The sequence below is a fragment of the Erpetoichthys calabaricus genome, chromosome 2 (genome assembly GCF_900747795.2).
Source record: "Erpetoichthys calabaricus chromosome 2, fErpCal1.3, whole genome shotgun sequence".
Classification (NCBI taxonomy): Eukaryota; Metazoa; Chordata; class Cladistia; order Polypteriformes; family Polypteridae; genus Erpetoichthys; species Erpetoichthys calabaricus.
This window is the reverse complement of record NC_041395.2, coordinates 178,158,160-178,302,338: the sequence shown is the minus strand read 5'-3', so window position 1 is coordinate 178,302,338 and position 144,179 is coordinate 178,158,160. Positions and strand designations below refer to the sequence as shown.

Below are 144,179 nucleotides of genomic sequence, written 5' to 3'. Positions count from 1 at the left end.
GAACCCTTGTTGGCCTGGTATCGGCCCACTTAGGGTTTAAGAGGTTGGTGTGTAGCCGATTACAGCTATTTTAAAATGCCATATTATTTTTACAGCTTTACTCGAGATAGTATTTGGTATCAGCAATGAAAGGACAGTCATTCATTGAAACATTGAGTTTCCAGGTTCACCTTTGTGATTTACATCCAGCTGTTCACTACCAAATAGGACAACCAATTAAGAGTTCAGCGACTTGAGTAGCAAAGGTGAAAGAAAGAATCCTGAGTTTAAAAAGTTAATTCATTTGTTTTATTTTTCTATTGCAGCTTTTATGTATATTTGTTTAACTCTACATTTTATTTGTTAAAAGCAATCATGCTTGTTTATTTTATTTTCTGTTTTCTATCCCTGAAAAAATTAATAAGAAGAGCTGACAAAATCTTTTGCAAGGAAATTCATAAGTGATGTCCTCCGCGGCCCTCCCTGGGTTGTGTGGTGTTATATGTTTAGCTCAGTATTTGTTGGCAGATCATAGAAACTGGTGATCACAGAAATAACATTCATCAAAAGAACTGCTGCATGTTGAGCATGAAGGAAAAATGGTCAGTATGTGTAACTATACATTAATTTCCAGGCATTGGAATAAAAGTTATAATAAGCAATAACATGAGAAATAAATAAAACAATATTATGGAGTTTTGTAGTACAGTGGTTCAATTGGCAGTATTCTACAATACTGGGATTCTAGCTCTTTTATATATGCTCATATCTTTACTCCAGCTAACCTGAACTTGTTACCAAAAATAAAATATCCACCAAAATAAATGATATTATAGCCTACATAACCTGAAACTGCTAAGATATGAATCACTAGTATTTTGTTTCTTGGTATTTTATTCTTTGTCTTTCAGTTTATTCAATCTGCTTTTCTAGTTGTTCATGTTTGCTAAAGAATCTTTCATTTGTCCTTAAGTGACTCAATGTTACATTCTTTTGTAATATCCATTTATTTAATTTTATGTAATTCTTTTTTGAAAGAATGAATTATAATGAAATATAATTAATAGAATGGTATCACTTTAATCATCAATTAGCTTGCGGCATGTGCACTTTATTTTCTCCCAGACCTGCGTGTCACATTCCTAAGAGACCATCTGAATTCTCACACAATGCAATGGCACATAAGATTCAGAGTAAGCAGTTGAAGTAGTCATATGTTCAAGGTGTCCTAGCCACCTACCTAATTGTGAATATCCTTATTCTGAATTAGGCCTTATTTGGAGTATGTTAGACTAATTTCATTGTTTATTTATTTCCATTCTTTCCATTTATATTAATTTTAGGAAACGTTCCATTACGAAATGTACCACTAATAGTGTTTGTCCAGTAAAAGATGAGATTTGTATAACCTTCTAATGACATTTAATAATATGTGCCACACATTTAAGTTTTCAATTAGTATTTTTTAATTACAAAGTTTTTTCCACTAAAAGTATAACCTATTTTGTACTAAAAACTGCATAATAGATTTTGTAGAATTAGACATGTAAACAACTTTGTAAAACAAAATTTTGACTGTCCATATTACTGAAAGTTTATTTTTCATTTTTACAATAGTTTTATACTATAATATCATATTATAGACTGTATCTTATCAGTTTAGATAGTACCATCACATATTCATCTTTCATACTTGTTTTAAAATCCCATGGTAAAATTACCTATCTCTGCCATGTTATAGTGGTGCCATGGTACATTTACTTGTTTCAAAATCAAAACACAGAAAAATTACTAGGCTGGTTTTAATTCTTTTGATGATGTTGTGTGTTGCATATATTATACATTTCCGTAGGACTTTTTTTATACGGGATGCTTAGAAAAGTCCCCACTGCCAATCTTATGCTAACTCTTGATGTTATCTCTCTATATATAAAAGAAAATCCTGGAATGGAAAGCAAATGCAAGACTAAGATACGTGATAATCTCGAAAGACATTTTAAAGACCCGTGAGACCAAGGAGACTTGCCACGGTGCGTCTCGCGGGGACCGTAAGCATGAGATGCATGGGCGTGGGCCAGAAATAAAAGACAGGTATTGCTTTTACAACGTCACGCGAGACCAGGCAGTGAGCCATCATTTAAAACAAGTCAACAGACCTCTAAGCTAGCAGTTGTTGGATTTCTTTTGGCAGGCAAGCATCATGTGTTCCCAGCTCTTAAAACAACGACATGCGACAGGCAGAAGAGGCAGCTAGCAAGCAGCAAAAAGACAGCAAATGATCCAAAGGCATATCCTTAGCGTACGTTCAGCCGCAACACCCTTCACAACATGAGCAGTATTATACGTCTGGGAAGAAAGAGATGTAACCTCGCGCGGGGCAGGAAATAAAGAAACAAGTATTGTTTTTACAAGTTTTTAAAGTAAAAGTGAAAATAATACATATGTAACAATTCACAAGAAAATAACAATCTCTTTAAATTGTAGATTGCCTGCCTAAGGTAAAGTCATCCCTGATGAATGGGGACGTGGGAATGAGGGATCCTTTCATCGGATTAGCGCTATTTCAGATGTGGAATGGCAAAATGGGGGAGGCAGTTTGATGAATGAGGTCTCCAGGACTTAAAACAAATCCAAATCATATTATGTGATATCATCTAATGTGAAATTCTACTCCGTACTTCTAGAATTTTTATTTTTATACTGTATTGAGGATTTATTCTGTTCTATGTATTGTACTGTACGGCTCAGAATTAAAAGACAATGAGTAAAATGACAAAGTAGAACTTCATAAAGACATTTACAAACGTTGGCGCTAAACACATGCAGAGCAGGTTAGAGACTATGAAACCAGGGAAATTAGAAAGGCTAAAAAAAAAAAAATGGCGCTATACACATGTGGAGAAAGTTAAAGGATATGAAAGTAGGAAAATTAGAAAATATAAAAAAAGAAAGTAAAGATCGCAGTAGCACAAACAAACAAACTGCCTCATTTAACTATGCATCAGTCTAATTTTGGTTTTGCACAATAATTACTACACTATTGCACCTTAACACTTAATTCTACTTTATTCACATAATTTTACTTATTTATTATGCTCTACTATACTGTTATCTTTCAATCTATGACTTTTTGTTAATCTAACTGATATTCTTCTAACTTTGCACAGTTTTTGATAAGCGGATCAGGATGCATTTCACTGCGTGTTGTCCTGTATAACTATGCATGTGACAAATAAAGAATCTTGAGAATTTCAAAAATGGAGTTTACCACACATGCATTTATTGGTTACTTTGTGTATATATATTTATCTATCTGCTTATTTAAAAAGCTAAAATTACCCCAGGAGTCAAAAATGTTTTGTCTAGCCCTTGTACAAAAACCTAGACCAGGGGTAGGTAACGTCAGTCCTGGAGAGCCGCAGTGGTTGCAGGTTTTTGTTCCAACCCAGTTTCTTAATGAGCAATCAATTATTGCTGATGAAACACATTGCTTAAGTGATAGTTTGATGCTTCATTTTAGTGGTCTCGCTTGTTAAGTCTCCCCGCCCTTAATTGCTTATTTCAATCTTAAACAGCTGCATTCAGTGTGTTAATGGCTCCTTATTTAGTAATAAGATGTAAAAGACAAAGCAGCCAGAAGTTCTCCATCTCAATAATTGATTGCTCATTAAGAAACTGGGTTGGAACAAAAACCTGCAACCACTGCGGCTCTCCAGGACTGACGTTGCCTACCCCTGACCTAGACAAAAGCTGGGGTATCACCTTGGTAACCCCATGTACCTTTGGAACTGTGAGAGGAAAATAGCACGACTTTACAGACAGGAGTCCAATGCAGAATTCTACTTACTTTTTTACTTTGTAAAAAAAATTATTAACTGCTGATGATATAGATCGTTTTGTCTGTGCTGAAATTCCAAACAGAGAAACCTGTCCTGACCTCATTAAAAAGATTCAGCATATTGGGACTCGCAAGATTACAAATATTGTTTTTACAGAAGTTCTGAAATAAAAGTGAAACTAATGAAATAGCAACAATTCAAAGAAAAAAAAATCTTAAAAGTGTGTATCCGGAAAACTAAACACAGGGGTTGGCGAGCGAAGTGAGCAGGGGGCGAAGCCCCCTAGTACATTTACAAAACTGAACCCCATTGTTTTGTATCTATATTATAACTGGATGTCAGAATATTATTAGTTGATGCTTGATTAGGTGCCAGTGTATTTTCAGCTAGATCAAGATAAAGAGGTGACTCTGTGAAGATTACCTTGTTCTTCATTTTAATCGTCTCTTTCTAACTACATGGTTATTGTTGCTTATTCTTATTTAGGTCTAGATGACTATTATGATTATAACTTGTTTCTTTGAATTACATGTTTTTCTTCACCTTCCTCCTTTTCTATATGTTAAATAAAAATGAAGGTTAATGGAGTACACTTGTTACAAGTTTTACTACTAAAGTTATGACTAGAATTACTCACTGCTTATTAAAGTATATTTTTAAAAAAATCAAGTTAAGCCTCTATGTTTGCTTTTTATGCAGTTATTTTACAAATAAATTTTAAATCAGTTTGCAAATATGGGATAAGATTGATGTAACTATTAATGCAGTAAAGGAATGGATCACCAGATGGAATCAGGTAGAATCTGACAAGAAGCATGCAAAGGCTGCAAAATCTGGTGTGGTGACAGCATCTTTGGTGAGTGATCTGCTGCTACTTCTGGCCTGAATGCCAGGCTGTCATTCCAGACAGTCTTGGACCGAATACTAAAGCTATACAGTATCTGGGGCGATTCATAATGATCTAGCTTGAAGAAATTTGCCCTGATGATGCCCAAGTGTATTTTGCTAGCTGGAACAGAACTGGCACAGTTCTGCCATGAACTATAAAATATTAGCAGGCAGATTCAGACGCGGTGTTGACAACTTTGGTGAGTGATCGCCAGCTGGTTCCAACTGGGCAGTCATTCCAAACAGACTCATCTAGAATTCTACATCTATATCCGGGCTGACTAATTAGGATTTGGCCTGAGGAAATCTGCGCAGATGAGGTCCATGTGTATTTTGCCAACTTGAACAGAATTGGTGCAGTTCTGGCTTGAAGTATAAAATATTAGTGGGTAAATTTTGATGCAATGCTGGCCAGTCATTCAGAACACAGTTGACCCAAGTACTAAAGCTACATCAGCCCAGATGAGGCCAGAGTGTATATTTCGCCAGCTGGGATACTGATCCTGATTTGATTTAATCCTTTGCTTCACAAGCTGTTTATTGTAATAGGAGATTGGGAGATACAGAAAGAGATCAAGGAGTAGGACGTTTGTGCTTTGCTATTGAGATTTTGGTTTTAGTAGGTGTGTATGTATGTATGTATACAGTATCTGTATATATTTTTTTTGTAACCCTTGTCGGCTTCAGGCAGCTGGACAGACTACAGATCTTTCTGTAGTGAATGAGGACTGGTCTGTTATTTCCCACACCCCCTTTGTACATCTTGTCTTTTTGTGATTGTGGTAAAAGAAAAGAGTGTGCAGTTAAGTGTCATTTAAAAATGTTGATGAGTTTTCTTTGAGATGAGTTGATGTTAGTTGTAAAAGCTCCTTTGCAAGCTGTAAATAATAAAGCTTGTTCTTGTTTTTGAGTTTTCTTTGGCTGTTATACTTATACATTTTGTGTTTTCATTTTATCTAGTTTGTGGACATTTGTTGTATTTTGTTTGTGGTTATTGTTCCATTTGTGTGATTTACTTGACATTGCCTGTCAGAAATGGAAGTGGTGAGAGATAATTCTCCAAGCCCACACTGGTGAAGAATATGCTCCCATCCACAATGAGACAGAAAAGACTAAATCATTTGATGTCAACTGACCATGATTAAGGTCAGAAACTGGGTTTTAGTGATCTGACCAAGGATGTTGCTGTCAAAGAAATTCAGAAAAGAACAATTTTGAATGGCAAGAATTTGTCTGTGTTAATATACAGAATGGCTTATACAGTACAAAATTTGATATTCCTGCTTTTGTAAACATTTGCAACAGGGTTCTATAGTTGACTTTCAAATGTTGTTTTGTGATGATTACATGGTTACTTGTCATCCGTGCAGGAATTACTATTTAGAGATTTGTTTTAGTAGCTTATTTTGTCACTCATAATTTCAGAGAGTAAGAAAACATTTTTTTCTGTTCTTCAGATTTTGCCATTCATTTTAAAGCTAAAACTCTGTAGTAGCCATTTACTTTATACTGTGTGACTGTGACACATTGCAGTTGATGTGAATAGCTCTCATAATATTTTGTACAGGTAGGGCCCTAAAAATGTCTTTAACACAAGGGACTCCACCCACCTTAATCCGGCCCTGCCTGTATCTTTGCTCTAGGGAAGCATCCATAGCAGATATTGTAATGCAAAACTTAGATGATGTCTTCCAGCATTCTGGGATTTACTTGAAACACCCAGTTTTCAATGTTTCTGTTCTGGTTAATAACACACTTAGAAATACCAGAGAGATGGGAGATACTATCCTAAAGGAAGCATTTTCTGGAAAGATTCATGGGTTTATGTTGACAACATTTTCATCATATAAGCAATGCGCAGAAGCTTTTAAAAAGACAAATAAAATGTTACATTATTTTTTAAATGTTTTGAATGTAATTCAAAGGATGTTATGCTCAAGCTATATACTGCACTAGTGAGACTGCATCTAAAGTAAAGTGTGCTGTTTTCATCACCATGCTACAAAAAAGACATAGCAGCACTTGAAGTTGTACAGAGAAGAGTAACCAGGTGCATCTCAGGACTTAAGGATATGTTGTACTCTGACAACTTTAGAGAACTAGACCCATTTAGTCTGTCATATTCAGGTATTCAAAATCCTCAAAAACAGTAATAATGTAGGTCCAACAGTATTCGTTCAGTTTAAAGGTGAATCACATACTTGAAGGCAAATTAAGGAGAAGTGCATTTAGGAATGAAGACAGGAAGCACTTAGTTACTGAGAGTTATGAGAATCTGAAACAAACTTTTGAGGCAAACCTTGCCAACATTTAAGAAGTACTGGGATGCAACACTGAAAGAGCTTAGCTATAAGCTAAACAAATTAACCTGATGAACTGAATGGTTTCCTGTCGTTTGTCAAGTTTCTTATGTACTAATAAGGACCAGAAGATGAAGTGTAGTCAAAATAACAGGTCATAGTTAGTAACCAATCAGTCATTTTCTCACTTGCTTAATCCTGAACAGTGTTGGGGGTGGGCTAGAACCCATCTCAGCTAGCAAAGGCCACAAGGCAGAAACAACTCCTGGACTGGGCATATTACATTAGAAAAAGATATGGATACATAGACAAAATCATTGACCATAAAAATTTAATGCACACATTTAGAGACTGCTATAAATCCTTATACTCTACTGAGATTAAAGAATACAAGACACGATCCAAGGCATTTCTGGACGCATTATAGATGCCACAAATATATACTCTTAGAGCAGAGAAATTGGATAAACCTCTGGCACTATCAGAATTACTAGATGCTATAAACTCACTTCAGAGTGGGAAAGCAGCAGGCCCTGAAGGCTACCCTGACGAATTTTATAAGAAATGATCAACTTAGCTAGCTCCCTTTCTATTAGCAACATTTACAGAAGCTAGAGAAAATAAAATTCTACATCAGACTTTTCGCCAAGCATTAATGACTGTCTTTCCGAAACAAAATATGGACTTATTAAAATGTGCATCATATAGACCAATCTCACTTCTGAATAACGATGTTAAGATACTCTTCAAAGTCCAAGCTAGAAGGATGGAGAAAGTGCTGCCTTCGGTAATATCACATGACCAAACTGGATTTATTAAAGGCAGACTGTGTTTCCATTCTTCGACGCCTGTTTAATGTAATATATTCACCAACAAAGTCAAACACCCCGGAGATATTATTATCATTGAATGCAGAAAAAACATTTGACATGGTTGAATGGAACTACCTTTTCACTACATTGGAGAAATTTGGGTTTGGCCCAAACATTTGTGCATGCATCAAATTACTGTATACCAATCCAGAAGCTTCAGTTTGTATTAACAACCTCAATTCAGACTACTTTAAACTACAGCGTGGTACCAGACAAGGATGACCCTTGTCACCACTGGTTTTTGCAATCGCCATTGAGCCACCCTCAATTCACTGTTGAAATGCTATTGAGATAAAGGGGATTATCAGAGAAGGACTGGAACAGAAAGTTTCTGTATATGCAGATGATATGGTACTGTTTATATCAGACCCACAAAATACTGTGCCTGCAGTCCTAACAGCACTAACAGAATTTCAAAAGATTTCTGGTCTCAGAATCAATTTGAATAAAAGTGTGCTCTTCCCAGTGAATTCTCAAGCATACAGTATTAGATTGGACACCTTCCCTTTTATCATTGCAGATGTCAGTTTAAATACCTAGGGGTAAACATCACAAGTAAATATAAATCTCTTTATCAACAAACTTTTGCTGTCTGTATGGAAAAAATTAAGCAAGACTTGCATAGATGGTCAACCTTTCATCCCACTTTAGCTGGAAGAATTAACATTGTTAAGTTGAATATCCTTCCTAAGCTTCTCTTTTTTTCAAAACATTCCAATTTACATCAATAGATAATTTTTTAAGAAATTAGACTCAACCATAACCTCATTTATTTGGTATTCAAAACATCAACGTATCCAAAGGGCAGTCCTACAAAGACCTAAGGCTGAAGGTGGCAAGGCTCTACCTAACTTTCAATTTTATTACTGGGCAGCAAACATACAAACTATGGGCGGAGTGGTGGCTCTGAGGCTAAGGATCTGTGCTGGTATCCCGAAGGTTGCCGGTTCGAATCCCCGTCACTGCAAAAAAAAAAAGGCCACTGCTCTGCTGGGCCCTTGAGCAAGGCCCTTAACCTGTAATTACTCCAGGGGCGCTGTACAATGGCTGACCCTGCGCTCTGACCCCAAGGAGTATGCGAAAACTACCAAATTCCTAATACAAGAAATTGTATAAGGCGAAATAAAGAACAAAAAAAAAAAAAACTATAAAAACCTGGACATGGACAGAAATAGACGAACATACATAGGCTTGGTCCGCAATAGAAATAAAATCCTGCAGTACTTCTTTATATTCCTTGCTTTGTGCCCCAATAAATACAAGTTATCGCCAATATACTAATAACCCAATTGTGCTTCACCCATTTAGAATATGGTACCAATGTAGGAAGTATTTTAAGACAGAGAAGCTTTTATCTGTGGCAACCAAGGTTATTATAGTTTTGTCTTTTTATATTAGTTTTTATTTCTATATTTTTTCTGACCTTACTTGGAAATTCAGTTTAGTTTTAGTTTTCCTTCATCGTGTATTTTTAGTTTTAGTTCAGTTTTTATTTCACAAAGATATTTCTATTTTATTTTTATATCTATTAGTTTCAGTTTTAGTTTTAGTAATTATGGCATGGAGCTCCTACGGAGTTTAGTTTTGTGTCACAATCAGACAGAACTGTACACTTAACAGCTTTAAATACAAGTTTAATGTTAGTGGAAGTTTACTACACTACATGGTTTACTATCTGGTTTTGTTTTTGTCTGATAAAGACAAGCATAATCAAAACTAGATACTAAATATGAACAATTTTACACAATTTTATATTTTTTTAAATATTTTCTCATGAAAATCACGGGGGCTTAGGAAGAACAGGGCTCTTAGACTTGAATCAGTGTGCAGACCCCTCCTGGCTGTATTGTGGGAAACAAAGAAAAACAAGCATGTAGTGTCAAGGTTAGGGGCAGTGAGACTTGAATAGCCCACCATAAGAACAGTAAACCAATAATGAGAAGAGCAGGAGTAGGTAATAGGAGTACAGACAGGCATAAAACAACAGAGACAGCATCTGAGATTAAGAACAATATATACATTATCTAAACCTGTTTATCCAGAGTAGGATTACAGGAAACATGGAGCCTACCCAGGCAGGTTTGGATGTAAGGCAGGAAAACTCCCTGGTATGCAATATGTATGATAAGGCTGATGTTAAGAACAAAAAGAATATGATATTTCAACTATCTATTTTGAGAGAGAGAGAAAAACATTGAAAAAAGGGAGACAAATATTTTAAAATATAATTCTGCTAATAGATTACTTTCACAATATCAGGTATTTTGAGTTGTGAATATGAACTAAAAAAGATAAATTAATAAATTTAGAATAAATACAAAAACCCATTAGTATGTTTAGTTTTTCATCACTTGGCAGACTCTCTTCACCTACCTACCTTTGTTTGTATCACTTCATTGTTAAACAATGTTTTTAAAGCAAAGGTGATTGGTAAGTAACAATATGCTGATCTTATATGATGACCTAGTCAGTCCCTCAGTGCCGTTTTATTTTCAAAAACCGGGAGTGGCCTCCCCTCTACTTTCTTGTATACTCAGATATGGGGATGGATATTTGAGGAGTAAACCACAAGACAAGGATTATATTTTTATATTATGTACATTAAGGAACTATCAACAACAAATCAAATGAAGTAAAGTTGAATAAATCGGACTCTGCAGCTGAATGAATAAAAAAAAAAACGAGTATGTGTTTAGGTAAAGTACCACTTCTGGGTGATGGATTTGGCCCAAAAGTTAATACAGATCTACAATTGTGGTGTAACAACCACATGCCGAATTTCATCCATCTATCTAGTTGCGTTTTTGAGTTATCGTGTTTACACACACTCACAGACACACACACACAATTCCAAAAAACTGTATTTTTTGACTCTGGGAGGTCTATAATGTCAAGATTCATCAAAATATCGAGGTCAAATTTTTTCATGATTACTATACATAGTATATGAGAAAGTAAAAATGATTTCTCCTTTGCGAAGTGACAGGTGAATTGCTGTCAATAAAAAGCAGTCACCTGAGAAATAAACTGAATCGTTACTCACTCATGATTTTTCTGTCCATATAGTAAACGTTTTGTTGACCAGCACATTCTGATTTCAGCCGTTTGAATTACATATTGATATACAACAAGCACAAAGAAAGGTGGCACGTAAATCGCTTTCTATTTCACACACTTTACGCACCCACACAAATGCTATGTGAACAGCCGCCCTCCATCACCAACCGCCGTTCACTGGATGAATATGTGCGGGTGGCTCGTGGTGGATGAATTTCTGTTTTAGAGTTAAAACTTACAAGGGTTAAAGACTAACGGCAAAAATATTCATTCAAAAACGAAAACTAAAAATATTTTAGTAAATTATTATTTTATTTCAGTTAGTCTTTCCAGCTACTTTAATAGTTTCGTTTAGTTTTAGTTTTTCATTTCGGTTTTGTTAATTATTTTATTTCAGTTTATGAAAATGTTGTTTTAATAATAGTTTCAGTTTTGATTTTAGTTTTCGTTAACTATAATAACCTTGGTGGCAACTTTGCATGAGAACCACCTTTTCCCACCCTCTCAAACATACGCAGTTTCTTAATGCCTGGAAAACATCTGGGATTAAATCACTTAGAGATCTGAACATAGAAAACATTTTTGCATCCTACGAACAATTACACTCCAAATTTAACTTACCAGCAACACATTTCTTTCACTACCTTCAAATTCGAAACTTTGTTAAACAGAACCTGTGCAATTTTCCTCACCTCCCACCTACCTCTATACCGGAAAAAATATTGCTCAGTCTTGAGGACTCAGACAGCATTTCTGTAATACATAAAACTATTTTACAGTCCCTCCCTTTCAAAGATCCAAGAGAACAGTGGGAATAGGATCTCTTCCTCAATATTTCAGAAAAGGAGTGGAAAGTAGCAATGCACAGAATTCACTCGAGCTCCATATGCGCAAAGCAAAAATATTTTTCAACTTAAAATTATATATCAAGTGCATTTCATTTAAAATTGTCCAAAATGTTTCCAGGGCAAGATCCAACCTGCGAACACTGCAATCAAGCTCTGGCCTCACTGGGTCACATGTTTTTGGCCTGCACCAAATTAACATTACTTTGGACCAAAATCTTTAAATGCCTTTCAGACAGCTTGGATGTCACAGTCCCTCCTAATGCACTAACGGTTGTGTTTGGTGTACTTCCAGATGGGCTTAAAGTGGAGAAGGACAAACAAACTGTAATTACCTTTACTACACCATTGGCACGTAGACTTTTCTTGCTCAATTTGAAGGATCCTAACTCACCTATTCTAAGTCAGTGGATAACTGATGTTATATACTATTTGAAACTGGCAAAAATCAAATTCGCACTTAGAGGATCTATACAAAACATTTTCAAAACCTAGCAGGATCTAATCAGTAACAGTTTAGAATAAGCATTTAAATTGAGGATGCAGATTCTCTCCCCTCTTTTACTCCATTTATCATTATTCATTTATTATTGTATCAATTCATTTGTCTTTACTAGCATAAAGTTTTACACTGCTGGCCTAGCTCTTTTTCTCAGGGGTGGGGGTTGATTTGTTTCAAAACTTTTTCTTTTTTTTCCTTTTTGTAAAACTCGAGTTATGTGTAAGGAGTGTTATTTAATTTTAATAAATTCAATAAAATAAAAAAAAAAAAAAAGAAAAACACATGGATACAATAGTTTTCTGACAAAACTTGTATTCGGTGCCAGAACATTTGGTAGAAATGGTTGCTTAAAAAAGAGCTAACCTAACACACAACCAATATTAGAACAATTTTAAAAAGAACAGTCCATTCATCCCAACAAAGCTCAGCAATCCAATTCCCATAATTTATCCAAAATGACATTAAGTTAAACATTGAAGGTCCCTAATGTCTTACTGTTATCACACTGCTTGGTCACTTATTCCATGTGTCAACTGTGGATTTTAGCACTAATATTAAACTCATAGTTAATATTTCTGTCTATGCTATATGTTATATTTTGAAGTATTGTTGGGTTTAACTTGGTAATGTAAAATGTGTTCTGAGATTTTTCAGGAAAGGAAGACAAATGTTTTGAGGTAAGGTAGTTCTACTCACTAATCATGGTTCTGGAGAAGGACAGTGTGTTGCATGTTATTAGCATGTGCAAGTAAGAATATCATTATACTTTGTACATGTGACAATAATGAGCAGAGACTGAAGGGGCATCTTTTATAGTACCTTGAAGCCCATTGTGGCAAGTAATGCCTCTGCTTTACTAAGGTTATGTGTATTGTGGGCTGGACAAAGAGCTCACTTCTCCCATATGCAGAGTGTGTGTGATTCCCTTGCTAAATATCAATGATGTAATTTACAAAACTGCACACCTCTCCTTGCTGATTGCCCTATGCCAGCACCACCTGACACATTGTTCTTTCTTTGTCACTTTTCCAACAAGAAAAAAAGAAAGTTCTGTAAACATTTTCTAAAGAACTGGTCAGCATGACATTTGCTTTGTAACACAAAATGGACAAAGTGTTTGTGTTAGGGAGCTCACTGATTTTATTCTTATTTGAAAAACCCCTGATTTGCCAGCTTCCCACAGATTGTTAAACCTTTTTTTAAAGCTGAAGAAACATATATGCAAACAATATTTTATAAATCATTCAATCAGCAAGATGCTGTAAGGATATAGAAGGATTTTGGGCTTTGGAAAGAGATTGCTTTGGACATATCAATTTAAACTGTATTGGTACTTGAACCAGTACTACTAGATAGAGAAGGATTTAAGAACCATTGAGGATAACCAAGGGAGTCTAGTTTTCATTTGCATTTTTTTCTCTTTTACATTAACTAATTTTTTCTTTATTTCTTCTCCCATGTGAAGTTTAAGCATGAATGTAGGTGCCTATTTTAGTACCTTTGCCTTATTAGCATCAGTTTGGATTCAAGGGCCATTTCAGAGGAGTCTGTTCCTGTTAGGCTATTTAAATGTGTTTAGATAGTAAAATGCTTATGTTTAGATAATGTTTAGATAGTAAAACCCAGCCACAGGCGATGCACAAACCAGTGTGTTTCTTTGTGCCGGTCCCAAGCCTGGATAAATGAGGAGGGTTAAGTCAGGAAGGGCATCCAGTGTAAATTTTTGCCACATCAACATACGGACAACCATACAGATTTCCATACCAGATCAGTCAAGGCCAGGGTTAACAACGGATGCCACCAGTACTGTTAGCCAACAGGGTGCTGGCGGAAATTGGGCTACTGTTGGCCAAAGAAAGAGAAGAACAGTGGGGAGACGTGTCCGGAGGCAGGAGGAGGGGAGGAAGGTAAAGAGAGTGGAACTGAGGGTAGGAACTTTGAATGTTGGTAATATGACTAGTAAGGGGAGAGAGTTAGCTGATGTGACAGATAGAAGGAAGGTGATATGTTGTGCGTGCAAGAGACTAAATGGAAGAGGAGTAAGGCCAGATGGATCAGAGGTGAATTCAAATTGTTTCATCATGGTGTGGATGGGAGGAGAAATGGGGTAGGGGTTATTCTGAAGGAACAGTATGTCAAGAGTGTTTTGGAAGTGAAAAGAGTGTCAGACAGAGTGATGTTTGCTCTGAGGGTATTGATGGAGAAGTATAGAGAAGGCCAAAAGGAGTTGCATTGCGTCTTTATGGACCTGGAGAAAGCATATGACAGGGTTCCTCGAGAGGAGTTGTGGTATTGTATGAGGAAATCGGAAGTGGCAGAGAAGTATGTAAGAGTTGTACAGGATATGTATGAGGGAAGTGTGACAGTGGTGATGTCTGCAGTAGGAGTGACAGATGCATTCAACGTGGTGGTGTGATTATATCAGGGGCCAGATCTTTCTTATTTGCAATGGTGATGGACAGACAAGGTTAGACAGGAGCCCCCATGGACTATGATGTTTGCTGATGACATTGTGATCTGTAGCGAGAGTAGGGAGCAGGTTGAGGAGACCCTGGAGAGTTGGAGATATGCTCTAGAGAGGATAGGAACGAAGATCCTCTATCTTGTAGATCTCTAGATCTCTATCTTGTAGGAACAAGATAGAATACATGTGTGTAAGTAAGTGGGAGGTCAGTGCAGAGGCGTATCTAGGGTTTTCAGCACCTGGGGACAACTGAAGTTTCGCGCCCCCTCCTGTTTGCCAAAATGCAATGGGGAAGGGAAATTTGGAGCCCCCTGGATGCTGCGCCCGGGGACAGATGTCCCCCCTTGCCCCCCCTAGCTACGCGACTGGGTCAGTGGAATGGTGAGGATGCAAGGAGTAGAGTTGGTGAAGGTGGATGAATTTAAATACTTGGGATCAACAATTCAGAGTAATGGGGATTATGGAAGAAAAGTGAAAAAGAGAGTACTGTATAACTATGGTGGAATGGGTGGAAAAGAGTGTCAGGAGTAATTTGTGACAGACGGGTATCAGCAAGAGTGAAAGGGAAGTTCTACAGGATGGTAGTGAAACCAGCTACAGTGGTGTGAAAAACTATTTGCCCCCTTCCTGATTTCTTATTCTTTTGCATGTTTGTCACACAAAATGTTTCTGATCATCAAACACATTTAACCATTAGTCAAATATAACACAAGTAAACACAAAATGCAGTTTGTAAATGGTGGTTTTTATTATTTAGGGAGAAAAAAAAATCCAAACCTACATGGCCCTGTGTGAAAAAGTAATTGCCCCCTGAACCTAATAACTGGTTGGGCCACCCTTAGCAGCAATAACTGCAATCAAGCGTTTGCGATAACTTGCAATGAGTCTTTTACAGCGCTCTGGAGGAATTTTGGCCCACTCATCTTTGCAAAATTGTTGTAATTCAGCTTTATTTGAGGGTTTTCTAGCATGAACCGCCTTTTTAAGGTCATGCCATAGCATCTCAATTGGATTCAGGTCAGGACTTTGACTAGGCCACTCCAAAGTCTTCATTTTGTTTTTCTTCAGCCATTCAGAGGTGGATTTGCTGGTGTGTTTTGGGTCATTGTCCTGTTGCAGCACCCAAGATCGCTTCAGCTTGAGTTGACGAACAGATGGCCGGACATTCTCCTTCAGGATTTTTTGGTAGACAGTAGAATTCATGGTTCCATCTATCACAGCAAGCCTTCCAGGTCCTGAAGCAGCAAAACAACCCCAGACCATCACACTACCACCACCATATTTTACTGTTGGTATGATGTTCTTTTTCTGAAATGCTGTGTTCCTTTTACGCCAGATGTAACGGGACATTTGCCTTCCAAAAAGTTCAACTTTTGTCTCATCAGTCCACAAGGTATTTTCCCAAAAGTCTTGGCAATCATTGAGATGTTTCTTAGCAAAATTGAGACGAGCCCTAATGTTCTTTTTGCTTAACAGTGGTTTGCGTCTTGGAAATCTGCCATGCAGGCCGTTTTTGCCCAGTCTCTTTCTTATGGTGGAGTCGTGAACACTGACCTTAATTGAGGCAAGTGAGGCCTGCAGTTCTTTAGACGTTGTCCTGGGGTCTTTTGTGACCTCTCGGATGAGTCGTCTCTGCGCTCTTGGGGTAATTTTGGTCGGCCGGCCACTCCTGGGAAGGTTCACCACTGTTCCATGTTTTTGCCATTTGTGGATAATGGCTCTCACTGTGGTTCGCTGGAGTCCCAAAGCTTTAGAAATGGCTTTATAACCTTTACCAGACTGATAGATCTCAATTACTTCTGTTCTCATTTGTTCCTGAATTTCTTTGGATCTTGGCATGATGTCTAGTTTTTGAGGTGCTTTTGGTCTACTTCTCTGTGTCAGGCAGCTCCTATTTAAGTGATTTCTTGATTGAAACAGGTGTGGCAGTAATCAGGCCTGGGGGTGGCTACGGAAATTGAACTCAGGCGTGATACACCACAGTTAGGTTATTTTTTAACAAGGGGGCAATTACTTTTTCACACAGGGCCATGTAGATTTGGATTTTTTTCTCCCTAAATAATAAACACCATCATTTAAAAACTGCATTTTGTGTTAACTTGTGTTATATTTGACTAATGGTTAAATGTGTTTGATGATCAGAAACATTTTGTGTGACAAACATGCAAAAGAATAAGAAATCAGGAAGGGGGCAAACAGTTTTTCACACCACTGTATGTTATATAGGTTGGCAACGGTGGCACTGACCAAAAAACAGGAAACAGAACCTGAGATGGCAGAGTTAAAGATATTAAGATTTGCATTGGGTGTGACGAGGATGGACAGGATTAGAAATGAGTACATTAGAGGGTCAGTTCAGGTTGGATGGTTTGGAGACAAAGTCAGAGAAGTAAGATTACGTTGGTTTGGACATGTGCAGAGGAGAGATGCTGGGTATATTGGGAGAAGGATGCTAAGGATAGAGCTGCCAGGTAAGAGGAAAAGAGGAAGGCCTAAGAGGAGATTTATGGATGTGGTGAGAGAACGCATGCAAGTGATGGGTGTAACAGAGCAAGATACAGAGGACAGGAAGATATGGAAAAAGATGATCCGCTGTGGCAACCCCTAACAGCAGCAGTCAAAACAAGAAGAAGATTATAGTAAAACGCTAAAATTACTGCTTGACTACTTTTTACCATGCTTCAGTATTAGCCTTTCTTCATCAATGCTTATGCATATTTAAACACCTTAAGTACTGTAGGAAATTTCTGTGATTTTATACTCAGCTAGCCAAAGTACCCAGTTCTACCCTGGTATATTTATAGAATGGGTTAAGGAAAGAAAGGTTTATACGTTTTTTAAATGGTGACACAGTTGTTATTTTTAGAGGTACCATCTGTCGTCCACGCTACCTCTCTGTCAATGTCTCTTCTCTTATGAATTTGTTCTTTTTGGGATTGACTGGATTTCAGAATGTGGTAAGCCTGTGTGGATAGCGCTTTGAGTACTGAGAAAAGCGCTATATAAATGTAATGAATTATTATTATTTATTATTAAGTCCTTGCTGAGTTGTAATCATGAACACTGTCATGTCTGATTCATCCTCTTAGTTCAAGGCAGACAGTTTGAGGTGCCTAAATTATGAACAAAAGCCAACAAAGCGGGAGTTAAACATCATTTTGATTCTCCTTTTTTTACACTGCACTTCTACTCTTAATCAAGCTTCACCCACCAACCCGAAAAGAGTACAGTAATCCTTTTTATATTACAGTAGACAGAAGCAGCATATGCATTGCATGGGGAAGTAATGTTAAGCTCTGGTAATTTTGCTTAGTCTATTTGGATATTTCCCTTGTTCTGAGTCAGCAGGTGGCACTGGTGTGCAAACTGTAGCACACAAGGGGAAAACAACCCACTGGTACCCCCAAGGTCAAAAATGTGGGTTCCAAATTAGTCTGCCTTGTCCATATGATCCTAGAGAGCAACTATTCAAGACCAGTCCAGATTGGTCAAAGAGTGTAGGATTATATAGGGAACATACAGACAGATTATATATATATATAGAGAGAGAGAGAGAGACTTGCGTCATTACAAACTTTATTTTCTTTTTAAAGTGCTTTACCTGCGTTTTCTTTGAATATACAGGGTTAGCCTTCAAAGTGCCCCAAGATCCTTAATCTCTTTGTGTGCCTTTGTTACTAGATAGATAGATAGATAGATAGATAGATAGATAGATAGATAGATAGATAGATAGATAGATAGATAGATAGATAGATAGATAGATAGATAGATAGATAGATAGATAGATAGATAGATAGATAGATAGATAGATAGAGTTGTGGAAATTTTTTTCTTTTCATTTTTGCAATTCCTAATCATTTCATTGGTTTTCTTTATTATTCATAACTTAGATATTTCTGTGAATCGGCTGCATAATTCTCTACTTTAATCGAGCCCATGTAGCTTTCATGTCTTAGTATAAATTCTGATGATGTGGAACACTGTTGAGTGGAACACTGCTTTACTTGTACTGATAGTGGAAGGCTGATCAGGTGTCAGCTTTACACAATGTTGTCTCCATCATGGAAAGTTACTGATCCCCTGAACAATCTTCTACTTCATATTTTGTCTGCCTCCATTAGGAGTTATGTAATAACTTGTCTTTCCACAATGTAGCCAGCAATGAAAAGAGTTAAGCAAAAAATGTTGTGTGTATTAGAATCAGATATCTCCTGATGTTTATACTGTATATCTAACAGGAAAAGTTCCTGTTACATCCTTGACTCCCTCTTCCTTTTAAGACCAAGTGGTGTAAATCTAAATTAGGTGATGTTTCTACTTCAATAAGGTCAGGACAACACAGTAAATAGTGTCATAATTATCAGAATACTAGAATTTGCCAAAAATCAGTGAGCTCAGCAGGCTCTGAATTTGGGAAGTGTAGTACTGAGAGAAGATTGAATTGAATATGAGACTTAGTTAAATGGGTACATTTAAAATATGGCACCTACCAGAATACCTGGTCAAGATAATCAGTGCATGTTGATGGTAAAATTCATCAAGAACACATCCACATGCTTGTAAACTAAGGTGCAAATTTTCTTTACATAGAACCATAGACATGAGGAATAAATTATTCAGTAGTCTGGTGAATTGTAGGACTTTAGGGACCTTCAAATCTTTGGTCTCGACTTGATGTTATTTGGTAGAATCAAAGTAAATAGAATGGATGAGCTTGTTGATCTTAATTGCTTGGTATTATCAAAATTATTCTAATGATCTAAAGAACACCTTGTCTAGCTGGTATGCTGTGAGCATTTGTGGGGAATCCTCCTCTTTTATAATTGAGAATGACATGCTTCCTTCATGGACTGCATAGTGGTTCAGAGATTAGAATCCTTTGTCACTCTTTGCGTGTAGATTGCATGATCTCCTTACTTTCTTTCTCAGTAAGTCTAAGGTTTTCTTTCTTTCTCACAAATGTGAGCACATTATATTCATAGGTGTAAATTGGCCTGGTATTAAAGTGTGTTGGTGTGTGCATACACAAGTCCTGCAAGGATAGGCTCCACTCTTTGCAGCCTGGAACTAAATTAAGCAGGATGAAAAATCTATCAATGATTAAATTAATTAAATAGGATTTTCAGCCTTTTTAATATAAGTACCCAAGATACATTTAAACTCTCATAATTGTCCCGTTGACAGCATATTGAATACTGACCTTCTAAAAACTGGTCAAAACAGTGTACTTTTTATAAATTTTATTGGTTTTATAATTTACATTACAAGTCAGTAAGAATCAGTCAGACAAACAGTGCTACATCTTTTTCAAATCATATACAACATATCTCCCTACTGTTCAAAAAATCTTCTTGTCGATGTTATTCAACCAAGTTATTTTTAGTGTTTCTCTTTCAGGAACACAGGACAAAAGAGAACATTTTCTATTATTGCTTTTTAATGTACAAAATAAGAAACAGGTTGTTAGAATGAAATTTACAAGGTGTTGTCATTTTCAGATAAGATGCACACTGTAGGAACATGTGAAAGAGATGAAAAAATATTGTTTGATGTTAATCAATCATTCAATCAATCAATCAATTAATTATCAGCTTTGTATTACCCAAGCTGATAATTTCAGTTATTTTTCTGATCTTTCTCTGCATATGGGGTTTTCTAGCTAACTCATATCAAGATAACTGAAACACATTTTACAAATGAAATTAATGCAGTTTGTTCAAATACAATACACAAGGATTGTAGAAATATGACAACTTGATATATATATATATATATATATATGTATATATATATATATTTATATATATATATATATTGTATCAACATAAAAAATAAGACACAAGACAGATGAGATCAGCATTCAAAGAAAACAGGAGGCTGTCTGTTCTAAATTTGTTTACAGTTTTTCTGATTTACTTAATTTCACAAGCATGTTCATTTACCATTTCAAGTTTAGTGTGATTCAACAGCCAACTCAGATATGCTCAAATACATAGCTTTGAATGAGAGCTTGTTAAAACATGAGGCTGCGATTCAAGTCTTTTGTTTCCAGTTTACTCAAAAGCTTGTAAAGTCTAGAGTTGTATGTGATAGAGTTAATCATAAGCTTATTACATGGTAATAGTTAAACACAAGAAGGTAGGTCCTTAGCCGGATGTTTGCAATCTGCTTGGAGTTTTATTTTATCTTGGCACAGATAAACACTTTTACAACTCCAAGGATTTAACGATGACATCAATTTCTATTTGAATTTATATGTCATTGATCCAGGTAAGTGTGAACAACTTGTTTACAACAGAATACACCATTTGTCTGTGCCATTTTTATGATTCTGAAGCTTTTAGATAGTGCAAGTTGCATTTTTGTACATATCTTGATCGTCTGCTTTTCATTTTGAGTATGTTTACTTATTTTTTATGTCTTATTGTTTTATTTTATTTATTTTTACTTGCCATAGCCTTGTTTTTCATAGCAGTCTGCTCCCACTGCTTTCCCATTGGTGACACCTGATAGCCTGTGGTCGCAGATTCATGATGTCATCAATCTGATATTTAAAAAGGTGATGCCTTTTAGATTCAAGCCTTTTGGATTAGTAGCAATTTAATAACAAATTTAATGAAACTGATCTGTGAGTGTTTTGTTGAATCTGATTTCCGGAACTCATTTTGGGGTCTGGTGTTTTGGTTGAGGTTGAATTCCCATCTTTTGGCTTTACTTTAATGTATTCTTCATCTCCTTTGCTTCTCCTGCTTCCTGCTTCTGCTTTAAGTTTTTGCCTTTCTGCTTTGCATATCCCTGTATAACACTACAGCCATGTGATTCATTTTCTATGGTGTCTTCCTAACAGCTTCCTCTACAACTTTGCTGTGCTTTTGCCACTCAGGCAATAATGTGACTCTTCCCTTCTTGAGGTATGGCTTCTTCTCCTTGATTGTGGTCAGTCACACGGAACTTGGAGGAGAGGATCTTAGAGTTAGCTCAGGCCCTCCTGTAGCAAGGCTTTATGGAGAGCAGCTTCCAAGCCCAAAGACAGTTACATCTAGCTCTCAGTAGAGTGAGTCAACACATCTTTCTAAACAGACAAAAGAGATGTGTGCACTTAGATTTATGGTAAAGTGCAGCTTTGTGATTGAAAGATGGTCCCTACCAGTTACAGATTCAGAGCTTGTTTAAAAGTGGATTAATGTGTCCATCAGTGAAAAGGGCTTAGCTTGTGAATTTTTGTCTGATAGTGTCTCTACAGATTTGGAAACACTACATACTTTTATTAATTTTTGTATGTTGTTACTACTTTAATGGGTTAATTTATGTTTTACCGCCATGGTCATTACATGCAGATGATATCTGTAGGGTCCACACCACACAGGCCACAAGAGACAAATATGACATCATAAGACTGAGAATACAGCCATTTTGCAAGCCACATGTATAAGCTCATAGGTGTAATTAGCCAGAGCTTGAAGGCTTTACCAAAACCCTTCAAGTGCATTCTTATATTTTTTTTCAAAATGTACTTGCATTTTTATTAAAAAAAATCAAAATTTAAAGAATTAATCAGAATTTAAAGAATTAAGAAAATACAACATTCATATGTTAATGGAACCATCTTAAAGACACAGCTAGGAAGGAAAAGGCATTTGTGCAAAAGGCATGTGTCTCATTTCTGGCTCTAGTGTCTTTTGTTTTAACTCCTTCATTTTATTGTTCTTAGGTAATTTATGTTTCTAAAAATTTTTGTGTCTTCCCCTTTTTTGTTTTATTATTCTTAAGTATATTTTGCATTTATGTTTATTTATTTATTATGTACAGTAGCTCCATTTAGTTGATATTGTTATATTTCCTGTTCTCTGGGTACTGAAACTGTGACTGAATCCAGTCCTACATAAAATGATGGAACATTCAGTACTAGTGCTAAGACATTGGCTTATACTTATGTTCGTTCAGCTGTCTTATGAAGTTTGTTTTTTCAGCTCTGAAGTCGTGTAAGTGCTCGTGTTGTCAGTTTTCAGTTTTTGACTTTGCTTTTGTTATTTAGATTTTGATTGTAGATTAGGCATTTGACTTCTCAACTTTTCGCTTGCCTTTCTGGCAAATGATTTTACTTTCTTTCATTTAATTTTGTTGTTGATTATATATTTTTTTTTTACAAACTACTTTGGGTATGATGTTAAACTGCATCTGGCCCTGTAAACAGTCCTCCAACTTGCAGGGAAAACTTGAGGGTTGGTGGCAGGATTGGCACTCCAACCACCGTAAACACTTCATGCAGCTCCAAAACAGCAGACAGCACTCCTTACTGCTCTCTGTGGGAATAGCTCTGCTGCAGCTGTCCACAGAAAGGCTACTCACATTATAAAGGGGATGGGGGAAAGCCCTTGGTAGCCTCATCTCTTGAAGAGTTGAAACTGCCAGAGAACCAATGGGGTTAGGCCTGTTGGGTCGGAACTAATGTTGTGCTGAGGCATTGCCCACTGCATGGGAGCACTTGGGTCCTAGTTTGAGGTGGCTCATTAGCGTAGGTGTGTGGAACATCATGTCTCTCCGGTATGATAGCCATCTTCCTCTGTATGTCGGAGGAGGTTTGTAAACTCCACATTTCAGTGGCGGCACTCTCTGATGTATGCAGACCTGGGACTGGCAGGATCTCTGTAGGTGAATAAATCTTTTATTGCTCTGGTCTCTCTCTGAGTATGATGGCTGTCATACTCGGGGAGTAGCTGTTGCTGTCGTGGATTGGCTCCTTCCAATGGTGTCTGATTTCATTCCTTTCAATGAGCGTATTATGAGACTCAGCTTAAGACACTCTCTGGGTGCTTTGTCTGTTGTCTCAGTATATGCTCTGACTGCGGTAAGTGATGTCTTGGTGAGGGAGACATTCTATTTGCAGCTCTGCTCAGTGGTTGATGGGTGCCCACAAGGTGACACGTCTGTGGTCATGGGTGATTTCAATGCGACCACTGACACTGACAGGGTTGACTATAAGGATTGTGTCTGTCCCCATTTGTCTGGCAACCGTGGTGAAAATGGCTCCATGTTCCTTTACTTTGCAAAAGGGCAATAGCTGTGGTTGGCTGGATCCTGGTTCCATCTCCCTGGGTGGGCCACATCGTTGGGCTTGGTACTCCAATACTGGTGGTGTGATGAAGGAGATCAATCACATCCTCGTAGGCAAACTCTGGAGGCTCCTACAAAACTGCAGGGTCTAGAGAAATGCCCAGTTTGTGAATTCTGACCACAGACTTGTTGTTGCAACTCTGAAGATCCAACTTAGATCCAGTAGGCTACCACCTATTAGGAGAATGAGGCTGGACTTGGCCAGACTCTAAGATCAGGCTGTTTCTAATGAGTTTGCATGCAGTTTGTGTGAGGAACTTGTAGACTTGGGTGCGACTGCCAATCCTAAAGTGATGTGGGAGACCTTCCGTGACAAGACCCTGAAGGTTACTGAGGGCTGTGTTGGTGTTGCCGGTGTTCCCAGAAGGAGGTATTTCATTTTGCAGTGCACTTTGGATATTACGATAAAGAGTTGCAGCGCACAACTTGTTGGCAACTTTGGTTTGTACCGGGAATTGAATAGGACTTCTGCAAGGGCTCTGAGGGCAGATAAGGAGGCATTTGTTAGAGGAATTTTTGAGCAAGTGATGCATCATCTGTGCTCTAGTAGCCCATGTCCTGCTTCCAGAGGAATCAAAGCATTACGCACATCTGAATCTGTTGCTTTGGAGGGTTTCAGTCAGGGCAGATAATGGAACAGTCCTAACGGATGACGTTGCAGTTGTGACCTGCTGTGATGACTGCTTTGAACAGCTGCTTAAAGCTGATCCTCCAGCTAGGATGTTGGACATCTCTGGGTCCACGGTTCTTGAGGCTGATCCTCCAATTAGTTGTGAACCACCCATTCTCACTGAGATTGCACAGTTGGTGAAACAGCAGAGGGTAGGGAAGGCTGCAGAGATCTGTGATATCTGGGGTGAACTTCTCCAGGCTGATGTTCAGGCTGTCTTTCTGTCATTGCAAGCAATCTTTGCTTCGGTTCGGGAGATGGGTGTTATCCCAACTGACTGGAAAATGGGACTTGTTGTTACTATCTAGAAAGAGAAGGATGATTGCCTGGATTGCGTCAACTACAGAAGGATAACACTGCTCTTAGTGCAAGGTAATATGATCTGTGATCACTTGCTCACCTACCAGTGATTGGAGCAGTCTGGTTTTACACCTAAGAAGTCTACCGTAGACCTAATGTTTGTACTGAGGATTTTTATCAAGCGCAAATATGAATATCAGCAGAGTTTCTTTGCAGCCTTTGTCAGATTTCTAAAGTGTTCAATTCAGTTGATCGAGCTTCCTTGTGGGACATCCTGGGACTTTGTGGGATTCCCCAAAGTCGCTGGATGTCATAGTGGGCCTGTCCACTGGTACTGTGAGTGCTGTGCAGAGTGGAGGCAGAACCTCTGCGTTTTTCCTACTTGATACAGGGCTTCCTCAGGTGTGTGTTCTTGCTCCTACCTTGTTCAATGCTCGTATGTACTGGATATTGGGCAGGGTCATGAGGTCCAGTGGCTGTGGAGCATCTGTTGGTGAAGAAAAATTCACTGATTTTGACTTGATGTGATCTTCGCGGAGTCAATGGAGGCTCTGATTGGGGCTCTCGAGAGAATGAGCGAGGAGTCTGAATGTCTGGGCTTACGTCCTGGAAAAAACCAAGACCCAGGTCTTTAATGACCTCTTGGGCACATCCACCAGCACTGTGTCTGTCTGTAGAGAGAGTGTTGACTGCACTGAGAGGTTTGCTTACCTGACATTCATGTCTCTAGTGACTCTTCCTATGATTGAAAGAGCATGGCGCATCATGAGGTCGCTGGAAAGGGGTGTGTGGTGCTCCCGATATCTTTGCAAATGGACGAAGTTTCAAGTCTTTCGAGTCCTGATGCTTCCTGTTTTGTTATATGGTTGAGACATGGAGGCTGTCCAGTGACATGAGACAAAGACTGGATTCATTCGGTACTGTGTCTCTTAGAAATACCTTGGGTACCACTGGTTTGACTTTGTATCAAACAAGTGGTTGCTCACGGAGTCCCTAATTACCTGTATGGTGAGGGATCATCAGTTATGGCACTAAGGCCATGTGGCGCAGTTCCCCCAGGGTGATCCAGCTTGCAGGATCCTCATTGTTGAGGACTCGAGCAGTTGGACCAGGCCAAGGGATGCCCATGTAACAGTTGGCTGCAGCAGATGGACATTTATTTCAGAAGGTTGGGACTGGACCGCATGTCTGCCTGGGGAGTTGCCAACTGGGACCCTGAGCTGTTTTGTCATGTGGTGAGTGCGGCAATGTGCTGTACCAGTACATGCTCCCAAACATGACCTGACCTCAACTTTGTTTGTCTTTGGGACTAGGGGTTTTATCATTCCCCTGTAGCCAACTGCATTGAATTCTTTTGTGATAGGTGTTCTTTAGGATTTTATAACACTTTCCTAAGGAGTTTTTGGGACCTTCTTGGTGACTATTCTGGAGTTTCTAAAGTTGAGGAATTTGATTAAGGAATTTATTTCATTCTATTTTGGTTCCTGACTAAATAGTAATTTTTTCTTATAATGGCTCTGTTTCAAATATTGATCAGCGTCATTATTTTTTGTGATTTTCACGTCTGCAATTGCCAAGGTAACCTACCAAAAGTCTCCGGGAGCGTGCTCACATGATATGTTTATCATAAAACTGTAAGAAGGCAATTTTTGCGCTGTTTGGGTGCCTATGTTTTGGATAAAACTGAAGGACATAACATGCACTTTTTGGTATTTTTATTCTTTGTTTTCTGACTTACTTTCACGTTTATGAATTTGATTCTTGTTTCACATTTCTGGCTTGATGAAAAATCCATTTGTCTGTTTGGTTTTGAGCCTGGCACGTACCCTGTTTTGTTCTTGTTTCATCTTCTGGTCCTGAAATAAAAATCATTTAGTTTTAACAGAACAAAATTCATCCTTGGCTCTCTTTTGTCCAGTGCAGACTGCGAAGCCTGTTTCTCAAGTTTTGGGACAAGCTGATTTTTGTTTCTAGGCCTTACAAGAACACTGAGTTGCAGTTTTTGATCTGAGACCTTTTTTTAGTTTCAATTGCCAGCAAATTGTAACAATATGTAAGTTGGGTTTAAATGTTGAAAATGGTTTATAATATATAAAATACTTATTTGTACATAGCCAGTTAAATTGTATTGTAATACACCTTACCACTTTTTTGTTATGTAGATAGATAGATAGATAGATAGATAGATAGATAGATAGATAGATAGATAGATAGATAGATAGATAGATAGATAGATAGATAGATAGATAGATAGATAGATAGATAGATAGATAGATAGATAGATAGATAGATAGATAGATACTTTATTAATCCCAGGGGGAAATTCACAAATAAATGTAATAAACCTTTTCAAAAATCAAGTAGAAAAAGATAAAATTGTCATCTACAAAACAGATGCATTATATATATAGATTTTAGGACTATAGAAAAATTCATTCATCCATCTTCAGTTCTAAACCACTTGTCCTTTTTGGAGTCACAACATATCCAGGGCATGATATACATGCCATTCCAACACAGTGCACAAACGCACACACACATACACAGATATTCACTTACATTGTGCAGATTTAGAGTTCCCAGTTAACTGAACCTGTACAACTTTGGCATGTCGAACTGGAGTACTAGAGAGAAACTTGCATAGATAAAATGAGAATATAAAAACTCCTCAGAAGTGATATCCTGGTCCAAGATTCAAACTCAGGATTTTGGAGCTTTGAGGCAGCAACAAAATCCTGAACTTTTGTGCTAATTTTCAGATTTGCCTAATCCAGTTCCAGAGCATGTCATTTTTTTTTAAATATAAGTATTACCTTATACAAAAATGTATAAGAGATAATAGAAAGAAAAATAAAAACATAAACAATTCGTTTAACACCTTCACTTCCATCAGATAGACTTGTCTATGAATTATTGCAGTTACTTGATTGAACATTTTCAGTTGACTCTTTAAATCGCTTCTTTTTATCTAGAAAACCAGGACCCAGCACCTGTTCAAGACCTTCTTAAATTCTGCCTCCAGGCTGCTGCTTGCTCTCTGGATGGCCATCTTTCATAATGCTCAGTTAAGAGGGAGCTGTATTATATGTATCAAGGTGCAGGTTGTGGAAAAGACCAAAAGCGAGCCCACCTTTATCTTGGAATGGTGAAACAGTTGAACGTGGTTTGATCCAGATGTTATAGGAATATGTCTGATATTTAGTTGATTTAAATAAAACAACCTAATATCAAACATATCACACATCATCTGGCATGTAGAACCAGAGACCCTGGCTAAGTGAGATTCTTGATGATACATGACTCTAAAAATAAAGTCAAAGTTGCACAGAAAGAAACTAATTACAAAATGATTAATTGTTACACTGTTTCACTCATTCACTATTTTCTTTTTATGAATTATTATGCATAGACAGCAAACTTGCCCATGTTAAATGAACTCTTATAGTCTCCAAACAAACCCTAAAAAACTGTACATAGAGACAGAGCTTTTCCATTAATACACACGAAGTGTTAATTCAACACTGAAATTTGTTCTGTATATAATACACCATTGGGGAATAAAACAAAGAGAATCTACTGGACTATTTCTGCAATGTATCCAACTAAAAAAAATTCAGATATGTGGTGTTTATTCTTAAACTAATGCTACAATACATTGAGGAAATTAGTTGGAAATAAATTGCTTTTTCACAGACAACTTCTTATTACTGTACATGTAAAACATCTTCAGATGAAGGAAGAAATGAAAAATCCATTTTAAATACTGTCAAACAAAGAAAGTAGATGTAGACATATGCATTCATCTAAGCAAAGTTTTACTAAGGATTATTTTTAGCATTATGATTGCCTAAAATATAGTCTAAGATATAATCTGTATTATGTGATACAAGAGCATTTATATGAACTTAGTTGAAGGTAAGTATGATTTTTTTTCAATAAACAGAAGATTACTTTGCCATGCATGTCTGAAAACACTGCAAGTCACTGATAGGTAGCAAATGTCTTTAATGCCAGGAGTGTTTTTCATCTGACCTGGAAGAAAATCTTTTTCTCTATTCATTGGCAAATCAATAGAGCATAAGCTTCTCTTTATCCATTTTGTAACCCACATATCAAGTTCAGGATTGGAGGGAGTCAGTGCCTATCCTGTCAATACTGAGTAAGAACAAACCCTGGAGATGACACTGGCCTGTCAAAGTGCACAGAGACACACACACCCACCAAGAGTTGCCTGTTACCTGTAAATGTACTGTATATGTGCTGTAGTAAATAAAGCAGTAGTACTCAGGTTTGAAGAACATTCAAATTCAACAAAGACAGCATTTGAGCTGGGATTTAAAACCCGGGAGTCTGACATATAAGGAAGAAGTTTAAAATACTGTATCACCATGGCATCTTAAGGCTATTTACAAAAAGTATAATTATAAAGAAGAAATCTGCATAATATATTTACATTATCTTAAGGTTGCTTTTGACAATTTATTTAGTATTTAAGTTAAAGTGAATATACATTTACCTCATTGATTAAACATTTACAGTAATTAATATTTTAATATAGTGTAATAACTAGCTTTTGAAGAAATGGTGCACAGGAATACAAAAGAATTTGCTTATCTGTTAAACATCTCTAGTCTGAATTAGGGTGAAATTAATTAAGTAATTCAGAAATAGCCATAAATATAAATAGGTAAAGATTTTGTTATAGCTATATGATACATATATTTAATAGCTGGTATACCACAGACACAATAACTTTTAAAGATGAGCATTCCTTTAATTTCTGTATTTTTAATGAACAATCTGCTGTTTGTGTCAGTAATAATAATTAATATTAAAGGTTAGATCAACACACACTTTTTAATTACATGTTTTTGTGCTTTTTCCCGCAAAGTAAGCATTGTACATTGACCCAGAATTATGCTTTTTATGATAGTCTAATAAATTAAAACACTTCTGTAATAAGAGATTATATATTATAGAACAAATACAAATATATTGAATATTTCAGTCTCTAGAGAATATAATGTGTTTATCTTTCCATTTCCCAAACCTACTTTTACCATTCATGGACAGCTGCAGCCTATCCTGGCAGCATGAATTACATGACAGGAACCAACTTATTCAAAGTAAGTATAGCTTATCATAGTGTTCATGGTCAAACTTAATAAGGCTGTACATTTCATATACAATACTCTAGTAAAAAGTAATACAATGAATAGAATTTGAAACGTAATTAGTTCAATAATATAACAACATACAGTTTACAATATAGGCTTTGAATTGAGCCATTATGTTAGTTATATTGAATTATGACTGTAAGCTGCCCTTTATATAACATATTTTAGTAAGATTAAATCATAAAAAATAAACAAGAGTGCAACTTCCTTCCAACATAGTCAAAATGTATCAGTCTGTGTCTTAAACAATTACTTAGTGATGATACTGTATATAATAACATCCACCTATCCATTATCTGAAATCACTTTTTCTAATACAGGGTCATGGAGATTGGTGGTTCCATCTTCATAAACAGGTGTAAGTCAGCAACAAACCTTCCATGGAACAGTAGACAACTGTAGGCCTCACTCACTTGACCCAGGTAAAATTAAAATTGCTTGTTAACGCATAATGCACAGTTTTCAAATGTGTTTAGAAATTTGATAACCTAAGAAAACGAGTATGTACATGGAGAAAAGATATCAGTCCTACATAGACAGTAAAACTGGGAACTGGACCTAGTTCTTTAGACCTGTGAGGCACCTTAATTGCTCATAACATTCAACCTTACAATTAATTAAAATTAAATCATTCCAGCATTTCCTTTCAGTTTTTTTCAAAGGAAAACATTGCATTGCAGGGATTTTTCTAATATGAACATTAAGTATGTGAAATATTTCATATGTACACACAATTCCATTATAAATGTGCCTGTGTTAATAATCTGCTTTAACCAGGAGAATGTAAATTTGGCAGCAGCCATGTCAGGCATTTGTCAACACTTCTCTTTCGCTAATCCCTTCTCTTTATATTTCAATTAGAATGTACAAAAACCCCAGAAATATCTGAAGGTCAGATGAGCAGAGTATGCCTGCTATTTGGTGGTACATTCAAAGTCTTGGGGATAACATTTGTAATATGTGTGGATATCTTGCAGCACTGGGGACCTTATGAACTATTCTTTGCGCCAACTTTTTATTAGAAGGGAGGACAGGAAAAGTGACTTAACAATTTTAGTATAACTACTGCTATAAACAGACATAATCTCTTTATCGATAATCATTACATATAGATAACATATACAAGTACAAAGTCATTTATAGTTACCTTTTCTCTTTTATATGGATACTATATGAATAAAAACAGAATAAAGGTTCCTATTTATGACAATCTGGTATAAAAGGCATAAATATTCTGAACAAAGTCAAACGCTACTTGGTGTGAAGTAAGTCATTAATTAAGAACTGTACTTTTGATGGATGAACTGGACATGTGCCTTAAATATTTCTGCACGTTCTAATTGTCAGTTTTAGCAAAAAACAATAAATATTTATTGTGTATACAGTGCAGAATAGATTATATTACTTACAGATGACTGTGGCATGGTGGTACAGTGGTTTGTGATACTACCTATTAAAGGCCAGTTATTGCTGCTGTGCAGTTGAATATTCTCCCTGTACCTGTATGTGTTTTTCCTCACACATTATCATTTTCATCCTAAAGTTTAGGTTGTGCCAATGCCCTAAAATGAGAGGATGTGGATGCACCCTGTCCAAACTGGTCCCTACCTGGTCTCTGATCCTATTGGGATAAGCTCTGGCAACTTGTAATCCTGAATTGGATAAAGTAGGATTTGAAAGTTAATGAATTACTTATAAAAATTTTCTAAGATTCATTGCCTTGAATTTTTGTTAATGAATTATAATGCTGACCTACTGTAATTTTGAAAATTTGTCAGATTTTGGAGAATCAAAAATGAAATAGTAAGCCCCATGCTCATGTACAGTAAATGCACAAGTACTAGCATGTAAGTTGCTAATGCTGAAAATACCTGATATATTCCTTAAACATTATTACACATATTCTTGCTTTCTATAGTTTAATGTAACTTAATTTGGACAAATGCAAATTGGATTTTCCAAAGTTGGAATTTATATTTTATAATACTGTATTTCATGTCCAGTGTTTTACATAAACCAGTTTATGCCTTACAGCGTCATGATGACTAATGATAAAAGTCATTATTAGAAATCATATAATGATTTATTGTCTTATATAAAGCAGAGATTTACTGACTTTACCATGTATGGTAGACATCATAGAACATACAATCTATCTGCAAATCAAAATTAAAGATCATGAAAACATAATAACATACCTTTCATGTTTATAGCACTCTTTTATAGCGACAACTTCCCTGAACAATATTGTAAGAATGCAACAATAATACTATTATTATTATTATTATTATTATTATTATTATTATTATTATTATTATTATTATTATTATTATTATTATTCATGTTTAAAATTGAGGCAAATCCAGACTAAGTGACTTCCACATGGTCACAGAGTGGATCAGAGATCAGGCCATCAGTTTTCTGTTTTGGCCTGTAGGCTATTCTACCCACAAATATGTAGTTCAACAATATTAATAACCTAGTATTATGAAGAGAACACAGTCGAAATCACAACATATTTTCAATGTTTTTACTAAATGACATCTATTTATGTTTAAAATAAATTATGCTGATAATGAAAAGCCAAAAAGAAATTGTAGCTTTAATTCGCAAAGATGATATAATATTTAAAGAATGCAGTTGTCAGTACAAGAGTAGAGGTCTTTCTTACCGTGAAGTGTACCAAATCTTCCTTGCAATCATTACTTTGTTGTAAATTCACAGAATCAGAATCATTTACCCCTTAAAAGTGTCCTGACTAGCAGCCCAGTGTGTGCCAACATATTTATATACAGGTTCATCAGGGCTACCACACTTCACTGGACTAACACCATGACATATGGAACTCTTCCCACTAATTAATGCCATTATTGATCTAAGGGACCCTCTGGCTTCCACATGTAACACTTTTTCAAGGTCAATAACTGGTATTGATTGTTTTTTTCCCTTTTACGCCCAATCCAAACACTGGGATTGTCACTGAAATGTGACATTTGAAAACCAAACCAAGTCAATAATATTATGAAAATCGTGATGATATATGGGTTATCTGTGAAGCCTGAATACCCACAATGTAATCAATATTTCTTTCCTAGCTGACGCCACATTTGTTTTACACATAACATACTCTTCCAAAGTGTAGATTTCAAAAAATGAATTCTATCATTATTTATAGTCAAATATGTTTGCAATTAATGGGGCATGAAAGCAAGTATAATCTACAAAAGCTATTTCTATATAAACAATATAAAAAAACAGAAATGTATGCTGGCCTTTGGCAGTTCTGATTTGGAGTTTGGAGGTTGGTGGGCGTTTATACAGTATGTTCCATGACTTTTTAAATATTTTGTGACTCCTTACAAAAGCATCAAGCAGCATCAAATGACACTGAGTGGCCACTTCATTAGGTGTAACTGGCTTTTTCATATAACTGACTATTCAGTCAATGACAGTCTAAGTGAAGACAGTGCCATTTAATGCAGCTAGACAGGAAGCATGAAATTGATTATGTGTTTAATTCATAGGGACAATGGGCAAAACTAATTGTTGATACGACTTTGATCACAGTATGTTAGTAGGCGGTATTAGGCATGCTACCATACGTGTACCAGAATAGCAGCCTTGCTAGGGTTTTCACAAACAATATTGCTATAGGTAAATTAATAATGAGACAGCTCCTTAAAAAAAACATCTACTCTATGACTGCCCTCTAGTTGAAAGCAAACCCCCATTCAAAGTATCCAATACAGGCAGACATGACCTTTATAAATTAACATCGGAGCTTTACAACAATAAAATCAACAACAGATATGAAAAAGAATAGAAACATGATATAGTTGAATAAAAGGATAATGAAGGTGAAGTAACACACAACTAAAAGAAACGCATTTTAATAATCATAAATAACGTAACAGTATATTTTTATATATACATACTGTACATATATATATAAAACATTTACAGTATATGTACACATACAGTACATACAGTATATTCAGTTAATATGGTATTTGCTGCCAAAACAGTCATCTTCAGTTTGTACTTCTAATCCTACTCCGTGTGAGAAACTGCAAAACTGTGCCTGCATTTTTCCAGTGTCTGGAATGACACCTCCTTCAGCATTATATATGCTTTCAAACATAGCATATGCTTGCTTCCTTTGACCTTGTAAGAGAGGGATGCAGATGGACGTCAGTTAGCACATGCTAATTGAAGGGGTAATGCAGAGCCTCTAGGCTATTTTTATTGAGGTTTAACTGAAGGACAAAATTAAACTAGAAGCTCTACCCTTATCAAAGTGACTTATAATATGTGCAGGTTTACAATGCAGCCTACTTAACTTCTTGATTAAGCAAGCCTGACATTTTGTAGATACACTGAGTCGTTTAGGAAGTAAATTATGAATGGTAATCCTGAAAGCCATGCCCATTTATTAGTTTAACATACAACAATGTTATTTGTGCATGTATATAAATGAACTGGAATTCGAAAAAATAATCAGAATAACTGTTTTTTCTTTCCTTCATCTCATTTATTTTCTTTTCTTCATCACTTTTAGATAACAATTAAACTAATAATGTATGCTGTTATAATAAATAACCTGCAAAGCAAAAATGCTTTTTATAATTTTTAATATTTATATACAGTATATATATATTGTGGCACGCGGCTGGGGGTGGTGCCCAGCCGGGACGCCCAGGAGGACAGGAGGAGGGCTCATTCCTCCTCCGGACCACGAGGGGGGCGGCTGCCCTGGTTCCTTTGAGGGCCACGGGTGCAGGGCTTGGAAGCCCAACCCTGCAGGGGCCCGTAGTCTCCGCCAGGGGGCGCCCCCATACCTGAAGGACCCGGAACCCCAACACTTCCGCCACACCAGGAAGTACTGGGGGGAAGAAGTTTGGGAACACCCGGAGGGCTTCCGGGAACACAGCCGGCACTTCCGCCACACAAGGGAGTGTCTAGGGAGTGTCGGGGATCACCTGGAGCCCATCCGGGCACTTATAAAAGGGGCCGCCTCCCTGCAGAGAAGGACTGGAGTCGGGTGAGGAGTGGACAAGGTTGCGAGGCAGGAGAGGAGGCGGCCTGACGAGTAGTTGAGACTGAGTGAGAGCCTGGACTTTTTGGGGAGATTGGTGCTTTGGCACTGGGTTTGTGCACTTATTGAACTGTGTATATGATGTACAATAAACGTGTGGTGGACTTGAATATGGTGTCCGTCTGTCTGTGTCCGGGCAGCTTATCACAGTGGCGTAGTCGGCAGGATGGTCTGCCTGGTTCAAGGCAGGAACCTGTAGAGAAAAAATGTTCTGTGAGCAGCCCGGCGCAGCAGCGGAACCCCCACACGCGCCGCGGGAGCGACGCATGCACAACTCCGCGGGAGCGATTCTCCCCTGGGACTGCCAGTAGTCCGCAAAACGGCTCTTACCCCTGGGTGCGGAGGAGCACCAACGGGCGTGGCTGGAGTGCAGCAGACTCCGACCGATGTGCTGTTGGAAACGGCGGCCAGGACGGTATCGCTGAAGGAAAGGCCAGTATGCAGCAGATACGGCTGGATGACGGGATCCGGGAGGTGAGTGCCCTGCGTAACAATGGTCTGCCCTGTGGGGTAGGACTTCCCTCTTTTGTTACCGGCAGGGTATGCCCGGATCCGTGTCTGTGGCAGAGGCGTGCCGGTCCACGGGCCGTCGGCAGCGCGGAGGCTGCAGTCGGGAGAGCTGCAGACAGGATGGAGCTGCAACTCCAAGAGCCAGAATGGCGCCGCACCAGGGGCAGTAGAGCCAAAATGGCGGCGGACCAGGAGTCCCTCCTCATAACAGGCACGGGATTGGACAGCGTGTCCTGTCCTCTCGCCAGCGATTGGTCGGAGGCGAGAGCAGGGAATGTCTGTCCCGTGCTTCCAAGTAACCCGAGTGGGCTGCAGGAAAGAGCCCACGGAGAGCAGCCGGCGAGTGGCGCCGCCTGGAAGGTAAGCACACCGCCGACTGTCTCTTCCTCTTTGGCAGCGATACTGCAGGAGCTGCAGAGCGAGATCCAGCTCGTGCTGTCGCTGCCGGCCGAGCAATGTGCCCTCCGGGCGGAGACGCTGGACTCAGGAGGGATGGCAGTGGCGTTGGATCGAGAGCCGCAGGCAGGAAGGGATCGGCGCGCTGCAGGAACTCCTGGACGGAGAGGCACAACGGGGAAGGTAAGGGAGACCGACCCTGTGAAGCTCCGGACGCCTGCGGGGCTGGGTCTGCCCTTTTACAATGGGCAGATCCGAACTGAGGCGGCGTCCCACAGTAAATGGAGGAAGCGGCTTGAGGAAGCCAGTTCCTCCGATAAGGGAGAATGTGCAGCTGGGTGCGTGCATTCTTCAAAGAGCCTTAAAGAGCAGCCAGCAGCTGTAGCTGACAATAAGGAAAGCCCACTGCTGGCTGTACTTTCGTCCATGTCTGCGGCTCTACAGGCGCTGGCGGTTGATCAGTGTTCTGTGGAGTCGCATCCACAAATGCTAGGTGCCCTCCGTGCTGGGGAGCAGATGCTGGAGGGGAAGCCAGTCGCGTCAGAGGAGGCGCTGGAAGAGCGGACGAAACGGCGCGGCGAGCAAACCTTCGGCCGGAGAGGTACAGCGGGACCGGTAAGTTTCATCGATCCCGTACAGCATGTTGGAGGTCCCACCGACAGGATCTGTGAACCCTGTGATCAGAGTCCAAAAGGGGGATCTCCTACAGGAGATGTGGCGGTGAGTGCTGCGTGCTTGGTGAGGGGGAGAATCAGTGAGGGGACTAGCAGGACGTGGGCTGTTAAGTGCCCTGGGTCCTAGCGCCCTCCCTCCTAAGCCTGCCGCAGCCTTGAGGCGAGTTAAAAGGACGCAGACGCGACAGGGTCTCTTTTTACGCTATAAGGAGACTCAGTCCGTCACCGCGTCCAAGAGTAAAAGGGGGAGCCGAGGGAAGAATGCCGGTTCCTCCGATAAGGGCAAACGTGAGGCAGGATGCTCACGTTTGGAGAAGGGCCACCCTCTGCGGCTGCAGAGGGTAAACCCACGGAAGGCTGAGGAGACGGGCGCGCGTGCGCTCCCGTCCGGTGTCCCACCACGAGAGGCAAGGGTGCCACGAAAGGGGGGCCGAGCTGGCAAGCACCGGGGTGCCGGTCAAAAGGGGGAGCGTTGCCCGTATAGACGTCAGAGAGACGCCGAGTGGCGGCGTCAGGGCAGCGTCTCCGCCCCTTGTTCTGTCTTCTTTTTTATAGGACCGGGCCCTGGAACGAAGTGTGTCGGCTTCCCGCCGAGGAAAACCTGCCCTCACGGGATTGGCCGCTGGGCCCAGGGGTCTCAGCTTGCGGTGGGGTACTGTGGCACGCGGCTGGGGGTGGTGCCCAGCCGGGACGCCCAGGAGGACAGGAGGAGGGCTCATTCCTCCTCCGGACCACGAGGGGGCGGCTGCCCTGGTTCCTTTGAGGGCCACGGGTGCAGGGCTTGGAAGCCCAACCCTGCAGGGGCCCGTAGTCTCCGCCAGGGGGCGCCCCCATACCTGAAGGACCCGGAACCCCAACACTTCCGCCACACCAGGAAGTACTGGGGGGAAGAAGTTTGGGAACACCCGGAGGGCTTCCGGGAACACAGCCGGCACTTCCGCCACACAAGGGAGTGTCTAGGGAGTGTCGGGGATCACCTGGAGCCCATCCGGGCACTTATAAAAGGGGCCGCCTCCCTGCAGAGAAGGACTGGAGTCGGGTGAGGAGTGGACAAGGTTGCGAGGCAGGAGAGGAGGCGGCCTGACGAGTAGTTGAGACTGAGTGAGAGCCTGGACTTTTTGGGGAGATTGGTGCTTTGGCACTGGGTTTGTGCACTTATTGAACTGTGTATATGATGTACAATAAACGTGTGGTGGACTTGAATATGGTGTCCGTCTGTCTGTGTCCGGGCAGCTTATCACAATATATATATATATATATATATACACAGCATATATATATATATATATACAGCATATATAGAAAGAGAAGTATTTCAGCAGTGACATTAAGTTTATTGGATTAACAGAAAATATGCAATATGCATCATAACAAAATTAGACAGGTGCAAAAATTTGGGCACCCCAACAGAGATATTACATCAATACTTAGTTGAGCCTCCTTTTCCAAATATAACAGCCTCTAGACGCCTCCTATAGTCTTTGATGAGTGTCCGGATTCTGGATGGAGGTATTTTTGACCATTCTTCCATACAAAATCTCTCCAGTTCAGTTAAATTTGATGGCTGCCGAGCATGGACAAATCATCCCATAGATTTTCAATGATATTCAAGTCAGGGGACTGTAACGGCCATTCCAGAACATTGTACTTCTCCCTCTGCATGAATGCCTTTGTAGATTTCAAACTGTGTTTTGGGTCATTGTCTTGTTGGAATATCCAACCCCTGCGGAACTTCAACTTTGTGACTGATGCTTGAACATTATCCTGAAGAATTTGTTGATATTGGGTTGAATTCATCCGACACTCAACTTTAATAAGGGCCCAAGTCCCTGAACTAGCCACACAGCCCCACAGCATGACAAATTTGACAGTAGGTAGCAGGTGTTTTTCTTGGAATGCGGTATTTTTCTTCCGCCATGCAAAGCGCTTTTTGTTATGACCAAATAACTCAATTTTTGTCTCATCAGTCCAAAACATTTTGTTCCAAAATGAATCTGGCTTGTCAAAATGAGCATTTGCATACAACAAGCGACTCTGTTTGTGGCGTGAGTGCAGAAAGGGCTTCTTTCTCATCACCCTGCCACACAGATGTTCTTTGTGTAAATTGCGCTGAATTGTACAACGATGTACAGATACATCATCTGCAGCAAGATGTTCTTGCAGGTCTTTGGAGGTGATCTGTGGGTTGTCTGTAACCATTCTCACAATCCTGCGCATATGCCGCTCCTGTATTTTTCTTGGCCTGCCAGACCTGGGTTTAACAGCAACTGTGCCTGTGGCCTTCCATTTCTTGATTACATTCCAACTGACAGTTTAAACCTGAGATCGCTTTTTGTAGCCTTCCCCTAAACCATAATACTGAACAATCTTTGTTTTCAGATCTTTTGAGAGTTGCTTTGAGGATCCCATGCTGTCACTCTTCAGAGGAGAGTCAAAGGGAAGCACAACTTGCAATTGACCACCTTAAATACCTTTTCTCATGATTGGACAAACCTGTCTATGAAGATCAAGGCTTAACGAGCTAATCCAACCAATTTGGTGTTACAAGTAATCCGTTTTAAGCAGTTACATGCATTCAAATCAGCAAAATTACAAGGGGACCCAAATTTTTGCACAGCCAGTTTTTCACTTTTGATTTAATTTCATACAACTAAATACTGCTTCACTAAAAATCTTTGTTCGGAAAACACCCCAGTACTCAGATGTTCCTAGGAAATGAAAGACATACCACTGTTATCTTTTTTGTTGAAAGTAGAGTAAATTATTATGCGGGGTGAGAGGGGTTCCCAAACTTTTTCATATGACTGCATACATATATATATATATATATATATATATATATATATATATATATATATATATATCTACTCTATATATATAAAATCCTAAGCCTAAAAGTGCAACAATTTTGTGCAACGATTTTATGTGACTTTTTTTTGTCACGCTTTAAATCGGCTTATTTCAAAAGCTACTGTACATATATATGTTGGGTATCATTCTTTTCGGACTTTAATGTGATGTTATTAGATTTTCAGATTCTTATTCCATTTTTAAATTATAAACAAAAAATATCAAGAACTCAAGTCCCACGAGACGAGATTTTGTGCCAAGAGATTTAACCATGCCCAGGGCCGGAAATAAAAGACAAAGAGTAGGACAGCTGCTGTACAGGCTATTAAATGTTCGAAGCACCGTGCAAGATGCAGATCACCGGCATGGCAGCAGCAGCAAACCCCACTTAAGAGGGGGTTTTGGAAGAGTGACCACGTTTCCTTGGGGTGTGTTCAGCCCCCCTCTTCATAAGTGGCTGGCGTGTAGCACAGGCTGGGGGGGTTGGTGAGCGAAATGAGCAGGGGGTGAAAGCCCTAGTATAATATATAAGTAACAAGCAGTATATTTTTAGTAGTAAAAAGGAATAAAAAGGTGTCATAGATCTTAGAAGAACAGCTGCTCTCCCAGGGCCTCATGTATAATGCTGTGCGTAGAATTCACACTAAAACATGGCGTACGGACAAAAGCGCAAATGTGCTTACGCACAAAAAAATCCAGATGCATGAATCTGTGCGAATGCCAACTTACACGTTCTTCTGCTACATAAATCCCGGTCAGTGTGAAAAGTATGTGTTTTCCAAAGACATGCAAGTTAAGTGCATTGGCAATCCTAAATTGTCCCTAGTGTGTGCTTGGTGTGTGTGTGCCCTGCGGTGGGCTGGCGCCCTGCCTGGGGTTTGTTCCTGCCTTGAGCCCTGTGTTGACTGGGATTGCCTCCAGCAGACCCCCTCGACCCTGTGTTAGGATATAGCAGATTGGATAATGGGTGGATGGATGTATTATACTGTATGAACATGGCCAAAAAACCTCCTTCCAAAGGTAATTCTGTGATATCCTTAAATTACCTGAATCTATGAATCAGCCCTGCTCGCTGTCAACAAACCAGGGTGGAAGTGGTCATGTCATAGAGTTTTGGCGGGACATGCTGAGTCACTTGACTCTAGTAGAGTAAAATATGAACATCACAGGATATTGGAATGTTTTGCAGATCAGATGCATCCATTTATAAAAGCAGTCACTCCTGTCTGCAAATGAGCTTTTTTCAGCAGAATAATGCCATATTTCACAAAGATAGGAAAATTCTGGAATCGTTCAAGAAACATAACAGAGAATTCAGTTCAAAACATCATTACCCTTGGAAGTCAACAGGTTCCAAGCCATTTAAAAATCTGTAGAATGTGATATAATGAGCTTTTTAGGGTAAAGATATATCACACGGTAATCTGTAGCAATATGTTTAGAGATGACTTGGCCAGCAGCTTTTATTACCTTGTTGAGTTTATAACCTTGCAAGTTAATGATAGCAAAAGGTAAAAAGTTAACTCTGTATTAGTGTACCCAACACACTGGTCGTTTGCAATACATGTACATTTTGAATGTCTAGTTAATGTACTGTATGTCAAGACTATTTGCCTTTTGCTATGCCTCCATAGGCCAATGTAAAGGATTCACAGGAGGGATGCTGGGAGAAAGCAGGGAACGTAGTCTTATTTCCTCTACAGCTCTGATATCATCGACCCAGATGAAGACCACAAACCACAGTCTGACACCACCTATCTCTCTGCCCTTATCCACTCCCAAGGAGTCTGCCTTATAAAAGTACTGCCAACACAGCTTGTTTTATTTCTGAAGAATCTTTCAAAAATCTCTACATTACTATTTGCCCAAAACTTTATTAAATGATGTATTCCTCCTGGGACCCTAACCCTCATTCACCACTCTCGAGCATCATTCTTTTCACTTGTCATAGGCATCATACACATGTGGCAGGGAACTAGACTACTGAGAGAAATCCCACATTAATATTTGAAGAAACGATAAACTCAGTACAGATAGTGATTGAATTAGAAATCAAATAATGTTCTTGGACTTGTACATATCAACCTGCGGGTATCTATCTATTCATTTTGTGAAACCACTTTTTTAATCCTTTATAGGACTGTGTGGAACTGAGGTCTATCCTGGCACCATTGGCCACAAGGATAGAACCATCCCTCAGCAAGAAACCAGTTTATCACTAGGCATACCTCTACTCATTCACACCATGCCAGTTTAGAGGCACTAGCCAATCTAATATAAACTGCAAAAATTAAAGGAACACATTGAAAACACATCAGATCTCAATGGGAAAATTATCATGCTGGATATCTGTACTGATATGGACTGGGTAATGTGTTAGGAACGAAAGGATGCCACATCATTTGATGGAAATGAAAATTATTAACCTACAGAGGGCTGAATTCAAAGATACCCTGAAAATCAAAGTGAAAAAATGATGCAGCAGGATAGTCCATTTTGCTGAAATTTCATTGCAGCAACTCAAAGTTGTACTCAGTAGTTTGTATGTCCCACACATGCTTGTATGCATGCCTGACAACATCGGGGCATGCTCCTAATGAGACGATGGATGGTGTCCTGGGGGATCTCCTCCCAGATATGGACCAGGGCATCACTGAGCTTCTAGACAGTCTGAGGTGCAACCTGGCAGCGTCAGATGGACCGAGACATAATGTCCCAGAGGTGTTCTATTGGATTTAGGTCAGGCGAACGTGGGGGCCTGTCAATGTTATCAATTCCTTCATCCTCCAGGAACTGCCTGAATACTTTTGCCACATGAGGCCGGGCATTGTCGTGCACCAGGAGAAACCCAGGACCCACTACACCAGCATAGGATCTAAAAATGGGTCCAAGGCTTTCATCCCGATACCTAATGGCAGTCAAGATGCCATTGTCTAGCCTGTAGAGGTCTGTGTGTCCCTCCATGGATATGCCTCCCCAGATCATCACTGACCCACCACCAAACCGGTCATGCTGAACGATGTTACAGGCAGCATAACGTTCTTCACTTCTGTCACATGTGCTCTGGGTGAACCTGCTCTCATCTGTGAAAAGCACAGGGCACCTGACAGTTCTGGTATTCTGTGACAAATGCCAATCAAGCTCCACGGTGCCAGGCAGTGAGCACAGTGCCCACTAGAGGACATCGGGCCCTTAGGCCACCCTCATGAAGGCTGTTTCTGACTGTTTGGTCAGAAACATTCACACCAGTGGCCTGCTGGAAGTCATTTTGTAGGGCTCTGGCAGTGCTCATCCTGTTCCTCCTTACCCAAAGGAGCAGATACCGGTCCTGCTGATGGGTTAAGGACCTTCTACGGCCCTGTCCAGCTCTCCTAGAATAACTGCCTGTCTCCTGGAATCTCCTCCATGCCCTTGAGACTATGCTGGGTCACACAGAAAACCCTCTTTCAATGGCATGTATTCATGTGCCATCCTGGAGAAGTTGGATTACCTGTGCAACCTCTGTAGGGTCCAGGTATCGCCTCATGCTACCAGTTCTGACACTGACCGTAGCCAAAGGCAAAACTAGTGAAAAAACAGTCAGAAAAGATGAGGAGGGAAAAATGTCAGTGGCCTCCACCTGTTAAACCATTCCTGTTTTGGGGGTCTTCTCATTGTTGCCCCTCTAGTGCACCTGTTGCTAATTTCATTAATACCAAAACAGCTGAAACTGATTAACAACCCCCTCTGCTACTTAACTGACCAGATCAATATCCCAGAAGTTTCATCGACTTGATGCTATACTCTGATTAAAAAGTGTTCCTTTAATTTTTTCAGAATCTCACACATACGGTGAAACTGCTGGGAATCAAAACTTAGTCTTCAGAGCTGTGAGCCAGCATAGCTTATAATTGTGCAATTTTGTGTACATAAAATCAAATATTATTTACATATGTCACAGAAGGCTGTACGTGGCATAAAAAAACAAATGTTTCTCTTCTGAGACTCTGACAGATAAAAATGTAAAATAAAAGAAGAGTCTGGTTAAGCATTAGAAGTGTAATTCAGCATGCACAAATTAAAACAAAAATGTAAGATTAAAAGAATGAAAATTGTCACTTATTAAAAGCAGCTTAATATATTCTAGACCTAAATACCTTTATAAGTTTTTTTAATTATTGATTTTACCTTAGAGAAAACGCAACAAGTTAGAAATGGTTATTAAAACTTCAAGACAGAGGGAAACAATCACATTTTAAATATATTGGTTTGAAATGAATGCTAATTTTGTAAATGTTAATAAAAATTATATAACGGATAACAGAAAAAGTTAAGAATATAAATTTTGGCACATTTTGGAAATTGAGGCTGGCTAGCTGGCTGGCACTCGTGATGCTTGATGAACATTTGAGTTGACAGGACTGGAATGAGTGCAAGAGGACCGATCAGTCCATTGCGGGCCTGTCAATACCTTAATGTGATCACAAAACTGAGAAACCCTGAGGGGACAGATACACAAGGGCAGCAGCACAAAAATTCAGGACAGCAAGCAGTGCCTTGTGGAATTAATCACACAGCAGACAGGTGTCATAAAGTGCAAGTTCAGCTTATCAGAGTGCACAGATTTGTAAACACTAGAGACTCAAATGATTGAGAAGTAGCCTAAAAGTAAGCTCACAAAAACCTATAAAACATTCCTCCATCATCCACTTATTCAAAGTCAGGGTCACGGAGAGCCAGTGGCTATCCTGGAAGCATCCCAAGCCAAACGTGGACCAATACTGAACAGAATGCTCTTTCTTCCATTGAAAGACCAAACACACTCATTCCAGTCCAATTTAAAGTCACCAACTAACCATAACCCATATGCGCATATCAGGTCAGGTCAGGCTGGGGAGCATGCACTGGTACAATTCGTTGCCACACCCACTACACGATGAAACAACTTGGGATCCCGGTTGGCATTCCCAAGGCAGACATGCAGTCCAGTCCCAGGAAGAGTCATTAGAGATATAAATGTCACTGCTGAGGTAAGTAAACCTCTCAACAAGGTTGACACTCTCTCTCCAGAGAGACACACTGCTGATGGCTGTGCCCAAGAGGTCATTAAAGGCTTAGATTTTATTTTTGTCCTGGACATTCACAAGCCTAGATGCTCAGTCTCTCGAGAATCCCGATCAGAGCCTCCATTCACTCTGAGAAGATCACAATATCATCAGCAAAGTCAAGATCAGTGAAAATTTCTTCACCAAGATATGCCTCACAGCCACTGTACTCTACAACCTTGCCCAACACCCAGTCCATGCAAGCACTGAATACAGTAGGAGCAAGAACACTCATGTATGCATGTATAAGCTAGGGAAAATGAAACATCTATACAAAGGAACAGATTATTAATAGACTGTCTTCTTTGAACTTTTATGGCAACTAGATATTCAACAGTTAGGTGGCCACTGTTTATCTAAGAAACTTAACATAACCTTTTATGATTTCTTTATTTATGCATTATTTGTATACTGTATTAATTAATAACCACATATTGCATGTTATTTTTGATTCTACTATCAGTATACAGTATAATAGTATATTATTGCCAACCTGTTTGATTCTTCTGAAGTTGAAACAGGGAAAAGAAAATGATATCAATAAAGTGAGAGATCAAAAAAGGCTGAAATGAAATGCTGAAACATTTCTTTGGCATTCAGCAGGCTATTGTGATAGGAGGGTGTGGTAATGGAGCCACACCCAGACAAAACCAACAAGGCTAATTAAAACTTTTATGAACAGAAACACTCAAGTGAAGGATTACGAAAGGATAAAAAACATGATAAAAAGAAAACAGCTACTCTCCTGGCTTGCCTACACTGATTTAAGACCCTGTCTGGCCAAGCTTGGTGGAGTGACATATCCACTTGCTCACTAAAGAAACAAATACAAGTGCTTCCCTTTCCTCTTATGAACCTGTCTCCTTCTCTGTTCACCACTGTGCATTTGCCCCAACTCACCTTCAGACTGAAAGAACCTCATGTCTCAGGGTTAAAAAGGGTCACTCCTAGGATTGTAGGTGGCTCTATTTTTGCTCGATGGCCACCACGCTAGAACTTCCTCAAGTGGTTCCTGGTTGCCCTTAAAAGGGCAGCTCCATATCTGCTTGCTCTGTTAGAGGAACAGCATCATGCATAAGGTTTTTTTCCTAGGATTGTATTCCCTTTACCATAGCTGCCACTATCTTGGCCTTGTTTTCACAATCTATTAAACTACAGCTGGTTTGTTCAGCACATTATATGCTTCTAGCAAGGCTGCAGCAACCTCTATTTTGTATTGCTGCTCCGGCCTAATGACCTTCCAGAGCATACAGCACACATTCACTTGTAGTATGGACAGCCCCCCAGTGGCCTCAGTAATCCCACACTGATGTACACAGAACCTTTCTTGCTACCAGAGTAGCTCTGTGTTTTTCCAAGAGGCTTTTATTGATACTCTACTGTATGCTGTCCATTCAGGAAATAGGATGAAGCACATGCTGCATCAACTTTATTGCGAATATAGTACTATTTACTGGTTTTAGTCAACAGACATTCATTGAAGCCTATAATGTGATTGAGCAATTCTGCTTTTTGGGCTTTAAAGTCAATACATGTTTGGAATTTGCAGCAATTTAAAGTCCACATCAAATAATTTTTGATTATTTTCATATAATAACTGAATGCCAATTTCGATCCTGCAGTAGGGATATGTCAGGGCATCATGTGGTCCCCCACATCAAATGCTTTCCACAGTCCATGTGAATGACCTTCATATTAAAGGCTGTCATAATGTTACAGGTGTTTAGTAAGCACAAGTAGCATAGCGACAAAATGGAGGTACTCATGAAATCCGGAGATACAAAACAGTAGCAGATATGTAAAAGAAATATACAAAATGGCAGTGTGATGTCACCCTGATATTAGTAAACATTTTAATCACAACACTAGCAATTGATATTTTTCAAAGAATTAAAACAAATAAAAAACAGTTTCAATAAATTTATCACAGGATATAGGCCTAAAACTATGTTTTTATTTAGCAAACTAGCTTCACTATCTATGCAAGATGGGTTGCAATCCAAGTAATCAACGTAAACCTTAGTTTTAATATTTGCAGTTCACCATACAATGTATACTGTATGTCTCTGTTATATTCCATTTGGTATGGAATTCATAAAAGCAGTGTTAATGTTTGTGATGCACCATCTGTTGGAATGACAAATGTAATGTATATGTGTCTTCTATATGCCATTCGTAAAAGCAGTATGTCACACATGTGTGTTTAGGGGACAACTAAAGGGCCTGAATAAATGTAGTTCCACGCCAGACCAGGGGGTGGCGAAGTGCACTAATTCTCTCTCTCAATTCCTTACAGACCATTCTCCAAAAATCCTGCCCTGTTTTGGGATAGCCAATGACATCACTTCTGGTTCCGGTCCTAATGACATTACTTCCCCCGTGAGGGTTTAAAAGCTGTCATCTTAAAGATGATACTCAGTTCTGTTTTGGACTTAGTTGTGTGTACATGCCTTTGTCTTTTGACAGATTTTACACCCGGGAAATTTTATATGGGTGGCTGCCCCAAACCTTCCCAATGTCTCTTGGTTATTCTTGTGACAGTGCGCAGCTGGCAGGATGGAAGAATCCCAGAAGAAAACAGGATCAGATCTGACTTATGAACAGGTGGGAGAGTACCGGGGCCGAGTTTCCGGATGGGGGGTTCGTCCCGGATTCCAGAAAGAACTGGTGCAGAATCCGCTTCCTTTGTCTAGTTCCGGGCCACATAGAATGCATAGGGAGAGTGTCGAGGGGACACACGGAACTGGGCTGGTCTCTGTGGGGGAAGCGACAGGGACTTTTTATGCCCTCTCGGACAAGAGGGTTGTCCTCCCTACCGGGGCCAAGGCCCCAGAGAAGGGTGGGGATTCCCCAGACCAGCAGGTAAAGTTTTTGCAGACCTGGAAACTAGATCCCGAGAGATCTACTCAAGAGCAGGTGGACGCTCTTTGACAAAAGGTGGAGTGGTTGAATCCCTCTGAATGCTCCACCTTTCAAACAGTTAAAAAAGGTGGCCTGCTTTATTTTTTTGAATGGACTACCTGAGCATTTCACCCAACTGGTCTGGGGGGAATTCACTAATATGGATGAGCTCATCAGGCTTGTAGAAACCACCAGGACAACCTTACAGTCTGGGAGAGCAGAATGGTCCTTTAGCGGATGCCATGGAGGTTACGTTCCTGCTAAACTGCTCCCTCGGTACAAGCCGGAATTTGTGCCGGAGTCCCCGGGTCTGCGGGTGCACCACTCACTTGGGGACAAGGCGGGATGTAAGCGGAGAGGGGGAGGTGGATTGCAAGCACTTTCAAACCCTCTATCAATGCCTCATACGGGAGTGGTAATTATTAATGGATTGAAAGTGGAAGCCCTATTTGACTCCGGCAGCAACATTTCCACCGCCATTACCTACTGCCGCAACAATGGATAAATGTACAGACTAATTTAACCTGTGTACACGGAGATATCCGGTACTATAAAACCGCCCGATGTTTCATCAGCCAAGGAGGACTGGTAAAAAAGATCCCCATAGCGGTCCTCCCGAAGTCCCCTTTTGCTGTGATTCTAGGGTGGAACTGGTCTAATATTAAAAGCGGTGAAGTACTACTCACTCCCGATACTAATTTGGGCCTAGTAACAGACGGGAATAATATGTCACAGATGGTCTACACGCCGTGTATTTAGCTGGCGGAGAGCGGTGTGGGAAGCCAAGAGCTGGATGGGGAGCTTCCCAGTCCATCGCAACCCGTGACGTCAACAGAGTACACCTCGACAGATCGGGCTGATTCCCCACCCCTTGAGGTCAGACCAGACCCTCTCTCTGATCTAGGTTTTCAATTTAGACAAATGCCGGCCTCGTTTAAAAGGGAGCAATGGAATGATGACTCCTTGAAGTTTGCAAAGAATGCAGTGGTAATAGTCACTAGCCAACGCACCAATCAGCCCATGCCACAGGGTCCCCACTTTGTCATTAAAAATGATTTGTTATATCGGGTTATTGAACATGAGGGGGAGGTATGGAAGTTGTTGTTGCTGATTCCACGAACCTTACAGCGGCAGGTTTGTGAGTTAGCACACGCCCACCTCCTAGGAGGCCACCTGGTCACTGAAAAAACATTGGAGCGAATTAAGCTCTGATTTTATTTGCCGGGAATTAATGAGGAGGTTCGCCGCTTTTGTATCTCTTGCCTATAGTGTCAACTGCAGCAAATTCCTAGGAGGGACCGTGCTCCTCTCGTTCCCCTTCCCTTAATTGATGTCCCATTTGAGAGAATAGGGGTCGATATCGTAGGACCCTTGGAACCCTCAGCCTGAGGACATAAATATATATTAGTCCTCATGGATTATGCAACCCGATATCCAGAAGCTGTTCTGTTGCGCTCAGCTAATTCCAAAACCATCGCATGGGAACTGGTAGGGGTTTTTTCGTGAGGAGGCATCCATAAAGAAGTTCTTAAGGACCAAGGGACGCCGTTTACCTCAGAGACGTTCAGGGAGACGGCCAAGTTACTTAAAATAAAGCATCTAAAGACCGCGGTGTATCATCCTTAAATCGATGGTCTAGTTTCAAACAGATGCTCCGCAAGGTGATCAGCAGGGATGGAAGGAACTGGGATCAACTCCTCCCCCTCATGCTCTTTGCCTACAGGGAAGTCCTCAAGCCTCGATGGGGTTCTCACTCTAAACTAATTGCCCATTGGCAGGGACCATACAAGGTTAAGGAGAGGAAAGGGCTCATCGACTATTTGATGAAACAGCCCAATCATCAGCCGAACGAGCAGGAATATCATGTGAATATGCTCAAACAGTCGAAGGAAAGGGATCCCAATCCCTCCTCTGGCCAGCTCCATTCATTCTTTGCTCAGACCAACAACCTTAACTTTGGCTTTAACTTAAACACTCGACAGAGATGAGAGCTCGAAGCAGTTATCTCGTCCGTCCCGGAGGTGGTAGACGAAAAACCCAGAAGGATCTCTCTGATTGCCCACGACATTGTGACTGAACCCAGGGTTATAGTCTGAGAGCACCCCTATCGTCTTCCGGAGGAAAAGAAGACTGAAATGGAACTTGAAATCAAGCGAATGCTGGACTTAGGAGTCATAGAGGAAATGTATAGTCCCTGGTCCAGTTCAATAGTCTTGGTTTCTAAGCCCTACGGAAGTTGGAGGTTTTGCAATGACTTCTATCGACTTAATCAGGTTTCCCAATTTAACACTTATCCTATGCCTCGAGTGGACAACCTCCTTGACAGGCTGGGACAGGCGGAATACTTGACCACACTTGACATGACCAAGGGGTACTGGCAGATTCCTTTAAAGGACTCTGCGAAGGTCAAGAGTGTGTTTAGCACCCCAAGTGAACACTGGCAGTATCGTGTCCTTCCATTCGGGTTACATGGGGCTCCTGCGACTTTCCAGCATCTGGTGGACAAAGTGCTACACCCCCATAACTCATATAGTGCTGCCTACCTAGATGACATCGTCATCTATTCCACCACGTAGAAGGAGTACCTACAGCACGTCCGAGTGGTACTACGGATGCTGGGTGAGGCCGATCTTCAGATCAATCCAAAAAAATGTTTTTTTGGGTTGAAGGAAGCCAAATATTTAGGCTACCTGGTGGGTCGTGGTACTGTGAAGCCACAGTGGTCCAAAATAGATGCCATTTTGAAATGGCCCCATCCGCGAACCCAGCGGCAGGTCCAAGCATTTCTCGGCTTAGCTGGGTACTACCGCCGGTTTGTGCCCTGCTTTTTGGAGAGAGCGGCGGCCTTGAGTAATTTAACAAAGACGAGGGCCCCAACACTGTGGTATGGACTGATGTGACAGAAGCTGCATTCAGTGATTTAAAACGGGCCCTGATGTCAGCACCTGTTTTGAAAGCACCTAACTTTGCCCATCCTTTCACTCTCCAGATGGACGCTTTGGACACAGGCCTAGGAGCAGTGCTGAGCCAAAGCGTCAATGGTGCTGAACACCCCGTCATGTTCCTGAGCCAGAAACTGCTGGTTCGGGAGATCAGGTATGCGGCGGTGGAAACAGAGGCTTCCGATCAAGTGGGCAATTACACAGTTGAGGTACTACCTCCTGGGTCGGGAGTTTACACTTGTTACGGACCACATGATATTTGATTCTCTCATCTCATGTACTATACTACTTTTCCTGGTAAGAGTTGTAGCATTAACAAGCTTTATACTACTATTCAAAAATATACTTATTAACAAAACCCTGATAAATTAGTTTGTTTTTTGAATAGTCAAACGTCCCAGCCAGGTTGGAGATTGGTTTCTGGCCGGAAAGGGATGCCACAATGGAATGAAAGTTGGTGTCTACTGCCCAAAGTCATATTCTCCCCCCATACACACAGTAGCAGTATCCCACTGGTGGGACACCCATGGGACTACCCACAGGGTAGGCTGGGATTTGTAGGCCCAAGGGACAGCCCTTTTGGGGATCTTGGATGCTGCTGTAGGGAGCTGCAGGGGATTGTTGCAATAGACTTTCACCTGACTCAGAAGTGCTTAAAATGTGCAGTGGTGTGGCACCAGAAGTACTTCTGGGTCTGTTATAAATGATGCTAAGTTTCATGCAAGAGCAGCTAGAGTCAGGAGGAGTGTGGGCCAGGCTTTAAGGAATGTGTGGAAGGAGGAAAGGGATTTGTTCTGGTAATTGTGTTATTGTGGAAGAGAGTTGGAAGAACAGTAGAGGTAAAGAATAAATAAAATTTTGTATTTGAACCCAGGACTGTGTTGTGTAGTTGAGTGTAGGAGCTTTGAGGTGCTGCTATTGGTCACACTTTTTATTCCTCAGGGTTTGGCTTGATTATTTTTCTCATTTGTGTCTGTATTTGTTACACTTTTACTTGGCCATTCAGGTCTCTGTCTTTTTTTACTTAGGAGACTAAAATTTAACTTGTGTCACAGCCGAGTTACCCATGCTCTAAGTGTTCCTGTTACCTTAGGTTAACTTTGGTGTCAGGAACACAGAGACTTCAGCGTTCTATAAAAACCAAAATATGTTTATTATAAAAATTTAAAAGGAAAGTGTACAGAGAAAGAAATGATAGCAGAACAGATACAATGATAAAAATAAAAAAACACCTATTTTCACTTTATGGGCAAATTTATAAAGTTGACAAATACATTAGAATAGATGACAAAAAACACTTCCACTTAAATTCTAGCAAGGTTCTTGCCTCCATAATACTTGTATCCCTTTATTTTTGTAACAGGAGACTTTTATCTCCCCTGAAAGCTATTTTCCCCTTTCCAACCTCAAGGAATGAAAGAGATGAGGGAGGCATTAAAAATCCCAGTGTGATATCAAGTCTATGCTCAGCAGTACACAGCCCACAATTGCCAGCTGCCTGCTTTGTGCAATATGAAGTAAGTAGCTAGCCAAAGAATTTAATGGAAATGCATCTTTGAGGTATCTGCCCATTTCTAAATTGTACAGGTCTTCAGCACCACAGTTGACTACCAGTAGGCCTGAAGAAAAGTGAAAGATGTGTTTAATTCAAAGTACACCAAAATATTACATTCACAAAGATTTTGACTACGAAGAGTTAAATACTTAAGGACCCTCCTTTGTTACTCTTTAGGGAGTTCTTTTTATATTGTAGATGGGGTTCTGCAACTTACACACTATAATATGTTTATGTGAATCCAGAGAAGCCCGAGAAAACCTTGATTCTGTGTTTACTGCAACTGATCACTCATTGATCATGGTCTTAAAACAGCCATTATGCAGAAAAATGTGCATTAAATAATGTAGATAATTTTTGGCTGGCCTGTTACAGGTTGTGGAAAATTAATGGGATCATGTGTGACTCAAAAGGAACATGACATGAAACTAATTACAAACATTGTGAGCACTGAGTGATTTTACAAGCCACAATTCTATTTTACCCTACAATGGTAGCAAGCAAGTCACCAGAGGCAGGAAGAGAAGTTGTTAAATTTTTTGTGCAAGCACCTTTTAGCTTCCACTATATTAAGAGGGCTGTGAAACAAAGAAAGCAGTCCAAAGTTTGGGATACGGCTGATACAGATAGCCATCTTAAATAACACCAAGGTAATAAAAATATATGTAACACTGGTGTCAAATCACGTGACTGGCAATGGGCAACCTTGTCATCGACAAAATGGCTGTGACTATGTCACTGTCATAATGAAAAGTCTAAAAGTCTACAAAAAAAGCTGATCAAAATATTTGTAAAATAGAATAACACATTTGTTATGAACTTAAAAACACAGACATAGACAAGTTCAGTTTAGCCTTTTTAGTTTGCCTGGTGTGGCCATTAGGGGATGCACTAGCCACTCAAACCCAACACAAACAGATGCCAGACACAAGTCCAGCGCACACAAAGGCTTTATTCAGTGGAAAACACTTCCCAAATCATTTTCCACTAATGTACAATACAAAAGCACCAATCAGCACAGACAATAAAGCATACAGCTCTGTTCTTCTCTTCTTTCTCCTTCTGCCTTCACTCCTCCTCCAGCAAGCTTTGACCATGTTTGTCGTCATTGTCCTCATCCTCGTACTTGTCCTCGTCCTTGTCTTCTTCCCGACTCTGGCTCACAGAATAAAGGCAGGAGGATCATTTTATGCTGCACTTCAGGTGTCTCATCAGCATTACCTGGAAGTACTCCCAGGTGTTGTGGAAGCCCAAAGTAGGGCTCTGAAGCTCCCCCTGGCAGCTCCCATGGAACCCATAGGGCTGTGCCAAACTCCAAGTCCCATTGAGCCCTGTGGGAATCTGAGGCACAGCTGCAACCCAAACTTATCTTATTTTTAAAGGCTGCTATTATTTCAGAGTGGGATTTTACGGATGGCACTTTTCAAAATTGCTTATTATTAATTTCAAAAGGTCTCTTTTCAAGCTTATTTTATCATCTATCTATCAACCAATCTATGTATGCGCCCATTACAATTTCTCAAACTTTAATGACTTATTTAAATATATCATTGCACCTTTTCATGTGATTATTTATTTCATAATTGTGTTTTTATTTATCTCATTTTGGCATATAGAGATTACCAGTCTAATTTGATACACCTGACTTCAATATTCCAAAGTTCTTTCTGAATCGCGAGGAACACAAAACCTAATTTTATACATGCATGAAGTCATGACAGTTGCTCATGTTAAATAGCTAAATATTAGCAGATGTTAGGTAATGGTTTCCTCTGCTCTTTGCAACTCAATGGAGCTGGCTAATTAAAAGACATGCTAGCTAATAATGTATTGCTGAACACAAAAAATCCAGATGAAAGTCGTACCTTGTGTTCCTGCATTCTAGGACAATCATTTGCTTTTTTTAACTTGCTCCTTTCACCCCATTTTGAAATACTACCAGTTGCTACAAAATGTGTAAGCCAGCCGATTCACATTCTTTCAGCATTTATGCGGAATGATTTTAATTTATATGGTTTGTATTTTTTTAATAAAATGATCAGGTATTTTACTAACACTATGCGCTTATTATATTTTTGGACTGTTTTTTGGGACAAACAACCAAGCTATGCTCCTGGATACTACATTGTGAGTTGTAAGAACAAACTGACAGAGCACAGAGAACTGGATGTACCTAACAAGGCCACTTGCTAACCACGTCTTCTTGAGTCTCGCCAAACTGTTATTCTTCCAATTCACATCTTATTTTCTTTCCAGCTTACCACCTCCCCTCTTTCTCCTGTGCAGGGCAGTTGACCTTTTCCACTTGCCGACAGCCTCGTTTGTCTGCACAATTACAGCTTCGGCACGCTGCTGTAAAAATTGATGTGCTGTCTAAGAATATGCAACTCCCTACAGCTTTATTGCCAACAAATATCAAGAAAAAAATTTTCAGTCAAATGTATCAGAGTTTTTTGAGATTTTAAGGTATTTAGTTTTTCAGGAAAGAGTTTACCCCTAAATATTGATATATCAAAATGTCCTTTCTTAGTGGATACCTGCTTTTAAACTAAATGGTAAGTAGTGTTTTTGTTGATAAGTGAGTGAGTAAGTCAGTCAAACTTGTATTATATATTTATATAGATTACTAAAACTAAATTACAAAATCCCCCAGTTTTCTGTCTTCCCACAGATATTTAACAAATCATATGTTGGCTTTTCAAAAATGATTAGGGTAAGGGTTTGGTTAGAATTAGTCAATTAATCTTTCATTATGTAGAGTATAAGCTTCAAAAAAGGATTTGTTCATCTTTAAACACCAAAATAAAATCTTAATACACAATTTCCTGTTGATACATTTGGTTTTACTATGTAAGCATCAATGCATGTATCACTGAGACAAAATGCTTTTCTGCTTATTATTTTATAGAATGGAGGTAAGTAATGTCAGTCCTGGAAGGCCGCAGTAGCTGCAGGTTTTTCTTCCCACCCAATCTCTTAATAAGAAGTTAATTATTGCTGATGAAGCACTTTTAAAGCTTCATTTTAGTTGTCTCTCCTGTTAAGATTCGCCCCCCTGGCTTGCTTATTTTAGTCTTAAACAGCTGCATTCACTGTTTTTAATTTAGCAATAATGACAAAGGAACCAGCGGTTCTCCATCTAACTTGTTCCCATTTACACCTGTGTGTACTCAGCACGCACTATCAGGTTGAATCAAATATTTGGAAGGAAACTCTAGAGAAAAAAAAGTGAAGGACTGAGAATTATACATCTGTTTAAGGTTTCAAGCCATTTGGATAATATCCTTGGAAAGGAGAAAAATCTGCGATATAAGAATGACCTGACATGACCGAATTAAAACAGTAACAAGCCATGAAATAAAATAAGATCTGTTATTGGCAAGGATTGTTTTCTAATTATCAGCTGCGTTGGAACAAAAACTTGTAGTCACATTGAAACCAGGACTGGCATTGCTCACCACTGTTAGAACATGGTTCAGTATTCTGTATATACTACTGAATGTAAATACTCTTCTAGACCCTCAGCACAGAACTCTTACTATGTATGTCCTGTTGCCTGTTTTAAACACTTGCTTCTGAGGATTCTCAATTAAATTGCTTGTTCAAATTTAGAAAAGGAGTTTGTAATCATGAGCAGCATGTGTACTCAGTGGCAATGCAGCCTCATAACACTTGAACTCTTAATCCGATTCCCAGCTTGGTGTTTTGTGTGTGTGCACTGGTGTAGCAATGGATTGTGCAGATTGTGCAAAGCACAAGGGCCTAAGAGCTTGGGGGGCCCAATCAGGGCTGTATAGATTTTTTTAAAAACTTTAATTACTTAACTAAAACAATGGTTTCACAGTCTGGATGCAGTGGCTTCAATGTTCCATGCCTTGTTACGATCAACTCTGACCTTGATGGCTGACGACGAATTGTATGTTGCTGTCGATCTTCTTGTTGAACTCTATAACACTGACATTTCACTGGTGCTTTCCGCTCAATTGTTGTCGTTTCATTGCATGTTTTCATTCCATCCTGTCAACCAAGTCAACTGTTTTCGAAGTAGCTGAACTGTTGCTGATAGATCACTGTGCACTGTTGTCTACTTCCAGTGACGTTTGCTTACATGTTACTTCTGACTATACCAGTGACTGTTGCTGTGTGAGAACGATCGTTATCCGAGTTAAAACACATCATAAATGACGTCAGAAGCACCATGTACCAAGACAGACTTAGTAGCTTGGCTGTACTCTAAATCAAAAACAAGCATGCCAGACAACTTGACGTGTCAAACATTGTTGAGACTTTTGCGCAACAGAAGAAACGAAAGCAAGTATTTTAAGGTAAACGCTGGGGCAACCCCTAATGGGAGCAGCCAAAAGAAGATGTGATATTATAAGTAATATGATTTGTGACTTGTCAGTCAGTTCCATTTTTGTAAACTTTGACAGTTTAACATATCTGTAATCTGTTTTATTGTGTACTTTAGTGTGGCTTACTGTGCATTAGTGTCACTACTGTGAGGATTTGTGAGCGTTACCACTTTATGATGTCCATTTTCTCAGAACTTGTGTAAAACAGGTCGATTGTGTAGTAGTATTCGGTCAGCCGGTGTTGTCACTTTAATTTGTTACAAATTGAAATTGTTTAATTTTATTGCACAGAACAGTTTCTACTTTCTTTCTTACATTACATTTTAATCATCTTCTTTCAGAAAGTTGTCTTGGAAAAATAAGCAGGTCCATATTTTACATATATTTATGTACTAGTACTAATATCTACATCTCCCACATCACATTCTCACAATTTATTTTATTTTTTCGAAGTTACAGTGGCTGTAATAAAGCAATTTAAAAAGTTATTACAAATTTAATGTAGAGAGCCGGTTTGTTTGTCACAAGCATAACACCACTGCCCAGCCGGCCCCTGGGATCTAATTGTGAATAAATTACTAACAATTATGCTAAACAGGAGGGGCCCACCTTAGGGCGCTGCACAGGGGCCTTCAGCAAGCTAGGTACGCCACTGTGTGTGTGTCATTCATTTTCTCCATTTATGTGTGGTTTTCCCAGATAATCTAGTTTTCACCCACTGCTGGTTTGATTGTCAACTCTAAGTTGACCTGATTTGGCTGAATGTTTCCTTACAGGATAAACAGGTTTACAAGACAGGTGTGTCATAAAATGTCACATTTCTTATGTGTATGCGTGTGCTCTTATCTCCTTTTGTTATTAATATAATGGCCTTCTTTCTTTTAAAAGACATTTTACCTCCAAAGAATGCTATTTAACTAACTACCGTTGCTGCTCCGTATATTACTATTTGAATGTATTCTACAGCATCAGCTGTATTTTTAAAGAATTATTTAGAAGGAGACTGTTCAAATCTAAGACATGATTTAATATTGTGATGAGAGAGAGATTTTAAACAAATGTCAACATATTGTATCTTCACATGAAAGCAAAATAAGTTTTTATGGGGACTGCAATGACGTAATGCAAAATGAAATTATATATGTTCACTTTAAGTGATATGCATCTTTCATTAGCTAAAATCGACTGGATTTACTGACTGTGGTTGCTTTTTAGTAGACTAGAATACTTTTTCCACGCATAGTGCACATTGTGTTTTGCATTGTTTTCTGTACTGTAATCTGTTTGGCAGGTACAGTACAAAGCAGGATTGTAATTATTAAACACCTTTGGGTTATCTGTCCCTTTATTTTAATGATGGATCAATTGTCAAACCTTTGTGACATTCTTTTGGAATTATTATTATGTTTCAGCACAATGGCGCATAGTTAGGTAGATGATAGACCTAAGACAGCTGGAACGTTGAAAATTATCTTTCAGGGTCAGGGGGGGCTAGAGACTATCCTGGCTACCCTGGACAGAACCACAGACCATTAAAGGGCTAGCTCACTTACCCAGGGCAACTTTAGAATTACAAGTTAACCTAATACTTTGACGACAAGGGAAGAAAATCCAAGCAGAAAAACCTTTAGCATGGAAAGCAGTATAGATAGACATATTTGTTCGTTCTTTCTTAAATATACCATTAATTAGTTGTAACAACAATATTTATTTCTATAGCACATTATCATACAAATGATGCAGCTCAAAGTGATTTACAAAATGTCAAAGAAGTAGTTAAATGCAAAGAAAAATAAATTAAGATTAGCATAATAATAATGAATAAATGGTATACAACAGGTAAATAAAGAATGCATACTTACTTAAGAAAGAGATATAATTAAGAGAAGTACAGACCTTAAATACAGATTTTTTTTTAAGTTTCTAAATGAAGTTAGACAGAAAAAAATAACAAAAAACTCCAGCTAGGCAAAAAAAAAAAAAATGCCACTGGGCATTCTGCCTAACATAAGTGTTTTAAGTAGTTCTGTATTGTGTTTTTTTAAGCTTCTTAGAAAATTTGACGCAGTAGGTGTTGCGACGGGTTGGGGTATCCACTTTCATTTAGATATCTCAAATAACTGCACAGGACTTTGATCAGGTGGTGGTGGCATAGAGTAATAGTGTATAGTGCTAATTGAAGTAGTGCTTGATCAGAACTAACTGAATTTCATTAAATCGTATTTCATTTACAGATTAAACATCTGTAAGAATGTCAACATTCTCGTTATAAATACTGTAGAAGGTAAACCACCTCAGATGTAATTCAGTTTATTACTCCCTTTGCTAAGGACAACCTCTTGATGAGGTTGCATGTAAAGGTGCAGCAAAATGCAGAAAAGTACAGTGTTTTCCCAGATTCTGAGATGACGAGGAAAACACATTGGTGTTCACTAATCTTTACACACCTTATGTCTTTGAAATGCATTTATAACTTCAGTACATACAACAGTACTACTATTACTAGTACTTTTGTCCATAAAATACTAAATAAAGAATATTCACCCAGGTTTACTGAGACAATGTCCTCATCCAAGATAACAAAACAACTCTATGTGTTTCTCAACTATGATAGCCATAAGTCTCTCTCCCTAAGATTTTTATCACAAATGGCTATCAAGCACCAAGATATAGTTCAAGCTCAAGCAATGAGATTGTGTTTTCCTGCTGATAAATAAGCATGGATTTCAGCCTTTTTGGTCAGAATGGGTTGATTAATTACCCCAGTATTTAGAGGTTATAATTATAAATTCTTACTTGGTTAACTTGAGGGAATATAATAAGTCACACTGCTAAGACAATAATAGTGGTATTATTAATAGCTGCTAAGTTGACAGTTTTGGGTGGATAGACTAGATAAAGGGGCAAGTTTAATGTGGGGCATTGCCTGTGGTTGATGTAAATCTTCAGGGAAAAAAAATCAAACTGGAGCTTGATTGTATACTACTGGAACAAATGCTTAGGATATGTATGCAAGGCAGGTTTTAAAGTGTTTTACATTCATATATAAACTTTCCAAAGACCCAATGACTGCTTAGGGTTCTGTTTACATCCCTTTGAAGTTTCAGCAAAATATTACCATATAACTAATTCCTTTTCATTTCTAGGTTGATTGCATGATTACTGCTCTAGAGGAGGTAGTAGACGTATATCCTAAATATGTGGTTGCATGTAATCTCTAATAATGAAAAGGATAGATATTGTAGTGCACAAAGATAAATGCCATAAGATAAGCATCAATACATATCACTTTGGGAGTGTATCTGGAATACAGAAAAGATCGGAGGACATTTATGTCAAATTCAGAAGCTGGTGGGAGTACAACTAGTAAGGAATTTAAACAGGAGGGAAGAAACAGTGCTTTTGCTATTATTATTTGACACATTGACTTGAATACATTTTTATTAGAATTAATAAGCATAAACCAAAAATCTGTAGAAGGTTTATTTACCCAGAAACAGCTGAAGGAGTTTTGTTTAAATGTAGAACATAAAATGAACAAAACAAACATCATATTGACTTCTGTGATAATACAGTAGTTGCCATCACTATGTACAAACAATTAATTATTAGTACTCTATGATGACATTTGAGAATTTTTGTGTTTATTTTTTGTATTTATAAATAAGGTAGGATTCTGTGATTCTTATCCCACACTCATCAGCTCAGCAGATGCAATTGTTACATCTTAATGTGGACTCCTGAATCCCATAAAATATAAGAAGGAGGATTGTGGGCTCTATGTCTGCAATAAATAATGTTTGCACAGTGTTAGCTACTTAATTGAAAAAGATAGGTTTTGGTATAATTACTGTTAGAATAATATCTATAGATACTGTACATAATGCAAAGTGAACTCACTCATTCATCAATAAAAACACTTTCCCATTTTGTAAAAAAAAAAAGTTGAAATTTGGTAGAATTGTACATTGTGGGGGCGGCACGGTGGCGCAGTGGGTAGCGCTGCTGCCTCGCAGTTGGGAGACCTGGGGACCTGGGTTCGCTTCCCGGGTCCTCCCTGCGTGGAGTTTGCATGTTCTCCCCGTGTCTGCGTGGGTTTCCTCCGGGCGCTCCGGTTTCCTCCCACAGTCCAAAGACATGCAGGTTAGGTGGATTGGCGATTCTAAATTGGCCCTAGTGTGTGCTTGGTGTGTGGGTGTGTTTGTGTGTGTCCTGCGGTGGGTTGGCACCCTGCCCGGGATTGCTTCCTGCCTTGTGCCCTGTGTTGGCTGGGATTGGCTCCAGTCCCCCATGACCCTGTGTTCAGATTCAGCGGGTTGGAAAATGGATGGATAGATGGATGTACATTGTGGGGAACAGCCCGGACACAGACAGGTAGACATGTTGGTTTCACCACACACGTTTATTGTACATAATATTTACAGTTCAGGTGCACAATCCCAGTGCCTCAGCACCAATCACCCTTGGCCACTCTCACAATACCTTCTTAGTCTCTGGTCCGCCTCCACTCCTCTCCACCAAGCTTCGTCCTCTTCCACCCAACTCTTGCCCTTGACTGGAGGGAGGCGGCCCCTTTTATACACCCCAGATGGACTCCAGGTGTATCCTAAGGGCTTCCGGGGCCACACCTCTGTGTGGCGGAAGCTCTGTCGGTGTATCCGGAAGCCCACCGGGTGTCCCCAATACTCTTCCCCCCAGCACTTCCGGGTGTGGCGGAAGTACTGAGGTCCAGGGCTTCCAAGGCATCGGGGCGCCCCCTGGTGGTGACCACGGGCCCCTACGGGGTTGAGCTTCCAAGCTCTGTACCCGTGGCTCCCACAGAAACCAGGGAGGACGCCCCCTCGTGTCCTGGAGGAGGCACAAGCCCTCCTCCGCTCCTCCTGAGCATCCCGGCCGGGCATGAATCCCCGCCGGGTACCACAACATGTAAGTCGGTATGTATCTGCTAAGAAAGGACATTTCGATCTATCAATATTTACGGGTAACCCCCCCTCCCCCTATAGAAAAACAAATACTCCAAAATCTAAAAAATGCCTTGATTTGTTTAATTGAAATTTGGAAACATTATAGAAAAAAAATGTAGATGCTGTATTTTTTTTCCTTCTTGATATTTCTTGAATACAAGTGGAGTATTTTTTAGCAGCCTGTCCTTTTTAGCTTCAGTTGTGATCATGCAAAGGAATTTGGAGTGCAGTTCATGCAAATGAAGACCACTACCAGAACAGAGCCACTATTCCTTCTGACGCTTTAAATGTGCAATGAATTGGAGCTGGTGGCAAGTGAAAAAGGGCAGCTATCCTGCACAGGAAAAGGAGGTAAGGTGGCATGCTGCATTGAAAACAACATGTAAAGCAGATGAAGAAAAGTTAAGTGAAACTCAAAGAAGACCTGGTTAGCAAATGGCCTCCTTGGGTACACGCAGTACTCCCTCTTCTGACAAATGACCTGGCTGTTTATTAGGATTAAGACTAAAAATACATGTCCATTATTATCATCAACGAGATGTGGCAGGTTGACAGTGAAGGAGCAGAAAATAAAAACGTCAACGATTTCCCTGGAGAAAATTACCCACTAGTCGGGTTATCTGTGGTCTATTATAATAGACAAAGTCACATACATTTGCAATTTTTGGAGAACAAGGCCAACTGGCTGCCCACACCCACCTGGGCATGTTCAGGTATATTGTTTATATATTTGTAAAATTACAGTGCATGTGAGTTACTTTCTTAAGGGCATACAGTAAATCCATGGTAAGGGATACACAGTACTTCAAGTGCAGATTCTTACAAGGCCTGTTTGCTTTCGCAAGATTCTACTTTGATTTATTCAAAGAATATTGCAAATATCCTAGGCAACTGCTTTTGAAATGTATGCATTTTCAAAAGGAATCCTAGTGAATACAAATTCAAGAAATAATCAAATGGCAATGGGTTCAACTTGGGGTGTGGCAATAGGTGGGTAGGCTGCACCCACACCAAATTGCCATCTGCCCATTCTACTTTTCATCTACTTTACATGCCAAGACTAGTCTGTTCAGGTAGTCAAATTCTAGCGCTGAGAACAAAGGCCTGTGCCGGTGTGGTTCCCTATTTACCTGACGAGGTAAGAAGGCCATATCGTGGCAGCAGAGTCGGTGCTAAGTTAAAGGCTAAGCAGCTAGCAAGGAAGTGGCGATACAAGCCTTCAGTGCCTTCTGTGATCCTGGGAAATGTGAACTCACTACCAAATAAGATCGATGAACTGACTGCGCTGGTGAAAAATGCCAGGAACTACAGAGAATGCAGTTTGTTGTGTTTTTGCGAAACATGGCTATCAACTAGCATCCCAGATGCTAACGTGGAGCTACCCAGGTTTAGCACAGTTAGAGTGGACAAAGACGCAAATACCTGCGGGAAGTGGAAAGGAGGAGGACTCGCACTCTATGTGAACACAAGGTGGTGCAACTCTGGACATGTAAACATCAAAATCTCCACTTGCTGCAGGGACATCAAACTGTTGGCCATACGTCTGCGTCCCTATTACTTGCCCAGAGAGTTTGGACACATCATTATTGTTATTGTTTTTTACATCCCTCCTCACGTGGACATGGAGATAGCAACAGCGGAGTGGATGATGTCACCCGCTAAACTACAAACACAGCACCCCGAGGCGCTTGTGCTAATCTCTGGAGATTTTAACCATGCTGGACAAAGCATTACCTGCCTTCTCCAGGTATGTGGATTGTAACACCCGGGGAAATTGGATTATTGACCTACTGTATGCAAACGTTAAGGACACATACAGTGCCACCCTGCTGCCTGCGCTTGGGAAAGCAGATCATAACCTGGTTCTGCTTCAGCCTCACTATAAACCAAGAGTGAGGGAGCTACCTACAACCACACGCTCATTCAGGAAGTGGTCCCCTGAAGCAGAGCAGGCTCTGAGAGACTGGGATATCCTGCAGGGGTCACATAGTGAGAACATTGAGGAGGTTGTTGAGTGCAATTGATTGTATGGACATAGTAGTTCCAGTAAGAACAGTACGCTGCTATGCTAACAACAAGCCATGGATTACAAGTGACATCAAGGGCCTTTTGAACCAGAAGACAAGGGCTTTTAAAGGCGGTGATCAGCATGAGCTCAAGAGCGTGCAGAAGGAACTCTGAGTCCAGCTCAGGGCGGCAAAGAAGCAGTACAGGAGAAAGCTGGAGCAAAAGTTGCAGAATAACAGCATGAAGGAAATATGGGATGGGATGAAGATCATCACTGGCTGCAGCTCGAAGCGGGGTGCCTCCATCGAGAGAGACAGGGAGAAAGCAAACATGATGAACAACTTTTTTAGCAGGTTTCACCACCCTAACACACTCTCACTCTAACCTCAGAGTATGCATCCTCCACCCATCCTTCTGCTGATACCAGCATAGGAGAGAGTTTTCCCCCACCCACAATTACAGCAGCCCAGGTAAGCAGAGAGCTGAGGAGACTTCGTGCCAGCAAAGCAGCGGGTTCAGATGGAGTATCGCCACGACTGTTGAAGGCCTGTGCTTTGGAGCTGGGGAGTCCTCTACAGTGCATCTTCAACCTGAGCCTGGAACAGGGGAGAGTCCCGAGGTTTTGGGAAACATCTTGCATCACCCCATCCCCAAAGGTATCACGTCCTAGTGAGCTGAATGACTTCAGGCCTGTCATCCTGACGTCACATGTGATGAAGACCATGGAGCAGCTACTGCTTCACCACCTGAGGCCACAGGTCCGTCATGCCCTTGACCCTCTGCAGTTCGCATGCCAGGAGAAGGTGGGAGCGGAGGATGCCATCTACATACTACACCGATCCCTCTCCCATTTGGACAGAGGCAGTGGTGCAGTAAGAATTATGTTTCTGGACTTCTCTAGCGCCTTCAACACCAACCAACCTCTGCTCCTTAGGGACAAGCTGACAGAGATGGGAGTAGATTCATACCTGGTGGCATGGATAGTGGACTATATTACAGACAGACCTCAGTATGTGTGTCTCGGGAACTGCAGGTCTGACATTGTGGTTAGCAACACAGGAGCACCACAGGGGACTGTGCTACCTCCGGTCCTGTTCAGCCTATATACATCGGACTTCCAATACAACTCGGAGTCCTGCCACGTGCAAAAGTTCGCTGATGACACTGCTATCATGGGCTGCATCAGGAGTGGGCAGGAGGAAGAGTATAGGAACCTAATCAAGGACTTTGTTAAATGGTGCGACTCAAATCACCTACAACTGAACACCAGCAAAACCAAAGAGCTGGTGGTGGATTTTAGGAGGCCCAGGCCCCTCACGGACCCCGTGATTATCACTGTGACTGTGTGCAGAGGGTACAGATGTATAAATACCTGGGAGTGCAGCTGGATGATAAACTGGACTGGACTGCCAATACTGATGCTCTGTGCAAGAGAGGACTGAGCCGACTATACTTCCTTAGAAGGCTGGCGTCTTTCAACATCTGCAATAAGATGCTGCAGATGTTCTATCAAATGGTTGTGGCGAGCGCCGTCTTCTACGTGGTGGTGTGCTGGGGAGGCAGCAAAAAGAAGAGGGATGCCTCACGCCTGGACAAACTGGTGAGGAAGGCAGGCTCGATTGTAGCCAAGGCACTGAACAATTTGATATCTGTGGCGGATCGACGGGCGCTGAGCAGGCTCCTGTCAATCATGGAGAATCCACTGCATCCACTGAACAGTATCATCTCCAGACAGAGGAGCAGCTTCAGCGACAGACTGCTGCCACTGTCCTGCTCCACTCACAGACTGAGGAGATCGTTCCTCCCCCACACTATGTGACTCTTCAATTCCACCGGGTTAAACGGTAAAATTATACAATGTTATCGATTGTTATACTTGCCTCGCACTCTCCACCTTGCACTTTTTAACTTGCACTGTGTTTTTATCACTCTTTAATTAATATTGTTTTTATCAGTATGCTGCTGCTGGTGTTTGTGAATTTCCCCTTGAGGATTAATAAAGTATCTATCTATCTATGTGTGTGTGTGTACTTATATTTATTTATTTAAAGAGTGTCCGTAAAAATCCAAATTTCCCCTCAAGATGACTCCCTAGTAAGACCACTAGGTTCAGCTAGTGCTAATAAGCTACTGTGAGATCAAGTAATCCATTTAACCTATCATTTCTTTAAAATTAACCTCCACCAGGTTTCCAACATTTTTGATCAAACCCGTGACTGCAGTGAGAAGAAGTCTATCCAAACACCACAAGGTTGCAGAACAGGAAATGTTTGGTGATGGGTACAAGTTCTGTAATTTCTTATTAACTGTTGTGTAGTGCGCAAGTATAATGTATGCCAATATGCTGGGGAAGCCATTTACTAAAAAGGCACCGTAGCTGCATTTATCAAAATCCTTCTAAATACAGCTACAAGAATGGCTGGAACATTAGGATGCCACCTATTTAAAAATTCCACAGTCCAATTACCTTTGTTTTAAAAGTATTACTGAAAGCCACATTTAATTAAATGAAAAATTGATAATGCATGCACACAAATATGTCATGTCTATGGTATGTTTAAGTATCTTACTTGGCTCATTTCCAGTTTCTAGATGTTCTCACATAAACTAAGACATTTTGACATAAGTTCAGAAGTCTATACGCTTCAAATCCTTTCTAGTTGCTGGCAATGTCATCTAACTCTAACAATCTGAGATCATTTATTGTCACACCAGAAATACAGCAAAGCAGTAAGAATATCCATTCCATTAACGTGTTAGCTTAAAGGGATAAAAAAAGAACCTTTCTATGTAGGGGTGCGAGAGTGGCACTGTTTAAATGATGCAAACACATGATTAACTTACTATGTTGCTTCTTACAGACATCATATTTTGCTAGAATAAAAAATAAAATGCAATATCCCCTGGTGGGGGCAGGGAGCGTTGTTCATCTCCACGGTCAGGTTATATCTGACTTCAGGTATCTTACCATCCAGGTAACTTAACGGCTACTTCCTCCACAGCCCCATGTGCTAGGTGATCTTTTTCTCCTACTCGCATTACACTTGTAGAATTTAAACTTCCTGTTTGCCGTTTAAAGAAAAGACGTAAGCAAATACTTCTGCAATCAGGTCGGACGCCAGCCAACCTGTTGGACTGGCTGGTGCAAACCTTGGGTGAGGCTCCCATCGGCTGTGTGCGTTGCACTTAGTTTCCACTGGACGCCTGGCCGTCTCCACAGTAATTTATGTCTTGCCAAAACTAGGCAGCTCCGTACTTTAGCATCTTGGAAAGATTTCAGTTCGCGAGTTTATTTTTTATTTTACTTGACTCCAACAAGGTATTTCAGTTTAATAAGTTTATTACATTTTCATAATTCGATTTTAAGTTTTCAGCGGGTTGGAAAATGGATGGATGGATAGATAGATTGTAAACCATTGCTTACTGAATGCATGACAAATTATCTTCGAGTTATATATTTTTTTTTTTTTTTAAGATCACAGCTTCCTACATTTTCCCCCACATTTAGGCTGTTTGCACGTTTACCTCTACCTGTTTAAACCTATTGTTACCTGGCGCTAATTTCTCCTTACTTTCCTTCCTTCTCAAGCTCCATGATGACGAAGTTCGTGCCGCTGGGCACGGTGGTCGCCGCCGTGACCTTCCTGGCGACGCTGTTATTGCTGTACTCGCGCAGCATGCGCCTACAGGAGGTGAGCGTACAGGCGCTCGAGCTTGACAACAAGCTTCGTGATGCCGAGCAGTCGATTGAAGTGCTGCAGCAGAAGAACGAGGAATTCGCCGAAGCAGAACGCGATCAGAAGAGCTACGTCGAAGAGCTGGACGGCAAGGTGAATGTGGCGCTCTCCAAGCAAAGTGAAGCTGAAGCTAACTACAAGAGGTGTGAAGATAGCAAGGTAAGATCGGAAGAACACAGGATTTCTCATTTCTGGTTAGGAGGGCTACAGGATGATCCTACTGCAGGGATATTACTACACATATTCAACAACCTAGTCATTTACTTAAAAAGTGGTTTTTGAAAAACAGAATGAGAATGTTTGCTAAAGCATTGATTTTTAACCGGTGTCGATCACTACGCTAGATTGTACGTGACTCAACGATTCATTAGGTGGGTGGGTGCCGGTCGGACAGGTGTAAATTAATTTGTTGTTTCCGCGAACTCTAGACACCTTCTAATTAAATAGGAAAAAAGCAAAAGCACGAACAGGATCGTACATTGGTTTAAAATGTCATTTATTATCGCAAGTAGGGTTGCGTAGTAATTCGATTACGTGCGTATATCCTTCTTTATTAATTGTTTATATTCTTTTCAGTTCATGTACTGTATCTAGATGGGCAAGAATTAATGGAAAAGCAGAGTGGGTGAGAGCTAAAGATTTGGCGGTGAGCTGATTGTTTGAAAGTGGTGGCATTCGTTGATATAATCGGAAAGTAAAGGGCTGTACCATAAAAGAGTGGAAGCTGTAATTATGTAGTTCATCAATTCAATCCTTTTACTAAACGCTTACAGCCTTAGGTTTTCAAAAGCATTTATCAAGTAAAGGGTCCACGGGACACACACTGACTGACACAATTTAGAATCACCAGTTAACCTAACATAAGCATCTTCTGCATATTGATGGAAAAGCTAAGTGCCCTAAAAAGGAGAACACACACAACTACAAAAAGAAAGTATAAAGTCCACATGGGTGTGATTGGGACCAAATTTCAGACCCAGTAAAACAGAGTACCAAACCAGTATACTGTTCCACTTCTTTATTATTATGTATTTGGCAAGCAAGCAGTTACACAATTTAAATTGCAATTGCTTAATTCAGTTCTTGGGAGCCAGAGACTATCCCAGCAGAATGAATGTAAGGCGGGAACTGACTCTGTAAGATGGGTACAATCTCTCACACACACAATCCCCAAAACTAGATTCAAACCACATTGATTTAGAATGGCCTAGCAATGTAATCTGTATGTCTTTGAAATGTAGAAGAAAAGCTGGTGCAGACATGAGGAAGCAGGGAAATTCCACAGAGACAATACTGAATGATAATTGCAAAATATAATCCACCTTCCATTGTTCAATAACTGAAATAACTCAGTCTGAGAACTATAACTGCTTGCCCACTGATTTCTGAATCAGTAATGCAAAATGCATGGGTCCGGGCTAGAATGGTGAAATTCTGAGGCATGACCAGGTCTTAACTTAGTTAAATGACTCATTATCAATAAATTGTCACTTCTACAACAGCACAAAAATGCATGGTTTCATGTTTTTAGGGGAATCAAGAGGTTGGTTTTACATATTCAAATCATTTCCAGTTATTCCCTTCAAAGGTGATACACAAAAGTTTGGGCACCCTTGCTTTAAATGATTGTTACTGTGAATAATTAAGTGAGCAGAAGATGAACTGATCACCAAAAGGCATAAAATTAAAGAGGACACATTTCTTTAATATTAAAAGATTGCATTTTTATTTCCATCAGTCACAGGTACAAAATACCAAAAAAATGAAAAGGGCCTGAAGCAAAGTTTTGGGCAACGACATGGTCACTACTTAGTAAGACCCCTTTTGGCAATTATCATAGCTTGTAAACGCTTTTTGTACCCAGCTAAGAGTCTTTCAATTCCTACCTGGGGTATTTTCACCCATTCATCCTTCCTAAAGGCTTCTAATTATTCAAGATTCTTGGGCCATCTTGCAGGCACTGCTTTTTTCAGATCTATGCACAGATTTTCAATTATGTTTTGGTCGGGGGACTATAAGTGCCATGGCAAAACCGTCAGCTTGCGCATCTTGAGGTATTCCATTGTAGATTTTGAGGTGTGTTTCAGATCATTACAGTATTTTGTTGTAGGACCCATCCAATTTTTAACTTCAACTTTTTTACAGATGGTGTGATGTTTGCTTCCAGAATTTGCTGGTATTTATTTGAATCCATTCATCCTTCTACCAATGATGTGTTCCCACTGCCACTGGCTGCAACACAAGCCCAAAGCATAATCAATTCACCCTATGCTTAATAGTTGGAGAGGTGTTCATTTCCTGGAATTCAGCACTCTTTTTTTCTCCAAACAAATTTAATTCTTTTATAGCTGGCTTGTCTCACGGTTGACTCTTCCTAACTGACACGTTCCATTTAAGCATTTCACTTACTTGAATTTGTTTTTGCAGAAATGATTACTCCTTCTGCCTCAAAGCTCCACAGTTCTGAGTTGAAATCTTGACCATCATTTTCTATGTGGTTAGCATTCTCTCCCTTTGTCTTCTTTTTTTTAACTCCAGGTTGCATTCCACATCCCAAAGAGGTGCATGCCAAATTGGCCCAGTATATGAGATGGAATGTTAAATAGTGCCCAGGCATAGACTGACTTCTCTTCTACTGGTGGTTCCTGCTTTGCACCCAGTGTTTTCAGGATAGGCTCCAGCCCCCCATTACTGTGAAATGTATTAAGTGGGATTAAAAGTGAATGGCATTTTAAAACACATTTTTAAAAAGTCCTCTTGAGTTTCTGAACTCCAAAGGGTCAACTTGACAGAGGTAATGATGTGGTTCTGAATAATCCTATTGAAGTTTCACTCACCCAGAGAAGGTGTTTTTTTTTCTTGACTGAGGAATTGTTTAAAGCAGCTTTCCTTGTAATTGTATTTCACACAAAACAAAGGCAGTTCATGCAGGGTGGAAACAGTTGTTACATAAAAGTCATTGAAGGCAGGTTAGGGTGTTCATTTTAACACAAAGACTTTCCACAGTTGTGCAATTCAGCTTAATGGAATTCTCAAGCAGGGTGCCATTGTCACCATTTTACAATGTTATCTAACTGTAAAATATTTTTCCTTTTGTTTTTAGAAACAGCAGCTGGAGCAGCTAGCTAAGCAGAATGAAGAGCAGATGCAAAAGCTAAAAGGTACTCTTCATTGCTGATCTATGTGTTGCGCAGCTTTAACTTGGCTGAGAGTGTCAACAGTTGAGCTGGACAGTCATTGCATAGAATGGTACCGTATTTTCTACTGGGTGAACATCTGCTAAGTGGACAGTATTTTATTACAACATCTGTGTTGGTTGTTAAATGAAGAATTTGAGACATACTTATTTTGTTTATTCTTAGTGTGGAAGCCAGCCCCAGACACAGACAGACAGACACCTCAAAACAAAAGCATACATTTATTTACAAAGTTCTCACACACAGCACACAGTGCCTCTGCACCAATCACCCTCTTGAGTCCTTCAACAGGTCCTTTACCACCTCCAGTCCTCTCCACCGAGCTCTGTCCTCTTCCCCCCAACTGCAGCCCTCAATTGGAGGGAGACAGCCCCTTTTAAGTCCACCCGGACGTGCTCCAGGTGCCTCCTGACGAGCCTCCTGCGGCACTCTGGGTGTCCTTGGTATTCCTTCCGCCAGCACCTCTGGGTGTGGAAGAAGTGCTGATGTCCAGGGCTTCACAAGGGTCCGGGCGCCCCCTGGCGGTGACCACGAGCCCCTATAGGGTTGAGCTTCCATGCTCCATTCCTGTGGCCCCCATACAAACCAGGGCTGCTGCCCTTTCATGAAGAGGAGGCGTAGTCTCTCTCCTGGTCCTTCCAGGCATCCTGGCTGGGTACCACTCCCAGCCACCCGCCACAATAGTAAACATTGTCTCAGATTACAGTATTTCACTTGAAGCATCTGGTAGTTAGATGTTAATATTTAAGGCGTGAACTGCATTCCACAAATTTTGCAATAATTGTAAAATTGATCAAGATTAGTATATTTCTTAACATGTTGCACAGAAAGACTGAAAAATTTGTGTAGACAGAAATAATTAATAAAGCTGTATTATGTTATAAAAATTTCAGCATGACAGAAAAATAGTGCATTAAAAAGTAACATGAATTGTGTGATTAAAGGTAAACTAGCAGAATGACAGAGAGCAAAAAAGAAAGGAGCTTTCCCAGAGTGGGTATCATAAGAATAGGAAAAGAGCTAGAAGGTTGTGGTTTTGGAGCAACATGGCACTAATATGAAAGCAATTTCTTAATGTTCTCCAGCACAGAGTGAAACAGACAAGAATTCTTTACAAGATCAAATCAACAAATTGAAGACTGAACTAGAACAGTTCAAGAAAATATGTGAATTTGTGGATAAGGCAAACGATCAGGGAAGGTAAGGATATTTATCTGAAATACTTCTTTAACCTGTTTGATAACACTATTTAATACCTCTTGTGACAGGCGGCCGGGTCCCATTCCCGGCTAGGACGCCCCTTCTGTATATGTTCCGGGGGAGCAGCCATGGACATCTCACTACCTCCCCCGGGACGCTTGGTGGCAGCCTCCCTGGCTGACGATGGTGCCTCAGTTTCCCGCAGAGTTTCCTGGGAGATGGAGTTCTCCACAACCCTGTGGGGAGCTGGGGTGGCCGCCAGGGGGTGCTGCATGGAGCCAGGAACCCACCTGGACATCTCTGCAGACCCACCCGGAAGTGCAATTAGCCGCAGGTGATCAAGCACCTGGAACACTTCTGGGTGGGCTATAAAAAAGACATCCACCACTCAGGAGCCAGAATCAGGAGGAAGAGGACGAGGTTGCCTGGGAGGAGTGGTGGTGCCAAGGTGGAGAGAAGAAGTGTTGTGTGTGATATATTAAGTGCTTGTGGGACTGTGTTGTGGCTGGAGGGATTACGGGGAAGACGTGCCCTCCAGTTGAAGAAAAATAAAGAAACTGTTTATTTTACACGTTCCTCTGCGTAAGTCTGTGCCGGGTCGGGCGCTATATAGCACCATATTACACTCTTCAATTAGAGTTCTCTGTAGTATCAAAACTTCAGGTATTGAAATGGTATCATGTGATAAGTAGCAAGTGTTGATATGCTGTTCATTTTCTAAATGATACCAAATCAAATAAGATTTTTAGATTTATAGCTCCCGAGATCCTGGGAGCGCAGTGTAATTCTTAGTGTAGTTACTCGAAGTACACAGCATGTACTTGTTCTCCAGGTGAGTATGTATGTGGGTTTTCTCCTGGTATTATAGTTTCATCCCATATCCCAAAGATGAGAAGCTAGAGCTGATTGGTCACTGTAAATTATATTATTCTGCTGGATTAGCATTTTTCCTAGGGTGGAATCCTTCCTTGTGCTTGATAATGCTAATTGTCATCCCTGTGACTCTGCAATCATGAAAGAGTGTTTATGCAGGAAAGTTGTACTTCTATAGTTTTTTAAAATACCAGGTTTAAAAGTTTGAATTAATAATCTGAAAAGTGGGGATACTCCTTGGTTTGTAATCACAGGCTTTACTCAGATTGTCCCATTAATGGAAATAAACTAATGTTTAAATTCCAGAAGTGAAAAGTACTGACCTTAAAATTGACCCACTTATCTTTTTGAAATTGACACATTCTAGTCAGTACTTAATAAGGTGAAAAACAATCAAGACTATTTGCTTATATTTTAAAACAAACATTTCAGTGAGAGTAGAATGAGAGTAGTGAAGGCATTAGTTCACCTTTTTTTAAATAATTAAAAATGTCTGATTGAACTAAGCTAGACTAATATTATACAGTATTTCTATCATGATTCGAAGCTTGCCTGTGAGACATGGTAAGTAAATATACTTTGCTGTTAGAAATATTTACATTTGTATTCCAATATATAATTCATTATTGCTTTGTTCTAAAATAAAACTTTTTACAATATGCTAACCTGTTATTAAATTTTCTTAATTTTATATATACTGACTACTCATAGAAATGTTTATCCTCTTTACTGCTGATTATCTGGTTAGAATATCAGGCATTCAGACAGATAACTTGTATAAGTGGTTACCATCCAAAAAATTATTTGTGATGTGGTCATATAAAATAAAAATGCATCTACAGCATCTGCAATGTTTTTGTGGCATATGACAACATTTATTGGTGATGTAAAAATTTTCAAATTTGAATGTGTAGGAATTTACATAACCATCATGATTATTTTTAAAATTAATTTAAAATGTACAGTTACAATTTAGAATACTGCTAAAGAGAAATAATGACAGGAAAATAGTCACAGGAGCACCCCAGTTTACTCTTCTCATCGTAGACATTATAAAAACTTTAGGAATAAAATTACTAGGTTTATTCTGTGAAACATTCTATACATCTATTTTTCTTCACCACTGTTTCTGTTATTGCAAATTAAATGTAATCAATAAGATTTTAGTATTATTACTTTTCACTGTTTTTTGGGGTTTTTTTTGTATTATAACATGTTAATTTTACAAAATTTTTAATGTGACCTAATTTTATTTGCTTCAGAAAACTGTGTGGATTGCCAGAACCTAATGTGAAACCCAGTTAGAGATTGCGTAAGGTATGAATATTTTGATGTTCTTCATGTGTACCAATAAAAAGTATTTTGGGAAGTGTAGTTAAATATTTTACCACAATGACTTACATATAAGTAGGTCATTGTTCATTTTACTTACTGTATTGCCATTTTGTGCTTTAATAAGACTATTAAAGGTATATATTTTATTGTAATTTATAAATTTGAAATTCATAAATGAGAAAAGTATAATCTGTACCATCAATTATTTACAAAACTATTAAACTGAAGTAAATTTAGTAGGTCGAGTTAAAAGGTAAATTCATAATTTATAGTGTTACTGTATTCAACCAATTGATAATAAAACTGTTGTCCCAGATAGATAGAACTTTATCCCCAGGGAGAAATTTGGCTTTTTACAGAATCTTTTTAAATCAAAATAAATACATAAGTAGATAGATAAACAAATATACACACACACTCTGGTCTGAACACACAATGGAATTACTATAACGCAAGAAAATTAAAAAGAAAGAAAAGTTCTGACTTGGCTTTCACAGTCACACTGCTACATTATGCAGATGTATTGCTGTTGGTATAAAGGAGCCCCAGAAGCATTTTTGACACACTTCTGCTGAATAATTTGTTGGCTGAAAGTAGTCAGTGTTAGTGAGTCAGAAAGAGGATGTGCAGCATTATTCATAATGACACTCAGTTTTGTTTTAATTTTCTCTTTGCTACTATCTCCTGGGGTCCAGAGTGCATCCTATATCTGAGCTTCCCCTTTTAACTAATCTGTTGATTCGGTAGCCCTCTCTTCAAGTGGTGTTACCAGCCCTGCACACCATGGCATAGAAAATCACTGTGGCCATCACAGAGTTACAGAAGGTGTGGATGATGTCACTGCCCACGATAAAGAAACAGTCTCCTGAGAAAAAAGAGGCTGCTCTTCCCTTTCTTACATAGTTCATCTGTATTCCAAGCAAACTTATTATAGTTTTGACTTTTTATATTAGTTTTTATTTCTAGATTTTTTCTGACCTTACTTGGAAATTCAGTTTAGTTTTAGTTTTCCTTCATCGTGTAATTTTAGTTTTAGTTTAGTTTTTATTTCACAGAGACATGTCTATTTTATTTTTATATGTATTAGTTTCAGTTTTCCGCATATTGGTAGGAACTTTGAATGTTGGCAGTATAACTGATAAGGGGAGAGAGTTAGCAGATATGATGGAGAGAAGGAAGGTTGATATATTGTGCGTGCAAGAGACTAAATGGAAGAGGAGTAAGGCCAGGTGGATTAGAGGTGGATTCGAATTGTTCTATCTTGGTGTAGATAGGAGGAGAAATGGAGTAGGAGTTATTCTGAAGGAACAGTATGCCAGGAGTGTTTTGGAGGTGAAAAGAGTGTCAGACAGAGTGATGATTTTAAAGCTGGAAATTGGAGGTGTGATGATGAATGTTGTTAGTGCATATGCCCCACAAGTTGGGTGTGCAATGGATGAAAGAGAAAATTTTTGGAGTGAGTTGGATGAAGTGATGAACAGTGTACCCAAGGGACAGAAAGTGGTGATTGGAGCTGATTTCAATGGACATGTTGGTGAAGGGAACAGAGGAGACGAGGAGGTGATGAGTAGGCATGGTGTCAAGGAGAGGAATGAAGAAGGTCAAAGGATGGACATGGCTGTGGTGAATACGTATTTTAAGAAGAGGGAGGAACATTGGGTTATGTACAAGAGTGGAGGAAGATGCACACAGGTAGATTACATCCTATGCAGAAGAGTCAATCTGAAGGAGACTGAAGACTGCAAAGTGGTGGCAGGGGAAAGTGTAGTTAAGCAGCATAGGATGGTGGTCTGTAGGATGATGTCGGAGATCGAGAAGAGGAAGAGAGTGAGGACAGAGCCAAGGATCAAATGGTGGAAGTTGAAAAAGGAAGACTGCAAGGTTGAGTTTAGGGAGAAGGTGAGACAGGCACTGGGTGGTATGAAGAATTACCAGACAGTTGGGAAACTACAGCAGATGTAGCAAGGGTGACAGCAAGAAGGGTGCTTGGCATGACATCTGGACAGAGGAAGGAGGAAAAGGAAACCTGGTGATGGAATGTGGAAATACAGGAGAGTATACAGAGGAAGAGGATGGCAAAGAAGAAGTGGGATAGTCATAGAGATGCAGAAAGTAGACAAGAGTACAAGGAGATAAGGCGCAAGGTGAAGAGAGGGGTGGCAAAGGCTAAAGAAAAGGTGTATGATGAGTTGTATGAGAGGTTGGACACTAAGGAGGGAGAAAGGGACTTGTACCGATTGGCTAGACAGAGGGACCAAGCTGGGAAAGATGTGCAGCAGGTTAGGGTGATAAAGGATAAAGATGGAAACATACTCGCAAGCGAGGATAGTGTATTGAGCAGATGGAAAGAGTACTTTGAGAGGCTGATGAATGAAGAAAATGAGAGAGAGAGAAGGTTGGATGATGTGGAGATAGTGAATCAGGAAGTGCAGCGGATTAGCAAGGAGGAAGTAAGGACAGCCATGAAGAGAATGAAAAATGGAAAGGCCGTTGGTCCAGATGACATACCTGTGGAAGCATGGAGGTGTTTAGGAGAGATGGCAGTGGAGTTTTTAACCAGATTGTTTAATGGAATCTTGGAAGTGAGAGGATGCCTGAGGAGTGGAGAAGAAGTGTACTGGTGCCGATATTTAAGAATAAGGGGGATGTGCAGGACTGTTGTAAGTACAGGGGGATAAAATTGATGAGCCACAGCATGAAGTTATGGGAAAGAGTAGTGGAAGCTAGGTTAAGAAGTGAGGTGATGATTAGTGAGCAGCAATATGGTTTCATTCCAGGAAAGAGCACCATAGATGCGATGTTTGCTCTGAGGGTGTTGAAGGAGAAGTATAGAGAAGGTCAGAAGTAGTTGCATTGCGTCTTTGTGGACCTGGAGAAAGCATATGACAGGGTGCCTCGAAAGGATCTATGGTATTGTATGAGGAAGTCGGGAGTGGCAGAGAAGTATGTAAGATTTGAACAGGATATGTACAAGGGAACTGTGACCATGGTAAGGTCTGCGGTAGCAGTGATGGAAGCATTCAAGGTGAAGGTGGGATTACATCAGGGATCGGCTCTGAGCCCTTATTTGCAGTGGCGATGAACAGGTTGATAGGCGAGATTAGACTGGAGTCCCCGTGGACTATGATGTTTGCTGATGACATTGTGATCTGTAGGGAGCAGGTTGAGGAGATCCTGGAGAGGTGGAGATATGCTCTAGAGAGGAGAGAAATGAAGGTCAATAGGAACAAGACAGAATGTGTATAAATGAGAGGGAGGTCAGTGGAATGGGGAGGATGCAAGGAGTAGAGTTGGCGAAAGTGGATGAGTTTAAATATTTGGGATCATCACTACAGAGTAATGGGGATTGTGGAAGAGAGGTGAAAAAGAGAGTGCAGGCAGGGTGGAATGGGTGGAGAAGAGTGTCAGGAGTGATTTGTGACAGACGGATATCAGCAAGAGTGAAAAGGAAGGTCTACAGGATGGTAGTGAGACCAGCTATGTTATATGGGTTGGAGACAATGGCACTGACCAGAAAACAGAAGACAGAGTTGGAGGTAGAAGAGTTAAAGATGTTAAGATTTGCATTGGGTGTGACAAGGATGGATAGGATTAGAAATGAGTACATTAGAGGATCAGCTCAAGTTGGACGGCTGGGAAACAAAGTCGGAGAGGTGAGATCGCGTTGGTTTGGACATATGCAGAGGAGAGATGCTGGGTATATTGGGAGAAGGATGCTAAGTATAGAGCTGCCAGGGAAGAGGAAAAGAGGAAGGCCTAAGCGAAGGTTAATGGATGTGGTGAGAGAGGACATGCAGATGATGGGTCTAACAGAACAAGATGCAGAGGACAGAAAGATATGGAAGAAGATGATCTGCTGTGGTGACCCATAACAGGAGCAGCCGAAAGAAGAAGAAGAAGAGGATGTATTAGTTTCAGTTTTAGTTTTAGTAATTATGGCATGAAGCACTACGAAGTTTAGTTTTGTCTCTCAATCAGACAGAACCGTACACTTAACGACTCTGGATATGAGTTTAATGTTAGTGGAAGCTTACCACACTACTTAGTTTACTATCTGGTTTTGTTTTTGTCTGATAAAAACAAGAATAATCAAAACCAGATATTGAATATGACCAATTTTACACAATTTTATAATTTTTAAAATATTTTCTATGTCATTTGTACTGAACAAATGTGCGCTGGCTGTTGGCACTTTTTTTCTTTTTTTATTGCCCAAAATGGGCCAATTTGTAATGAAATTTAGGTGAATTTTAAGTTTAGGGTTTTTTACTCAAAATGTCTACAGCACACAGCATTTCCTGTTCCAAGAACACTCATGAGCTTAGAATGAGTGCCATCAATATTTCATTCAAAAATCTCCCATACTGGGCTTTATTTTCTACCAGCCATACTGATCTCTGATTCCATCTCAGGCACATACAATTTATAGACAGAATTTTGCCACCTGCAGGCTTGAAAAGATATCAAAAATCAGAAAACAGATTCTACTGTGTTCTGTCAGGTGTGATCATGAAAATCATGGGGGCTTAGGAAGAAAAGGGGTCTTATGTATGAATGAGTAAGGAGATCCCACCTAGCTGTATTGAGGGAAACAAGGAAAAACAAGCATGTAGTATGAAGGTTAGAGGTGGTGAGACTTGAATAGCCCATGTAAAAAAATGGTAAACCCTTAATGAGCAGTGTAAGAGCAGGTAAGAGGTGTATGGATGGGCACAAAATGGTAGAGACAGCATCTGAGATTAAGAACAATAGTATACATTATATAAACGTGTTTATCCAGAGCAGGATCACAGGAAACCGGGAGTCTACCCCAGCAAGTTTGGATGTAAGGCAGGAAAAATCCCTGGTATGCAATAGGTATGATATGGCTGATGTTAAGAACAAAAAGAATATGATATTTCAACTATCTATTTTGAGAGAGAGAGAAAAACTTTGGAAAAAAAATAGGACAAATATTTTAAAATATAATTCTGCTAATGGATTATTTTAACAATATCAGGTATTTTGAGTTGTGAATTTGAACTAAAAAAGATAATTTAGTAAATATTGAATAAATACAAAAACCCATTAGTATATTTAGTTTTTCATCACTTGGCAGACTCCCTTTGCCTACCTACCTTTGTTTATATCACTTCATTGTTAAACGATGTTTTTAAAGCAAAAGTGATTGGTCAGTAACAATATGCTGATCTTGTATGAAGTCTTTCGATCAGTGCTGTTTTATTTTCAAAAATCAGGAGTGGTCTCCCCTAGACTTTCTTGTATACTCAGATATGGGGATGGATATTTGAGGAGTAAACCGTAAGACAATGATTATATTTTTATATTATTTACATTAAAGAACCATAAACAGCAAATCAAATTAATAATATATTGAACAATTATTATTAAAGTAAAGTTGAATAAATCGGACTCTGCAGCTGCATGAATAAAAAAAAAAAAATCGAGTATGTGTTCAGGTAACATACCAATTTCAGTTGATGGATTTGGCCCAACAGTTAATACAAATCTACAATTTTGGTGTAACAACCACATGCCAAATTTCATCCATCTATCTCGTTGAATTTTTGAGTTGTTGTGTTTACACACACACAGACACACACACGTGCACACGCACACAGAGATAATTAAAAAAAAACTGTAACGTCAAGATTCATCAAAATCTGGAGGTTGAATTTTTTTATGATTACAATACTTTCTATATACTTCGTATATGATAAAGTAAAAATGATTTCTCCTGTGTGAAGTGGCAGGTGAATTACTGTCAACAAGAAGCAGTCCCCTGAGAAATAAACTGAAATGTTACTCACTCGTGATTTTTTTGTCCATATGGTAAAGGTTTTGTTGGCCAGCACATTCCAATTTCAGTTGTTTGAATTACATCTTGATATGCAACAAGCGCAAAGAAAGGCGGCACGTAAATTGCTTTCTATTTCACACTCTTTACGTGCCCGCATTCAGCTTGCTCTATCACCACAAATGCTGTGTGAACACCTGCCCTCCATCACCTTCCACTGTTCACTGGATAAATATATGCGGGCAGCTCTTGGTGGATGATTTTCTGTTTTAAGAGTTAAAAGTTACAAGGGTTAAAGACTAATGGCAAGAATATTCATTCAAAAAGGAAAACTAAAAATATTTTAGTAAATTATTATTTTATTTCAGTTAGTCTTTCCAGCTACTTTAATAGTTTCGTTTAATTTTAGTTTTCATTTCAGTTTTGTTAATTATTTTATTTCAGTTTACGAAAATGTTTTTTTAATAATAGTTTCAGTTTTGATTTTAGTTTTCGTTAACTATAATAACCTTGATTCCAAGACCAGTCCAACCAGTCATTAATGTGAATCTACAAGTACTTGTAGTAGTGGACCACCTCTACATCCTCTCATTGAATATTGACCGTACATAAAGACTCTTTGGTGCGGAAAAAGTCATTGGTTTTGCTGATTTTAACCCAAACAGTTTGCACACAGTTTATGTGAAGAACTTGCAGACTTGAGTGTGACTGCTGATCCTAATGTGATGTGATAGACCTTCCATGACCTTGAAGGTTACTGAGGGTTGTGTTGGTGTTACCAATGTTCCCAGAAGGAAGTGTTTTATTTTGCAGGGCACTCTTGATATCATTGAGAGGAGTCACAGCACATGGCTTGATGGCAACTTCAGTCTGTACTGGGAACTGAGAAGGACAGCTGCGAGGGCTCTGAGGGCAGATAAGGAGGCGTTTGTTAGAGGAATCTGTGAGCAAGTGACATACCATCTATGGTCTAGTGTCCCACGTCCTGCTTACAGAGGAATCAAAGCATTACGCACATCCGAATCTGTTCCTCAGAGAGTCGCATTCAGAGCGGTTGATGGAGCAGTCCCTACGGATGAGACTGAAGTTGTCCTGCTGGGCTGGCTACTTTGAGCAGCTCTTTAAAGCTTATCCTCTGGCTAGGACATTTGATATCTCTAGGTCCACTGTTCTTGAGGCTGATCCTCCAATTAGCTGTGAACCACCCATTCTCACTGAGATTGCACAGGTGGTGAACCAGCTGAGGGTAGTAAAGGCTGCAGGGATCTGGGGCAAACTTCTCCAGGCTGGTGGTAAGGATGTCCTCCTGGCATTGCAAGCAATCTTTGTTTCCATTTGAGGATGGGCTTCATTCCTGTTGACTGTAAAATGGGACTTGTCATCCCTATATGGAAAGGGAAGGTTGATCGCACGAATTGCGACAACTTAGAGGATAACACTGCTCTCAGTGCTGCGTAAGGTCCTTGATAGAGTCATCCTCAATAGGATCCATGATCACTTGCTCACCTACCAGTGACTGCAGCAATCTGGTTTTCAGCTAAGAAGTTTACCATCGACCACATTCTGGCACTGAGGATTCTCATGGAGTGCAAACGCAAATTACGGCAGAGGTCGAAGGTCCAAGACTTTAGAGCCCTGGTGGTTCCTGTCTTGCTATATGGTTGTGAGACTTGGATGTTATCCAGTGACCTGAGACGAAGACTGGACTCCTTCGGTACGTTGTCTCTTCGGAGAATCCTTGGGTACCACTGGTTTGACTTTGTGTCGAATGAGCAGTTGCTCATGGAGTCCCGAATGAGGCACATTACTTGCATTGTGAGGCAGCGTCAGTCACGGTACTATGACCATGTGGTGCAATTCCCCAAGGGTGATCCAACTCACAGGATCCTCATTGTTGAGGTCCCGAGCAGCTGGAATAGGCCAAGAGGATGCCCACATAACACCTGGCTACGGCAGATAGATGATCATTTCCGGAGGGTGGAATTGGACCGCATGTCTGCATGGGGGTTGCCAACAAGGATCCTGAGCTGTTTCATCATGTGGTGGGTGTGGCAATGAGCTGCACCAGTGCATGCTCCCCAACCTGACATGACCTGACCTGACAATTCTCTTTGCACCAAGAAACAAACTTCCCCACCTGATTCCTATACTCTGTCTCATCCCTTTATCAATACACCCCATTAAGTGCAAAATCATCTTAGAATTTCTGCAAGTGACATGACTTAGTGTTTTATTTATAGTCCAAGGTGTACTGAGTGAAGAGAAAAGGAGACAGGACTGTTCCTTGTAGTGGTCCAGTGTTGCTCACATCCGTATAAGAAACACATTCCTTGAGTCTCACAAATGTGGTCTGCCTGACAGATAGTTCTTTATCCAGGACACCATAGGCTCATCCACCTGCATATCTCTGAGTTTACCCCTTAACAGGAATGGCTGGATTGAAGGTCCTGGAGAAATTAAAAAAAACATAATCCTCACAATACTGCCAGCTTTGCCCAGGTGAGAAAAAGCCTTGTGGAGCAGATAGATAATTTCATCTTCCATTCCAATCTTTGTCCAATCGGCAAACTGCAGTGGGTCCAGGTGATCTACCACAAGAGGACTCATGTAGTCCAGGACCAGTCTCTCAAAAGTCTTTATGATATAAGATGTAAGTGCCACTGGTCTGGAGTTATTAGGTGAGGAGGAGCCTGCCTTTTTTGGAACAGGAACAATGCAGGGATGTTTCCCACAGCAGTGGAACTTTCTGAAGCCTTAGGGACAGACTGAACAGGTGACAGAGGACACCACAAAGTTTATCAGCAAAGGCCTTGAGAACTCTAGGACTGACTCCATCTGGTCCTGCACCTTTTCCTGTGTGTAGCTTCCTTAGTTGTCTCCTTATTTGGTCTTCAATGGTGGTCAGGGATGGACTTGTCACTAGCCAGCTGACGTGGTAGGAGTTGTTGATGTAGTAGGGATGGTGTGGGGAGACTGGTCAATGGACGAGGGTGGAAGTGGGAGGGAAAATCAATTTAAAAAAATTGGTTCAGGGCATTAGCTTTGTCCACGTCCCTTTCTAGCACCTGAACCCGGGATTGCTCGAGTCAAGTAATTATCGCCAATGCATTCCAGAAATCCTTCATGTTATTATGAGTGAGTTTGTTTTCTATTTTAGCTTTGTAAGTATACTTTACTTCTCTCAGCTCTTTATTTAAACCAAACTGTGTGTCCTTCAGAACCTCTTTGTCACCGTATTTGAATGCTCTCTTCTCATTAAGGAGACCTTTTAGTTCCTTAGTAATCCAGGGCTTGATGTTTAGGAGGCAACGCAATGTATTTCTGAGTACTATTGTGTCAACAGAGTTAATATAGTCTGTGATGCGGTGACAGAGTCTCTTAATATTGTCCTCATTTGTCTCGCACGTCATTTCCCTGTCTGTCATTCGGAAGCAGTCATTCAAAGCTATTTCAGCATACAGGCTCCATTTTCTCATTATTCTGGTGGTAACAGGTTGCCATCTAATAACAGGCTTGTAGCTGGGAATAAGATGAATCAGATCATGGTCAGATTTGCCTAAAGGAGCCAGCAGATTACACTTAAAGGCATCTTTAGCATTTGAATAGAGCAGGTCCAGTTTGTTATTTCCTCAAATGGAACTTGTCAAAAATTATACAAATTTGCTATACTTTGTTCCAAAGTCACATGGTTGAAGTAACATTAAAGTGTTGTTGACAGAGTGAATCATTTCCATTGCTAGGTCCCCATTTGCAGAGAGAGGAATATAAGCAGGGTGGCACGGTGTACTTGGTGTGTGGGTGTGTGTGTGTGCCCTGCGGTGGACTGGCACCCTGCCCGGGGTTTGTTTCCTGCCTTGCGCCCTGTGTTGGCTGGAATTGGCTCCAACAGACCCCCGTGACCCTGTAGTTAGGATATAGCGGATTGGATAATGGATGGATGGAAGGAATATATGCATTAATAAGGATGATGTAATTGATCTCCCTGAGCAAATAATGTAGATGAATTCTGACAGCCAGAATTTCAATGTCTGAATTACAAACTGTAGTTTTAACTCTCTTGTGGGCCCACCACCTGCAAGAGAGGCCATAGGGGTTGGGTGCAGTGTGATATGGGTGGTAGCCGAAGGCGGGAACTTTGGCGTTCCGACCCTCGGTTTCTAAAACTGGCTTTTGGGGCATGAAATGTTACCTCTCTGGTGGGGAAGGAGCCTGAACTGGTGCAAGAGGTTGAGAGGTACCGGCTAGATATAGTCGGGCTCACCTCTACACATGGTCTGGGCTCTGGAACCATTCCTCTTGAGAGAGGCTGGACTTTGTTCCACTCTGGAGTTGCTGTGGGTGAGAGTCGTTGGGCAGGGGTGGGCTTGCTTATGGCCCCCCAGCTCGAGGCCTGTACGTTGGGTTTCTCCCCGTTGGATGAGAGGGTTGTTTCCCTACGCCTTCGAGTTGGGGGAAGGACTCTGAATGTTGTTTGCGCTTATGCGCCGAACAGCAGTTCAGAGTACCCAGCCTTCTTGGAGTCCCTGGAAGATGCGCTGCGAGGTGCAGCTTCTGGGGACTCTATCGTCCTGCTGGGAGACTTAAACGCTCACGTCGGCAACGACAGTGAAACCTGGAGAAGCGTGATTGGGAGGAACGGCCTCCCTGATCTAAACTCGAGTGATGTTCAGTTGTTGGACTTCTGTGCTGGTCATGGATTGTCCATAACGAACACCATGTTCGAGCATAAGGGTGTCCATAAGTGCACTTGGTGCCAGGATGCCCAAGGTCGCAGCTCGATGATCAACTTTGTAATCGTGTCATCAGATCTGCGACCTTATGTCTTGGACACTCGGGTGAAGAGAGGGGCTGAGCTGTCAACTGATCACCACCTGGTGGTAAGTTGGATCAGATGGCGGGAGAGGCTGCCGGACAGACCAGGCAGACCCAAACGAATAATGAGGGTCTGCTGGGAACGTCTGGCGGAGGAACTGGTTAGAAAGATCTTTAACTGCCACCTCCGGCAGAACTTCAACCTCATTCCGAGGGAGGCGAAGGACATTGAGTCTGAATGGGCCATGTTCCAAGCCTCCATTGTCGAAGCAGCAGAACGGAGCTGTGGCCGCAAGGTTGTCGGTGCCTCTCGTGGCGGCAATCCACGAACCCGGTGGTGGACACCTAAGGTTCGAGAGGCCGTCAAGCTGAAGAAAGAGTCCTATCGGGTCTGGCTGACCAGTGGGACTCCATAGGCAGCTGAGGGTTACCGGCGGGCCAAGCGTGTTGCAGCACTGGCTGTTGCAGAGGCAAAAACTCGTGCATGGGTGGAGTTTGGGGAAGCCATGGAAAATGACTTTCGGTCGGCACCGAGAAGGTTCTGGCAAACCGTCAGGCGCCTCAGGAGGGGAAAGCGGTGCTCCACCAACACTGTGTACAGTGGAGATGGGGCCCTGCTGACTTCAACTGTAGACGTTATTGACTGGTGAAAGGAATACTTCGAGGATTTTCTCAATCCCACCAGCATGTCTTCCTTAGAGGAAGCAGAGCTGGAGGACTCCGGGGGGGGCCCGTCCAAAACAGGGGCTGAGGTAGTTAAAAAAGCTCCGAGGTGGCAGGGCCCCTGGAGTGGTCAAGGTTCACCCTGGGTTCCTCAAGGCTCTGGATGTTGTGGGGCTGCAACATCGCATGGACATCAGGGGCAGTGCCTCTGGATTGGTAAAACGGGGTGGTGGTTCCCCTTTTTAAGAAAAGGATGATGTGGGAGGATGTGCTCCAACTATAGGGGGATCACACTCCTCAGCCTCCCCAGTAAGGTCTATTCAGGAGTGCTGGAGAAGAGAGTTCGGTCGATGGTTGAATCTCGGATTCAAGAGGAACAATGCGGATTCCATCCCGGCTGTGGAACACTGGACCAGCTCTACACCCTGGCCAGGATCCTGGAGGGGGCATGGGAGTTTTCCCAACCAGTCCACATGTGTTTTGTGGATTTGGAGAAGGCATTCTACCTTGTCCCTCGAAGCATCCTGTGGGGTGTGCTCCAAGAGTACGGGGTACAAGGCTCGTTGTTAAGAGCCATCCAGTCCCTGTACAGGAGGAGCAGGAGCTTGGTAATAAGTCGGACTCGTTTCCTGTTGAGGTTGGACTCCGCCAGGGCTGCCCTTTGTCACCGATTCTGTTCATAAGTTATATGGACAGAATTTCTAGGCACAGCCAAGGAGGGGAGGGGGTCTTGTTCGGTGACCTCAGAATCTCGTCTCTGCTATTTGCAGATGACGTGGTTCTGTTGGCTTCATCAGACAGTGACATCCAGCTCTCACTGGAGCGGTTTGCAGCCGAGTGCGAAGCAGTGGGGATGAGAGTCAGCACCTCTAAATTCAAGGCCATGGTTCTCAGCCGGAAAAGGGTGGCATGCTGTCTCCGGGTTGGGAGCACAGTACTGCCTCAAGTGGAGGAGTTAAAGTATCTCGGGGTCTTGTTCATGAGTGAGGGAAGAATGGAGCGGGAGGTTGACAGACGGATCGGTGCGGGCTCTGCAACGGTCCGTCGTGGTGAAGAGAGAGCTGAGCCAAAAGGCGAGGCTGTTGATTTACCAGTCGATCTACGTTCCTACCCTCACCTATAGCCACGAACTTTGGGTAGTGACCGAAAGAGCAAGGTCGCAGATACAAACGGGCGAAATGAGTTTTCTCCGCAGGGTGGCTGGACTTTCCCTTAGAGATAGGGTGAGGAGTTCAGTTATCCGGGAGAGACTCGGAGTAGAGTCGCTGCTCCTCCGCATTGAGAGGAGTCAGTTGAGGTGGTTCGGGCATCTGGTTAGGATGCCCCCTGGACGCCTCCCTGGCGGGGTGTTCCGGGCATGCCCCACTGGGAGAAGGCCACGGGGCAGACCCAGGACACGCTGGAGGGATTATATCTCCCGGCTGGCCCTGGAACACCTCGGGGTCCTCCCAGAGGAGCTGGAGGAGGTGGCCGGGGAGAGGGAGGTCTGGGCTTCCCTGCTTAGGCTGCTGCCCCCGCAACCCGACCTCGGATAAGCGGTGGATAATGGATGGATGGATGGATAGATAGTTTTAACTGTAACATGATATTTAATATTATTATGGAATTTAATTAAACGGCTTCTATTTTGGATAATGGCATTAAATTAAAACCCAATCCAGTTTTAAATGATTTGAGAGGAGCTTGTTATACAATGCACTGTTTGCTAAAACAATTTCTCATTAATGCAATCTTTAAGAAACATCAAATTTATAAAGCCTTGTTAGTTCTTACAGTGAACTAAATACATATGCCATTTATGACAGCTAAGCATTTATAAAGTTTTTGGAGTGTATTTCTAATATTCTGATAGTAGACCTAACCCTCTTTCATAAACGTTACTCTAAGACTTTTGTCTTAAAAATATATTTCAAAATGCTAGCTAGAGAGGCTTTTGGTGTTCTCTCTTCTCTTGTTGTGGATTTCTTCGACTGATGCTTGCAGAAATATTTCTGTATTTCAAATTGCTTTCCAAACTTTTTACACTGGTCTGTGGTTTTCCTCCTTCCATTTGATTAACTTTCTTACTGCAATACTGGGAAGCTGCAGCCTATTCCATTAGCACCAAGGAGAGGGAAGACATCAGCCCTAGTTAGCATGCTCAATCATTGCTGGTTGAGTTCCTAAGACTACATAACTTTCTACTTCAGCTTATGAACCTGACATGCATAGCTTTGGATGTGGTGGAAATTGATTCAGACATGGGGATTTAAACTTCACATCCACAGTGAAGTGCTCTTGTGCAAGCAACAGAAAAAACATTACAATAGAAATGTCTAAAGAAACAGGCCTTTACTGCTTTTATTGTGATGCTGGGCTGTGCTTTGGTGACTATTTCAAAACATATCACATGAAGGATATGTACTAAATCTACATCAGTTCAATAGAGGACACTAGGCATACCTTTTCTACTTTATTTATGATGGCATTTTGGTATTTACGTATTTCTATTGCAAGTTATTTTTTTCTTGTTGTTACTTGTTTTTTGGGTGGTAAATGTAATGCTAAGGAGGCTACAGAAGTTTTCTGTCTGTCCATCCATTCATTCATTCTTGATCAAATTTGCCTCACTAACCTGAGTCTAACACAAGACAGAAATCAAACCAAGACACCTAAGAAAGGCAAGGCAATGCCAGAAAATAAGAAAAAAAATAATAAATCAAAGGAACACTGTACCACTGATTGAAAGTATTTAGTGACTACCAATAAGGCTAGTGAGAGAGCAATAAGGAAATAAGAAAATACTGTAAAATACTTCAGCTTACCATAGACTGAGTCTGATTAGAGTATTGAATTTGTCTCCATATCATAATCCAACAAGCCACACAGCTCTTATTATTTGACATGTTTTTATGTCAATGTGTTTATGACTATTGCAAATAAAAACTTTTTTCCACTCTAGAATATTCTATTTGATGATACATTAAATTTGCTTCAGGCTTTTAGTTTTGCTCCTTGAAATTGGGGTTATTTGTTGAAGTATTTCTTCATTGACCTCTACTTTGACTGCTTTCACAAGCCAAAGTTATTTCAAAATAGGACTGTCTAATTGAATGTCATTATTTGAATATAATTCAGATGTACAGTATTTAACAACATCCTCATAAAAGGCAAATCAAATGTTATTTGTTTTTATTTCAGATTTTTGTCACTCCAGGTTCACTACTAATATTGCGGTGTTTTACAAATCCCTTTCAGTATATCACTGCCAGGATTGATTCTGCCTGTGCCTCTTCATATTTTAGAATTGTTAACTTGTATTGTCATTAGTAAAACTGACAGGCTTTTGCTTCTTAGATGCATGACTTCACTACACATTTTTGAATATATTATATTACACCCCTCTGCTCTTCAATCAACCATTATGCTAAGAACAGATTTTTATACACTTCTCTAGCTCCCAGTCACTGTTAAACCCGAGATCCCTAACTTACTTTTGCTGTATGCCAGAACTATTAAGCATTCATCACAGCTAGTAAGGGCTGATTTCCTTTCTCAATAAAGATAATGAGAAAAAACTTCCATATTTCTGATTGCCCTTTTGCTTTTACAAGAACTTTAAAATCCTCATTTAAAGAGGGTTTTAAAAGTCTCCAGTGCTCATTTTAGCTACCCCAGTTAACATGCAGTTTCACACTATTCCTAAGACAAAAGTATGATAAATAACAGGTCAGATAAAGGTCACCTGGATTGTGTTGTTCTTTTAACTTTAAAAGTGGCGACAAGGGTCTGAGATTAGTTTAGTTTAGTCCTGGATGTTATTCCTTGACTGCCCACTCCAGCTAGTTGCACTCAACTGGAAACTCATGTTGCACATTTATTATGTTGGTCCTGCACAACACCCACTATCAACTGACTGCATTTTTAATTTAATTTATTCATTTTAATACAATTTTAAGTTATAAAAAAGAAAAAGAATTGGTTATTGACAACATTTAATATTTTTGTTCATTCACAAGCAATATTACCACAGTGCAAACTGTACTGATTCCACTTTAATTTTTTTATGTACAGAGAATCTTTTTATTTTTTATGAAAGCAAAAAATAAAACTGTTGCAGTAGAAGCAAGTTTTTTTTTCTTCTTACAAGTAAGTGCTGCAAATCTTGAAAGACAAGGCTAAATTTAGGATGGTGTCAGATATACCGTAATAGTTACTGGTGCGTGAACATTGTTTTTTCAGTTTCCGAGTTCATCAGACAGTTGACATTTCTCATACAGTGAGCAGATACAGCTTTTGACAGCTTTTTTTTGTATATGGCTCTGGTTGTAACTTGTTAAAAGACTTCATATGCCAGATAAGCTTTGGCAAATTTTATCAACTCAGAGAAGGTTTAGTTTTAAAACACCATTGTTTATATCTTGTACACTTTTACTGTTTTCAAATATTCTTATTTTTACACTCTTATTATACAGGCTGTTAGTTTTGCTACACAATGACTTCATTTTTACCTTTGAATAATGTGTTTCTGCATGTATTTTTGGCAGCATATTTATGTATTATTCAATCTTATGTAAATTTAAACTTTTTCCTGATTAGAACTAGAATTCAGTACGGTATTGCTAAGTCATCGGTGCTGACTTTGATAGATGCTTTGCTGGATCAAGGTTACTGTGTAACCATAGACAATTTGTATAATTCGCCAGAGCTATTTGACATCTTGCTGCAAAGAAAGACTGACGCATATGGAACAGTGCATCCCAACCAATTAGCAGAGCTGAATTACAGTGAGGTGCGCTAGTAGATTAGCTTGGCAAAAGGGTAAAGTGCTTGTGCTGAAATGGAAATACAAGAAAGATGTTTGTCTTCTCAGCACTGTACAGGGAAAAGGCAACTAACTAGCAGGTTACGAAACCTTGTGCTATGCTCGACTACAATAGCACAATGGGCAGCGTGGATTGTGTGGATCAGGAATTGACTTTCTGTTACGTTATGCAGAAGCAACAAAAGAAATACTACAAAAAGATATTTTGCCATCTGATGGAAGAGTTCATTTGGAATGCATTTGTTTTATACAAACGAAAAGCTGGCAAAACTGTATCTCATGAAAAGTTTACATGCCAGCTTGTAAAACAAATTATTGCTGCACATCTACCGTCCACATTACTCCTAAAGAGATGCAGTCGACCCAGCACATCGCGGATCAATCCAGAGCATCTTCTTGGTAGACGTTTTATTGATTATATACCTCCAACAAAAAAAAACAGAATCCAGCTTGTACCTGTGCTGTGTGCTGTTTAAAAACTAACACATCTGGAAAGAAAATCCGAAAAGAAACATGGTATTATTGTCCCGACTGTGACATTGGATTGTGTCTTTAAGGTTTTTCACACAAAGTACTCATTTTGAGATTATATACTGTTTTGACATTATTAGTAGTAGTATTATTATTACTGTTATTATTGTTCATTTCTTATTATTATTTTATTCATCATTACTATTATTATTTGTATCATTATTATACTTTGAGATTTAAAAAAAAAAAAAGTAATTTTTCATGGCAAAAAAATGCAATGATTTTTACATGTTTTTTTGGAATAAAATGCAACGCTAAGGAATTTTATACTATTCTCATCAAGTCATATTTTCCCTTACAGTCACTGACATTTTTCTTAATATAACATCAACATTTTTTGCAATGTTAATAGTCCGATAAATCGATGAAATTTGTAGTGCTGTTTTAGGTTCCTTCAAACAGCAGCTTAGAGGAAAATGCAAATTAATAAAAATCCATATAGCAAATATGAAATTACTTAGATTATCAGCACAGGCCCAAAACAGTGTTACATATATGAAAGTGGCAGCTCTGCCCTTTCTGAAGTGAAGAGTTAGCCCCCAGGGGAGGTAGCCATCCTCTGGCAGAGAGAAGAGCCACCACCCCAAAGAGACCAGTTTTACAAGAATCCTGCTCTGTTGCTCACATCTTCTTCTGCATGATTTTGAAAGGGGTTTGTGTTTCACTGGAAGCTCAACAGGATTTTTTTTTTTTTTTTAATTTACAAAGAAGGTGGGGCTGTGTAAACAAGAAACCGTGCCACATTGCTGCATACCTCTACATGTTTGCCTCTTTATGCAGTATTGTAGTTATTTTTATGTTTTATTGTTAACTTAAATTATCTGTTTGCAGGGAAATAAAAGAAGATTCTATAGCCCAGATGTCCTGGTATTATGAGCGGAAAAACTGGAAGGACAGTCAGAGCAAGTTATTTGTGCAGAAGCTGAAAATGATCAGACCTGAAGAATCTGGATGGTTTTATATCTCATTGATATGGTGACTAGTTAGCTTACACTCCAAGAGTCTGTAGAAACTGTTGCAATTTTTTTTTTGTTATTTCAAGACACAAACACCTTTAATAAAAATATTATTTGTTCTGTTTTCCACTATTTTTTTGTATCACATTTAAATTCAGTCATTAACCTGTCAAAATACTCAACAGGAATCATGTGGATTAACTGTTATTTTTTGTAGTCAGGTCAGTTTTGTCAGGTTTAAAGAGATGATGGCAGCATGGTGGTGCAGTGGCAAGAGATGCCATGTAACACTTGGACTATAGAGCAGTTCTTGTTTGAGCAGTGCTCCTCCTCTACTACATTCTTATTGGTTAATTGGTGATGCCAAATGGGCTCAGTGTGTGTTTTTTATATATGTGTGATTATTCTGTTATGAACTGTTCTCCAATCCTATGCATGTCTGGTTCTGAATTGATCTTCTGTCCATGACTTTGTCTTGCTATAAGGATGCACTGTGGCTCCCTGTGCCCATGACTGGAAAAAAGCAGTTATAAAAAAAATGAGTAGACAGAATTTGAGGAGATGTTGTGTATCGTATATTGCCAAATGAAGTGTTTTTCAGTACTTAAATGGTTCCCATTCAAGGTTGTCAGGATAGGATAAAGAACGATGTCTGCATGACCATATCAACTTACAAGTCACAGTTTTGTATTGTTTTTTAATTTGTTGACTAAAATTAAGGAAGTTACTGTATTTATTCAATAGCCAAGTGAATCTTGGAGAAATGCTGTAAATTTGGAACACCTTGATCTTGGAAGTACTGAATATTTCTTATAAGGCAAGATAATACTGTAAATTCCAACTAGAGAACCTTAGGGCACCACCACCTGCAGCACTCTAGCACGGGAGATCAGTACATTCAGTGTGGTCAAGAAAGCTTGCCAGAGGCTAGGATGGTTTAAAAGGTTCAGTACTGTATATCACAAGAAATAAAGATTATCTTCTAAAGGTTCATGCCTGAAAATGTTTTGATGTTCTTCATCATGGTTTGACATGGCAGTGTTTTTACAGAGGACAGAAGAGCTGTAAGAGAATTTATGCACCAGTTCTAAAACCATTGCTTGTCACTGTCTTATTTTAGATTCACTTTGCAATTCCAAAATGTATCATAAAGCCATTAAGAACATATCTGACCTTTCAGATCTGACACATGCAACTGACATTCTTGTAAAATAAGCAAAATCTATCTACTTTTTGTATGGTCAGCCTGGCTTGCCCATCAAGGATTACAAAGACTATTTTTTTATTTGGCTTTTAGCTTGCAGTTGTCTGAAATACCTTTAATATGCAAAATACAAGAGTTAATTTTGTCAGAACATGAAGTACTTCATAAATGTACATTATGTAAAGATTCATTAGCATATATGAACTCAATAAAATATAATGTTAAATTATTTGTAGAACTCTAAATAATATGGTAAATGCCATTATTATTGGAACATTAAATAATGTGTAACACAAATTAGGAAATTATATAAAATATATGAAATGTCATAGTACTTAATTTTAAACAAAGCAATCTTAAATTGCCTAGCTAAACAAAAACAGTTTTCTAATGTTTTATGGGAGTTCTCAATAATTCACCTCTTAAATGAAAAATGTATGAAGATTATTTATTTTAACATAACCATGAAACTGTTATCTTCTTATATATATATATACATTTTTGATGCAAAATTTTTCTTGGCCTAGCAGCTTCCTGAAAACATTTCACAAGTTCCAGATAAGGAAATGGATATACTGAAAGCACAATAAAAATGAATATGTTCATGTAGTCCAGGAAATAACCAGCAAATAAAAATGTTTTCCTTGTGTTTCATTTGTTGTGGCAGAAAATAAGAATGGAGGACATTAACAATAAAGGCCATGTGAAAAGACAATTTCCCCACTGGAATTAGTAAAGTATATCAAACCAAAAAAACAAAGGCTACAATACTGCTGTGCTTAAAAGAGTATGATTTGAAAAAGAATAGGGGCATACTACAATAAAAGAAATGAAACATTCTTAGATATTGTCAAATAAAGAGAATAACAGGGGTTTGAGGTCCCAAGGGATGCTCCTTTTAATGTCTAAGTCAAGATAAAAAAAAAAACAGCCCAAATGGTTACAAAGGCTTTTGCAGCCATCACAATGTTAGCCGCTGTGTTGAGGTCTGACCTTGTTGGTAACTGATTCCAAAAGGAATGCCAACTGCCAGTTGGTGAGTTCTTTAAATAGCGATGTGGATGGAAGGGACGGGGCTACTCTCAATTTCTTGGAGGTGGTGTGAAAGCTCTCCTGTCAGGTGTTCCTCCTTTGCAGAAAAGGAAACGGAGTAGAGGTTAGTCTAGTGTCACCTTAATAAACTTTTCCCTTTGTTTCCCTTGACATAAATCAGTGAGGCACTCCCTATGCCCGTGTGTGTGACAATAAATCCAGGTAACTGTGAATGCATATCTATGAAAATAATCAGTGTTTACCTTAAAGGAATGCTCAACCAAAAAATTATATTTTTTTTTTGTTAATTATCCTATGTAGTTGTACTGGTGACTGAGAAAATTTTAATCTTAGTTTTTCTTGGACCAACAATGGACAATGGCAAACAATGGCATTCATTGGGGGGAAAAGGATTGTTAACCAATGAATGAAGTGAAGAGGTAGATTTTCAATTCAAAAGCACTGTACTATAGGAATGTGCCTTTCCTGTTTATATTGTGCACTGGGTTTTCCGGTATTAATAATTTAGCAAACAATGCATGCATTTTGCACATTTTGAGCACATGAATGGATAACGAACATATGAATTATGAGAAACGAATTACAAAATTATTTTCTCTGTTTTCCATGGATGTTTTTCAGATTGTTTGCTCTCCTGGCCTCTACGCAGATTACATGCTTTGACAGGCAAACTCTATAAACCATTGTTTGTGCACAGGTTTATTGGAATTAAATATGTCAACCTAAAATAGAGAAAAAAGATACCAAGTGCTAAGTGGCTTTATATTAAACAACAAACTTATTGTTCAAATATAAATTACTGTTCCATTATATATACATTATTCCATCTGCAAATGTGTATAAAAGGAAAGGTAAATTTAAAGTAAAGTAATACATACAGATGATGCTATCACACGCACATAGAGAAAAGGCAGATGACAGCGGATTGCGACTGCTGCGCTTCAACGCACATGAACAGTAGCCTTCATGACACTAAAACTAACTGCCTGATTACATCATATGACAAGAAGATATTCCTACTAGATGGGGCTAAACTGCAAGTCTTAATCAAATTGGCAGGTTTAACAAGTTGTAACAGAACATTTGGTTGTTTCCAGTGTTGGTCACTATTGGGTCTTATTGTTAATGTCTTTCTTACTTACTTTTTCCACTACAAACTACATGGGGTGAGTAACATATAAAAATACCACTTTAGGGTATATTCCTTTATGATTTAAAATCTAAATGATTCCATCCACATGTTTGTAATTCTGCTTCTTGATTAGACTGAAACAAACAAATAAAGTTTATTGTTACAGGTACTGAGTACAGTAAAATTCTTACTTGCACGGCTCACATCCAACGAGCAGATCACAGTATGTTTATTTTTTTTTAATGGTTTTCCTTAAGGGTGTGGTGACTTTATGGCCCTAATGCACTGGTTCATTTTCCATCTGTGGTTCCTTCTGTGTGGAGTTTGCATGTTGAAATCTTTAACTTCCCTTATAGGTGTAAAGATAAGTTGCAGTGCAACTTGAAGCTGGCTCTGTGTGAATGAATATATGAGTGTGCCCCATGCATTTCCTTTTTGCTCCTGTTGCTATTACAGCAGATTACAAATCCCCACAAAAGATACTTCATAAAACAAGCTGAAGAAAATGAATGGATGGATATTTTACTTAAAATGTTAACTATCCTATCATCAGAGGGTATGTTCTTTCATTAATAAAAAAAAGCATTCAGTGTGCAGTGTAAGATATAAAAAGTTTAATGCATTGTTTTAATTAAAGTGAAAAATAAATATTTTAGTTATGTATTCAAGTAACATGGGCTTCAGGTAGTTGCACATTAAAAACTGGTGAAAGATTTTCAAATGAATTAAATCCTCTGCTGATAAAATGCCTTCCCCATGAGGCTCAGCTCCCTCTGGTATTGTAAGAATTCTTGATGTAGAAGTTCCTCCAAAGCAGCTCTCCGTACCTTTTGTATAAACAATAAGAAAAAAAAAGATAGTAAAAGTGGATGAAAATTAAATCTCTGACATTTTGCTTTGAATAATACAAAGTGTCTCACACATTTAAAAGAAATCCAGCTTTAAGAGTACAGTACACCTGAGCAAAGGCAGAGTATTCTGAGGAATTCCATCTGTTGCGTCAGAAAGAACTTTGGTTTATTGAAAGACTAATATTTCAAATGTGTAGCTTTGTTTAGTGAAAGACATTAGAATCGTAGATGGACATAATTACACACTCCAACAAGGATCTGAGTGGGCAGAAAGAATGTTTGTGACATTCAGTCTTGAAAACACATCAGAACAAAAAACATCTGCAGTGTTTTTAGATTGTGATTTTTCAAAGCTGCAAGAGGCCATCTACTTGAAAAGAGATGATGAGAAGGTTGTGTGCTTGTAACTAATTGTATAAAGTGTAGTTCTGTTTTGGAAGCTATTCATCTTGTATCTTTTGTTCATGGTTACAATTTTTTGGCATACATTTCAGAAAGTGATATTGCAAATTAAAGCATATCTGTACAAATACAGCATAAGCGGATAGTAAATATGTAATGCACTAGCCATGTGCACCCAACTACATTGTGCATGTTAAAGTTGTCTGTGAAGGGCTCCCTGTTTAAACGCGGCTGCCAGTCGTGAACTGGGCCCTTCGTCGCACAGCATTATGATTTTTTATAAGGGAAACAAAATTACAAAACAAAACCCTTGGACATTGATTCGATAGGAACGGCCTACTCGGAATCACTGTCCGAATAGTAATTATGTGGTGGTGTAGGAGCATTTCTGCTTCTCTCCGTTCACAGTCCGTCTCGTTTTCACGACGCTGTCGTTTCCTCTCACAATCTCTTCTCAACCTTTCTACAATCTCGCAGGTTGCTTTGTGGCAATCCAAAGAGTAAGGCAATATACACGGAGCAATGGTTATAAAAGGGGGACACATAGGTATCCAGGCTCTTTAAAGCATAAATAGGGATCACTTCACTGACATGTGAGCAAGTCACGGTACAACTGTGAGACGCGCAGCACTCGCCGGCTACAACGTAACAATAATAATTTCCAGAACGTGCTGTTACGTTGTCATTCATTTTACCCACTGTCTTTCTTTCATTCATATGTTACGTAGGCATGTACCTTTTATCTTCGGCAATCTCATTCTCTAACCAGGCCTCAGGAGCTAACCAGCGTAACACTGTCCACAACCCCTTTCGTTATTCCGGCACATTGTTGACATCCGTGAGTAACAACAACGTACTAAACTGGAAGGTGGTCTACGCATGCGTGGAATTCGCGGACAAACAAAGATCAAGATCCAAATGAAGATTATATATAAAGACTAGTTAATTTAAAGCACAACAATTTGTTTAGTTTGAATGTCTGTGTTTTGAGGTGTGACTGGAGTACTACAGTCTTCAGTAATATAAGACTGGAGGAGATTCTTAATGCAATGCCTATGTTTTAGCTGTCTCTCTACTGCCATCTAGTGCTTCTTCTTCTAATTCATTCGCGGACAAACAAAGATCAAGATCCAAATGAAGATTATATATAGAGATGTTTAATATTTAATTGAACCATTAAATGTGCATGTATGAGGGTAAGTCAAAAAGTAAAGGTAATTTGAAAATTATGCAGTAACCTCAACGGATAGAAGCTGATACAATGAACATGTTTGCAGTGGCTTATGGGTATAGTTCAACAATGCACAGCATATTGCTCTGCTGTTGGTTTTTTTGAAGCCAAGGTCAAATGAGGTCAAATGAACATGGATCCTCTGCTGTGGGATTGCACCATAAATGCACCATAACAAGATTTTTCTGGGCAGAGTGAAATCTGCTGAAATTCACAGAAGGATGTTGGCTCAGTACAGAACTGAAAAGAGCATGACTCAATTAAAGGTTTACAAATGGTTAGAAAGGTTTAAAGTAGGAAGAATAAATGTAACTAATGAAGCTTAATCTGGTCGACCATCAACACAAGCCCACATCGAAATGGTGAATGTCTTCATCTGAGAAGACTGATGGATTATGTTGTTTGCTGTTGCTGCACACTTGGGTATCAGCTGTGGATCTGTTCATGTTATAGTGCACAACGGCTTGGTGTAATGTAAAGTTTGAGCAAGACGGGTATCCAAACAGCTTACTGATCTGCACAATCCATCATTCTTCTGTGAATTTCAGCAGGGTTCACTCCCTCTGCCCAAAGAACTCTCACTATGCTGTGTTTTTCAACAATGGTGCAGCTCCTATCTGTTGCATTTACTTTTTGATTTACCCTTGTAATAAAAAACAGTCATCGTTTAAAAACTTTAATAAGTAAAAAAAAAAGTTTATTAGCATCACCTTATGCCTAATGTACTGTATCAGTACAGCATACAGGGTCATTTTAGACTTATGTAAGGAGGCAGTGCACATCAGAAATATGTTGGAGCAGACTATGTTACACATAACTAGAAGTAAGTGGGTCATATTGGTAGAGCAATATTGTTTCAAAGAACACACAGACACAAACACTAAACAATACATAATCAATTTTAGACATCATAAACAGATGTGGAAAGGGAAAGAAATTAATTCAAATCAGCATACTATACTGATAAAAATGGTTAGTGTTGCTATCTTGTAGCCAAAGGGGTCTGGGTTTGATTCATACACTGGTCACTGGTGTGGCTGGAGTTTGCCCATTCTTCTTATGTTCTTGTTGTTCAAGTACTACAATTTACACTATCAAGACTAAGAACTGTAAATTAACTGGATTACTTTAAACAGGACATATTGTTTTAAGTTACTTTAGACTGAAGAAGCATGAATGTGTCATTTGATGAATGGGCATACCATCCAGAATTAGCTCCTGAACAATGCTGAAAAAGTTGTTATTGGTTTCTCATAACTATGAACATTTGAAATTTCAGTCTCACATTACAAGTATGAAACCACCAGAATTCAACTTCACATGTCTAGAGAAGATACTAAAATACTTGCCATGCTTTTATAACTATTTGTTTGGATGACTACAGTTCTTTTTTTAACGGCCTTCGTAAAGCTGATTTGTACTTCTGTGTTGAACCTATGTTGTAGCTATGCATATAGGCTATGCCATCAAAAGCAGTTTATGCCATTGGCATGTGTTGGAACATTAAATGGTGGTGTTTGTAGTTCACAAGAAAAGTGAATGATCCATTAAAATGCAGGTAGTTTTGCCCTCCAGGATTACCACTCCTGTTGCTACACATTCTCTTCTGTGGGTGAATGTATTAGTCCTCCAGATATTTTCCCATTTTTGCATACGTTTGTTGACTTCCAAAATGGAAGATGAACGGAAGCACATCTGAGGAAATACAGTATGTAGTTACCAAACTGGACCATCAGAGTTTTAAGGGTTTGCATAGGGTTCACATTGACGCGACACATAGTCACATTTTTGAGAAGATGACTGTCAGGCTACGCTGTACATACACTGTATGCTTGATGCAGAAGTATAGATAATCCTTTACATTTGTACCAACTATGGCAACCACAGTGCACCTCAATTGGATTATTTGCACTGAATTTCTGATTGTTACTAATTTTCAAAACGCTCGTATCAACTTATAAAATGTTCAGTTCAAACACTTCAGACTATCTGTCTACCCTAACTACACTGTGTAAACCAGGGTTCTCAAACTCCAGTCCTAGAGGGCCGCAGTGGCTGCAGGTTTTCATTCTAACCCTTTTCTTAATTAGTGCCCTGTTTGTGCTGCTAATTAACTTCTTGTGAATTCATTTTAATTGAATTGTTTTTTTAAGATTTGTTTCCCTGAATTTCTTCTTTGTTCCTCTGAATTGCTTCATTTCTTTCCTTAAATGACACCCAAACAGAAATTAAATGATAAGTGAGGGAGCCAACAGAAGACCAACTAAGTCAGGGCCTCAAACTCCAACCAATTTCACTCCAAGCAGTTGCGTAATTAGATGCTGATTCTTGTTGTTAATTAAACCCGTTCTTCAATTCCATGGCTTGTTGCTGCTTTCACTCTGCAATAGTATACATTTCTGAAATTGTTGACTTTCTCTTTTCTAAGAGCAGTGTTGAAAGGTTTTGTGGCCCTGAGCAGGTCAGCATTCATGAGACCTTCACCTTTCTTTATTTTCAGATATTATATGATGGACACAGCTTGCTGGTCATGTTTTGGCTCATTTTGTATCTCCCTATTGTTTGGCGGCTAAATAAGGGAAAAGAAATAATTAAGGGGTCTGAGTCTTCAAGAGCAAGTCAATTACAATTAATTCAAAAGAAGTTAATTAGGAGCAAAAACAGGTTACTAATTAAGAAAAGGGTTAGAATGAAAACCTTCAGCTACTGTGGCCCTCCAGGACAGGAGTTTGAGAACCCTGGTGTAAACTGACTGACTGCTGAGATCTTATGCCACTGGTCATCTTACTATTTCAAAATGCCATCACACAGCTTCTCACAAACAGTCATTCAACTCCTGTTCTCTGACATTGATTTCCTACATCTGATTGTGAGGCTCAGCCTGCCTCAATAGTCAAAACCAGAATGAAGATATGTCCTTGCCTTTTTAAACTGCAGTTCCTACAGCACTAACAGCACCAGAAGGGCGAGCATCTGGAAGCAGCCATGTATACTTGACCAAGTCATTTTTGGAGCTCAGAGAGTAGGGACACCCAGGGGACACTAGAGTGTTGGATTCGTATTTTTGACTTGGGGGTTAAGTTTAAAAGCTGTCTTGAACCAGAAGCATATTCAGCTGTGGATTTGGTGATTTGGCACTAAGTAACGGACTAAGTGTGAAGGTATATATGAGGATGAGAGTGGACGTCAGTGAGGGAGAGTATTACCATTAGACATATATAATCAAAAGACCTGTGTGTATGGAGCAGTCCACTGTGCTCACGCTCAGCCACAGCCATGGGAGTTGGTGTGAATACTACAAAAGATGTAGAAGTTTATACAAGTGTGACTTGCACTTGATGAGATGGTGTATGCATGCACTTTAGAATTTTTTTGGCTCTTGCATGCGCTTCACTTCTCATTCAACCCAAGCAGACAGACTCAGCTTTGTGATACAAGCACGTTGTACGTTCACACAATGAGCTACATTTGCCTGAGACAGGTTCCATCCTGTCCCGCTCAATTTGTGCCACAGCTGCACTTGACTACACGTCCATCTTGGACAAGATACTACCTGTCCCGGCCCACTTAGTGAACTTGAAGCGGTGTCAGCTAATACAGTAAAACTGAAGGGGAGTCTTTGGGTTCTTTTTGTCCCGAAGACCACATGCAGCTAGTACTTTACTGACAGGTAATTTGGCAATCCTCTCAGCCCAACAGACAGGGAGAAATTCTGTACAGAGAAGCTTACTAGAACTTTTTGCTTTGTGCAGTCTTTTAATTTTCCAGCGGTACTTTGTGTTCAGTCTTGTTTATGCCTCCTTGTATATGTATTGTTTTAAATACAGGCACAATTTTTGAGACATTTTGACCTCTTGGCCTCACTCCAAGTGTACAAATGTCCCAAGAGGGTGTTTTCTGAGCACACTTTGCACAGGCCTGGATGACATCAGTTAAATGTTTTTACATTTTCAAAATAAAATGAATAATAGTCTGGCCTGTTAGGGCTAAATACTGTCATAGAAAATATATTCACTTTTGCCAAGAACTAAATTATACATTTTGTAAAAATTTCCTCAGGAAAAGCAGTCTACAGTATGACTTTTGCAAGCAGAAACATTTTGAATTGCCAGCTAAATGCACAAAATATACTTGTGAGTCTTAGAACTGTCAAAGCTTTTAATATTTATTGTGGAAATTAATGGAAGAAATAAAATAATATAAATTTGAAAGTAATTTAAATTAGTATTCAAAACTGCTGGTATTCTTTTTATGGCAAATTACCTCCTTAAAATGATACAATTAACAGCTATGGCTGGTCTGCATGACTTGCAAAGGGAGCATGATTTTTAAACAACTTTTACATACAACACAGATTTAGTGTGTACAGTGAAGTAAAAAGGGGTTGTTTGCATCTTTTAACAGCAGATTCTCATGATTTGCCTTACTGTGGTTTTGAAAAGACTTTTGAAAAGTCGGACTATATAAATGAGACGTTAGACTTGCTTCTGAATTAAGATATGGGCAAACTAAACAGAAAAGATGCTTTAATTTTCTCAGTGGAATTTACAAATGCCATGTAATAAAACATTTTTGACTGTTTTAACAGTTTAGTTGTGTCTTGATTCTTTTTTCAATATAAAACCTTGTTATTTATTTTCATCAGTCAATTAAATTAAACTGCAAGCCTTATAAATTAAGGAAGCTACAGGGTGATGTTGGGCTAATATAGTTTTCACTTATCTCCTTTCTTATTTCTTTCCATTACAAAGTGTATAAAAAGGGTAAACATTTAAGCTTCCTAGTTCAGGTACCTATTGATAGAGTGGGTGTCTCAGTTGCTTACTGAATTTCCTATTGAAATTAAGCACATTTTCTCTGAAACATTCATTTTGCTTGCATGACCATCTTGTCTAATCCTTGTCTCCAACATCTTTCCGGCAGGAGCAGCTGCACTACTGACAACTTTAGCGTAAGGACTGGTATCTTTGTTTAAGACTCCGAAATATGTTGCACAAAAGAAATAACACTGGGTGGTGTGGCAAATTTCAGCAGTGACTGAGTATGTGTATTGTTAAGTACATTGATCATTTTCTTTCTGTGAAAGCAGAATATTCCTTTAGCTGAATGGGAACTAGTGCTGTGGAAGAGCCATGAGTCATTGATGTGAAGCAGATCATTGATACTGGTTTATCAGACCATTTTCTCTTACTATTTAATATAGAAATAATGATAGAAAAAAATTCACAAGAAGCATATTGTTAAAAAAATGCTTCTTTGATTCATCAGCAGCTTCAAAGTTTACAAACATTTTAAGCAACCAGTCCATTTATAGTGCTTACTACAATAGCGAAGATAATGTAAATAGTAAGGTGGAAAAATTTAATACTAAAGTAAGAGCTGCTGCTGACATAGTCGCACCGGAAAAGACAGTTGAAAAATCCTTTAGCACCATTATTATACCATGGAAGACTCAAAGAGTGTCTGACCTAAAGAGAACATGCTGGAAAGCTGAGCGTACATGGAGAAAGGAGAAACTAAAAGTGACTCCTACTTGGATCGGAGAGTGATGCATTGTTGTGAATACATTATAGTTTGTGTTAAATCAGTGGACTTAAAACTGCTGGGAAGAAAATTATCGATGCTTTCCTGAACCCACATAATCTAATTCAGGGTCTTGAGGGGCCATACCCAATCCTGGAAACATCAAGTGCAAGGTAGGAACCATATCTGGATGGAGCACCAGTTCATCAGAAGGCCTGACAAGGTAATTCAGTTACTTTTATTGAATTATAATTTTTTTTTCCTGTTAACAAAAGAACTGAAGAGATTCTTTCTTAATCTTACTTTTTTCATATATTGGTCATACAGTACATTAGAAGTCAGTGTTTAACTGCTAAGGTTTTCATACAGCTAAACCGTGAACAGCATATTCTGGTTGATAATGTGTCCCTGCAAAGACAATATGACAAATGGAAAAGTTTAATTTCACCACTACAATATAGTTTGTATGAATATTGTAAGAGTGACAATAAATTATTCTGTTTTATAATATTTGTATGAGGGTAGATCAAAAAGTAAAGGCAATATGAAAATTACACGATAGCTGCACAGGGCAGAAGCTGATGCACTACAGCACATTTCTAATGGCTTATGGGTGGTTCGAACACACACAGTGCAGCACTCTGCCGTTAGTCTAGTTGAAGCCAAGGTCAAATGAAAATGGATGGTCCACTACTGCATTGCACTATTGTTGATCAATGTGTCATAGTGAGATTTCTTTGGTCAGAAAGAGTGAAACCTGTTAAAATTCACTGAAGGATGTTGGCTCAGTACAGAAGTGAAAACAACTTGAGTCAATGAAAAGGCAATGAATGTGAGAAAGGTTTAAAGCAGGGAGAGCAAGTGTAATCGAGGAAGCTCGATCTGGTTGAGGGAGTGAAACCTCCTGAAATTCACTGAAGGATTTTGACCTAGGCCGATCAGTAAGTTGTTTGGGTACCTATCTTGCACAAACTGCATAGTATCCCAAGTCATCATGCACTATGGCTTGTGCAGATCCATAGCTGACATCCAGCTGTGCAACAATAGTGGACAACATAGTCCATAAATCTTCTATGATGAAGACATTTACCATTTCAATGCAGGCTTGTGTGTGCAATGTTGATGATCGACCAGATCGTCCTTTGTCGATTACACTTTCCCAAAGAAACCTGACTACAGCTCATTGTTCATCAACAGTGTAATACCGCACCAGAATGTCCATGTTCATTTGATGTTGACTTCAACTAGACTAACGGTAAAATGCTGAGCTGTGCATGTTCAAACTACTCATAAGCCATTGTGAACATGTTGTATTGCGTCAGCATAATTTTTGAATTACTTTTTTTTTTTTATTTATCTTGGTAATATTCCTGTACATTTTAACCTGCTTGTCTGGTTCTGTGTCTTGGGCAGCCTGTGCCTTTCCAGGGCAATAATAGGCACAAAGATGGAAACCAGTGTTAGATGCGTCCATTGAGGGGCATGCTTATGCACACATCCACACTTGCACTTATGCCAGGCCAATTCAGAGCTGGTATGAAGAAGAAAACCAGGCTGCCTATTGAAGAATATATGCAGGAATGGAGAGAATGAGCAGACTCCAGGCAGAGAGTGAACAGGTCAGGACATCTGAATTCAAGGCTTTGGAGGTGTAGCTGGTAGCTACCCAGGTAGCTGAGGTAATCACTATGGTATTGAGTTTCTTTATTTTGGAATATTTAATACCTGCTTAATAATAATAATGAATAATTAACATTATATATCACAGTGTATTATATATACCCAGTATTTGTCCTTCCATTTTCCTAACTCACTTTATTCCAAGTTATAAGATGTGAGGTGCCAATACACCATATTATTCTGTACAATTTAGTGTATTCCTGTATAGCACTATGTACAGTGCCTCTATTTTAATTATTTAAAACCACTATGAAACATAAATGCACAAGCAATTTTTTATAAATAAAGGTCAATGCATGTTAACATTTTTGCAGTCTTCATGGAGTTAAGGTCTGGTAGTATGCTTAAATGGAAAAAAAATAAATAATAAGGTATGCTAATATAATTCCAGAAGACAACAGATCAGAACAAATCTAAATATGAATTTATACATGCCATAGCGTAAATAAACTAGAGACCCATGTAGCTTGTAAGAATGTAAAGGCAAAGTCTAGCTGACCTAGGCCGGCTGGCTGTCCAGCTAGTTCTTGGACATTCTGCCATGTACTCCAGTGTAGGGTGTTGCATATGAGTGTGGTTAAATTATAAGGTGGTCTCACATTCTGTGTCATCCATGATGCCATTATTAATGCAGGAATTCAAGTTTACTGTCACATATACTGAGTACTTTGAAATTCTCTAACAAGTAACTAAATGCCATATTTTAATAACACTTTAAATAATACACATGCAAAACTGTTTTCCTTTAAAAAGAGAAAACATGAGGAAATACAAAACAAAATACATTTGTTATGATTTAACTACTGTACATAATAATTGCAGACTCTATGAGTGGTCTAAGAAGTGCATGGTGTGACTAACTAGCAAATGTTTCCACACAAATTTGCCCAAGACTCACCTGAACCAGAGCCTTTCTTCCAATGTTCAACTCTTTGGATCGCTGAGCCTGTAAGTGTCTATCTCCTTCTGTTGTGTTCAGAAAACTAATCGGTTGAAACAGAATATTTTAAGTTATTTTAGTTCTACAAGAATCTATGCAGTCAAAAACAATTTATACATAGTGAAAACACTGAAAACAAATCTGGATAAGTAAAAGGTCACACAGACCGCATGAGCTGTCAGAGCTACATGCCATCTAGTGAGCTGCCTCTGCTGTATCCATGATGCTTCATTTTTTTTCATACTGTAAGCCATTATTGAATCAGAACACAGTGTTATCAAAGTGTATGGTTGAGGCAGGTTTTCAACTACCATGAACTCTTGCCTTTAAAATAAGTGTGGAGATCTGTCTTATTTGTGTATATATATAAAAAACAGCATTAGCTCAGCCTTACATCAAACAGATATACACCAATCCATAACTGAATGTTCTATGGTTTTAATAAGTAAACAAATTCATGCACAAAGTAAAGGAAGGTGTTGTAGGTAAATTTATGTAAATGTAAAGCAAATCATATGAAAGGGAAAACAAACAATGAAGCACTCATAGGACAATTTAACATTGTAAAACCTACAGTGGTTTGCAAACCTTTTACAGTTAAGATGATGTAAAATTTGCCTTTTTTCTTGATTGTTATATTTCTTTATAGCTAGTTTTTTATCTACTTTGTCAAAACTATTTTTAGCTTACTTCCCCTAAACATTATATTATTGTCCTGTGGTAAGACCAGCTTTTAAATTATTTTGTACAAACAGACATTTGATGTTTTAAATGATGTAACTTAAATGTAAAAAATGTACTGGCTTTTGAAGTTTATTTGTTTATTTTTTGATAATTTGGGCAAATAGGGTAGCTTATGAACTGTATGTCAGCACTATATTCACCACTGCCTTAGTTTTCAGTCTTGGCCTACTCACTATCAATGTGCAGTCTACTTATTCTTCCTGTGTTTATATGAATATTTCTCCAAATACTGCAATTTCTTCCGTTCTCTCAAAATGCGTATGCATTTTTTCCACCTTGCTGACTTTGAATTGAACTGGGCAAGTTAGTGAAGGAGTGTGTGTGAATGAGTGTGTCCTGTATTGGGCTTCCACCTCATCCAAAGTTAGTTCCCATCTTATACCAGGAATTAGCATGATAGGCTCTGATTCATCTTGACAGGATTAAGCGGGTTAATGGATAGAATGATCACTTGCTCTTTAGTATGTTTATCCTTTTTCAAATCAGTTTATTCCAGTTCAGATTTGCAGTTGTGCAGGATCAACAACATCAGATGAAATATAGGTGCTGGTCCAGGGGTCAGATTTATACAACTTGCGTACTCACAAAATTGGCTTGAAATGTGTGCATGCTACTTTCCAGGCAAAAGTCTGAATTTATAAAAGAAAGCTTGACAGGGAACATGCTTATATTTGTGACATCTGTGAACCATGCATATGCAACTTTTCAGATAAACAGCCTTGATCAATAGGGAAATGCAACAAAACCAGCTAAATGACATGTATAATAATTCATATCACCGAGCTGTTATTATAATGAGCGTTGTTGTGACAAATATATTAATGCACAAAAGTCAAGAATATGACATCTACACTCTATTGAGTTCCCTTTTAAGAAGAATAATATTCAACTATAGAGCTGCAGCACAATACTGTATGTCACTACAGGTTTTATGCCAGTAATTCTACTCCAGAAGTGTTACGGTGGAAGTTAAAATTAGGGGTTAGTGTGACTAGCATCCACCTCAATAAAATGTTAAATGTCTGTCTGTGTGCCCATCCAGTTGCTATGTCTCTATCATTCCAAAAGATGGCACATCACAAACATTTTTAGTAATACGAGTAAAATGCATTGCATTTGTCATTCCATTTGATGGTGCATCACACACATTAACACTGCTTTTACGAATGGCATATATCAGAGACATATACATTACATGGTGCACTGCAAACAACGTTGAGATCTACGTTGATTATTTAAAATTGCAACCTATCTCACATAGGTAGCACAGCTAGTGTAGTATACATGGTAAAGACTGGGGTAAGTTAAGGGCTAAGTGTTGTTAAGATAATAAGTTAGTGTGGTTAGCATGTTGTATAGATGTGAAATGAATTCACTTCTGTTGTGAAATTGCTGGTGTAGATATGTGGTGATGCATGATGCTGTGGCTGTGCAATTGGATCCTTCCCATTTAAAGGGCTAATGCTATGTATTTGCACGGAAGAACATTTTTGTTTCTTTCACACATGTCATTCACTCCTTGTATACAGAAATCTATAAATATATTGGCCTATGAAAAATTCCACATATGAAATGGATGTGGCTTTCAGGAACAGGTAGAAATCTTTTTAACACGTTTATGACTAGCTTATGAGCTGATTTGGGTTAACCAAGAGCCATTCGATTTTCCTAACAGAATCAAGGCAATTGACAGCACTCATAGCAATAAGGGTACCTTGCAAGACTGACAATGCTTTTGTTAACAGTGAGCAGGGACATTCCATGAATACACAACTCGTCTGCAATGCCAAGATGGGACTGAAATTGTGGCAGACTTTTTCTAGGTGTAGTATGTTATGGCTGCTTTGTTGGTACAGTAACTAGCTGAACTCTACAATTTTTCATATGGCCTATACTATTCATTGTATCAGCAATCATGTCATTACATGTGCCAGGTGACAGCAGCTACCGCTGGCACCTGACCCTGTACTTCATCACCATATGGAATATATGATAGGACTCCTCAGATGCAGGGAGTGGAGTCTCAGTGCATCATTTTGGGGGCTGATCGATCAACCAGTGAAGGTCAGCAGCATCATGACTTTTACATCTGCACAGCCTTGTGACAGGGCCATGTTTGGTGCTGTCTTTTGCATGCATTACTGAAGCCCACATTTTTTTAAAAATGAAGACACTGTGTCAAGCAAAAAGTTATTGCATGCATACTGACTATTGTGCTGTTTTCATTTTTGCAATATAACACTGGTGACGAGGATGGGGCCTTTATTCCCACCATCTTCTGCATTCCTTGCACTGCTGGGTGGACCTTCAGTATTGTGGACTCGCTGGATTTAATCTTCTTAGACATATTTTAAAAGCTGTAGGCCTGGACAAGGTGAGCAATGCTTGTACAACAGCCATACTTACACATTGCCTAGATACTGAAAGCCAATTCATCTTTAGAATCTTCAGGACCGCATCTCCAAGCCTCCTGGCATCTCCTTTCTCTACACCTCAATGTGTCATTGTTCGACGAATCCTCTTAGCTAGCTTTTGCAATTTCAGTAAGCTACATTCCAAATTTATCAGGGACTAATTTGAAGAAAATGCTTGTAACCCTAAAGTTCATAAAAGATTACTGATGGCAAAATGATGATACAACTCTCACAAAAGCAATTGACATGGTATTTCAAATTCATTCAGCCACTGAACTCACTGCAAAACTTGTCATTTCTGTTTCCACACCACCCAGCTGCATGACAAGTTATTGAAGTCTCCTGTGCTACCGACAAGGCCGTGCTTTCACTTTGAGATAGCGGCAACATTTACTATATGTGGTGGTTGCAGGCAGTTTCTACACTGTGCTGCAGCAACTATGGTTCTGCTGGTCATAACTCTAGAGCTCTGAGCTTCCCTTCAGAGTGACAAAGGTGCTGGAACAGTAGGAAGCTTAACCACTTTGCTAAAGACTGTAATTCGGCCCCTGCTTCATCTGTTCAAATGGAATAGTCATTTTCCTCTCAGAAAATGGCATCAACAGCCATTCACTCAGTGAGCTCCACAGCCCCACCTTCAAAATCTGTACTTTGGATTTGGATGATGTGTGTCTTCCTCTGCTGTTGAGATACTGTGAAACAGTTTTTATTTCACCTGACTCTCACTGCTCCATCTGCTCTTCTATGCGGTTATGGAAGTGCTAAAATTAAAATGGTGGGCACAATCTCCCTGCCTGTATGCTATGGAACTTTGGCCTTGGTACTTGCCAAACATCATATTTCTCATTGCCCACTAAGATGACAACTTGTTAGGCCTGGACGTATTTACAGCTCTGGGATTTACACTCCTACACACTGATGGGTCAGCTGTCCTTACAGTCAGCTCACCATGGATTTTGCAATGGCCAGCTATTCTCATGGGTTGGGGTTGTGTCCATCTCTTTAACTTTTAACCACCAGCCTCTGCTTGATCATTCCATATACTATGTCATCCTCTCTGTCAAGTTCCCCTGGCCGCAGAACTTCATAGCCTGTTGGAGGCAAGCATCATTGAACCAGTTAATACCTCGCTGTGGATCTCTAACTTAGTGGAAGCCAAAAAAAAGACAGGGAGGTTGAGTCTATGCATTGACCTCAGTACTATGAACAAAGCAGTAATACCAGATAAATACCCATTGCCAGCTGCTGAGGAGCACCACCTAGCTCCATGGCTCTAAAGTATTTTCCACATTAGACCTTTGCCAGGGATACCTGTAGATTTCTCTCCTCCCTGAAAGCAGGGATTTGACTGCCTTTTTCACCTACAATTGATTACTTTGCTATACTAAGTTACCATTTGGCCTCAGTTCTGCCCACAGCTGTTTTCAGAAGGTGATGTCTAATATCTTTGCCAGGATTCCTGGGGTGGTCTGGATGACATTGTCATGCATGGCCAAACCGCAACTGCCCATGATGAACATCTCCACAGAGTGTAAAAAGTATTGTCTATTCATTACTTCATACTGAATGGCAATGAATGTGTTTTTTAGTGCCTTCCATTGAGTTTGTGGGATTTTGTTTAACTACTGATGGCCTCTTTCCACTTCAATCTCAATCTCTTCTGGGAATGACCACCTACTATCTTCGATATCTGCCACAGAACTCTGCCACCACAACTCCATTATGTCACTTACTGAGGATGGATGTTTCTCAGTCCTGGACTCCCAATTGCTCAGAGGCTGTACATCCCCTGAAGGTACAGCTCTCAGCTCCACCTGTCCTATCTCATTTTGACATCTGTTGTAACAAAGGATTTCTTGACATCCTTTGTTATTTGTGATGCTTCCAGTGTAGCACTAGGAACAGTGCTGTGCCAGCTACAGAATAGGTACTGAACGACCCATTGCCTTCACCTCCTGGGGTCTAAGTGCAACTGAACAATGGGTAGCATTGAGCTTTAGCTTGGGGGCAGGCTTGTGAATAGTGGCACATGTTTCTTTATGGCTGGTTGTTCACATTTCACCCTGACATCAGGCACTCACAGCCCTATTGTCAATATCAGGCACTGGGAACAGGCCCCTTAGAATTTACCACTGGTTGGAGAGTCTGCAGAAGCATAATTTTACATATTTTACATTCAGTTCACCCCTGGCCGTGAAAATGTGGTGGCAGATATGCTGTCCCGTGCTTTCCCCTATTCCACCACAGACCCAGGACCTGACATCAGCGCACCAGAACTTGTTCAAATGCTCTATTCCATTGACTCCTAACAAGGGCCTCAAAAGGCCTCTGAATGTGACTTTATCCTATCCCATCTGTGGGTTTTCATTGGTACAAATTGTCCCTCAAAGATCTCGGAGGAGCTGCTGTCCCATTGGAAGGAATTATGTGTAGCCCATGGGACTCATACAGACATTCCTAACTGACTCCAAACCATGAAGACAATTTGGGCATTGTGTGGGTTAAAAAGCCCTGCAGTGATCTATTGTGGTGGCCTGGGATAGATGGGAATATCGAGCATCTTGTCCGTGACTGCACTGCATGCCATGTCAGTGTTAAGGCTGGTTCTCCAGTTCCACCTGACTACAGCCTATAGTGTGGTCAGATTGGCACTGGCAATCTGAAAAAATATCTATGTGTAACATTGTAAGGATGTCTATGTTATCATTTTTAATGTTGTTATTAATATTGAGGGCATACAGTACAGAATGGGCAATTTATTAGGATTTACTTGCAATTTGGGGCTGCAGATTGAGAGACCCACCCAATATGTATCTCATTTGATATGACACACTTTTGTCAGTGTCAGGGCTAGCCTGGTTTGATATATTTGGTCAATCTACATTTTTCTCTGCAATTTTGTCATTTACTTCGGACACAGTCGGACAATAGTATTCTTTCTGAAAGGCACTATATAAAGTAATAAAACAAACTTTTTTGCCAGCATTCTACAGTGAATAGCATCCCACAAGTATCTCAGTTACACATTTTATTCAATATTTCTACAAGACAAGATCAATTACTTGCTGAGATCTCCACAATGATTCAGTGGTGACAATTGAACTTGCCACATTATGGTTTAGATTTAGTGGTTCTCAATGTTCAGTCTTCAGTTCCCTTCTCTGGCTGCAGATTTTTGTTCCAACCAGTTTCTTAATCAGTCAGTCATTGTTAATTTTGATTGTTCACTTTCCTTAATTGGTTCACCCTTTTTTCCTTTGATTTTGCATTTAGAAAAGTGCAGTAGTGCCAGATTCATACTTATAGGAAATAAAGACATATTTGCATTTTTTTCTGTGTCTTTAAATGCCTTCTTTTTATTCACCTTTTCTGTGGGCTTTGCTTTTATAATTAATTATATCTGAATGCTGTCAGTTAATGATGAGCAGAGTGGACACCAGGTCAAATGACTCTGAAAGGAGCAATTACTTAAGTGTTACCCACTTCTGTGCTTATCCATCTTACTGGAAGGATAAGTGTCTGTGTGTCTGTTTTTATGTCCATCTGATTGCTGTGTCTATTGCATTCCAATAGATGGTTCATTGCAAACATTTCTCTTAATAAAATGCATTGCATTTGTCATTCCAATAGATGGTGCATCACAAACATTAACTCTGCTTTTATGAATCCAGTACCAAGTGACGTATGACAGAGACACATGCATTGCATAGTGCACTGCAAACATTTATGCTGCAGTCTATGTTGATTACTCAGATTTTAACCTGTCTTAAACTGGTAGCACAGTAGTTAGTAAATAATTGTTCAAAAAAACAGAACATTAAAAAATAAAAAGTTAAAAGAAAAAAGAATACATTCTTACCCATCTTACACATTTATGTTCCTGCTTCATTCAATAAGACTATAGCATAACCAGTTGGTAATTTCCAGGTGGTTGTAAAAAGCTTAGGAAATGCGAAATAATGGCTAGCTTAATTAATGTAGGAGTCCAGTTAAGAGAAGAAATGTGTTGGGACAAAAACCTGAAGCCAAAGGGGGCCCTGAGGATGGAACATTGAGAACCACTGCTTTAGTACCACAGTCACCAGGCCATACTGGCATAAATTGCTTAATTTATTGGCATATACTGTACTATGATAATACTGCGGATTTATGCACAGTGTGGCACTTTAGTTAAGTATAGTATCAAAGTTTGTTGCCTCATAGCTCAAAGAATCAAGTTTTGATTTTAAGTCTCATCACTCTTGGAATAAAGTTTGTTTATTCTTGACTCCGTGTATTTGAGTGTGTGCGTAAATGTTTGCTTTGAGTAATCCAGTTTCTTTCTACAAAGATATGTGCATTAGCTTAATAGATGAGTATACATTGCCTTGTATTAGTGAGCATAGGTGACTGTGTGCGAGTGTGCCCAGTGAGATGTTTTCAGTTAATTCCTGTATTGTACTAGATACTGCTGGAATAGCCTCTGACAACTACTCCCCCCACCGCTAAGTGACACTGTAATGACAAAAGTGTGTGCGGATGTATGATCATGTATACTACCACTGTGTCAACAATTATTATTTCATAGCGCAGATATGAGAAATGCACCGTTGGTAGACACCAGTAGGACATTAGAAGTACACAAAAGACATACAGCTCTCCTGTAAATAGCAGAAAATATATTTGCCTTCAACATAAAATCATCAGAATGTATTACATTGTTTGGTTTATTTGGCAATGTTATTTCATTTTCTAATACTTAGTATGCAAGAATGCATAACACTCTGAAACCTGCTTAAATCAATTCAAGGTGACAGGAAACTGGAGTCTATCCTAGCAGCACTGGGCACAAGTAGAATCCAAACCTGGATAGTCACCATTCCACTGCAGGATCCAAACCCTCAATCAGACTCGCATAAGCCCAACCTAGTATCGCTAATTGTGCAAAATCAAATGCGAATCAGACAATTCCGTAAACTGATGAAGATCACATTTAGAAAAAAGAGAGCAAAAGTGTTTTAATTTGTTAACAGTAATAGTGTAACACTAAGAGTAAAATCATTCAGATAAAATATTTCTACCGAATTTATAGTTATTATTTAAATATTATATATTGAAGATATTACTAACACATTTTACTCCCTGATATATCCATCACACTGGATGATTCTTTCTTACCTTTTAGTCTGCTCATTCCTGAATACCCGCTGCTGATCGCTCTGTAAAGATGTAAAGACACAAAAAGATAACAGTCACATCTAAATTACTCGATAAAATCCAGCTTGCACGCATTATTAAAGCTTTCTAAAAAAAATAAAACATCTGTTTGTTGACTCTTTCACTAATAATATGTTTTATCTGAAGATTAACTGCTTTGGAAATGTTGCACACAAGTTTAAACTTTTGTCAAATACTTCTACCTATATTAATTTATATCTCTAATGAAAAAAATTTTTTACCCTAAACATTTTGAGCACTTCACTTCAAAAAAAAGAAAAAGAAAAAGAAAGAAAAAAACGCGACTGTCTCCTAGGAAACCAAGCTTCTCCAGTGACGCGAATTACGAAACGAGAAGGTTGTCCCAATGAATCACGTGAGACGGGCGAGGAGAGAGTGCAGGAGATTGTATTCAAAAGCCAAAGAAAGAAAAAGTATTAACTGAAATGAAACACTGCTTAATTTGCGGCGATCTGCAAATCAGTACCGTTCAGTAAATTAAAATAGTAAAATTGTGAGTAGTCATGTGTAATCGATATTCCTGTGTTCATTTGTCTGACATCGATAATTCTATTTGGGTTCGTGGAGTGCCAGAACTAATAGCGCATTAACTTCCCAGTGCCGTTACGTTTTCACAGGGGACTGGTTTACAGTATCTTGTATTACAAGCCCCACGTTTACTGTTGCTGCAATAGTGCCAACGTAGTGGCTGGAATCATTCGCAACCCAGCTACTTTTTTGCTTGTAGCCAAACACAGAATCATGTTAGCAGTAAGATATGTATGTTTTTAAGAATGCACAAGTTTGAGCCACTATATTTAAGCAGAAACGCAAAAAATACAACTTTCCCATATTGATTGCACGTGAATTTTTCACAACCCAATGTGAATACGTAAATCAAATTCAAAGTGGCACACTCCCATGTCTAGAACACTGGATCAACATTTGGTTCTCTAATTGAAAGTGATGATGTAAAACTTAAAACAAACGATATCTGACTTTTAAAATTCCACATCCAAAATGAGTGATTAAATGTAAAAATCATAGCTATAGACCAGTGTTTCCCAAACTCGGTCCTGGGGGCACACTGTGGCTGCAGGTTTTTGTTCCAACCATCTTCTGTTTTTAATTGAACTCCTGGGCTAATTAAGTGATGTGTTATTTCCCAAGTTTTGTGTTTAGGGAACAATATAGAAATTAGAAAACTATCCATCCATCCATTTCCCAGCCTGCTGAATCCGAACACAGGGTCACGGGGGTCTGCTGGAGCCAACCCCAGCCAACACAGGGCACGAACCAAAGTTGATATATGACAATATATCTAGACTTCGAGGCCCTATCATGATCCAATCTCAGTACTACGCATGTCTGAGGCTTCAGAGCTCCGTCATGAGCTCAGTACTACGCATGTCTGAGGCTTCGAAGCACCGTTCGAAGCCCGTCATGACGCAATCTAAGTACTACGCATGTCTGAGGCTTCGAATCTGCTCGACACTTCGAAGCCTCAGTTAACCCAGTGCGCATGTCTGAGGCTTCGAATCTGCTCGACGCTTCGAAGCCTCAGTTAACCCAGTGCGCATGTCCGAGGCTTCGAATCTGCTCGACGGTTCAAAGCCTCAGTTAACCCAGTGCGCATGTCTGAGACTTCGGAGCTACGTCATGAGCTCAGTACTACGCATGTCTGAGGCTTCAAATCCCCGTTCGAAGCCCGTCATGACGCAATCTCAGCAGTACTACGCATGTCTGAGGCTTCGAATCTGCTCGAGGCTTCGAAGCCTCAGTTAACCTAGTGTGCATGTCAGAGGCTTCGGTGTCCCCTTCACGATCTCAGTACTCAGCATGTCTGAGGCTTCGACACCCCATCAGGATGCAATCTCAGTACTACGCATGTCTGCTCAGTGCTTCGAACCGCAATGCATGGGGGCGGGACATTTCCACTCCTCATGTCAGCTTACTGCTTCGACCCGAGAGTTAGGAAGTTATATTAATTACATTACACTGCATATTCCACCACCAGGTTACAAAATTTCAACAGAGTTGTGATTGGTGAAACAAATCTTTCTGGATCATCAACACAACTGAAATTATTGTGCAGTACATTACTTAGTGTCAAAATATAAAATGACAAATTTTGCATATTAAAATGCTGACTATTAGAATGCATAAGAACAGCTGTACTAATATGGCTCAAAACACTTCCTTCACCATAATACTCTGGCTGTTCTCATAAATATTCCAGTCTCTGTGTTGCACTGCCTCACTTCTATAGTGAACAGTGTTATGCGTGTATTCACTGAATATAGAAATCAACATATAAATATACAGTGGTGTGAAAAACTATTTGCCCCCTTCCTGATTTCTTATTCTTTTGCATGTTTGTCACACAAAATGTTTCTGATCATCAAACACATTTAACCATTAGTCAAATATAACACAAGTAAACACAAAATGCAGTTTGTAAATGGTGGTTTTTATTATTTAGGGAGAAAAAAAAATCCAAACTTACATGGCCCTGTGTGAAAAAGTAATTGCCCCCTGAACCTAATAACTGGTTGGGCCACCCTTAGCAGCAATAACTGCAATCAAGCGTTTGCGATAACTTGCAATGAGTCTTTTACAGCGCTCTGGAGGAATTTTGGCCCACTCATCTTTGCAAAATTGTTGTAATTCAGCTTTATTTGAGGGTTTTCTAGCATGAACTGCCTTTTTAAGGTCATGCCATAGCATCTCAATTGGATTCAGGTCAGGACTTTGACTAGGCCACTCCAAAGTCTTCATTTTGTTTTTCTTCAGCCATTCAGAGGTGGATTTGCTGGTGTGTTTTGGGTCATTGTCCTGTTGCAGCACCCAAGATCACTTCAGCTTGAGTTGACGAACAGATGGCCGGACATTCTCCTTCAGGATTTTTTGGTAGACAGTAGAATTCATGGTTCCATCTATCACAGCAAGCCTTCCAGGTCCTGAAGCAGCAAAACAACCCCAGACCATCACACTACCACCACCATATTTTACTGTTGGTATGATGTTCTTTTTCTGAAATGCTGTGTTCCTTTTACGCTAGATGTAACGGGACATTTGCCTTCCAAAAAGTTCAACTTTTGTCTCATCAGTCCACAAGGCATTTTCCCAAAAGTCTTGGCAATCATTGAGATGTTTCTTAGCAAAATTGAGACGAGCCCTAATGTTCTTTTTGCTTAACAGTGGTTTACGTCTTGGACATCTGCCATGCAGGCCGTTTTTGCCCAGTCTCTTTCTTATGGTGGAGTCGTGAACACTGACCTTAATTGAGGCAAGTGAGGCCTGCAGTTCTTTAGACGTTGTCCTGGGGTCTTTTGTGACCTCTCGGATGAGTCGTCTCTGTGCTCTTGGGGTAATTTTGGTCGGCCGGCCACTCCTGGGAAGGTTCACCACTGTTCCATGTTTTTGCCATTTGTGGATAATGGCTCTCACTGTGGTTCGCTGGAGTCCCAAAGCTTTAGAAATGGCTTTATAACCTTTACCATACTGATAGATCTCAATTACTTCTGTTCTCATTTGTTCCTGAATTTCTTTGGATCTTGGCATGATGTCTAGCTTTTGAGGTGCTTTTGGTCTACTTCTCTGTGTCAGGCAGCTCCTATTTAAGTGATTTCTTGATTGAAACAGGTGTGGCAGTAATCAGGCCTGGGGGTGGCTACGGAAATTGAACTCAGGTGTGATACACCACAGTTAGGTTATTTTTTAACAAGGGGGCAATTACTTTTTCACACAGGGCCATGTAGGTTTGGATTTTTTTTCTCCCTAAATAATAAAAAACCATCATTTAAAAACTGCATTTTGTGTTTACTTGTGTTATATTTGACTAATGGTTAAATGTGTTTGATGATCAGAAACATTTTGTGTGACAAACATGCAAAAGAATAAGAAATCAGGAAGGGGGCAAATAGTTTTTCACACCACTGTATATATATACAGTATATATATATATATATATATCCATCCATCCATTATCCAACCCGCTGAATCCGAACACAGGGTCACGGGGGTCTGCTGGAGCCAATCCCAGCCAACACAGGGCACAAGGCAGGAAACAATCCCAGGCAGGGTGCCAACCCACCGCAGGACACACACAAACACACCCACACATCAAGCACACACTAGGGCCAATTTAGAATCGCCAATCCACCTAACCTGCATGTCTTTGGACTGTGGGAGGAAACCGGAGCGCCCGGAGGAAACCCATGCAGACACGGGGAGAACATGCAAACTCCACGCAGGGAGGAAGCGAACCCGGGTCTCCTTACTGTGAGGCAGCAGTGTGATCAAGATGTATCTAATGAAAATATGTGTCTTGTTTCATGTGTATGATGAAATGGTAGATCTAGCTAACGTAGAGGGTTTCATTAGTTGTATTAGCTATATTGTGTTTCAATAGGTAAACTGCAGGTCTTGTACTTTGAACGTTAGGTGATATACGTGTTTCAAGTCTTATTTGCGCATGCTTCGAGATACATGATTAGTATGGGCTGCTCTTACGGTAAACAAGAATAAATGTTTCTGGCAAAGACAGATTTTTTTTGAAATTACTATAAATATGGATAGCTGCCTGCTCTTTGTTTCCAGTGCATTAGTAGATCTTCATGTGGGCGTCTGTATCAATCGATGAAGAGTCTACAGCATCGTCATTAACAAGGCTAACATGGGGTGAAGTCATTGACAGTGCTGATAAAAGTAACACACGACATATCTCACTGACATTTGGCTTTACCTCCCCTTCATCATCTCACGTGCACTTTTAAAGAAGCTTCAAGGTGTCGTTTTGAAACATTTGTGCGTCAAAAGCTCAGCGTCTCATTTCCAATGCGCGTGATGATGTGGATGTGTAGCGCCAGTTCGTATCAGTTACTGTATTGCAAAATTTAGTGACAGTTAGTGATGGACCAATCGCATTTCCACGAGGTGTAGTCTAGTTTGGTTGAAGAGTTTAATTCAAATACTGATATATGCTGGTTTTACATTGGAATTAGAATATGAATGTACATTATGCAGATTAAATTCCCGATTAGAATTCTAACACCAACCAGGTTTTCAAGGAGCATTGCCGCATAATCGGAACTATCAATCAAACGCATCAGGCAATGGAAATCTGCAATCCCCAGACAGATGCTGACCAGGCTTGTTATTGAACACGAGACCTGGCGCTGTCCGACTGGCGTAATTGTTCAAGCCACCGTTACGCATACATTTACTTCTAAACAACGGTAATCCGTGCTGGCGCCTAACGTAACTAGTCAACGTTGATCCGATTACTGCAGAATAATTACTTGCTAAGCGTATGTCGATTTACAATGCTTGACATTATTGCCAATTATAATTTTTGACTTCAAAGGTGTATATCACAACTTCATAGAGATTCGGTATTCGTCCACAATGCTCTAAGAGTTTACTGTTAAAATGTGCTGTTAATACAAATGGCCAGGAGGTGTCCCTAGAGAGGTGAGTGTCAAATGCTTCGAAGCTTCGATACGATTTCCGACACAATTGCTTCAAACGTGTTGATGCTTCATGAGGCTTCACTCCGCCCATCACTACACTGAAGTGCGAAGGTGAAACGTCCAAAGGAGGTCCGAGTAGTCCGAGAGCACGTGAACGCAGCATTAGATATCATCCACCTGCATTACTAGTATTTTAAAGTCAATTCTAAATGACATGGGTAACCAATGTAATGATGCTAAGACTGATGAGATGTGCTCAGATTTTCTTTTTTTAGTTTTGATTCTTGCTGCAGCATTCTGCACTAACTGTAACCAATTGATGTCTTTCTTAGGTAGCCCTGTAAGGAGTACATTACTGTAATCTGGTCGACTGAAAACAAAAGTGTGAATTAATTTTTAAGAATCTTTAAAGTTATGAGAGATCTAACTTTAATTATATTCCTTAAATGAAAAAATACAGTCCTAGCAATCTGATTAATAAGTGATTTAAAATTTAGGTCAAAGTCAATAGTTACCCCTAAATTCTTTACATCCGACTTAACCTTTAAGCCTAAGGGATCAAGTTTATTTCTAATACCCTCACTAAATCAATTTTTGCCAATAACTAAGATTTCTGCTTTCTCCTTATTTAGTTTGAGAAAGCTGCTGCTCATCCTCAAGTAACACACAGCATTAGAGAGCCAAGGGCATCAGGGTCATCAGGTGCTATCGATAAATACAGCTGTGTATTTATCAGCACTATTCACGTACTGCCATTTGGAAAGGAGCCAGGTGACGATGACATGATGTGCGAATTTAATTTATGAGGCGTTGTGTTAAATTAAAGCTTTGTAGTTTTTCCTACTTTAAGAAAGCATTGTCTGGTGTGCTTTCTTCACTTCCAAAGCAGTATAGTGGTGATCCCAATGCTCTTGGACGATTCCAGAGTTACACTAGACATACCTACCAAATCAGTTGTGTTAAAGTTGTCAGAGTTTGGGGAACAACAAGCCGGGTCGTGGAGGCAAAATTGGCATTACAGCAGATGACACAAAATACTACTATGTTGTTGTAGCACTCAGTGGCTCAACAGCATCTAGAGTGGTGAGTTTGCTTAAAAATCACCTAGACGTGAACATGTGTCTTTAAAGACATATCTTTTAGAGACATACAGCCTCACAGATTTAGAGTGAGCACTGCATCTGCTAATCATTGCCTTGACTTGGTAATGTGAAACCCTCTGCATTGATGGACCATATGTTCACTTTGCAAGGCAGTCACAAACTCCGTTTTATATTCAAAGAACTTTTTCTGTAACAGATGCCAAAACAAGTGTGCCCTGCCCAAGCCTACATGCCGTGTACTGACTACCAGGAGTTGGCCAAAATGGCAACAGCCTGTATTCCATTTCACAAAGCTACGGTATCTGTCTCTTCCCTTATCCTTCCTATCAGCAGGCCAACCACTTGTTCTGCCCTTACCCCATCAGCCTCAAACCTGATAACTGGACTGTGTTTTTACCATGCCCAATTTGGTGAGAAAGTGGGGACATGCTGCCCACCAGGTAAAAACAGCCTACCTGGGGCAAAAATCACTGTCTCAGCTGACCCAGGAGGCCACTTGCTCATTACAGATGCCCAAGTTGATCCCAGTTTTTTGAGTGATACCGGCACACAGGAAAGAGTACTGCCTGCTTGACCTATTGATGTGACCTTGGGGAGGCAGGGGCCCATAATGACACTAAGTTGCCACCTTATGTTTCAGCAGAAGATGCTTTAGCTAGGATTTCATCTTGGCTAAGATGGCCAAGCCACTGCTGGGCCCAGATTTCTGGTATGCTAAATGTTTTTTAGTTGATGTTAAGAACTGTTGCCTCATTGAGGCAAAGGAGATTGCAACTAACCCTTGCATGCTCAATACTGTCATTACTAAACAAATTCCTCCAACTCTGCAAACCTACTTTTTCCACAGCACGTATGGTTTTGAACAGTACATCTCTGCAACTGGTCTGCCTGTACATGCCAGAGTTCACAGGCACATCTCCGAAAAGTTAGCTTGTGCAAACACAGAGTTCACCAACATGGAAAGGCTAGGAACCATGAGTCAAATGAACATCCCATGAGCATCACCACTCTATATGGTTTCCAAAGCAAGTGGAAGTTTTTGCCTGACTGGTGACTACCATCAATGGAACGACAAAATAGCCCCTGACTGCTACCCAGTCTCTCACATACAGGATTTCTCAAAGCAGCAGTCTGGAAAAGTAATTTTTTCAAAGTTAGTCCTTATGTGGGGCTACCACCATGTGCCTGTGCATCTGAAGGACATTCCCAAAATAGCAGTCATCATCCTATTTGGGTTGTTTGAATTCTGGCAAATGCCATTCGGCCTTAAAAATGGCACACAGGCATTTCAAAGGTTGATGGACTCAATCCTCATGGATCTGAATTTTAATTTGATTACCTGGACGGCCTGCTAATTTCCAGCTCTTCCAGGGTTAAATATCTTGTTCATCTCTGAACCTTGTTCAAATGCCTCAACCTGCATGGGCCGATAATCATTCCAGTTAAGCTCCTGTTAAGAGTGTCTGTTACAGACTTCCTGGGACATCGCATTACCAAGGATGGTGCAATTCCTTTGCCTTCCAAAGTTTCTGCTATCACTAATTTCCTGCACCTCAACACCATGTGTGCCCTTCAAACATTTTTGGAAATGGTACATTTCTACCACTGATTCATTCCTCTAACAGCCATTATTAAGCAGCACTTACACCAGGCACTGTAGGTGTCAAACTCTGAGACACACTATCATGTGGCCCCAGGAAATGAATGAGGAGTTCACAGACACCAAACGTGCTTTAGCAGAGGTAACTATGCTTGCACATCTGGTTTACAAGAGACGCTTCAGATTATGTAGTTGGAGGAGTTTATGATAAGAGTGTGAATTACTGAAAGCCATTGATGTTAATCAGTAGACAATTATGACCCAAAGAGCGCAAGTACAGCACCTTTGATTGTGGGCTACTGGTCTTTGTATCTGTATGCACATTGGTATTGACTACTCCTCGTTCGATGTTGACCAAGCTGTAGACTTGGAAGTCGAAGCCCTCAGATCAGTAGAAACAAACCCACAGTTGTCAGACTTAAAATAAAGTTGGATGACAGCTCAGCCAAGCTCCTGTGTGACACCCAGGCCTCTCACATCCAGGGTGGCAGGCATCTTAACTTTTAGTGGTAAACAAGTTTGTGCGGCAGGGTCTCAAAAAAGATATTCAGTGTGTGGTATACAGCCGGGGCCACTATACTGGAAGGACCAGGACAGAGAGCTTATCCAGGGCATTACCTCCCTTAGAAAGCAAGAGGGCAGCCCCCCTGGCTTGCAGCGGTGCCATGGGTTTGGACCATGGAAGCTCAACCCTGCTGGGGCCCGTGGCCACCATCAGGGGCGCCTGAAGGATTGCTTAACCCTTGGTTGCAGCACTTCCACCACACCCAGAAGTGCTACCAGAAGGAGGTCCACAAGCACCTGGAGCACTTCCGGGTGCTGTATAAAAAGAGCCAGCCGCCACTACTCTGAGAGCCAGAGATGGGAGTAGGTGGACAAAGTTTGCTGAAGGAGGAGTGGAGGCAAAGAGAGAGAAAGAGAGAGGAAGAGAAAGATAGAAGAAGATGAAAAGAAAGTGTTTTGTGCAGTGGTGTGCCCGAACTGTGCTGTACAGATGGGAAATGGACAAAGATGTTTCCCACATGGAAAATAAAAAAAAATAAAAGCGTGTGTGTTCAACTTGTGTCCTGCATCTGTCTGTGTTGGGTTTGGGTGGCAGGAGTGGCTTGTGTAACATGCCAGAAAGCTAAAAAATACTGCCATGTTAAAGCCCCATTGAAAAAATTATTGCAATTACAGATGTTTTTGTATATACATGTTTATTTCCTTTATGTGCATTGAAACAACACAAAAAAACAGAGAAAAAAAGCCAAATCTGACATCATGTCACACAGAACTCCAAAAATGGGCCGGACAAAATTATTGGCACCCTTTCAAAATTGTGGGTAAATTGTTTTATTTCAAGCATATGATGCTCGTTTGAACTCACCTGTGGCAAGAAACAGGTGCTGGCAATATAGCAATCACACCTGAAGCCAGTTAAAATGGAGAAAAGTTGACTCAACCTTTCTGTTGTGTGTCTGAGTGTGCTACACTAAGCATGGAGAACAGAAAGAAGAGCAGAGAATTGTCTGAGGACTTGAGAACAAAAATTGTGGAAAAATATCAACAATCTCAAGGCTACAAGTCCATCTCCAGAGATCTTCATGTTCCTTTGTCCACTGTGCGCAACATAATCAAGAAGTTCACAACACATGGTACTGTAGCTAATCTCCCTGGACGTGGACGGAAGAGAAAAATTGATAAAAGACTGCAACGAAGGATAGTCCAAATGGTGGATAAACAACCCCAATCAACTTCAAAACATATTCAAGCTGTTCTGCAGACTCAGGGTGCAACAGTGTCCGCTCGAACTATCCGTCGACATCTGAACGAAATGAAACGCTATGGCAGGAGAGCCAGGAGGACCCCACTGCTGACACAGAAACATAAAAAAGCCAGACTGGAGTTTGTCAAAATGTACTTGAGGAAGCCAAAATCCTTCTGGGCGAACGTCTTGTGGACAGATGAGACCAAGGTAGAACTTTTTGGTAAAGCTCATCATTCTACTGTTTACAGAAAACGGAATGAGGCCATCAAAGAAAAGAACACAGTATCTACAGACAAACATGGTGGAGGTTCTAAGATGTTTTGGGGATGTTTTGCTGCCTCTGGCACTGGATGCCTTGACTGTGTGCAAGGCATCATGAAATCTGAAGACTACCAAAAGATATTATGGCGCAATGTAGGGCCCAGTGTCAGAAAGCTGGGTCTGCGTCAGAGGTCATGGGTGTTCCAGCAGGACAATGACCGCAAACATTCCTCTAAAAGCACTCGGAAATGGTTGAAGACAAAGCGCTGGAGAGTTCTGAAGTGGCCAGCAATGAGTCCGATCTAAATCCAATTGAACACTTATGGAGAGATCTCAATATTGCTGTTGGGAGAAGGCGCCCTTCAAATCTGAGAAACCTTGAGCAGTTTGCAAAAGAAGAGTGGTCGGAAATTCCAGTTGAGAGGTGTAACAAGCTTGTTGATGGTTATAGGAAGCGCTTGATTTCAGTTATTTTTTCCAAAGGGCGTGCAACCAAATATTAAGTAGAGGGTGCCAATAATTTTGTCCAGCCCGGTTTTTGAGTTTTGTGTGAAGTGATGTCAGATTTGGCTTTTTTTCTCTGTTTTTTTGTGTTGTTCCAATGCACATAAAGGAAATAAACATGTGTAATTGCAACAATTTTCTGGGAGAAATGGTGCATTTTCAAGGAAAATTCCAGGGGTGCCGATAATTTCGGCCATGACTGTACATTCAGGCTGACGTCCACCACCCACCACGGGTCACCTCACACCTGGTTTCTATGGCACCTTCAGTCAGCTAAGCATGGCACAAGGCACATTAAGGCCCACTGAAACCACCTGTGGCCTCTAGGGGGCACCAGTGAGCCCTGAACACCAGACACAACGACCACAGACACAGTTCCAAATTAAAACAAAGTTATTTTAATTTAAAACAGTAAAATCCGATAACTCAAATGCCTTTCTGTCTTCTTCTACCTCCACAGTGAATGCCATCCTCACCTAAGTGATTCAAGATGGTTCCTTTTAGGTTTGAACTGGGAGTACTTCAGATGTTATGACATAGTATGGTCAGATATCATGACATAGTATAGTGGAAGCACTTCCGGGTTATGCAGGGCCTTCTCAAGGTTGTGAGACCTCTCAGCATTTCCCTCTGGTGGCACCTAACAGGGTTGCCCATCCAAACTACACGTCTCATAAAATCCTGTGGGAGTCCGAACTGGGACCATACCAGAGTAGCACTCTCTTTCACCCTGGAGAATAAACTGTCCTTAACAACAAGTCTCCCCCAATCCATCCATTTCATAATCATTCCAACTGGAAGAGGAACCTAGAGCCATTCCAGCCGAGTTGCACCTCCACTTATGCAGTCCATCCATTATGGCCTTCCAGCTGGGTAAGGTATTATTTGTCATCCCAGACAAGATGCCTGATGTCTATACATTATTGTACCTACACACCTTATGATGATCGTTCAAGCCCACTCACATGGACCTGGCAGAAAGTTTCATCTCTGATTCACCCCCAGGCAGATACTGTATCTGGCCCCTGCCACCCTCGACACACCTGTTGAGCCCATGGATGTAAGTGTTTCATCTCTGTTCCCAAACCTGCCAACACACACTCAGACTGAGCACAGTGCCTCTACTTGTGAATTCTGGGGTAACCTGTGTAGCAGCGGAAGGTGTCATGCCACTTTAAGAGCATAATTCACACACTGCTATTAGGAAGGCAGCCAGGTGATGATGTCATGGTGTGTAACTTTAATTTGTAATGTGTTATGTAGAATAAAACATTGAAGTTTTTCCTGCTTTAAAAAGCATTGCCTTACATGCTTTACATACACCCACTCACCGTCACTTACAACCAGCTTAGAGCTACCAACCCTGAATAGGATGTCATTCTCACCAAGGCCAATTTAGAGATGCCAGTTAGGCTAACATGTAAGTCTTTAGACTTCTTAAAGAAACCAGAGTACCAGGTGAAAAAAATATGTAGAAAGACTACACAAGCTGTACCCAGGACCCCAGTGACCTGGAGCTGTTAGGATGTACTGCTACCATCTGTGTCTCCATGATGCCCCACTGTGAAGGAATAGTAAAGATTACAGGTTTACCAGAAACTGGAGCGTGTCCTGGTGGCACTGGGTACAAAGCAAGAGTCAGCCCTTGATGGGCACCCTTCCATTGCAGTCTTCTTACATATAAACCTACAATCAGACTCATTTAGAATCACCAGTTATGCTGCAAAAAATTTGTTTACTGACTCTGTAAATCAATGAACATTGCTTTAAGGAAAGGGGAAGGAAAATGTTTATTCTGTGAGTGTGATAACTTACTGTTATTATTCTAAATTAAATAATTTGCCAAAATATTTATACTTAATTTATAGTTCCTGTTAAAACATGTGCTAAAATGTGTAACTGTATGTAACTGCAGAAGAAATGGCAACAATACAAAATTTGATGTCCCAATACAGCAACATGCATTCTTGGCACATACACTCCAATAATTCTAATAAAATATTGTGAATAAATCATTAAGAAAATGACAGTTGTAGAGGGACTACTTTAAGTATTTCTGAAAGATATATTATTCATTGACATCTCTCTTTTTCATATTTACTCCCAGTCACTGCTTCTGTTGAAAGGTTTCTCTCTTTTCCATGTGTCTCTGCTGATTTTTCCTTTGGTACTCCCATACCTCCAAGACGTGTTGGAAAGGGAACTGGTCAAGTGTGAGAGAGTGCTCTGCAGTGGGTTGGCATGCTGTCCAGGTCCAGGTCCAGGTTTCCTGCTGTACTCTCAATACTACTAGGACAGACACAGGTTCTTGTAATCCTAAAGTGGATTATGTGAGTAAGGTAGTAGCTGCGTAGATGAATGGAAGATAATGCAGAAGGTAAAACTCTGATTTTTTTTTAGACTTGAGCAGTTTATTCTCAGCGGACACTCCCTACTTTCTAAATCTTTTCTTCTTAATGATCTAATTGTTTCTTTCTCTAAACTTGATTTGCTTGTTTTGCAGAAACCTGTCACACTGATCTTTATCAACATTCTCTACACCTTCACACCCCAGCTGTTTGAATGGCCATGAGAATGAGACTTTTCTTACCTGTCATTTATATCTCTAGCTTTGGACTGCCAAGCCTTTTGAGAAAGACTCTCCTATGTTTTTTTACCTTTCCTCTATCTTCTTTGCTGTAATTTTTGCTCTCTACCAATCTTTACTCATCTCAGAGCTAACTGAATTTCTTCTTGAATTGTGTTCCAGAACAGATAATGGTCTCATCATTGACAGGATAGACCAGTGGCAATGTGACACTGTAGGAAGTTGCATAGCATACATTTCTGTGGCAGTGATATGTGAGTTCAGAATGGATCAGAAGCACAGATGATTTACTTGGCATGTCTTTTTTGGGGCTCTCAAACAGAATACCAAGCCATACCTGTTTTGATGGTTATAGAACACCCTACCCACCAATGCATCATAACTTAAAATACCTCAAACCTGTTTAATGTACTCCAAGATTGCTGAGGGTCAAAACCTACTTTGGCAGACAAAGGCACAAGGTAGGCATCAATGATGAACATCCCCTTGTATGGCCTATTTACCCACATCCATTAACACACAGGGCAAATTTAGGAAGATAGGAAGAATGTCAAATTTCTAGGGGAAAAGCCTAGGAAGACACACCAAGACTGCAAACCCAGGGTATTCAGTCTTGTGGTAAAACAAATTATGGGGTCCATGACAGTGTGTGCTTGAGCTGTAAAAACAGTAAAGCAGGTCAGGCTTGTGGGTATGAGAGATCCATTGTGAAGTGAGGCCATCATGGAATGTTTAATGGGTGGTGGTGAGCTGACTGCTTGTTATGTGCAGGCACGATCAGTTCAGTTCTTCTCCACTGGTCCTTTGGCAGGGCACTTGCACCCACAAGATAGAAAAGGAGTCTGGGAAAAGAGCAAGGGGAAAGCAAGGAAAATCCAGAGAAAGATGGTGAAGGTTTGTGTATGAAAAGCAAAGTCAGGATCAATGGGGAGACGATGTAATAATGAGGAGGCATATCAGTCGAGAAGAGTGCAGAGCAGGACATTCCAAGGGTAGGGTTGCTCCCTAATAGACATCAAAATGTCTAGCAGAGGCAGCCATTCACTCTGAGAGGTTCCATAGACCCAGAAGGATGGCGATGGAAGAAGGGAACAGCATTCATGAGTTGCCAATGGATACTGAAAGATGCTGGTGGGGCGTGTACCGGTAAAAAGGGTTGCAGCTAAAACGAAGTAAGACGGCCCTGACAAGAATCCTTCCTGAATGGCACCTAATACCATTTTGAATGTAAATTACTGAGCAAGACCTCCATCATTTCCCACTTGCTATTAAATGAGGTTCCCCATAGAAGAGATTTGATCCTTAGTGACATCAACATTCATTTGAACTGCACAGCTGCTATTCTAATTTCATACTCAACAATTTTGGACTACCTCATTCAGTTTAGTCTCCTAATCCATGTTACTAGCTACTTTTTGCACCTTCTTAATCCTGGACAAATTATTGTAGCTCCATCTCCTCAATTTATCTTTACACTCTCTGGTCTTTTTTATATCTTTACAGGTCCATCATTGTTATGATCTCTCTATTTCTGATACACCACTATTTTGTCCTGAATGTTTCAGACTCATCACTATCTCCACTTTAGTTCTCCTTTTTATTGACTGCTGTCCAGCTGGACCCTCAACGCTATCAATCTAATTCCACCTTAATTTATATTGCAAAACTACAGTTTATGAACCCTTATGGAATTAACTGCATTTCTACATTGTCTACTCATAATAATGTCGTCTGATCTTCGATTACGTCATGATAATAGATAAGCACATTCGAGTTAAACTGATAGCACACAATCAAGAAGAATTGTGGAGGTACATAAAGCTGGAAACAGCAACAAAAACATTTATAACAGCCTGGGTGTTAACCAGTCCACAGTAAGACACATAGATTACAAGTGGAGGAAGTTTAGTCCTGCTACTAGTGAGCATCCCACAAAGAGAGCAGCATAGGATGCTGAAGTAGGTGAACAGGAATTCGAACATAACAGCAAAGGGCCTGTGGAAATCTTTTCAACTTGCTAAAGTCTCTGATCACATCTGTACTATAAGAACAATTGCTATTTGTCTTACATGGGCAGAAGATATCCCAGATGTTTCACGTCACTTCTGCAACAGTTGTGGTTGGATGAGATAACAATAGAACTCCATTGTCAGGTATGTGAAACATTACAGCATGTTTTAAAGAAGGAAGAAGGTGCACATCAGCACCAAACCCTTGGCACAGCTTTGAAGCATGTATTGGGAACACCTCAGGGTATCTGGATAACTTGTTATCATAGAATCCAGGAAATATCAATGAACTGAAGCAGTTTTATAAAGAAGGATGGTCTAAAATTCATGATCAGAAGCTACAGAAAACTTAGTGTAGATTCTTGTGGCTAAAACAAGGTTGTGACAGCCATTAAATTGAAAGTGTTCACATACAATAGATTCAGAAAGTATTCTAACTCCTTTACTTTCTGCGCACTTTAATAGGATAAATTTGCTATTTTTGCCTATCAATCATCACTCAATAATCCATAATAACAAAGTGAAAACATATTTTCAGAAGATTTGAAATTGTATTAAAAATCAAAAAATGAAATCTCTCATTCATATATCCTGTCAAGCTCCATTAGCCAGGATGTGAAGCAATTCTAAACCACCATCTTCAGCTCTCTCCACAGATGTTTTGTGAGGTTTTATGTCTGTGCTTTGGCTAGGCCTCTCAAGGATAGTCAGACATTTGTCTCAAAGCCACTCCAGCATTGTCTATATTTTGGGTCTATGTCATAGTGAAAGGTGAAATCGTCACCCTGAGTCCGAGGTTGTGTGCATTCTGAAGCAAGTGATCTTCAAAGATCTCTGTATTTGGCTGGATTCATCCATACCTCAATTCCAACCAGTCTTACTGTTCCTACTGCTGAGAAGCACCACATTGCGTGATGCTGCCACTGTCATCCTTCACCACGGGAATGGTTACAGGTAGGTGATGAACAGTGCCTGGTCTTCGCTAGGTGTAGTGCTTGGAGTTCAGTTTTTGTCTCATCAGACCAGTAAATCTTTTTCCTCATGCTCTCAGAGTCCTTTAAAAATCCTTTAAATGACAGCTTCTTTCATCCCAGCATAGAACATCTGAAGGTCTCTTAGAGTGACCCTTGACATTTTGGCCACCTCTCTGGGCAAGGTCCTTCTTGCTCAGTACTCATTTTGGTCAGACTGACAACTCTAGGAAGAGTCCTGATGGTTCTAAACATCTTCCATTTTATAATTATTGATGTTACTGTGCTCCTGGGACCTCTCAAAGCTTTAGAAATGGTTTTATACCCTTGCTCTGATTGTTGCCTCACCACAATTTGATTGCGGATGTCTACAGAGAGTTCCTTGGACTTCCTGGCTTGGTTTTAGTCTTGACATGCAGTGTGAATTGTGGGACCGTATATACTCTGGTGTGTGCATTTCTAAACAATGTCCCTTCGATTCAGTTTGGCACCGTTGGACACCAGTCAAGTTCTCAAAAGCTCAAAGATGATTAAAGCAAACAGGATGCACCTTACCCTACTTTGGAGTGTCACAGCAAATGGTCTGAATACTTACATAAATGAGAAATTTCCAATTTTGATTTTTAGTAAATATTTTAACCTTTGTGAAAACTTGTTTTCACTTTGTGTCATTGAGTGTAAATTGATAGGGAAAATAACATGTGCAAAAAAGTGTTGGGAGTCTGAATACTTTCTGAAGGCACTGTATTTTTTCAGGATGGGATTGTTTAAACAATGTGATTAGTATTGATAAAAGAAATAACAATTTTTTAGCATGTTATTAGTTTAAGCAGATTATACGTATTTGAATATCTGAAGGTCAGACCACATTTTTGGTTAATGAAGAAACTCAGAAAGGATTCACAAACGTTTTCTTGAACCTGTGTCTATTTAAGTCAAGACTAGGTTGGTTTCCAAGGAATTAGTCTTGCCTTGATACTCTCACGGCTCAAGAGAAAATGGAGAACATTGACTCCCTATGTACAACACACCCAAGCAGCTGCCACACCAAGCATATTTTTCACACAAGTAATCAATAAGTGCCAGGGATATCTCAATGTTCCTAACTACCTCCTCCCCAGAAAGAAGACAAGTCATTTATCAACTTTTAATTTACCTTCTTTCAAGACAAAATCACTGCCTCCACCTGTCACCCTGCTTGTCCCCCAATTCTTTTGTACTATGGAAGCTTGCATCTGAATTCCAATGGGGCAGACAAAAACTCACTGCTTCCCTCAGTAATAATGGGTACTGTAATGGCAAGTATCCTGACTTCCCACAACTGAATTGGTTAATGCAGGTGCATCAGCTCAATTCAAGATGCTGAATTCCTTCCCAATGAGTCTCAAACCCTGAAATCTTAGTCAGTTCTCCTCTTCTTTCAGCAATCTGGGGTTTATTCTGGCCAGGATTCTGAACTTTGAATTTCATACTTTATCTACTGTATAGCATCAAGACACAATGTGGAAATTCTCTGTCATGCCTTCACTGTGGCAAGATATTTGTAGTTTTTGTTTCAATGTCTCTCTATTATATAAAAAAATCCTGGGACGAGATGAGACTTTTTAGCCTGGAGCGAGACGTGACTTTTTCAGAGAGATACTTTCATGTCCCATGAGATGAGACTTTGTGCCAAGAGATTTAACCACACCCGGGGTGAAAATATAAGACAAAGAGTAGATGACAAAGTAGAACATCGTAAAGAATTCAAAAACGTTGGCGCGATACACATGCAGAGCAGGTTAGAAATAATGAAAGTACTAAAATTCGAAAGTCTCAAAAAATGATAGTAAAGATCGCATTAGCGCAAACGGAAATTATTATTCAGTGAAATAACGGAACAGTGAAAAGAGAGAGACTTGTAGATCGTCTAATTCGTGTTGCTATCAGGGAAAAGTAGTGTTTCTTCCCAATGAAGAGGCGTATCCGCGCGAATTAAAAGATTTGTTGTTTGGTGAAAGTGATCGACATACGCGAGCAGCAGAGATACAAAGTGGCTGGCACGTAGCACAGGATGGGGGGTTGGCAAGTGAAGCGAGCAGGGGATGAAGCTCCCTAGTCTTTAATAAAGTAGCATTAAAGGACTTTGGCATGTATAAAACACCCATTCCAGAGCCCTGACTCCGACAAAGCGCAAACATCACTCAAGTGACTCAGCAACACTGTCTTCCTCTCTGATATCAAATCATATTTAGCATTTGGCTACTGACTTACAAAGCTGTAAATACTAGCACCTCACACCCACTGCGACTGTTCTGTGTAAGCCTACGAGATGGCTGGCCTGCACATTACTCCAAAGCTCCACTATGCAGCTTATGGCGAATCCTCTATGACCCCTGAGCTCATTTACTCTCTCAGCTCAGCTTCACCATTAAAATTGAAACTGGAATTTCATTTTTACCCTATTGGATTTTTAATCTTTCCCCTTTATTTATTTTATGATTAATTCTTCCTACCTACTATATTCATAGCAACTATTTTATGTTATCTTATCAACTGCTACAGCTAGAGCACTAGTTTATTAACTACTTTATTCTTTTAATATTTGCATTCAGCCAATTAACTTTTCACAGTTATTTTCATATTGTATTTATCATGTATTTACTTGTTATCTTGTTTCATTACATTTTATTCCTGCGTGCTTTGAGATTCAAATCACTTTTAAAATGAACATTAGTGCGTCAATATTACATATGTGAATGAATTGTGTATTAGGGTAATTTGCTGCAATTACTTGGCTCCACTGAGTAGGAATGCTGGGTGTGTGCATTTCTGCCATTCTTGTCTCTGATAATGCTACAAGAGACTCAAGACCTCCAACTCTGAATTAAATGAAGCGGGTTTGAAATGCTGTGTGCCACACCAAGCTGGACCTGCTTTATTCAAATGTTAACACCTTCAAATGAATGTCTGGACAGGTCTGACAATCTTACTGCCACCTTTAGCCCTGTTTATTGATTGCAGCAGTTATCCAGCATCCAAGCCAGAAGTACTTATGTGTGTGTAGGGGGTTGTTTTTTATTATTTATATATCATTTATATATTTCTCATTCTCTCTATCCTGAGCTTCTGTAAAGTTTTAATTTCCCCTTGGGGACAAATAGAGTATATCTATCTATGAAACTTAAAAATAATGATGCCAGAGTGGTTCTTCAGAGTGATGCCATAACCGAACCATTTTTGGTTTCTAACAGAGCCATCCACATGAAGGTTCCAGAAACATTCTTTATTTATTTAGATCCGTAACACACTCCACACAATAAATAACCATGAATAGATGGTAACAGATCTATGAAATATGAATAAGTTCCTGATTTAAAAAAGGACTCTTGCTGATACACTAACACAGGATAAGTCAGGTTTTCTTGATCTGTAAGTGTCCTGCTAGTTAGACTACCATACATTAAATATTTTGGGTTTTTTTTTCTACATATTAAGAAGTTTTTCAACGCACAAAGAACCAACTTAATATGCAAAGAACACTTCCCAGAATGAAATGGTGCTTGGTCACGCAATACTTGTGCGAGGAAACACACAAACCAGTAAAGAACTATAAGGTGCCATGAAAGAACCATTATGGGTCTGAAAATCTGACTATTTCAATTTGTGTTTTACAGCTAATGTATTACGCCACTGGTTCTTAAAGTCAGTCCTAGGGGCCGTATGTGACAGAAGGTTTTTATCTGAACCAGTTTCACAATCAGTGAAACATTTTCCCTTTCTTAACCCCATTTCTGCATTCAGAAAAGCACAGCAGCATGAATTTTACATGTGCAAAACATTCAGAAATATTTGATTTTTGCAATGGCTTTAAATTCTTACCTCTCTTTTGTTATTTTCCAGTTAAATTCCCTTGTTCTGTGTAGTTTGCTTTCTTAATTGTGTCCTAATAATGACAATTAACAATGAGCAGAGCAGACACCCAGTCCAACAACACTTAATGATCAAAGACTACATCTGCCTCAATGTCCGGCCTGCTAACGTGTTTATTAGCAAATAGTTGATTAAATAGCCAGAACATCTGGGAAAGCACAATGAAAATCATTGTGATGATGAAAATGTTAAACACCAAGTTAAAAACCACTAGATTATCCCTGTGTTACATAGATGCAGTAAATGTATAGTACAATTTAATGAAAATATACCAAACTCGGTTCTGTCATTTCAAAACATAGAAAGTGTGAAATAACAGCTTGCTTAACTAGGCTAGAAGTTCAACTAAAAACAGAAGTTGGTTGGAACAAAAATCTGAAGCCACATGATGTCCCTAGGGCTGAGTTTGAGAACCACTGTATCACTCAACAGTCCACAGTCCATGCTTTATTTTCACCTCGGAGGTTTTGTTTTTAGCTCACAGCTCTTCCATGAAGACCTCTGCTGATAGGTCTCCTCTGGACTGCAGAAGGGTGTACCAGATTCCCAGTGGTTTCTGCCAGTTCTACTCTGACTTCTACCTGTTTCAAAGGTAAGCTAGAATGATGTATTTCTCATTTGCTGTACTCTGCCTGACCACTACATTTCCAGTCCTCAGCCTTTCCCATGTGTTTGTGCTTTGAAGAGGAGCTTGGGCAGAACATCTGGACATAACTGTCTGCCATGAAATTTCTGCTTGGGAGAGACACTGATGATACAGGATGACCACTATGCTCACTATTTCCATGATGTAAAATTTGCATGTTAAACCACCAAATCTACTGCAACCTCACCCTTTTAGTATAATTCTTTTACTTCACCAAAATACTGTATTGGCGGACTGGATTCAAGAATAATAATCCATTGCTGCCATCTGCTGGATGGGAGTTCTAACTTTATTTATCATAATTTTAATTTCTACTAGAATTTATAAAAAAAATTCAGTGTCTTTTAAAATATTTAGGAAAGGTTTTAAAACATTCATTCTCAATTATATTATTAATTATTTCTGTCTTAACCTACTGTATTTCAAACAACAGTCCATGTAATGTTTTATTGATCACAATTCCCTGTTCTATGCTTGCCAATATAATAATTATATTATTTTAAACCATCATGTACAAGTCTTAATCTATTAATAATCATTTCACAAGCTTTCCTTTTTGACTATGTTTCCACGGGTTTTGTCAGACACTAAAAACTGTCTTTGTGAATTTAACATTGAAATTAACTTTTGTCTAAAGGAACCTCAAAATTGATTTCATCTTTATTCATTGTGTGTTTATTTAACTTATGTGCCTTTCATTACTCCTTTATGTGCAGGAATCAACAAACATTTTACAATAATATTCATATACAAGCCAGTAACGCATGTTTAGCTTCCAATATAAGATCCATTCTATTAAATGATTTTGCTAAAAGATTTAATGATTTTCTCAGCAGATCATAATGGATCTCTTAAAATTACTGCTCAGTTAGGCTTAACCTCACTTATCCATACTAAAACAATAATAATTTCAATCCTTTTAGCTGAAAAACACATAATTCATCTGTTAGTCTAATTCTCCTTTCTATATAAGCATTGCTCTCATACTAAAGGGGTCTTTTGACCGATCAGTATATATTTACAGTATATATAATTTATATATAATTGTTCAAGAGCTGACACTGCCATAATAATGGATGTATTCTCATTACACCTTCTGTTATCATGAAATCAATGATTGGTTTCATTAGAAATCATGGAGGCCTACTAGAAATTTTATCTTATTTAATATGCCCTTCTCTACAACAACTTAATTTACATACAATGAATTCAGAAAGCATTCACTTTCTGTCCATTTTTGTGATGTAGATGTACATACTGTGACCAGAAGGGAGCGCTGCAGCACACCAAAGCCCAAACACAACAACACAAGTCCCAAGTTCAAATAAAACAGGTTTATTAGCCAAAGTACCTTAAAACAAGGTTCTTACATATCTCCACAAAACTTCTTTCCTCTTCCCTTTTTCTCTTTCTCGCTTATTCCTCTACTCCTCCCAGACATGGGTTGCCCGGCTCCTCTCCTGACTCTGATTCACCAGGATGAGGTCGGGCATCTTTGTTTATCTTGTTCCCAAGAGTACAGATCACAAACCCTCAGAGCACCCTCTGGTGGCACCCACAGAAACCAACAAGGCTGACCCCAAGGGACTACAGTTCCCAGCATGCCTTGTGGGAGTCCATGCAGGAAGCACCACCCTGGAGGTTGCCACCTAACATGTCTGGGGAACATGTAGACCTGACCAGTTGTCTCTCCCAGTGCTTCTATCACACTGACTTCTCAGCTGGGTATTGTACCTCAATCTGACCCTACCAGGACGCCATCGTACCCAGTTCCAAACTGACATCTTCTGTCATCTTCCTGGCTAAGGCAGGGAACACCCTGTCTTTCTTCTTGAGTTTCTGATGGGCTGGGACCCCCGCCCAGGTACACTGGCCTTTACAATAGTCAAATTGTTGGTGTATTTCAAGAGATTATTGAAAATATGTTTGATAAATTAATGTATCACTGACCAGTGACAATGTGTATCAGTAAAAAAATGAAAATTGATTCCAATGTATGCAAAATTATAAATGTTGAAAAACAAGTCTGATCAGGGTTCAACATATTCATTCTGTTTTAGTTTATTCTTATTAAAAACAGTTGCACTTAAGAGAGAGAGCACTTACAGTTGTTAGCATTATATCTTTGTCTGATTGTGCTTTTCACTCTTTGTGAATATTGTGATTCCCACCTTCTTTCCCACCTTTGTTCTGGCTTTTAGGATTATTTGTAATTTTACCCCAGACCCTTTCCCACCTTTATGCAATTAGGACCTCCAGGTGTAACCTAAAGAACCTGATACAGTATACTCCTCTTGTTTACTTCAGTTCTCTGCTGGCTCATTAACTCTAACTAGTGTTGTTTAATTCCCTTTTGATTTTTCTTTGGTGTTGTAAGTCTTTTGATCTTTTCATTTTGCTCTTTTTTGCCTTTTGTTTATTGAATTTCATTTTGCCTTTTTTCATTTGAGTTGTTGATTGTTCTGCCATAACGGAAAGTGGCAGATTGCAAAAAAAGAGAAAATGGTAAATAAGATGTACACCAAAAACTCCAAAATCTCACCAATCTGTCAATGAACCCTAAATCAGAAATCAAGAATCACAGTAAGAAATTGAAGTACAAAGGTTGTTTTTCCAAGAACAATTACTAAATAAACACACAGAGTAAAGTTTTGAGGTTCTATCCAACAATCTGAGGTATCTGGTCACCTCTAGGTAGACCTCACAAAGAAACATGTACACAAAAAATAGCGGCAATCATAGCAAACAATAATTGTGTCACAAAAAGAAGGGTGTTGTGCCACTACAAAGAAACAGGCAAGTAATATATATTGTACTGTATATTCATAATAACCATAATCTGTTACTGTAGTGGGCGGCACGGTGGCGCAGTGGTAGCGCTGCTGCCTCGCGGTTAGGAGACCCGGGTTCACTTCCCGGGTCCTCCCTGCGTGGAGTTTGCATGTTCTCCCCGTGTCTGCGAGGGTTTCCTGCAGGCGCTCTGGTTTCCTCCCACAGTCCAAAGACATGCCGGTTAGGTGGATTGGCAATTCTAAATTGGAACTAGTGTGTGCTTGGTGTGTGGGTGTGTTTGTGTGTGTCCTGTGGTGGGTTGGCACCCTGCCCGGGATTGGTTCCTGCCTTGTGCCCTGTGTTGGCTGGGATTGTCTCCAGCAGACCCCTGTGACCCTGTGTTCGGATTCAGCGGGTTGGAAAATGGATGGATGGAATAACGGAACAGCGAAAAGAGATCGAATATATGGACATAGGTGATATGACAGAAGTATCTAGATATTGTTTGGCTTTAAAGTTTAAGTCGGAGACTTGTAGATCATCTAATTCGTGTTGCCATCAGGGAAAAGTAGTGTTTCTTCCCAATGAAGAGGCTTATCCACGAGAATGAAAAGATTTGTTGTTTGATGAAAGTGAAATCCACATACGCGAGCGGTGGAGACGCGAAGTGGCTGGCGTGTAGCACAGGCAGAGGGGTTGGTGAGAGAAGCGAGCAGCTAGTGTATATATTGTGATATTGGCACTTGGTTGCCGCCGACATGACACAAACTGACAACGGAGGCATGTGTAAAAACAAACAAACAAAAAGATTTATTTTTTATTCACCTGTGGGGCACGTCTTCCCCGTGAACCCCACAGGCACAACACAGTCCCAAAATACAAAGAAAAATCACCCCAAAACACACTCTCTCCTCCACTCCTCTTAGGGCAGCTTTGTCCTCCTCCTCCTCCCAACTTTGGTGCCCTGAGTAGTTGATTCAGGCTCCTCTTATAGCCCACCCAGAAGTGCTGCAGGTGCTCGTTGACCTACTTCTGGCTGCACTTCCGGGTGTGGCTACGCTCCTGCCCAGACGGGGTTGTTAAGCCATGCAGCTCTATGCAGCTCCCCCTGGAGAAGGCCACGGAGCCCAACCAAGATGAGCTCTGGTGTTCCACGAAAGTGCCCCCCCCCCCATGGGGCTCAGCGGATCTTCCCGCGAGGGCTGGTCTCCTCCAGGATGGGGAGTTGGCGTCCTACTGTCCATGGCTCTGTCCTGCAATAACAAAAGCGGGAGGTACTGCCCTGACACCCGTTTCCTCCAGGCGTCCTCCACAGACAACACCTCCAGCCATGGCCACAGCGGTTGCGCTCAAACCAATGTCACTCCCCTCTGATGCAATCCCTGCCAAGAAGTCCTGCCCCGACATCCGCCCAGCTGAGAGTGGCTGGTGCTTCCGCCCCGTTGCAGCACAGCCCTCCACTGTCTGCGAGCAAACAGGCTTACACTGTGCACTGTTTGGAGGCCCCTTCTTTTTCCAGGATCTCTTCTTGTTCTGGGGTGCACCAACAGTCTGGGTCCCCTTATGGGAAGAAGATGGACCCCGTGCCTCACTCACCTGTACCGCCACATCAGTATGGCCGGAGAATCCAGAGTCGCACCTCCTCAGCCATTCTTTTATAGCCCTTAGGGGCATGCTAACTTTCCTCTCCAGCCACTCGAGTGTCTCCTAGAGCAGTCCCAGAGCCTGTAATACAGACTGCACGGGTTGGAGAAGCTCCTCCAGCTCCCGTACAGCCAAAGACAGGTTAGTTTCATCGGCCGGCAGTGGACTCAGACTTATCTCGTTCCACCTTGCCGACCATGAGTCCTGCAGCTCCTGTTCCTGCTCCTTCTCCACCGGCGCCCTCGGGGTTTCATCGGGTTTGGGGCGGAGGAGCGTCGCTTCCGCTTGTACTTTACCTATGGGAAGACAACACCCATCCTCCACCCCCTTACCTGCCACAAGGAAGCGGCTTTGCTCCTCCACTGCCCCCTTCACAACAGGGAAAGCTGCATTGGGGAGATCTTCCGGGCACTCCTCCACAGAGAAAATGATGTCCAGACTTACCGCGCTTGCCCTCGAGCTTGCCCCGCCGTCACGCCATGAATCAGCTCCTCCAGCCCACAGACGCAGACCCAGGCCACCAGCCTGTACATGGATCTCGTCTTCTGGATGACCTCTTGTCCGTGTGGCCTCTCTTTGGGGCGCGCCAACTGTGGCTTCCTCTCCGGCGGTGGGCGGTGGTCAGCCACCGACCTTGGAGTCCGCCCAGCTCTCTTCCTCCCCATACCAGCTCTGAAAGGGTAATGGAGCCCTAGAGTGTCGCGGCCTTCCTGACGCGGGTGTGCGCTTCAGTGTGCGGTCTTGGGGTGCACGCCACGCGGTCCTGCGCAATGCGCGTGCCTCGCGCTGCTGTGCTGGGTCACATCACAAAAAAAGTACAGGTCCCAGCCCCAAAAGGCAGACCGAAATCCTGACGACTACACCAGTGTGATATTGGCGCTTGATTGGCGCCGATCCGACACAGACTGACAACGGAGGCACGTGTAAAACAAACAAAAAGATTTATTTTTTCTTCACCTGTGGGGCACGTCTTCCCCGTGAACCCCAGAGGCACAACACAGTCCCAAAATACAAAGAAAAGTCACCCCAAAACACATTCTTTCTCCTCCACTCCTCCCAGGGCAGCTTCGTCCTCCTCCTCCCAACTCTGGCGCCCTGAGTAGTGGCTGCAGGCTCCTCTTATAGCCCACCCAGAAGTGCTGCAGGTGCTTGTTGACCTACTTCTGGCTGCACTTCCAGGTGTGGCTACGCTCCCGCCCAGACGGGCTCATTAAGCCGTGCAGCTCTATGTAGCTCCCCCTGGCAGAGGCCATGGAGCCCAACCAAGATGTGCTCCGGTGTTCCATGAAAGTGGCCCAGACGCAACCCAGGGGGGCTGCCAACAAAGGTTCCAAGGGACATAGCGTGGCTACTGTATGTATATATATATATATATATATATATATTTTTTTTTTTTTTTTTTTTTTTTTTACTTGTGCTTTGTTAGCATGGAAAGTTTTGGCAGTGTGTACAACAAATCATATTTCTATCTAGTTACATCTAATGATTTTAAAAGTTGGAAAGTTTCTAGAAGGGCGGCACAGTGGCGCAGTGGGTAGCGCTGCTGCCTCGCAATTGGGAGACCTGGGGACCTGGATTCACTTCCTGGGTCCTCCCTGCGTGGAGTTTGCATGTTCTCCCCGTGTCTGCGTGGGTTTCCTCCGGGTGCTCCGGTTTCCTCTCACAGTCCAAAGACATGCAGGTTAGGTGGATTGGCGATTCTAAATTGGCCCTAGTGTGTGCTTGTTGTGTGGGTGTGTTTGTGTGTGTGCCCTGCATTGGGTTGGCACCCTGCCCGGGATTGGTTCCTGCCTTGTGCCCTGTGTTGGCTGGGATTGGCTCCAGCAGACCCCCATGACCCTGTGTTCGGATTCAGTGGGTTGGAAAATGGATGGATGAATGGAAGTTTCTAGAATTGCACCGGTGCCTATGATGTTTTGCTGTATATTACTGTTCCTTATGGTGGTCGCATTGTCAGAGGGGGACATTTTTTTGTGCACTGGGTGGTTCCATTAGGCACCCATTGTTGGGACTGTCTGCAGGATGTATTTATTTGCTGTACTGCAAAGGAGTCACCACTTTGAAGTTTATGGCTGGTTGAGATTTACAAACAATACCACGTGTGATAACAGAACTGCTGCTTCCTTGGAGGATCCTGGATAATCCAGTTACTGATTGTGTCAGGATTGTTTGTGAAATGCAGATGTACCATTGTTTAATCTGATTGTCCAGAACTGATAATGGCAGGGACTGGAAAAGATTTAAAACTCCTGGGCAGCAGAAGGCAACGGGGGAGAGTCCACAGGAAACGCTGCCAAGACACTTGGACAGGGCACAGGGGCTCGCAGGCAGACAAGGGTACCTGGCTGGCATGACGTGAGGCACAAGGACGGCAACATTTACTTCCAGGGAGGAAGAGACAGCTCCACAAGAAGACGCCAGTTGTGGTTCCAGCGAAAGATGGAAGCCGCATGAGAGGACCAAGCGAAGCTGACAGACGAGGAATGAGGCGTGCCTAGGTCCCAGCCACACAAGGAGCCCAGAGTGGAAGAAAAACGAACAACGAAGAGATGCTGACAGGGAGTCAACAATTTGACACAACTTCTGCCGTGGAACAGAGTGCATCCATGGACAGTTGAACAATTAAGTGTTGGGGTAACATAGTGCACAAACTGGACTCTGCACTGCTACAGGTTGTATCCTCCAATTCTTGTTTTTAACGGACTTTTAGAGGGTGGACTGTGTATTTTCCTTTTTTAAAAAAAGGGAAATTGATTCCTGATATGTTTAGTTTTTGTTATGTTCGTTCATCTTTTTAATGTACCTTATATTGTTTTGTGTAATAGAACTTACTGTTGCTTTTTTCTAAAATTACTGTTGTGTCTTTCATTATGTGTTTACTCACCGCCCAATTTAGAGAAACCTGTGTGCTATTATTGGTAAATTTCAGGAGTTCCCAGTCCCTTAATAAAACTGGGTGGCGTAGTCGGATATTTTAATGGTGTCTAAGTTGGATTACCTATAAGTGTGACCAGACACCTGTGACAGCATCTTTTCAAATCAATGGGTCTGCAACATGTCAACAAATGCCTAAAATGTTTACGTTAAGAAAAGATTGCATCACTGACTTTAGATTTCACACACAAATAAAGCAATAATGTGTTATTTTCTCATCTCATTTCATTTTCCTAACTGCTTTTCCTTGTGATGGTCAGTGATCAGTCCAGATCTCCCTATCCCCAGCTACAGATTCCAGCTCTTCCTATGGAACTCCCTGGTGCTCCAAGCCAACTAACAGATATAAACCCTCCAGTGTGTCCTGCGTGTGCAGCAGGGTCTCTACCAAGAGGGACAGGCCCAGAGCAGCTAAAGGGGGAGCCGCTTGGGGGACATCCTCACATCATGACCAAACCTCCTCAATTACCTCCTGTCAATCTGGAAGTGCTGTGACTCTACTCTGTGGTGCTCCCAAATTCTTGAGCTTCTCACCTTATCACAGAGTATTAGCCCAGTGACCCTGCAAAGAAACCTCACTTCTGTTGCTTGTACCCAGTATTATTATCTCATAGATCAAAATATCAGTTTCCTTTAGGCTCTGCTTGTAATTAAGCTATATAAATCCCATTCTAGACAAGTTGAGAAAGTATGTAAAATTCATTTAAAAACAGAGAACCTTGCTGTTTATGATTGGAGATTTCTGTGGATTTTAATTTGCACCACAGATGAAATACCTAAATTCCTTTCAATTTTGTGTTAAGTAATGTTGTTTTTGAACTATTCAATTTTTACTACACAATTTTTCACAAAATCCTTCTTCACAAATCACTAAGTGTTTTGTGGATACTTTATACCCAAGCATAACAGTGTCAGCTGTTCAGGAAGTTTCTTGAACATTCCATGATGTTTATATTGCCCCATAACAACATTATATGTAAAGTTGCAAGCACCAGAAAAACATAAATTAGAATAAGCATGTATTTGCAAACAATTAAACCATGGGAAGTTGCCATGGGAAATCATTTAAATTTATTTTACTTACAGTTCATAGAGGATTTAAAAAACACTGCTCTCTGTATTTTAAGCCTTTTACTTAATATCCAAATGTTTTTAAAGCATTTGTTATTTCAGAGATTTGAGTTTTGATTGTTTTTTAAAGTGTATGTGCTTCCATAGCACACACCACATGTAAATGTAATTTTGAACACAGACCAGAGGTGCATTTCCTTTGGTATACATGTTCAAAAACATTAGTGGTAGCGGTAAAAAGCAGAGCTGTAATCAGGTATACAACTATATGTAATGACTGCCATGTGTATTCATCAACTCAGAAGACCTGCTCAAAGTCTCAAGCTTCATTCTTTGGGTGCTTAAGCATCCCAAGAGCAACAAAGACGTACAACACATCCTTAGGTGTGCTTGGAGCAGCAGGATTTATGCTAAGCTGCTGAATTATCCTTGGCACAGCATGATTCTTTAGTATACCCTTAGGGAAGCAATGTTTCTCCACGAATGGATACTTCAGGTTAATAAAATGGGTGAATAGATGGATTATCATTAGGTAAGAATTTAGTGCATCATTCCAAGTATATATAGATACATACAGTATATAAACAATAAATTACACCATATATTGTAAATGGAGAACCCCTTATATTGCAGTACACCAGCGATAATTCCAAGAATCTGGCATATATTAAAATCATAAACTTATTTTACTTTAAAACACACAGGGGAGGGAAAAACACAGAGACAACATAAAAATTGCCCTGGAAAAAACTTTCCTCCACCTTCAAAGAAAGCAGTCACATGTAAATGCAGAACATTTCTTTTTTTGCACAGAGTTATGCACACACGTCCATGGAGTGAGCAATCAATAAACATCTGCTTTTTTACTTTTTTTAATTACATCACCTCATCTAACGCATCACGTCATCTGACTCTTAATATGCAAAATTTTATCAATTTCTCTAATCAACTAATGTCACCAGTAATGTTTGACTCATGTTGATTCACTCATTATTCTGAGCTCCTCTTCATTAAGAGGGGTGTTTTGTGGATTGTCCTATTGATCTTAGCACTGCTTCATAGGAGGGGTGAATGGACTTTCACGTCAGTTTATCCTCTCTTTCTGGAGAGGAATTAATTACTTATTTACCTCATTCTAACCTTGCAAGACTATGTTGGTGGCTTCTTTAAGAAAAAGCAAGCTTTTACTTTTAATTTACATTTAGTTAATCCCTGAGTCATATTTAATCATTTTCCTTATGTTTAATAATTCATTCTGTTATGGCTATATACTGTATAGACTTGTAATACATTTTAAAATTATTATATATTAACTAAAAATTCCAT

General features: G+C 40.1%; 2 protein-coding genes and 2 long non-coding RNA genes across 4 annotated transcripts; 2 read left to right on the top strand and 2 right to left on the bottom strand.

The window, feature by feature from the left end:
- Positions 1–21,499: 21,499 nt before the first annotated feature.
- LOC127526827 (uncharacterized) lies at positions 21,500–26,185 on the bottom strand. The gene is made up of 2 exons (XR_007934264.1): positions 25,542–26,185; positions 21,500–21,697 (listed from the first exon to the last, which is right to left on the bottom strand). It is a non-coding gene; the product is annotated as an uncharacterized LOC127526827 (long non-coding RNA).
- A 40,336-nt stretch (positions 26,186–66,521) lies between these two features.
- zgc:174935 (uncharacterized protein LOC796019 homolog) lies at positions 66,522–91,369 on the top strand. The gene is made up of 6 exons (XM_051923659.1): positions 66,522–66,659; positions 66,930–67,236; positions 70,181–70,238; positions 71,360–71,474; positions 73,610–73,664; positions 91,121–91,369. The coding sequence occupies exons 2-5, from the start codon at positions 66,934–66,936 to the stop codon at positions 73,650–73,652; spliced, it is 519 nt and encodes a 172-aa protein (XP_051779619.1). The 5' UTR covers positions 66,522–66,659; positions 66,930–66,933; the 3' UTR covers positions 73,653–73,664; positions 91,121–91,369.
- On the top strand, positions 75,186–77,647 carry LOC127526820 (uncharacterized). Its single transcript, XM_051923658.1, has one exon. It carries the CDS (start codon positions 75,755–75,757, stop codon positions 76,358–76,360), a length of 606 nt encoding a protein of 201 aa, XP_051779618.1. The 5' UTR covers positions 75,186–75,754; the 3' UTR covers positions 76,361–77,647.
- A 1,566-nt stretch (positions 91,370–92,935) lies between the features above and the next one.
- Positions 92,936–113,728, bottom strand: LOC114646582 (uncharacterized). The gene is made up of 3 exons (XR_007934259.1): positions 113,577–113,728; positions 105,220–105,304; positions 92,936–95,461 (listed from the first exon to the last, which is right to left on the bottom strand). It is a non-coding gene; the product is annotated as an uncharacterized LOC114646582 (long non-coding RNA).
- Positions 113,729–144,179: the final 30,451 nt, after the last annotated feature.

What these genes read in the sequence shown, in the direction of transcription:
- zgc:174935 (XM_051923659.1), top strand. Translation starts at nt 66,934, where the DNA reads ATGATGACGAAGTTCGTGCCGCTGGGCACGGTGGTCGCCGCCGTGACC. An exon ending in AGAGGTGTGAAGATAGCAAG is followed by an intron (nt 67,237 to 70,180) that starts GTAAGATCGGAA and finishes TTTTGTTTTTAG; the next exon opens with AAACAGCAGCTGGAGCAGCT. An exon ending in AAGGCAAACGATCAGGGAAG is followed by an intron (nt 71,475 to 73,609) that starts GTAAGGATATTT and finishes TATTTGCTTCAG; the next exon opens with AAAACTGTGTGGATTGCCAG.
- LOC127526820 (XM_051923658.1), top strand. Translation starts at nt 75,755, where the DNA reads ATGGCAAAGAAGAAGTGGGATAGTCATAGAGATGCAGAAAGTAGACAA.